Raw genomic sequence first — 144,179 nt, 5'->3', positions numbered from 1 at the left:
ATCCCATCTAGAGGCTGGTAAACGTGAACCTTTCCCTCTCCAAGGATACCCATGTGTTCTGTATAGGAACCAGAATTTACATTTGTCTACGCTATGAAATAGGATGCACTTCATTAGCTTTGAGACTCATTGTCCTAAAACCACAGAGACACAGATCTGGGAAGGACAACAGGAGGCTGCCCTGTCCCTCCCCTGCACTGTCCCCAACAGGTGTTGGTGTCAACTGTCCTTAAACACATCCAGTAAAAGACATTCACACGTATTCTTGAGAGCTACTCCAGTACTTCAACAGCCAAACTATTCCTTCTTAAAAGATTGCACTAATAGTGCAATTTAGGGCAGACAACATTTAGTTGCAATAATTTCTTCTTGTCCTTCCTTGCTGGTCTTAAAAAACAACTGATCATTATTCTTTTTATAATGAACTTTCTTACATACTAGAAAACTTATCCTATCCCCTTTTAATCTTCCCTTTTGCAGCCTAAAGGAATGGAGTTACCTTTCTTTATGGATTGTGTTTTCTAAATCCTTTAGCATTCTTTGCACCCTCCTCTGGATATTCTCCAAGTCGCATCTTTTTTAAAATATGGTGTCTAAAAGTGGACACAGTGGTCTGAGATCCAGTTGGCTCCAAAGTAGAGCAGAATAATTACTTCCCAAGGGTTGTGTACAATATTCCTATGAATGTATCTTTGACCAAGACTTTTTTTTTTTGGTAAAAGCATCGCATTGTTACTCATAGCCAGTTTGTGATTCACTACAACGCCCAGATCCTTTTCTGTGTAAAGTCACTCCTGTTACATTTGTCTGTTTGCATTTGTCTTTGTTGAATTTCATCTGCTTTTAATTTCAGATGATGTCTGATTTTTCAGATTCATTTCATTTCCAGTTCTGATCCTGTCACCAAAGCAGGAGCAACTTCTCCCTTCATATTTTCTGTAGATTTTCTAAACATATTAATTGAATTTCATCATTCAATCATTAATAAAAATACTTAGAAGAAATGGGACTCCATGTGAGGTGCCCCTCCAGCTTAACATGAATCACTGAAAGTTAGTCTTGGCAGTCAGTCAATAACAATGACATACAGAGGAGGGGGTTCAGCACTTACTTTACTTGGGTGTGGGTAAACCACCCCACTGGCTGTGGTAGTGCCTAGCTTTTATCCAGGGAAATGAGATTTTTCTTAGCATTATAGTCTATGACCCCTTTTCCCAACATCCACCTTTCCAGAAAAGTTATGCAACGGAAGGGAGTAAAGAAGATGGAGCCAGACTCTTCTCAGTGGTATCCAGTGACAGGCTGAGAGGCAATGGTCACAAGCCAAAACATAGGAAATTATAATTAAACACAAGAGAAAACTCCTCCTCCCCCCCTCCCCGCCCCCCCCCCCCTCCCGGAGGGTGGCCAGACGCTATAACAAGTTTCCCAGAAAGGTTGTGGAGTCTCCATCTTGGCGACACTCAAAACCTGAATGGACACGGCCTTAAGCAACCTGCTGTAGCTGACCCTGCTTGAGCAGGGGGCTTGGATTAGAGACCTCCTGAGGTCTCTTCCAGCTTCAGCCATTCTGTGGTTCTATGAATTTATGAGACAATGATGTTATTTATTTTATACATCCTTGCTTGAATTCAGACAGTGTTTTGCAAGCAGTTTTAACTTTTTAGAATAATAATTTTCAATAGCCTGAAGTCATGTTTTGATCTGAAGTCGTTCTATTGAAAAAAACTGAAGGTCAGTCTGGGGATTAGATTAGATATTTTGCCAGTCTCTGCAATACTGTGAATGACACATAACATTTCAAACAGCATTTGAAACTCTGTAATTGACTCCTCTGGCGACTGAGTGCACATCTTTTTAACTCCAGATCAAAGTCTTTCTCCCAAAGTTTGAGCACTGGTATCAGACAGTTTCCCTGTTACAGCCTCCCTCTTCCCACCATTCCACCTTTAAAAAAGCAGCATGTTATTTTTAAGGAAGCTGAAGCCCAATGCCAACACTATTAGTGAAGATCTACATTCAAATTCATGACTCATATGACCCAGGGCAGGCCTCTGCAGTCAAATGGGAGTATTGGCAAGCACCACTTGTGACCTGGACTCTGTCCCCTGTGTTCCCAGAACCTCACAGTCACTTCATTAGTGCCCACATGGATGAGTAACGTGACTAGCATGAGTCACAGTCAGGGACTGGATATGCCTCAACAGTCTTTCCACTGTGCCTAAGGTTTTTGGATTAGTCAAGAAGCCCATGTCCCAGCAGGGCAGTCAGACTGGCAGATGGGTGTCTCTGGCCCCATTACAAGAGATTCTCTAATCACAGCCATCCACTGAGAAGTTTGTCACTGGAGCAGCACCGCAAATAACAGGATTGTACCTTACTGAAGAGCTGGGCCAAAATGTATTTGTCTTGAAGATGGAAATTTTCAACATTTAGCCCTCCTAAAAGAGGTTTACCTTTCTTCCCTGCTGAAGTCAGTGGGAAACCTCTGGCTTCTGACTTCACTAGGCACAGGACCTGACTCTTAAATGAACCCACAGATTTTACAGATTACTGACCTGGAAACTGATGGACTGGCCAAAATACTTTCAGCTAGTCTTGTAACCTGATTTTGATACTTGGCAGAAATTTTAGAAGTATTCATGCTTCATTTTGCTCTCTTATTTGCCAGATTGTTTTTCAGCATTTTTCCACTTTCACACCAGAGTTTCTGGTTGTGAAATTTTGTAAAACCCACTTAACTATAATGGAGAATTTTAAATTATCTGTTCAGACAGGTTACTAAAATGTAATACAAGCACATGTTCCTGAACAGCAGTGCAATAGCAGAGTGTGGAAAAAACAGCATTTAACACAACTCCCTCTATTCATTTCTCTTAGTTATATAGTTGAAATCCACACTATGTCATCTATAATATAATTCTGTAATAGTGCCTCTTCTTTTTCTCTCATGTTATGAACACCATTGTTTTCTCATTTATTGGTAAACCTGCCTAATAATTTCCTTAAAAGGCTAAATGGGGCTTTTCTGTTAAATCTTCCCTTGGAATTTAGGTATCCATAAATGTGTCTCTTCCATTGACAGACCTTCACATTTCCTTGTCCCAAATGAGTGATTCTCCCCAGAAGATCATTTTATATAAAGACATCAGCACTTCCATCCTGCAGGTGAGATACAGATGGGAAGGCCTCGTTTGCAAGTCTTGCTAGAGCGTAGGTATGAGGCGGACACTGGACAGTTGAGTATCAACTGTTTCTGCAGAAAAGTAAGAACCTGGGGCACGTTACCACTGGAAACTGAGGTGCCAAGGGGTCGTAGACACCTAGAGTAGCTCAGGAGGGTTTTGTGAAATGCTTAATGATATGTGGTTTAGGCACCCTGAAAGGTAGTTAGGTAACAAGTCCTCCAGTGAATCTGGCCTCGTGTCCTAGGTATTTTATCATACGAGTCAGTCTTAAGCTAAATGGGGAAATGCTGAACCATTAGCCTGACCACTAAGGGGAGGTAGTAACTACACAGTAGTCAAACCTACCACTGTTTGCTCCTTCTAAGAATTCACTTTGATCTTATGACCCTACACCTCTAAAACTCCTATGTTTCCTTACCAAAGGTAATTGAAATGTTGGTTTTAGCAAAAATTGGCTGCCTAGAGCTTTTTTTACTAGCAGCGTGACCCTTTAGTGAGGTTAATTCACATGACTTCTGTCTGACTTGAGGGCATATAGATTCACATTTCTAATTAATATCATCCACGTGGCTAGTTTACTAGGAGCTGGAAAATTCAAACCTGCAAGACAAACACAAAAGCATATGTATTTTTCCTCCTTTTCCTGACAAAGCTTACAGTAACTGTGCAGATAGAAGGGTGTGTGTGGACTAGCAAGAGGAAAATGGAATAAAACTCTAACAGTAATTCCTGGAAATATTTTCCTGCTAAGATGCTTCTGTCTTCCTGCAATAAGCTCTACAGATAGCTCCCTCCCACTTCCAAAAAGAGCAAGCAATCTTGCACATTTATAACAGCGAGTCATGATTTCCATGAGGCACGTCAGTTTGAATGCTCATACACTATTGGTTTCTTAGTTAGAAGTTATATTGGGCCAAAGCGTTTGCACATTTCTGAGACAAATCTACGGCACCGAAGGCACATCCCCATTACCACATAGAGTTTAGCTATTTCAGGAATGAAGAGTTTTAAGAGCTCCCCAAGGTTAAATACAGCATCCTGTGTGCAAGCCGAGTTGCTATGGTGACATTGCTTCATACTTGCATCACTCACTTGTTTAATATAGGCCTATGGCCTTCTGTTTTCTAATTGCTGATGAACTATCAAACTGTCTTAGATTAACTGTACAAAGGTCATGTGAATCATATTTCAAAACACCAAACTAAATGTGGTACAATTAAACCTGAGGAAAATACATCACCACAAACAAAACCCTGTTAAGGCAGATTTTAGGTTAAAGCAACATCTTTTAATTTGAAGCAATATTGTTGCAACCTACTAGGCACAAGGTCCAGGAGGTAAAGCTGGAAGTAGGAGTTACAGTTACAAAAGAAAGCCATTAAATGTCAGGAAAGTATATTGTTGTCATTAAAAAATGCTAGCATGAGAAACTCTGGATATTTCTAAGATTTTGGTCTCAGTCCTTTGTGTTGTCTTGGTCTCCGCTCACTGGGAGTTGAACCTGACTCCCTACTACTTGGAAACGAAAAAATATGTTCCATCAGATATGTAAATTAATCTTTTTTGTTTATTTGCACATTGTTTGCTTATATATTTATTTACAATTCAAAAAGTATGATGCTGTTTCAGAAAGCTTTCCGAGAAAGCAATATATGATGTCTTGTCTATGGCTCTGATGATGATCTTGTGAGATAGCAATTGGCTTTAGGCATTAAATAAGTACACAACTTCTTGATAGGGATCTTAACAGAGATCACAGCTCTTTCCACAGATGTGGCTTTGGGTTTTTTTCACCTCTAGCTAGAAATAATCAAAAGATATGTGAAACGTTAATATTCTCTAAAACTGTTAGGCCTTTTGTTTTAGGGAGAGCACTGTGATATTTGTGTTGTGCTGCGGAGGCAGAATGTTTTTAGGCAGCTGGCGCAATTAAGTAGTCCTGGTGCATCGTTAAGAGGCGAAATGTAACCAGAGTAGACATTTCTCAAAGATCTTTTTATCCACAGCAAAAAAAGGCTCTGATTGCATTTTTTACAAGCTCCAGAACATGCTGGAAGTGAAGGCTTCTCTGCTTCCTCTTCTCAGCATTTGGGCCTTTCCCTTAAGATTCTGTGTCACTCAGCATCTTTTGCTACCCAGTGACTTCTGGGCAAACAGAGGCCGAAAGGGAAAATCTGAGACACATACTTTGTTCCCTGTCATTTGATGAAAATTGTTCTGGGGAAACGCTTTTTTTTTTTTTTCCTTGTGTCTGACATTCAAGTGTTACAGCTCCCTCAACATCAGCACGCAAAACCATTTTGTGCATAACTGCATGTTTCACCTGATTAGGTGTATCCAGGCACATTTTTAATTTGCAGCAACAAGTGTAATGTGCTAAATACTTTCCAAACATTTTATAATTATGTTTCTTCTGAGGAAGTCAGAATTTAGGCCCAGGACAGTAAGTGCTAGTCCTTGGAAGAGGAACAAAAAGAGATAATTTATACAAAAAAACCCTTGACTATTCTGCCAAGCTGACTGAGGTGAAAAGGGGCCTTAAATATGGATGAGGTCAATATATTCTTATCCCCAGGATGCTGTTCATTAGCTTTGCTGGGAATATTAAGCTGATGGTCACTTTTTTCCTTAATTTCAAATTTTCTGTAGCTAATGCTTATAAAAGAATAACTTAATACTGTCTACTCTGTTGTGCTGTTGAAGAAGTCTAATACATTTGGAATGTATTTTTTATTTTTATTTTATTTTTATTTTTATTAGTGCAGTAAGTGGGGATTGGATAGAGTGAGATATCTGATTCACAATAGATCAAGAGGCATATTTTTAGGAAAGGAAATCTTAAATACTGCAGATTTCAGCTTTCACAAAAACATCTAGTTTCATCCTTTAACATATGTTCCTCTGGAGACCTGAGGAGTTTGCAGTTCAAAGACTAACAAAATATTCTCTGTGAAATATGTCGGTATATAGATCCTAAACAGAAATGAAGAATGATTATTTGAGAAAGGAACAGTAATTATGATTGTTACAACTTTAAGCTGTTGTCTTCAGTGTCTGATGCTTATATGTCACATGCTGCAATCTAATAGCCAGATTTCTGAAAGCTTGATTCATAATCTTGGTTGCATGTATCTTGTAGTAGTAAATTGAAAGGGGTTCTTAAGAAAGTTGAGGCTAATTATCAAGGTGTGGCAGGCAGTGAATGGGCTATTTGCTGGCGAAGGAATGAGCATGTGTATGCAAATGTAGTAGTACCACTGTACTGTTTAAGGACAAGGTTTGGGAATTAGCCATCCCAAACTGATTATCAAACCCTCTAGTCCCAAGAGAGAGCAAGTAATGAGATGCAGCTCTAATCCCATGTTTGTACAAATTTGCAGTAAATATAAGGTGCCCTGTATAGAAAGGCTTCAGGATTAATTCTACAAATTGCCAGGGTAGAAAGAGCATCTTACCTCTCACCACAGTAAAGATTTGCCAGTAGTTTAGACGAGCCATGATAAACAAGCCATGTTTACCACTGAGAGAGGAGATGACTGTAAAAGGGGCATTAACATCTCCATACAAGGGAAAGCAGTCTATGAGGATCAACCTCTGTCTTGAATAAATTTGGGATCAGTAGTCACAAAGGAGGTAGAAATCTCAATGGAAACCCCAGTCCCAGTCCCTTCCTGCTCCCTTCCGGGGGACCTCAAGGAAGGGATTAAACAGAAACGCATTCACTCTTCCCCAGTCCATCATTAATATCCCATCTCCCATGAATGCAACCTGTTTGCAGATATTGTGTGTGAATTCTGCATCCCTGATCATATGGACTAGGTAACTGTTAGTGTCTACGACTTGTTAGCTAAATGCCTTTCAGATATAAGCTTAGGATCAACTGATGGTTTTCTTTAACTTTTGTCTGCAGGCTGTTATTAAATATTTACAATAGTGTTTACTGGGCATTTTTTAAATGAGTATTTTTGCTTCAAATTTAATCTCTCTTGTATTACAGATTCAGAATAGCTGGGTGTGCTGGTTTTGGCTGGAATAGAGTTAATTTTCTTCACAGTAGCTAGTATGGGGCTATGTTTTGGATTTGTGCTGGAAACTGTTGATAACACAGGGATGTTTTAGTTACTGCTGAGCAGTGCTTACACAGTGTCAAGGCCTTTTCTGCTCCTCACACCACCCCACCAGCCAGTAGGCTGGGGGTGCACAAGAAGTTGGGAGGGGACATGGCTGGGACAGCTGACCCCCACTGACCAAAGGGATGTTCCACACCATATGACGTCATGCTCAGCATATAAAGCTGGGGGAAGAAGAAGGAAGGGGGGATGTTTGGAGTGATGGTGTTTGTCTTCCCAAGTAACCGTTACGCATCATGGAGCCCTGCTTTCCTGGAGATGGCTGAGCACCTGCCTGCCGATGGGAAGGAGTGAATGAATTCCTTGTTTTGCTTTGCTTGAGTGCGCAGCTTTTGTTTTACCCATTAAACTGTCTTTATCTCAGCCCACGAGTTTTCTCTCTTTTACCCTTCAGATTCTCTCCCTCATCCCACCAGGGGGGAGTGAGTGAGCAGCTGGGTGGTGCTTAGTTGCTGGCTGGGGTTAAACCATGACATTGGGTAAAATTAAAATACACCAATCTGGTAAGGATGTACTACTCATTAGTATCAGTGTCCTGGGCACTACTCAGAGAAATGCAAATACTTTGCCCCAGAATATTAAAAAAGTACCAAGGCGTTCCTCTTGCTGAGGTGTTTTGGGAGCTGGAAATGGAGAAGTGTATTCTCAAGACCAGCATTATCCATATAACTTTTATCTTGTACAGATGTTTCCTGAGGAATGGACTGGAGCCTTGCGGGTTTAGAATCATATAATCATAAAATCATTTAGGTTGGAAAAGACCTGTAAGATCATCGAGTCCAACCGTAAACCTAGCACTGTCAAGTCCCACTAAACCATGTCCCTAAGCACCACATGTACACATTTTTTAAATACCGCCAGGGATGGTGACTCAACCACTTCCCTGGGCAGCCTGTTCCAGTGCTTGATAAGCCTTTCAGTGAATAATTTTTTCCTAATATCCAATCTAAACCTCCCCTGGCGCAACTTGAGGCCATTTCCTCTCATCCTATTATTTGTTACTTGGGAAAAGAGACTGACACCCACCTCGCTACAACCTCCTTTCAGGTAGGAGAACGCCAAAAAGTAATGCACGTAGGGATACTCAACCTTTGGCAATTTGATGGGGAGTGGGGAGTGACATCAGAGATTTGCAGCACCTAACGTTAGGCTCCTGCTCTGAATTTTCCTCTGGCAGAACTGACCTCTGTCTATTGACTATACAAAGAGTAGGGAGAAAATCTCTTATTTTAACGGACTTAGTTACCAGCTCAGCTGGTACCAGTCAAGACAGATGAAAACAAACGTGGTGATTTGAGTGTCATTCCAATAGAGGATTTTAGCATTTAGAAGCACTGCAGTATTGTTACTGCTTTTCAGTATGAAGTCATGAAGGCTGCCTCTCTCCTTTTTAAGAGTGGACCTTCTACATTTGCCTGGAGTAGATAGCAAAGGAACAATACAGGGCAGCTTGAGCAGTCACTGCTAGTGTTGTATCCATCCAACAGATAAATACAGGATGAGAGTCTCCAGAGTTGTCAGTTTGGTAACTTTCAAAAGCATTTCAATCCCTGGCAAAAATCCCAACAAAACAGCATTCTTCAGGTTAATGCCAGAAATCTTGCATCGTGGTGAACAGTTAGTACTAAAATCAGACTCCCTGCTGCCTTCCAATGTAAAAATAACTCAGTACTTCTGAGTACGCTACAGAAGACAAAGCACCCTGACAGTTTTTTAGAGTTAATGAGGCAATTACTGGATGCTAGATAAAGATGTGTTTCTAACAGTGTATTTAAAGGATGTCATGGGTTGGATGTGTACCTGTTCTACATTTTGTGTTTCACAACAACTATTTTTAAAAATTACATGGACCTAATTGATATCCACATAAGCTCCTTCTCACTTTCATGAATTAGACAAATACATCTTAAAACAAACAAACAAAAATGCCATTTAAAATCTACAATTAAATAATCACAAATATATTGCATTAAGATTTTATAGTGGGGACTCTATTATGATGGAGTCTGAAAGATTTTTCCATGCTTTCTATCTTCTTACTTGCAAAAGCTTAAGTAAAAGTGGACCCTTCCACCCTGGTTATGTTGGGGAAAACTTTGGAAACCTGTTACTGACTCAAAGGCAACAAGAAGCATCTTTGAAGAATACTGTCAGGACAGCAGCACTTTGAAGTCATTCTCAAGTACAGAGATAGTCCTCACTCAAAATACTTCCTCTCTAGATAAACCAGACACAGGAAAAGAGAATAACAGCATTTGCACAAAGATTTGCTAAGGTCACTGAGGAAGGCTGGTAAAGACCTGGGAACAAGACTTCATTAGTAGTTACACCACCCTTCCTCTCTGATATAAGTTTCTGCTGATAAATGCCTGCTCTAAATTGAATTATGAGTTAATTAGCTTTCAGAAGGCTGACTCAGAAGGCTCAGAAGCTGTAGCCCACCAATTTGAAATAGAGCTCTTAGACATAGCATATTAATTAGGAAAGGGAAAGGGAAAGGGAAAGGGAAAGGGAAAGGGAAAGGGAAAGGGAAAGGGAAAGGGAAAGGGAGGAACCCAGATTCCTTTAACTCTCTTTTTTGAAAGAATAGTCATTTACACATCAAGACATGTAACTAGTTTCCAAAGCAACAGTAACTAAGAGAAACCAGTCATAGTTTTTGTGCACTGTTTGACAACAGGGTTAATAAATGGAGGCATGAAATACCCTATCCAAACCCATAGCAGGATTGTAATGATTGTTAATTAACTATTTTATATTACAAAGGGAATTGCAAGAATATAATTAGCATAAGAAAATGTAAAGAACATCATGCAAAACACTTGGCAAGTGTTACAAAAAAATAATGTACATGTTACTTTGTAGCAGATGTAAATGGTGAATTTGAGGATCAATTATATTTTAATATTGACAGTAGTATCCTGGTAATGAAGTGTAAATAGCTTCTTATTACCTAACTGAGAGATTAGCCAAAAGGAAAATTAAGAGCTGGAAGCAGATGTCCCAGGCATTGCCTGGGAGGAAGAGCCTTCAGCAGAGTTCAAGGGACTGACATCTTGCATAAAGACAACCTTCTGCTGGAACCTGACTTGTATCTTTAGTATATATGCAAATGTCTAAGAATCCATACTCGTTTTTACAATTTAGAGCAGAGCACTATATTCAATCAGCAGGGGGTTTTATGCGTTTAACAGCTTGAGGAATATATTCCTACTGAAGCAGTCTTTTTGCAGAAAATTAGGGCTTTGGTTAATTTTCCAAGGTCTGCTTTTCATGCTCCATTTGATTTTTCTATGAAATGTGAAAACCTGAAAGACAAAACATTTTCTCTGAATCTCAAAATTTTATGTTTGGAAATGCAAGCAGGTGTCCTGTGGGTTTCATTATCTCCCCATCTCCATCATCTTCTTGGGTTGCTCTCCTGAGCACATCTTCCCTGGTGCACTGTTGTCAGGAACTCCAGTGATGCTCCTATTTAGCAAAAGGTTGATCATCAGATACAGGATAAATGGAGAAACTGGACCAAAAAAAGAATTAACTATTACTTCTTGTCCTGGTTTCGGCAGGGATAGAGTTAGTTTTCTTCCTAGTAGCTGGTACAGTGCTGTGTTTTGGATTTAGGGTGAGAACAATGTTGATAACGCACCAATGTTTTAGTTGTTGCTAAGTGGTGCTTACACCAGTCAAGGACTTTTCAGCTTCCCATGCTCTACCGACTGAGAAGGCTGGAGGTGCACAAGAAGCTGGGAGGGGGCACAGCCAAACTGCCCAAAGGGACATTCCATACCATGTGACGTCATGCTCAGTACATAAACTGGGGAAAGCTGGCCGGGGGGGCCACTGCTTGGGGACTGGCTGGGCATCGGTCGGCGGGTGGTGAGCAATTGCACTGTGCATCACTTGCTTTGTGTATTATCATTATTATTATTACATTATTATTATAATTTTATTTCAATTATTAAACTGTTTTTATCTCAACCCATGAGTTTTTCTCACTTGTGCTCTTCCAATTCTCTCCCCCATCCCACCGGGGCTGGGGGGGAGTGAGCGAGCGGCTGCGTGGTGCTTAGTTGCCGACTGAGGTTAAACCACGACAGTCCTTTTTGGTGCCCAACGTGGGGCACATAGAGTTTGAGATAATAACAGATTAACCGGAGTGTATTAAGGAATTTATATCTGTTAATAGTTGTGGGTCACAATGTTGGTTTCTCTGTTCTCGATATTGATTTGTATAATCTGCATCGTGCTCTTTTTCCTGCTGTACATGTCAAAGATTGGTGTTGGGTTTTGCAGTTTGCTGTGGTCTGCAGTGAATAGTGATGTCTCGCTTGTGAGGTTTGTTTTTAGAACATTGACCTTGACTTTAGTGTGGTATGTAAGTTTCGCAATGAAGCCGTTACTGTACCACGGAGACCATTTCGTGGAGACAACGAGCAATTGCAGTGACTTTTCTAAGAGTTTTTTTATGGAGGAAATACAGAATGGCAGTGTCACTACCTTCTTCTATGATGTTTCCTCCTTCATTACAGTAACTTTCCAGTATTTTGAACATCCTTGGGTAGTTAAGATACTTCTATTGGTACTTCTTTGGAATATTGTTTCAGTTTTGTCTAAAGTTGGTAAGCAATTTAAGAATATCATCCAGAGATCTGCCCCAAGCCTGGATAGTTATGAGTGGCAGGGTGTGTGGGACAAGATGGGCAAGTACCTAGGCCAATGGGCACCCCCAGTGTTTTGGAACTTCACCCCTGAGCAAGTGCAGAATCCTGAAAAGTTAGTAGAATATTTGGAAAAAGTATGCTGTCACCCTGGCAACTCCAGAGAGATGCAGATCATTGCAACGTGCTGGGGCCTGGCCCATGCCTACCGAGCCCTGTTCAACACCATTCAGTGCCCTCAAAGGGAAGGGAAGGTCTCTGGATCTGACGGTAAAACAACATGCACTGCGGCCACTCAGACCCGGGCAACGCACCCTGCAGCCACTCTGACCCCAGCGACAGGCCGTGCAGCCACTCAGACCCTGGCGACATGCCCTGTGGCAGAACCAAAGAACCAGCCTGTGCCAGTATCAGTCGCCCCTGTACACAAGAAGAAATTTTGGAAGTGGAAGTCGGCTCATTTAGTAAGGGAGGAAGAAGCTTCTTCTAAAAGGGAGCCGGAAGAAGAAGTGTACGAGGCAGACTACCCTGGAGAAGGGCCATCACGAGAACAGGAGGAGGAGAGCCGGCCGCTGACTGGGGAGGAGGAAGAGGAAGAACTCATAAACAAGGCAGTGACCACCTGATCTCTATCCCTGAGTGAGCTGCGAGATATACGAAAAGATTTCAGCCGTCGTCCAGGCGAGCATATTGTCACCTGGCTGCTCCGATGCTGGGATAATGGGGCCAGTAGCCTGGAATTAGAGGGTAGGGAAGCCAAGCAGCTGGGATCCCTTTCTAGGGAAGGGGGCATTGATAAAGCAATTGGAAAAAGGACACGTATCCTCAGCCTTTGGAGGCGACGCTTGTCAAGCGTGAAGGAAAGGTATCCCTTCAAGGAAGATGTCATATGTCGCCCAAGCAAGTGGGCCACCATGGAGAAGGGTATCCGGTTTCTGAGAGAATTAGCTGTGCTGGAGGTGATTTATGATGACCTGAACAATGAACAGCTATCCAAAGATCCAGATGAAGTCAAGTGCATACGACTCATGTGGCGGAAGTTTATAAGGAGCTCACCATCGTCATACGCCAATTCATTGGCAGTGATAACCTGGAAAGATGAAGTGGCTCAGGTGGATCTGGACTGGCAACATAAGGATGAGTTAGTAATAGCTTGGTGGGCCCATGACACCTCAGGCCATAAGGAAGAGATGCAACATACAGATGGGCTTGTGATCAAGGGGTGGACTTGACCATGGACACTATAGCCCAGGTTATCCATGAATGCGAAACATGCGCTGCAATCAAGCAAGCCAAGCGGTTAAAGCCTCTTTGGTATGGAGGACGATGGCTGAAATATAAATATGGGGAGGCCTGGCAGATCGATTATATCACACTCCCACAAACCCGCCAAGGCAAGCGCCACGTGCTTACAATGGTGGAGGCAACCACTGGATGGCTGGAAACATATCCCGTGCCCCATGCCACTGCCCGGAACACTCTCCTGGGCCTTGAAAAGCAAGTCCTATGGCGACATGGCACCCCAGAAAGAATTGAGTCAGACAACGGGACTCATTTCCGAAACAACCTCCTAGACACCTGGGCCAAAGAGCACGGCATTGAGTGGGTGTATCACATCCCCTGTCATGCACCAGCCTCCGGGAAAATTGAACGATACAATGGACTGTTACAGACTACACTGAGAGCAATGGGTGGCGGGACGTTCAAACATTGGGATACGCATTTAGCAAAGGCCGCCTGGTTAGTCAACACTAGAGGATCTGCCAATCGAGCTGGCCCTGCCCAGTCAGAACTTTTACGTACTGTAGAATGGGATAAAGTCCCTGTAGTGCACAGAAGAAATATGCTGGGGAAAAGAGTTTGGGTTATTCCTGCCTCGGGCAAAGGCAAACCCACCTGTGGGATCGCTTTTGCTCAAGGACCTGGGTGCACTTGGTGGATAATGCGGAAGGATGGGAAAGTCCGATGTGTACCTCAAGGGGATTTGATTTTGGGTGAGAATAGCCAATGATCTGAATTATGTAATGTTAAGTACTACATAATATTATATGCCATACTAATAATATTACAATAAGAATCACCCAGACTAATGAAGAATAACTTCAGTGAAACCAAGCAAAGCACAGTGATGATGGTACCAGAACTGACTTCAACATGAAACAATCCAACACCACATACCATCTCCATTTTTCCTGCCCTGAAAGATTATTACGACAGATGGAGCCCGAAGTCATGGACTAAATGAACTCACCGAACGTTTTAGAGGGATGGCCCACAGACTAAGGGAATGATATCTGTGTATGTGTGTATATATATACATATTTAAAAAAAAAAGGGGTGGTGATTAATGAAAATATACTGGAAAATATGAGACTTGAGCATGATGCAGATGGTATAGAATAAGGGGTGGATATTGTCCTGGTTTCGGCAGGGATGGGGTTAATTTCCTTCCTAGTAGCTGGTACAGTGCTGTGTTTTGGATTTAGGAGGAGAACAAAGTTGATAACGCACCAATGTTTTAGTTGTTGCTAAGTGGTGCTTACACCAGTCAAGGACTTTTCAGCTTCCCATGCTCTACCGACTGAGAAGGCTGGAGGTGCACAAGAAGCTGGGAGGGGGCACAGCCAAACTGGCCAAAGGGACATTCCATACCATGTGACGTCATGCGCAGTACATAAACTGGGGAGAGCTGGCCGGGGGGGCCGCTGCTCGGGGACTGGCTGGGCATCGGTCGGCGGGTGGTGAGCAATTGTACTGTACATCACTTGCTTTGTGTATTATCATTATTATTATTATTATTATTACATTATTATTATTATAATTTTATTTCAATTATTAAACTGTTTTTATCTCAACCCACGAGTTTTTCTCACTTGTGCTCTTCCAATTCTCTCCCCCATCCCACTGGGGGGCGGGAGGGAGTGAGCGAGCGGCTGCGTGGTGCTCAGTTGCCAACTGAGGTTAAACCACGACACTTGTAAAACAAAAAAGTCACTGAAAAACTTTCACAGACTATGTGTGTACGTGTGTCTGTGTATAGGTATTGGTCTTCAACTTTTTTGAAAAATGTAACTAGCTATACTTTACCCAAATAGCTATAATAATCATCGTTAGTAACTACTATCTTATGTAGCCACCTAAGGTACTAGGCACATAGCTATTGACAGTGGTGATTGAAACTTTTATACAGAATACTTCAAAATCACAGAAACTGAAGAAACACTTTTCCCAAAATCACTTGGGAAATTTCATCAACTACAGAGTCAAGCCATATAACTGTGTCATACCCTGCCCGTTACAGATCTAGCTCCTTAGAAACGTATTAGCTGTACAACTATCCCTCAAATAAATGACTCAGTCCTACCAAAACCAATGGGCTCATCTGTGTTCTGTGCTACCTTATAAGAGCTGTCTGGTCTCAAATGCCAGCATTACCCCACGGAGCACTGCAATCGCCACATGCAGGATTTCATCAGTAACTGAGGGTCTCTCAGGATTTCACAAACAGGAGTCTTTTGAGTGGGATCCTCCTTCCCCCTCTTGGATCACAAGCACGATGTTCCCCTCTGCATCCCTTGCCTGGGCCTCTGATGGCACCACTGTTACAAGCAGGCAGATTAGCTCAGGGGCGGACAGCAAGAGAAAAGACAAACGGCACAAATAACATTTCCACAGCCCACTTGTCCTAAAAGAAAGTGTCTGACTTTTCATCCCCACTTAAACAGCCCATCATTACGTTTTCCCAAGCCCCAGGGATGTCACTTTGATATGAATGGGGCTTCACGCAACCTCCCCGGGAGGTGGTGTCGCTATGTCTGTGCTGTGCAGGAGCTGGCTGGCCCTGAAGGCTCGGTCCTGGAGCTCCTCTGAGACCTAAGTCGTACAGAGGAGGGACAGCCCTCTCAGCTGGGTTTGTGGCTAACAGGATCTGCCCCCAAGGACCTGTCAGACACAAAAGTCTGCAGCTTTTGGGCCTGACACACCAGGCTGGGGATTTAAAGGGTGTTGGTGTAGGGACAGGCATGGTTTGCAGGTCTGCTCTGCCATGCGAGAAGATCTCAAGGCTTTAGGATGTTTCATTGAAATGAAGCCTCTAAAACTTATGTTGAAATTCAGATTTCCTCTGCATGGACATCTTTAGTAATATATGTAAGATTGATCTGATCCGGGAGGCTACACCGGGACCTCGCCACTCTCGGAAAGTACATGCTTGAACTTGCTCCGAGGTGCAAGTTGAGCTGAGTTTTTCCTCCAGGCCCAAGAGTTGGCTCCTCCTCGTCCTGATTCCCGGGTCAACCCTGAGGCATAACCATGTGAAGACATGGCAAATTTGGACTCTAAACAGGCTGGAGAAGTTCAGATTGATTTCAACAGCCAACATACTGGGGCCTTTCCCCTTCACTCTGTTAACAGCGTCTTATTTTTCCAAGGCTTAATGCCCTCTTCTTGCAGGAGGAAACCCCTTTAATGTACCAACATGTCTGTATGCCTGATGAAGTGTGTTTAGGGATTTGTAAAGGAAAGAATACTGTATAAATGTAACAAAAAGTGCTATCACAGCTATGTGCACTTGTGGGACAAAATTAAAGGGAAACAGCTCCAGGTTGAGGCCACAGTAACTTGGTAATTGAAATGTTATCCACAGCCTCCTTTAAATAATGAGCCAAATGCTAAAGACCTTATTTCAAACACTGCTTATTATTTCCTTTGAAGCCTTATGCAAGTAATGTTTAGAATAAAAAATGAGCTGGTAATTTAGGATTTTTCCCACCGTTTGTATACAATTTTCTTTTTAAAATATAAGGAGAAAAGGAAACAAAGGTTTCATGATGAGAACAAACTGAAATACAAGAACTTCTGTGGGAGACTGAAATAGCAGCAGGATTAAAAGCAGAAAATACATGCATCCCACAGACTCCTTTCTTGCCTCTGAGGCCTCTCATTCAGGACCAGGACCACTGTGGCTTTGTTTATAGCTTCTGACAAGCTCAAAGCCTCTGGCTGTAGGGCTGTATTAGGTATTTTTTAGAGTGTTTTTTGAAGCTCTAGGGAACAATATAACAGTATTAGGAATCAAACTTAGATCTTCCACGTTTGCTCAGCACTCCATCTATACTGTTAAAATAGAGGTGAATTTGTGTGTATATGTAGGCATGGACATATATGTGTGTATGTGTGTATATATATGTTGAAATATTTTATTTAACTATCACAGAATTGGTAAGATCTGCTGTTTATATTGGGGAACTCCAGACAATTTCAGAAGGACATGTGATGTATACTTGTATCTTGTTTTATAAAACTGACAATATATATCATTTTTGTTAATTACATTTAACAGTTATTCATAGCATGTTAGCTTAAATTAAATAGGTTCTTTTTCATATTTAAGGATTTCAGGGGAATTTTTAAGTATTTGTGGAGGAGAATGGATTTTTAAGGCTTGTTTCAGTACCACTGGAGTCAATAATTTCTCATCAACCTCAACATCTGCAGGATGAAGTCCCAAAATTCAAATGGCTTACAGCTGTCATCTTGCCCTCTAGTGGTATTTCTTTAAAGCCACCACTGAATAGAAAACAGATGGACTAGAGTATTTTAAATTTATGGACAATATAAATTGACTTATGTTGCAGCTGGAGAAGCAAATAGGTATAAGGCAGGCAAGATAAGGCTATTACAAAAGCTCTGAAAACTTCACAGGAAGGTTTGCAACTGAAGGTCAGGCAACTCAGGTAGCTTGATCTATTTTGTTGGTAAACAATACCCCCATTTTTTATCAACTTCTTCTCCAGCGTTTCAATATCCTTCATCCCTGATAAGAATATACTAACGTTTTGACATTTTATTTCCCGTACAGGGGCTATGATGTCAGACTTGTTGGATCACTAAGTATCACCCAGTTTTGCAAGCACTGGGAGCAAAGGTTAAAAAACCATCATGACTGCAGGAATTGCTGCCTGTGATTTTCTGCAGGTGTCTCTCTGGCTTGTTTATAGGATGCAGAGAGACAATGTTGAGATTCAAAACTTCCAGTAGAGTGAAGAAGACAGAGGTCTTCTCGTGCTCATAGGGGAAAGAATTACATACTTCATTTCTTTCATGCAAAATATTTTGCCTAATCTCTCAGAGTCAAAACCAGCTTTCTCCATGGATTCATTTTTGGACAATTCTGTTCAGGAGACAATTCAAGATGTAACCCCCACCGGTTTTCCATCCATTTGTATTTCCACCGGAGAGGAAATCTGAGGCTCTGGCTTTTATGTTTCAGCATTTTTCAGTAGTCCATGGAAGAAGACTCTGTCAGAGGTACCTCACTGAAACTGTATGACGGGGAACAGACACTGCTTCCCTGGCAATGTAAAAGATACCAGACTTGGGGCTACATTTGTCCCAAAGCTTTTCACTTCTAAATAGCACAATCAGGACTGCAATATTCATACTTAGGAAAATTCATAAAGACAATTCATGCTATCACTATTATGCCCTGGAAGGAAGTTACAGTGGCTCTCATCTTAAGGATCACATCCACTGGAAAAGCCTGTTTGCAAACATTTCTAAAAGCAACAAAAAGAAGTAACTTTTCAAGGCGGCTTTCCTTTGTATTGTTGCAGAAGAGTTTCTATTTCACTCTGGAGAAGTTACCAGATAATGATAAATATCTTTCTAAATTTTCCTCTGGGCCTAATCCTGAAGTCCTTAGTTGGTACTTAATCACTCTCGACTCTGGCAAGCACCCTTTTGCTTTTAGGGTACAAGTGCAAAGTTTTGTACCAGTAAGGACATTTATCATTTCACTAAGAATTTTGCTGGGCCGTGCTTTCTTTGATGATTCAAAACAAAGCAAAAAACTTTACTAGAGATGATCGTGAGCCACAAAAACTTGATCTGTAAGTGAAATTGGTTTTAAATATGTATTTTGGGTCATTCTGCTGTGGAGATGGTCTGGCTAAGAGTTCATAACACAACTTTAAAGTATACTGATCTCTACACAGAGGTTTGGGTTCAGGCTGCCCTCCAGTTCTTCACTGTGAGATCATAATTTACCTGAGCTGACTGTTTACTTCCTTCTTAGTGACTCCATCGCTGATGTCAGCAGTGTCTTCCATACTAAAATTCATATGCTCTTTTTCTGAAAGCAGATTATTTTCTTTTTATATAAAATAAAAATAATTCTAAATACAAACTTTCAGAGAAATGTTCAAAATGTTCAAATTTTAAGCATCTAGATTAAACAGCTAGTCTTCTTTATTTCCCTTTACAGTCCATTGACATTGGTTATCTATTCTGAAGGTTTCTTGGATCAAATACCTTTGACTCTCACCCGGACTCAACCTTCAGGAAAGTCTATTGCTTTATAGGCTATGGGTGGAGCTCAGAGACATAAGCCTTCTCATAACGCACCTTAATCAGATGCTCTTTCTACCAAGCAGTAGCTCTAAAGGTAGAGATACTGAATACAAAAACCTACAATGCTTTGGTCAGTACTTTAACTTCCCTAATTGTCTTTAAAAGCCAGGTGAAATAAATCAGTGGCTGCATTTTCAGCCTGAATCTTTATTGTGATTATTATTGTAAAGATAGTGTATGAATCTAGAGAGATGCATTCGGACAATTCTGGTCTTGGAACATCTATTCTGCCCTGACCCTACTAAAAAAATTCCCACCGATGCTGGACATTTACATGCAGTGTAGACTGGAGAGAAAAACTTTCCTTTAAGTGAGAAATAAGTTATTTGGTTAGTTAAGTCATTCAAAGATTAATAAAAGCAGTTTACTCCAGAAGATGGGAATCAGTCAAGCCACTAAACTGGTAGATGATTTATTGAATGTGAAACTTAACCACTGTATTTATGTCCCTGACTCAGGAAATAAAAGCTTTGATATAATATTTGATTAAACAGATAATAATCTTAAAATTTCCAATGAACTTTCTATGTCCTACCTAATGTAACAGATGTTCACTTCAGAATACAAGTTTAAATAGCTTATGCTTTCAGAATTAAAATTTATGAGACCAAAACTTGCAAAAGTGTCTACTGATCTAGGGTATTTTCATTTTTACAGACTGAACTCAAGGTAGTTAAACAGCCTGATCTTTACAGTGTACTAAGCATGCATGCATAACATGTCTCAAGGCTGACAACTTAAATCATGAGCCACTCTTTAAAAACTTTTTAAAATTTTGTCTGGACCACAACTGAAGTACATTTCTTTCGGAGGCAATGCCAGTGTATGCATATATATGTGTATGTGTATATATACTTATTTTATATATAAGGTATATATGTACATATTATATATGATGTTTTTAATATATAAATGAACAATTTCTCCAGGTGCAAGACAAATGAATTGTGAGAAGATTCAGGTCCACCTTTTGTTTCCAAGTAATGGTAGGATAGTCAGAATGTTTTCACTGTCCAAATATCACTCCTGGAGTGAAGTTGGGACTAGAAGTATAAATGGAGAAAAATAGTCCCCAGCATAAGCATTTGATCCCTAGCACTCTAGCCATTGACTTGATCACAAAGAAGACGACGACACCACTAGTCAGTCTCTTATGTCCTGGCCTGAGAGAAGGAGACAGATTTAACCTTTGGCAAACTGAGGCCTTTAGGGACCTTTGTTTCAATTTTGTGGGCTGTGTTTCTGTGAGCAGAGGAAGCCACTATATAGCACAGAAATACAGGACAAGTGATTACCATGTGCCAGATCTGTGGAGAGCAGGTGGGAAGTGTTCATCTGCATGTTTTAACAGTTCACTAAATGCAGTAAACTGCCTGCAAAATTTGCATACTGGAAAGAGGGCATTTCATTTTTCCCTCTCTTTTTGAGAGAGGCAAAGACCACTGAGTATATTTCAGCAGTCATCATCTTAAGAGGATGCTGTTCACTACAGGGGAAGTACCTGGTAACACTTCAGTGGGGCTAGGCTTTTGCCTTGTGCTCATCAGCTGCCCTCGGGCTCTTAATTCCAGAGATCAAAAAAATACATTCCTAGACTAGAAGAAAACTTCCTTCAAGATTTCATGCAGCAAATCTTCACTGCTACATTAGCTCTACATAAGTTAAACATTTGTAGAGTCATGTAAGTGCAAGAGAAAATATCAGAACAGAGACCTTCAAGGTGGCTGTGAAAGAAATGTTTTAATTCAATTGTCAAGATGCAGGATTTCATTGTCAGACGGTATCACACAATAAGCTTTGCCATCTAGTTTGGGTGATCCTAGGTGATCTGTCATTTAACATTTAAACTATGTCAGGAAACTGACAGACATTCGTATTTCCACTAAGTTACTTCTTCCAAGAGGGTCCTTAAGTGATTTGCCTTCTCTTGAATGTATTTGCAGTATATAATTATTTTAAAGCAGAAAGAACGCCTTGCCTTTGTACATCTCCTTTTGACAGTAGTCACCTTGGATTTCAGTAGAAATTACTCAGATTGAAAGGGATGTGTTATTGTAATTGACTCCTATTTATATGCCCCAAAATACCATTTGCTGTGGGTGGCGGGGGAACCTCCACCAACATGCTGATTTGTTCTGTTACTACATGTTCTTTGAGATTATCAACAGCCTGAAAAAATGAATCTGCCATATGTCTATGCTCAGCCATTCTCCATTTGGTTGAATGTACGACTCCTATTTTATAGAGCTCTGGATTTTACTCTCTTGAATCATGCTGAATGGAGAGACTTAGTACCCAGGTAAATCCAATGATCTAAAGCCAAGCAGGACAATTACGAGCATCCATCTGACCTTCTGCACCACACATAATTCTATCTAGTCAAAGCCCAATCAATTTGTGGTTGAAGCAGACTATCTATTTTACGAACAAATCTGCCGTTTTAGTCAGCTGCAGAGAGCCTGAAAGTATGGGACAGAGCATCAAACATTTTTCTAAAGAAAATGGAATCAAGCAGCAGACATAGCTATGCAATCTCACCAATAGAAAATTACACTTCTGGGAATGCTGAGGTAAATCAGAGTTTTTGCAGCGGTGCACCAGGTTTGGAGTATATCCTTAGATACAGTGCAACGTTGCTGGAGAATTTCAGGTCCTCTGTGTGTCCTCTTCTTTTCTCTCTCCTGCAGTCACATGAAGACATAACATTTTCTATAAAGTAAAGGAAATGATGAGTACAAGGAAAGCGTGGCACGTCAACCAGTGTGGCATGTCAACCGAGGGCAGTCAGATCAGCTGCCCGCAGGAATATTTCCAGTCCATTCACTGATTTGTTGGGGAGCAGAATCCCTGTAGTCAGGGCGAATACCTTTTCTGGTTTGACATATCACATCAAAGCACAAATACAAATGTGACTTTGTTATCAACAACTACAGGATACATCACATCATTAATTCTATTTCTTACCAGATAAGAAAAGCTATAGCCAAGCAAGATTTGACCAGATCTTTTCAGCGCCATGGTGGGAAGTCCAGGTTCTGGCACTATTTCTCAGGTTCCGGTGCTGTTCTTTGATGACATGAGGTGGGAATCTCCTTTTCATTGGGTTTTTTTCTCTCTTTTCTTGTACCTCATCCATCACTACCTGCTATGCAGAATTAGATTCTTCTATCAAATGGGGACTTTATCGCAGTCTGCCACAGACAACTGTTGTCGCTTTGCAATCCCTGCTGCTCACTATGGTGTTCAGAACTGCCTCACTCTAGTCTATATTATCACTAGACCATTTTCAAGGCAAGTAAAATTCCTTGTTACAACATCAGCTTCTCTTTGGTTCCACACTCAAACTTCCTTAGCCTTCAATATTACCTGAACAATGCCTGCCCTTGATCCTATAAAGTGCTTTTGTAACTCACAATGTGCTGCAAAACCTTTCATGAATCTCCACTTACAATAACAGACACGTGTACTGTAGGCTGCGCCTTGGTATGGGCCGTGGTCTATGAGAACAGTGTCTGCTATTTAATGGTGCAAAGCTTACCTTCAATTTTCTCCTTGCTCCCCGTACAAGAGTGAGCCAACTAGACGATACAAAGCAGCTTACAGCAGTGCCACCAGCAGAGCTTCCTCTCGGCTGCTGGGGGGAGCCAGGAGCAGGGGAAGAGAGGCGCGGTTCCCCTGGGGGATGCCAATGGGCACAGCAAGCACAGAAGCAGGGCTCCGCAGGGGGGTGATGGCACCTGGAGGACTGGGAACTTGCGGGAGGAGGACCGCGGGTGCAAAGGGTTGGTCAGGCAGTGACAGGCATAAGCAAGTGAAAGCCGGGTACGGGATTTTGGAGAGGAAAAGTTAGACCTTCCACACCTGGAAGTAATTTTTGAGGGGAGGAGGGAGAGGAAGCATTCTGGCAGAGAGGTGGAAGATAGAGAATGAAGGCTTGGTGCAGGCCAAGGCATATGTCCGTCTAACACAACAAGGTAGGAGCGAGCCCAATCTAAGGAAACTTGGGAACTGGTAGTTTAGTGAAATGACCACAGAGTGAGACTGAGCTCTAATCTTGGCTTAAATATTGATTCAATGTATTGCCTTGGGCAAGGAATTGGTTAGATGGGATTAATTATGTCTATCTACCTATTTCAAAGGGCTGCTGCAAGGATTAATTAGTCATTGTTTGTAGATTTCTTTGAAGATGAAAATGTAGAACTGTATAATTAAATGAAATCATTAGCCATAAGGTTATGTGACTTTGATGTTTTCCAAAAATGTGTAAATTAATACCATAACATCTACTTCCATTTTATTCTTAGGCGTATTTGTAATCCTGGATGAGGAATTGACGGTGCCTGTAAAACATTCCTACACAGTGGTTACATGAATGAAATCCATTTTATAAATAAGGCTATATTAAAATTATAAAGATTAAAGCAGTAAAACTTAGGTTTATATATTAAGCTTCCTGGTGATATTCAAAGACTTAGTAAATCTGAGATAGACCACTGCTGTTTTAAAGTATTGTTTTATCTATAGAAACCGAATTTCTGGTTGCTTTCCAACATTTAGGAATTGTAGCCCATGTTCCTCACGGCAGCGGTGAAACTCCACTGGAGAGAAAGGAGTTACCGATGTACACATGTTAAGGATTACAGTCTAGCACTGGAGCTGTGCCTGCTGGGGTGACCTGCTAGCCAACGGGCACACATTTCACTGTCTTCTCCGGGACAGGCTTGGGCCAGAATACACGGGAAGGGTGATGGACCTTACCCATCTCCCACTTAAATGAACTGAAAGATGGTGATATTCTGGTTGGCACACAGCTTCAGAAACCATAAACTGCCAAAGACCTACTAAATCAAAAGACACTTTATGTCAGCATGTCAGGCCAAATGGGTTAATACCTACGACAGAATCACATCTTTGAAGTTCAGTGGTTTTTTGGTTCTGCACACCTACTCACACGAGCGTAACAGAGGTTCCTGTGTGGTTTTTCACCATGATGTAACACTGAGTAACTTTATACCTATGGCAGGAACAGTTTCTGGTATTAATGAAGAATTTGTCATCATAAATGACTCTGAAACCATCATGGAAAGCTGCTGTGGAAAGTTTCTAGACTAGACTTTTTATCAAAGACTTTTTTTTCTCTTTTTAAAATGGAACTCTATTAAATGTTTCTGAAAGGGCACAACAGCTCCACCGCCACACACTTTGCTTCTTTGTAGGTGTTGCTTAGCATTCATATAATTACAACACCACAAATGAAGTTTTGTTTTGAATTGGTTGTTTTCCAAACAGCTTTTGTGCACTGATTTATTGAAGTTGGTGAGGAGGGGGGAGTGAGAGGGAGTGTTAGATTCCTTCAGGGTCCAATCATCCCACCTAATTTTTCACAGCTCCTACCATATCACCCCCTGGTAGGACCCATCTGGTGGTAGGAAATGGTGCCTAGGGCACTATATTTCTCACTTAAAGTTCCTGAATAGAAACAGAAGTTAGCAAAATGGCTGAACAGAAATAAAAGATGACTATGTTCGTATTTATCTATCTTTAGATCACATGCAGAGAGCTTCCTATACTCTATTATGTCAAACCAGTGCCATGACCATGGAGCTCAGAATGCGGTCCTCATGCAAGCCTATCATATCCTGTGGGAGCAAACCTAAAGAAGACCTCAAGCCAGGGAACGCGTGCTTCCTCCCCCCATTAGCATCTGTTTGGATTAATTCTCATCTCTACAGCCTCTTTTGCTTTGTCCTTCTCACCTCCACCCTGACTCCTGCTCCCCACCAAGAGACTTATTGATTCTTAATTTATTCAGGAGACAATATCAATACTCACTTCCCCAAAATCTTTACTGCTTTCACCTCCTCAAACAGCCAGTATGCCTGTTGAGGCCAGGTGCAGGCATCCCTCTCCTTTCTGCAAGCAGCGCCTGTTAATGAGGGCCACTCCCCAGACTTCACTAAATGTTAAAAAAATCATTAGCCCACACTAAGGCAAAATGTTCTCTCTCACTTAGTAAGGGACTAAATCTCATCATGAAGCCTTACCTTATACTGAAACTTGCATTACATACAAGCATATGCATCTACCTATACGCTTTGCCACACCTTACACAAATATATCCATGCATTACTGGCTCTTGCTTGAGACTGGACTTGGCAGTAATTAATCATGTGGAAGTGGTGAGGTTTGGTCTGACATAACCCTGAAGCAATCTTTGAGGGACACTGTGACAGACTTATTATTTGCGAGACATGTCAACAGGTAGTGCATATTTCATACAACTCTTTATGAAGGGGGTTTTCCTCAGGAGCATAGGTGAAGAAACCAGTCAGTACTTCCTCTCCTCATCCGGACTGCTTAGTTACAATTCACATGCCTGTCTGCCTAACCCAGTGCATTACAGACATAGAAATGTTTTATAGAAAAGATATAGAAAAGGGGTGCTAAGCATTCCAGACACAAAGGGTCTGTTTTTCTACTACTCTGTGCCTGTGTAGAGTCAGAACAAATGGCTGTAAAAAGCAGGAAGATCAAAATTCTCTATCTACTTCCAGATCATGTGCAATCTCTGCATCTCGCTCTCTACACCATCGCTACAAATATAGAGCACAGAAACACGTCTCTACAGAGGCTGAGAAGAAAGGAGTGGTGAATTGAAACACTCTGATTTTATAGGCTCAGAATGAGGCCTACCCTGCATAGATGTAAATTGCCAAGAAAAATGTGAAGAATTGGCTTTAGCTGTCTCCAATACCTGGGCTTAGACACTCAGTCCCTCTAGTAGCTGGCCCTGGGTCCTCAGTTGCCTCATGCATAGAGAGAAAGACACACACACACACACACACAGATGCACGTCTGATCTCTCAGTCAACCCCAGACCCTGCAGTCTCTCTGCCACATGGCTGGGATCCTCACTCCCTCCCACAGCCAGCTCCTCCAGTTGTCTCACTCTCAGGGACACATGTGCACACCTGGCTCCCAGGTCACTTCAACTACTTTGCAAGCCCAGGTTGATATTCAGGAGCCATCACACACTAACTTACATACCCTCACCCACTCCAGTTGCTGACACTACATACAGGGGCCCCTGTGATCCCGTGGTCCCACTCCAGTTTCTGGCCTCTCAGACCTCCGTACACACAGAAGAGAGCCCTGCACATAGGAAAATAAAAATGGAGTTTAATGAGAAGACAGTACAGACTGTGCTGATGAAATGCAGGGCATGGCCAGACAAGCCTACTGACCAGCCACCTGTTTACATGCGACTGCCCCCTTTTAGCCCCTTATCCCTCTGTTTTCCCAATATTTTTCCTCCCCAAACCACCTCTATCCCTCCTTTTCCCTGCTTGTGGTTCCTCCCCTAAACATCCTATGACAAGTTTTGTGCAATCCCAAAATGCTCTTCTCCTGCAATCCGTAATATGTCCTGTACTCCCAGGCAGTGACCCCCCTCAGTCTGTGAGGTGCTACAGAGACACGCTCCCATCTTGCAGACAACACTTTCTCTCCGTATAACACAGCAGACCTGGATCCTGACAAAGCTCGGCAGGAAATCTGCCCCCTACAGATTCCTCTGCCAGTATAGCGTCATCCTGACACCCAAGATGCTGTATCCATGTTCTCAGCTGCTCTAGAGCTCTCAGATCTTGCTTGCATCTGACACACAGCGATAGCTTGCTTTGCATTCCTTGGTAACCACATGGAGGGAAAAAAGGCGAAGACCTGCATGAGAAAAAAATACTTAATATGAAACAATACACGGGGGTTATAACCCACCCATCCCCTAAATCCAATGCACTAGCGTTGTTCAAAATCTGTTTATAAGAGCATTAGCTTGCATAATCTTGCTGCCAGCTTCCTCCAAGCTCTTTTTATTTCTATGTTCAAACATTTGCCTTTGGAATCCTCGCACTGCATAGAGGCCTCTTGCTGGACAACGTCTAAACCCGGAGCAGCAATTGTACCCTTCTGAACTGAGGCTTTGTTCAGCTGGAACATTACTGATTAATCACCAATTCAGCACAACAATGCTTTAAACTGAAAAACAGACTTTCTTCAGAAAACCTGGCATTATACTTGGCATTATGTGTTCCAATATATACACACATGGTGCCGTGACATACAGTTTCTAAAGCTGAGCATTTTCCTGGAAAGATTGTATCCCTGAGATGTCAGGGATGCATGTTTCAGGAGTTTTTCTTACCTTAAGACAACTTTCAGATAGATATGTATATCCTGGACACAATGCCTCCTGTAAAAATAACTTCTCTCTGTACAAGAGCGGTGCAGCAGGAGAAAAAAAAAAAGCCTGCATTCAATAAGTGTCTAAACAAATTTGCTAGCAGTGACTGGAGATAAGTTACAAGCTCTGCTTCAGCTGGAAATTGAAGATAATGATGTGTCCCTCACCAAACACATTTTCATAATACAATCATGTCACGCTTGTATTTCAAGATTTTCAGAAAGTCTTGAAATGTGTTTTAAAAATCACTGCCAGGCAAACTCTTTGAAAGGAATTTTCTTAACCAAGGGCAATGCACTGCTTTATCATACCAAATGCATTTTGGGTATTAACAATATGATGAAGTTTTATAAAAAGACCTCCATTATTTACAATAGTTGCTATTCAAGTGACATTGCTCATTTCATCTAAGTAATCACAGTTCTTAGGCTGAAATTGGGAAGCAGTATTATACAGCCGCTAAAAAAGAAATAGATGAGACTATATATATGTAAGGGCTTTCCAATTTAATATCATACTTGGATTTCTAACACAATGATAATGCTCCCTAGGTATGGACTAGAAATCAGAGTCAAATCACCATGGGTTTGTACATGAACATAATGAACACTGGGTATATTCTTTGAAAAATAATCATCACACCCTCTTGCCAAAAAATAGCAACACTTTTTAAAATTATTTCCTCTGTAACACAGCCCCTTTTCCATGTGCAGAACAGATCACCTCCTGTTTAAATACCACAATCGTGACTACAAAATACCAGAGTCAGCCAATACTAAAAACACTTATGTGCTGTACATGTTCATAATAAAGAACAAAAATATGAAAGCACTTGCAAAAACAGATTGTGCACATTAGCTTCGGGGCAGCAGAGACTTGCACAATGACACTCTTATCTTGATATTGTGCTTCAATTTGCAGTGGCCTGTTTTGCCTAGGAGACACACCTGCCTCATCACTTATCTGACATAAAAGAAGACACACCATGTTTTGAAAGATGTATGAACACCCTAATATGTCATGTCAGTGTCATCAGGAATGGCAATGAATATTATTTCCATTCTAATGATCTTCTTTCAGATGCATTTAAGTCTCTGTTTTTCTCTTTTTTTTTCTTTTTAATTAAAAGACAGACAAGCAGGTGAGGCAGATGATAATAGTGCTTTACCTCACGTGTGGCGTACTGCAGTCCATATCCCACTCTGGAACTTCTCCTCCTGAGGCTGAAAGAGAATGAAGGTGATTAGCAAAGTACTGGAGTCTCTGGAAAGGACAAGAGAAGGGGCAAAATGGGGAATACTCATACATGCTCTGTATCAAATTATAAGCTGAGGGGGAAGCAGGAGAACCTTTCTGAAGGACCAAAAGGGTGTTGTAAAATAAACTATGAGAAATTGCTTAGAATACAGTTCAGAAATCCGAATTTGGTTTCTACTGGTGGTACACAGCAGCCTTAGGCAAATCACTTTTCTTTGCATTCTGTCTGTAAAATAGAATACAATAAAATAGAACAGAATATTTTCAGTTGGAAGGGACCTACAATGATCATCTAGTCCAACTGCCTGACCAATTCAGGGCTGACCAAAAGTTAAAGCATGCTGTAAAGGGCATTAAAATGGAGTCATGAATACCTTCTTCCTTCTGCACTTTCCCTTGGCTATTCACTGTGCAAATTCCTTGTAGCCAAGACTTTTTGTCTCTCTTCACATGCTTATGTAGAGACTTTAGCATAATGAGGCCCTAATATTGACTGATGCCTTCTGGTGTCATTGTAATACCAATATTTAAAAATTAGCTAACTTCTATTTACAGTTCCACCACTGACTTCAAAGGAAATTCTGCTATTTCAGTGAACGTCTATGCAATTCAACTTACAGATTTAGTAAATAATTAGAATAATATTTACCAATCATTCTGAGATATGGTAATGCTTAACTAAGATGTACAGAATACTTTTAGTCCCTACAGTAAGTGAGGCATGCGAGTCTCCAGAACATTAGTAGCAGCAGCATATCTAGCACAAGTTGAGTAAAATAGAAAAAAAAAAAGCATTATATTTGGAAATTTGATGCCTTCAGGATGGTTTCAATATTCAGTGACATACATACTTTTGGCAACGACTATAAAGGGAGGGAGTGCTTATGAATGACGTTTCACTCACTCCTCTCGCTATTCAATTAGCTGTGGCTGATACGTTAAGTGGTTTTCAGTAAGAACATAAGGGACCAGCAGGAATGGCTTTCAACAGCATTAATCAATAATGCAATAGCACAGTGGTTGGTAATGAAAAGGCAGCAGTTACTAATGGTTAGCACTGTGCTCTCTGAGACACTGCTCTTCTCTCATGTGACCTGTTGTGGAGCGATGGTAACCCTTCTACACCATAGCCAGGTAAGCATGCACTCCAATAGAAGGACATTTCTCAAGGCCTTTTATCATTTCCCTCCCAACTACTAAAGCACTATAGTTGCAAAACTAACTTGCACTTTCAGGCATTAGATGTACCCATCCAAATAGCCCAGAAATTTCAGAGCATGAGTTCATCTGTGCCATTCATCACTCCAGAGTGGCAATTAGGCCTTGGATATGCAATCATGTTAATGTGAGGAGATCAAATTTTGTCTGAGATTAAAAGGAAAAAAAAAACCTGAGCACAGTGCAACTTCTTGCTGTGAAGTAGATCTGCCACAAACAAAAAGCTTTACGCGTAGGGATATCTCTTCAAACAAGGAATACATCTTGTCATGACCCAAAGCCCTGGGGTTTTTTGTTTACAAAGGTGTTCCCCAATGTAGACCAACAATGTAAACAGTAAGTCCACAGAAAGACTTTCTTCTGCTGCCAATCGTTCTTACCCCTACTAATCTCTGTAATCGCGATCCCTCCTTCCCCTCCAGATACTCCTGTGCTGGCTGCAGCCCAGATTCCAGGGTGCAGCATATACAGCTATCTTCTTCACACCAAAGGCCTCAACACTGAGCCCAGCATTGGTGCCAGCTCCCTGCCCGAGTGAATCATGAGCTACCACAGCTGGGACAAGCAAGGTCCCTGAAGCTACTTCTTCTCCCCGTAAGTTAACTGACCTCAATATCTGAACACTAACAGCTAAAGACTTATCATTAGAAGGAATCTCAAGTGCCAGCAGAAACACTAACCAGACTATGTGAAGAGAGTACCTGAAAGTACCAAGTGAAAGAGCTAGCACGTACTCTGGCAGTGAACAAGGATGCCAGTTGCGATTACCAAGGAGATTCTGGGGGTTGTAAGAGAAAATATCCAGTTGGAGCAGTAGCTTGCAAAATCCTAGGCTAGAAATAATGACAAAACAGACAGCCCTCTTCAAGGCTGTGAAGAAAGCATAGCAGCTGCCATCCTCATGTGCCACCTCTCTTCACTGCTGTTGGTGCAATTCTGTTTACTTGTGCTTCAAGCTTTGCCTTTCACAGCATAGCCTACTGATAAAAAAATGGCCTCCTCTCTGCCCTTTGGACTTAGGCCTTTTATTAGACAAAACACAGTTCAGTGCCTGTTAAAGGAAAGGCAGGTTCTCCTATTTATCTTCCTTTTCTGTTGATCATTTTTCATTGACATGTTTCTAACAAGAAGGATTTCAGCACCTCTTCTGGGCAGGACCAAATCAACAGTATATTCTTTCTCCACTTCCATAACTGGTTCAAAGGTCCTGGTGCCAAAAGACTGCTCTGTGGTACAATGAATAACCTACTTCACAAAATAATGATGCCATATAAGTTACTAAGTAGAATTATATTGATTTTTTTAGTGCAATCTACATTATATCTGGCAGCAGGCAGTGTGTAAGTCACCTCTGAACAGAGCCCTTTGACCACGTGCTATTCCTTTTACACGGTGATCATGTGCCGCAGAGCAAATGAAACAAGAAGTGGAATGGGGTCAAATGGGCATCCCTGCAGAGTATTAAGATAAAAGACCTTATATTTAAAACTGGAAGATCTAGTCATCTTAACACAGGCTAAAGATTAGGATCAGTGCTTTTACAGGAAGATGAATTATAGTGTGAGAAGTAGGGAATCTATCAGAACGAAAAGCCTGCTTCATGAGAGCAATTTAGCAAATGCAATTTCAGCTATGACTCTAAAAAATGATGAACCTGACATGCTAGTAAATGTCAGTTACTTGAAGCTTATTATTCATTTTATGTACAACAGAATTGTCTTAATACTCTGCTTAGAGCAGCTGAAAACAAGAATCCATTTGCTTTGTAATTCTGTAGTTGTAGGTACATGACACATTAGCCATGGCATTTTTCCTACCATAGTTCATAACAACCCTTAAAATTATTATCTAAAAGCATAATGGTACTGAACTTCTGCAGCTGTTTTCAGTTTCTTCTGTTAAAAAAAAGAAGAGGAAAATGGAAAACAAACCATTTTCCTGCAAACAGAAACACGCAAAGTTATTTTTTATGCTAACACATTAAGTAGGCATGTGGTCATTAAGATTGCTATCGTATTTTGCATAATTTAGGAAAAATTGCTGGAAAAAATATACACTTTCTCATATAAAGGAGCTCTTTGAGTAAAATTAGGGTTTTTGTAATGTTTCCCACGATGGCAGCAGTTGCTATCATAACAAACAAAATTTAGATCAGGTGTTTGTTAACACTGAGTTTCTAAAGATAAATAAAAGGCACTCTGGGACTACTCATGCTATGGATTTGTTTCTAATGCATTGTAACTTATATTCAGAATCTACCAGCAATTTTCAGACTGTTAACCTTTTTTAATATTTTCCAGTTGTTTCATTGCAAACCCCTGTCATTTGATATAATAATATACATGAAACACATCTCGACTTAGATTGCAGCTAGTCATGCACGAGGTGAGCAAGATCTTTATACTTTTCTCCAGCTACCAGACAAAATCTGTGTCCTTGCATCACTGATAATGGACCCTAGAGTCTCTATAGACTCAGAGGAACAAAGCAAAGGCGAAGGGATGTTTCTGTTTTTCCTGAACACATGAAGAGAAACCAATCGTGTTTAGCCAGCTTGGGTGTGTATAAACTAAAGATGAGCTAAAGGGCTAGGCTCTTTTTATGGAGTGACATTCTGGGAATGTAGGTGAAAATCAGAGTCTTTGAGTCCCAGAAAGTATGAGAAGGGCTGTTAGAAGGATTAAGTAAACAAAATATGTGGGAACTGGGGCTGCTTAGTTCTCTTCTGGAGTATGTACTGTCTGATTCTTCTTCTTCAGTATGTACCACTCCATTATTCCATACCTCAGGTGCTATTTTGTCTTGAGCAGCAACCAGGGGATGCAATTCTTGTTGAGCAGGCTGACAGATGTTACCGATTTTGGGGGTTTTGTTACAAGAAATTTCTTAAAGCTCCTGTTCCAGCAGTCAGGTGATTATATTAGAGTTTCAGCTTTCAAGGAAGGCTGAGGAGTAGGTCTTGCACCTTTCTCCATCTGATCTGACAGGGACATGGCTTGACATGCCATGGCACAGCGGTACTGGTCAGGCCTCTCCTCTCGCGAGAGCTCCACAAAGCCATTTCACCCTGTGAAAATATAAAACCTGGCTACTTCTGAATAACCAAGGAAAGCAAAGCCACCAGAAGCTAGCATGTTTTGGGAGACATAAAACTGATAAGCAATATACAGTCACAGCAGCAACAAAACATTGCTCATCCATTCCATCAGCCCTAGGCTAGGTAACAAGTTTACACACAATAACTGCTTGCACATAAACCCTACAACTACCATTGCAGGGTTTCCTTCCTGCCCTGGCAGACTATAAGGAAGCAGGAAAGTGTGCAGAGACACTCCAGGGCATGATTAGTTGGTTATATATTCTGCAGAAAGCATAACATACAGCAATCACTTGCCACAGCAACCTTAATGTATGGAGAATCAATTGCAGAAATAAACTGATTTTAATTACAGGAGTAAATGTAATTAGCAAGTAAGCTATATCTAGACAATGTAAGAGAAAGGGAAAGCCTTTTTACAAAGGCGTTTTATTTCTTCAATTAATTGAGAGCTTAATGGGCATTATGCTCACTCAGTTATTTAGTGTATGCTCATATTCAATTATTTAGTGTGTCCTCATGGGCAGCTCTGCAGCAACTGAAGGGAAGAAACAGGCAAAGGGTGACTAGCTGCAGGTTTCTGATCCTAAAAACAATGTTATATTGGCAGCTATGGTCACCAGGAATAAAATTTGTCTGGCTTAATGTAAGTGTGAACCTGTGAAATGTCTGTGTCCGAGTTAGCCACCCTAGGCTCACTTTATAAGTATTGGAGAAACACAGACATCTTTAGTGGGAAACGCATCTCATCCTATGGTAAAAAACTAATTATTTTTCTCTGTAAAGAAGACCAGGGTGACATGCTCAGACTTAAGATACTGAATTTCTACATCTAAAGTTATGACTCAAGTGGTCTTGACCAGCTACAGAGAACCGATGCTCACGGCTGCTTATTAATTTCATCTAAAATGCCACTGGATTTCTGTACTGAAAGAGACCTTGTAATAGCAACCAGAACCCAAGATTTCCCTCTAGTGGACAAGCAGCTTAACCACAGTTTTAGACTCGCCTGATGAATCCATGTTTTCTCTGCATGTGGCACAGCTTCAACAAAAGGGCAAATTATGGTCCCAGGTTGTAACTTAGTCTACCAAACCTTGCTACTGAGAGGGAGAGGCAGGCAGTATCTTTTTCTCCCCCCCCCAAGATGCGGGGATTAAATTCAAGTTTTCCACTTCCTTTGTGGAGGTTTGTTTCGTAAGAGGAGAATAATAGTGGTGGTGGCTTCAAACAGAAGACTGAACCTCAATTAGGTCTGTCAGAAGGGTACAGCTGCTTGCCTTCAGGAAAAGGCAGAGAGAGCCTAAGTAGATGAAGCCAGGAATTCTCTTTTCAGAGTTGCTTTATACTGAGAGTGCTAACTGCTGTTAAGCATCTAGTTTGGCAAAGCCTGGGCACCTGACTTCAGGAGCCCAGACCTAAGCTTTACTCTTTGGGTTTGAGTCCTTCTTTATAAAATACGAAAAAAGTCCTTCTCTGCTTTTCAGGGACACTGTTAAAATAAACAGATAGATCAGAGATTCTCAGGGGATCAGATACTGAGGTAATGTCACGGTGCAAGTATTTTTAAGATTTTATCCTACATCCTTGTATCCTAATCTCATATTCTTAAGTCTCTGAAAATGTCTATCTTTATAGGGAGAAGGAAGAGTATGAAAAGGAAAATGTCAAACCACACACACAGACAAATCTTCACCCTCGTACATAGAATATACAATAATTACTTCCAATCCTAGTATATGGGCAGGGATAATCTAAACTCTAAGTAGCATCTCTATAGTAAAATTAAAAAAAAGACCACAAAATATGTTTACAGTTGAAAGGCAAACACACGGAAGTCAGGGAATGCAGAACTGGGACGTTTTAAGCAACATCAGCTTGGCCTCATTTGTGTCTGCATCTTTTGCTACACGATCCGAGATTTCTTTTTATAGGATTCCACCAGTTAAAGAGAACAAAGGCTGGTACCTCATCCATGTCGAGTTATTCAGTGTTTCTTCTACAAAACCGGGAGTAGACAACTTTGAATTTTCAGTTTGTCTTAAACACTTGATTGTACCTTCCAGTTATTAAAAAATGCATTCTCAGTATTTCAATGTATGAAGATTTATGAAATTTACAGGTAAAAGCCCTGGAAATCAAGATAGTAAAAAAAAAAAATTCTGAAAGTTAATTTCCTCCCATTTTTTTCAGAGTATTATTTGTGAGAGCTTTCTCCTATGAATGTCTACTCAGTGCTTCAGCAAATCTAATCTCCTGATTATACACAGATCTAATGTTATTTTAGACCATTTTATGAAGCCCATCACAATCGCTATCTTCACTGACAGATTGGAAAACTTTACAGAGATTAAATTTTCTCACTGTCATCCAAAAACTGACAAAAAGGGGAATTCCGTATTCTAAGTCCCAAGCTAATTTTCTGTCTACTGAAGATCATGAACTTACAATAAATATTTTTTAATCTATAATTTATGTAACATTTCATTTCACAATATGCTGGACTGGAAATGGCCCACTGTTTGTTTTTATACTTTGAAAGAGTATTTCCCACACAGTGTTAGATCTGAAAAGGTTGGCCTTCAGTGCAATAGCCAATACTGTCAAAAAAGCAGGTGGAAGAAAATGTCTTTTAATGTGACTCCATGAAGACTGTTTGAGCAGTTGTGCTGAAACAACAGCGTTGACCTCATGCTTTGAGAAGCTTGGCAGATAGACTGTTATATGAGGTCATACCTGTGTAAGACTTTAGGTATCACTAACAGGCTGCTGTATTATTAAATACCATTAGAGGGATGCATTCACGACTTTGAATATATTGCAATGCAGAGGATGTCTGTATGTACAACATATTGCAGTACGTTTCTGAAAGCCTGTCGCATACCAACGATTACATTATATCCCACAGGCAAAGATGGCTAAAGCACCAGGATTAGTTTTGTAGCTTAACTTGGTTCTATTACTGAATTTCTGAGCTTAATTTCCCTGAAATATTTCTTCTTGTGTGAAGTACCAGTCCGGCTTCCTATGTTCCTGAAAACTGTCTGCCAGTGCCACAACTGAATCCAGCAGATTTCATACACTCCTCTATCTTACAGGACTCTAAGGAGACTGAGGAAACACTGTGTGCATCATGGGGACTGACCAGAAAGTAGGGAAGGCAGCAATAACCAGGGACGCATCAGAAGAAATAATGGGCCACTAGAAGGGAAAAGAAGGAATGCTAGTGACAGGTAAAGTTACACAAAAACGAAAAAGCACGAGTCCTTCGGACATCCTTATTTGCCATTCCCACATTTACTGATTATGGTGAAAGGAGGTTCCCGTAAACACGAAATCCAAACTTCTGCATAAGAATCACCACTTACTTGGCACTACACATCTTTTTAAAAAGATGCATAGTTTTGCTTGGATTGCACAGCCTGACCACTGCATTTCTCTTTAAAGCAGCGGCACAACTCTCCACTTTTAGACCGCAGCCTGGGCCCAAGCAGGTGGCTTGGCGCAGTGCCCATCCCGTTACAGCACGGGATCCGGGCACAACAAAACCACCTTCCCCAAGCCCCGCCTTCCCCACTCCCAGCCACCCACCATTTCCTGCAGAAAGCACCTCCGCACGGCACTTTCAACGAACAGCACTGCAAGGCTGGCCCCAGGCACCCATCCCACAGCCCTGCTGCGAGGCTCTCCGAGTCAGTACGGGGGGGGCAGCGGCCAGGCTTCCTTCCCGCCCGCCTCACACCGGCAGGCCACAGGAAACCAAGGGAGGGATATGTGCCTCCCGTGTTAGCGAGAGAAACGCTACACGCCGGCAGCGAGGCCCCGAAGGCCAACCTTTAGGCTGGGCACGGAACCAGCCCTCCCACTCCCCGCCGAACGCTCCCTCCGGAGCGACAGCTGCCGAGACGGCTGCCGCAGCGAAGACGCCGGTCATACTGCGCCTGCGCCTCCTGCCCCCGCCCACCCAGCAGGCGTCCCTACGGATGGTGCCATGTGCCGCGGAGGGGGCAGTGTAACCCCCCCGCGCGGCCCTCGGCCATCGCTACTTGGTACAGCCCGCGCGCATCGCCTTCCCGCCGCCTGGCTTTTCGCGCATGCGCACCCGCAAGGGCCCCTCTCCGCGCTGCCGACCTCGCGCCGTTCGAAACCTGGCGCCGCCGCGGCGCCGCGCGTGCGCAGCGGCTGGAGCCGCCCTTCCCCGCCTGGCCGCGGGGCGGTGCGCCTGCGCGCCGGGCCGCGCGTCAGCGGCGCGCGCCGGAGGTGGCGTCGGGAGTCTCGTCATCGCTGTCGCCTCGCGGGAGGTGGTTGCCGGCGCCGGTGTGAGGCGAAGCGCGGGAGCCGTCGCCATGACCTCTGCCTTGGAGAATTACATCAACCGTATCCTTCCGGCGGGCGGCAATGTCCCGGGGCAGCCCTAGGGGCGGCGGGAACGGGCCTTCTCTCTCCTTCGCGCCCGCGGGGATGAGGGGAGGCCGGGTGCGGGGGGCCCAGCGGCTCGGTGCCGCTGAGGGCCGGGCGGCGCTCGGCCCCGGGGGGGCTGGTGGCTGCAGCATGGCGCGGGGTTGGGTGCCAGCGCTACTGCGGGCATCGGGTACCTCCGGGCCCGGCAAGGTGTGAGCTGCGAGGAGATCCCCAGCCCTGGGCAGGCTGCTGAAGGGCCTGTGAAAAGCATATCGGCCGGGGCCTCCGGCATCCCGCTCCCGCGGGCCGTTGCGTTGCTTTGGTCCTTCCTGGTGGGCTCTCTCGGTTTCTCTTTACGCGAGACTGGCTTAGCAGGTAGAATGGAGGTTACAGAAGACCCAGAGAACAGAGTCCCCTGTAGCCTCTAGTGCTGCAAACCTGATCTGTGATGAGGAACGAGATTCACAATGGGCTTGGCCCCTTAAAGGGCTCTTAACGTGTTTAGTTATCAGCTTTACATCATTTGCTCAAAAGCTGTGAGTTGCTGTGCTTGGAGCCCTTTTCTTACTATTTTTTTGTGCTCCTAATAACCTATAGGCATTTCATACTTATTCACAAACGGTAAGGTACTAACCCAAAATCATTCAGGATGATGGATATGTGATCATCAAATTGATACAGTCGGACCTTCAGAGTGAGTGGATGTACAACGCCAGACTTGGGATCCCCACTGCTAAGCTGTTTTTAAGGACTTAACTTGAAGTGTTTCTAAAACTGTTGTTTCAATTTCGGGGTAGCGCAGTTAGTAATGGGAAGAGAAGTGAACTCAAATCTTTAGTCTGCTTTTAGTGTTTGTGTATGACTCTCCATGGTTGGGTAAAGCGAAACTTTAAAACATTGTCATAAAAAATGCTGTGTTGTCAAATGCTGCTTTTTTAAAAAATTGAAATGTTGATAGGCTCTTAATGGCTCTTAAAACTTACATTACGCATGAATGTTTCAGAAAATGCTAATGGTTCTATTTCAGATATCTCTAAACATTTCCTTAATGAACTATTAGGTACTGTTGCAGTAATTACTTCTGATGGAAGAATGATTGTGGTGAGACTTGTATTTTTTTCACATCTTATTTTGCCCTCATAAAAACTTTCCATCATGGCAATAAAGAAACCATGCTAGGATATTATCACTTACATGTTCACACATTTACAATTGGTTTTTTAAAGCTTTATGGCCATTGTTTTATATTGTATGATTTGAACAGTTACTGGTTGTTGCCTGTTAGCTGTGTCCTTTGATAAACTTGTGTGTGCAAATGCTTTGACTTTTTGTCAACTGGCCTTTTCTATAGGAATGCACAAGAAAATGCATTTCTTTTTCTGTTCAACAATTTGGTTTCCATCTAAAATGTCCTCTTTCTTCAGTAAGCTCTTCAACTTTCATGCTAAAACCATTCCTTCCGTATGATTAGAGAAAAACATCAGCTGACAATTGTTGAAGAATTTTTATGGGATTCTGTTTAAGCCTGAAAATCTGAGGACTGGCAAACTATTATATATTAGACTGTATAATGTTTAGGGTTTATTGCTTCTGGTTGTTTGTTTTTTTTTTCTTGTATTCCTTTTTCTTTTTTTCCCCCCTCTATCTTTTATTCTCTTGTGTTTTGAGTTTAACTTAATAGTATGATCTTTGCATGAGGATTATATCTTCCTGTCTGTCTGTACTTAGCTTTGTGCAGCCTCTGGAAAGAGAAAACGGTACTTTTAGCAGAAAAATACTGGCTTCACCAAATCTTCTGTCTGGCTGGAGTCAGTCTGGTAAAGTTTGTGTTGTGATATAAGATACTTTCTACCAAAAAGATTTGAATGGAATTGGTATACATGACTCATCGTTACATGGTTAGATAGTATAAATGGGTATTATTACTGTTTGAATGATGGTGTATTATGTGAGTTTAAATTTCTTAATCAATTACTGATGGTAAATTACACAAATCCAATCTGCATTTCAAAAAATGATAACATAATTAAGTGTCACAGAAATTCTTCCTTTTGTGTGTTTTGGAGGTGTTTTTGAGTAATTTTGTGGAACCAAGTTAAATCTCCTTCAAAGAGACACCGCTTAAAATCGCATGTTAAGAATGGTTTCCATACTGTTGACCAAAAGAACCTAATTTTTCTGTTCTTTGATTTATTTAATTATTTGATTTCTGGAAACTTCCATACAAGGAAGACTAAAATAGTGTAGAAATAGTAAAATTAGTTGTCTAGAGGGCCGTCGTTGGTATAAGGGAAGCTTTACTTCTTTTAATGCTAACGATTACTGTAGCTGTTAGCATGAACATTCAGTAGTAAACAGAGATACTTTTTTAAAATCAATTAATTGCTTTTAAAGTTTCATTCTCCAGCTGTTTGTGTTTAAGCCTAACAATAAAACATAAGTAGAGCATCTGTTCTCTAGTACCTTAGTATTGCCACCTTGTTTAAGATATCCTTGAGAGCAAAGATGATAAATTTGAAAGGTAATTGGAGTGCTTTTATTTTTGCATGTTTTTGCAGGGAACCCTCAAAGGTTTTGATCAGACCATTAACTTGATTTTGGATGAAAGCCATGAACGAGTGTTCAGTTCTTCACAAGGAGTTGAGCAAGTAGTGCTGGGATTATACATCGTAAGAGGTGATAATGTGTAAGTATAGCATATTCTTGTTTAAATCAATTAATAAAAATCTAGTGTGTGTGTGTATATATCTCATATATCTGTATACTTCTTGGTAGTCCCAGACATCTTACATATTTGTATCTGTGGGTAGCACTGGTTGTACTATCAAAGCTGAGGCATATTAAATAGCAAATATCTATGCTTCTGTTACAGAAGTGATTGCATTGTAGTGTTAAGATGTTGGTCTAGATTTACTGAGCTGTAAATTAACCAGCTCACGTACTGATAGCAATCTAGGAAGGGTCAGTATAAAGCTCAGCATTTTCCTTTCTTGGGTCTAGGCATTGTGTAGATCTTCTTTATTCCAATCTGTGAATGGCAGGATCCGTCGACAGAGGAAAAGATAGAAGAATAAACAAAAGATGAGATAGAACTCATGTGCAACAAGTCAGCAATGTGGTATACAAAGTTAACTTTTAGCAGCATTTTTTTGGATGAGATTTTCACAGAGAACACTTTACAGTCTGGCAAATGCATGAAGGTTCTGGCTTGACAGTGTAACGACTGGACAGTTGAAGCCAATGTAGTGACAGGTCAAAGGTGTGAGTTGATATTTGATGTAAAATGCCATGACAAAATGATAGTAAAAGCTCATTAAATGCAGAGAAAAGTAGCTGAGGTGCCAAACAGATGGGAGGGTTACAAGAGAAGTGGAAAGGCGGCCTGGTAAGTGGGCCTGCTAGGAAGATGATTTTTGTAGCAGCATTCTGAAACTGATGGCAAAAAATGAGATTATTTTATGTCACAACCAGAGAAAGAGCACGTCACAGTGATCAACGCGTGAGCCTGGATACGAATTGGAATCTTCTAATTCTAATGGGTATTTCTATACAAAGAAATGTCAAGACTTAGATTTATATCTAGGTGTGTTTATCTGACGTCATTGAGAAAGCTGATCATTTTGGAAGGCTTTCATTACTTGACTTAAACTTTTCAGCAAAAATAAATGAATTGACAAACGTACAAAGGTAGGGCTAAGCATGCTACTCTAACAGTAACTTTTCATTCAAGTAGTACAAATGTGTATAAAAAGCCAAATAATTGTTTAATACTTTTCTTCCTATAAGGATGCTGAATTTCAGTATGTTGCATGAATACAGAATTATTCCTTCTAATGAATATGTTTCCGAGTTTGTCAAGTTTACAAAAAAATAGAATACTTTCTATAAAAGAATGCGTTGAGCACAGCTATAGAGGTAATTGGGTGCTGTGAAATCAGGAGTGGTATAAGGAGATGCGGAGATAACTGCTTCATTTAATGTCATCTAGCTTTTTCTGTTCTTGAAAAAGGAAGATAATCTGACAACAAGTTATGTATAAAGGTATTTCATTGCACACTGTAAAACTTAATTGTGGAACTCATTGCTGCAGGATGTAGCAAAGACCAAAAATATAAATTTGTTCAGAAAGCTATTGGATGGATTAATATAACATAGTTTCTGGTGGCTGTTAAGTCATTTTGTGGGTACAGCCACTAGCTCGTAAGTCTCTGAAGTGGTGAATAGAATGATATGCCAGCAAGATTAGACTCTTTGTTCTTATGTTCCTTCTGGGTTAGTTCTTATCCTGAGCTAGTATGACTTCTGTTACCTTCACCTTCTTTTCTCTTTAAGGCAGTTTTACTGAGTCCACTAGTGTTTTAGTCCAGGTAAGTCTTAACATAGCATAGCTGGAATACTATATATTCTCCCTTGGATAAATTAGTAACATTTCACTGGGCTGTGTTGTAGGAAATGGTCTTGCTTATCTGATGCCATATGCACTTACAAATTCCTACAGTTAGACATTACTCTTGAAAAGCCATTCTCTCTCTAAAAGGTTTCCAGTTCTTGTTTCAGAGGCTAATCTACTGCCTAAAACAGACCAGTAGTATTTGGTTCTTATAACCTATATCTTTAAAAAAAAAAACCCAAAACCTTCCTTTAGACGCTACTTATAGCCATCAAAATTTGAAGTTCAAAGGATAGAGCTCTGGAATTAAAACAAAAAAAAAAGGGTGTGTGTGTGTGTGTCTTCACTAGCAAGTTAATTTTGTGGCTTTCCAGATTTGCACCAGGAGATTTCAACAAATGATAACCTGTTTTTTATTGCAGTGCTGTCATTGGTGAAATTGATGAAGAGACAGATTCAGCTCTTGACTTGGGGAATATTCGAGCAGAACCTTTAAACTCAGTTGTGCATTGAAAAGGTGAAAATGCACAGGGACTTTGTAAATCTTCGGTTGTACAGACCTATTTAACAACGTGGATGATTTTTACAAATTGTGTTTGATTTGTTTAGTCACCAGTTTTTTATTATGAATATGTTGTAGTTTTGCATGTAAATTAAAGTTTCTACATTTTACTAAAGATGCTTTCATTGAATTTCCTTTGGGGTTTCATGCTGCATAATTTCACTGTAAAATACATACTGGGAAATGCAAGCAATATCAGTGATAGTCCTGATACTGTGTATATATACCTCGTTCTTAAAATAAGATCTCATTCCTAAAGGTAAACTAAGGCTTTTTATGTTAACTCTGGATTATTTGGAGGTAGATTGTGTAACAGTCAATTTAACCACCTCTAAATGTAGTTCTGGCTGTAAGTAAAAAACTGTTTTTTGTGGTTTGGTTTGGTTTTTGGTTTTTGTTTTTTTTTTTTTTGGTGTGTGTAGTGTAGAAAGCAAGAATGTTAAAAGCTTTCACAGTCAAATTAATGACTTATGCGTGTAATAGGGTTGTTTGTTGTTTATCAAACATTGTTTTCTAGTCCCCAAGACTATACTAGAGGTGCAGGAGTTCTTAATGCCTTAATGCTTGCAGACAAATTAAACTGGAGAAAGAAAGACTTTTGAGCAGGAACACAGAACCTAAACCAAATATACACGTTTATTTGAAGCCCATTACATTCCAGACAAACTCATTCTCTATCTTCTCCTCTCAGCAGCTATCGTGTTGCTCAAAATTTGGGTAAGATCTATAGAAAGAGAATTGTGCGTTTGCTAATGTGTAACCATTGTCTTGCTGGAGCGTAGTTTAGAAGACACAGGAGTACTTTATCTAGAGAAATTCTTTCTTTTGAATGAAATTTGCCATAATACTGAATATAAGGATCACATGTAACCATAATAGACCTCTTCTTATACACCAGCAATAGCCAAGTTAAGTGGGACAAGCTCTGTGCAGTATATTGTGTTTTAGGCCACATTCTATTCGCTACCCAGCAGAAATACTGGTTTGGTGGCAGTGAGAAGAAGTTGGTACTATTGGACAAAGTTGTTTTCCTTGTCCTCTAGTGTGCCAATAGGTCCAATTCCCCCCCCCCCCCAATATATAAATGTGCTGACAAAAAAAAAAGTTATTTTAATGTGCATATTTGTTTTTTATATTGATTTTAATATTAAGTGGGATTTGGTACTTTTCATTGCAAGTTGTCTGTCTGGAAACCAAATACATTGAACTGAATATATTTTTCTCCATGAAATCTGGCTCTCAATTCTTGTAGCTTCCAGCTTGTTTTCTGAGATTGTTCTTGGTGGAGCATGTGAAGCCCAGCAAACCTTTTTCTCCTTTATCCATCTTGTGACCTAGTAAAGTAATGTCTTGTAGTTTTCTGTCCACATTTCTGCAGGGAATTGCTGAGCAGGCATCAGATAAGGCAAATCTGGGTTTTTCTGTGATTACTGAAAGTCAGTAAAGTTTGGCTTTAATTCATTATGTCAAAAGAATCGACCAGTTTCATTAAATGGTCAACAAAATTGTGTATAATGAAAAGCCCTTTTGCTACTGAAACACTGATATCGGCACAAGATAAAAGAGTAAAGAAAGTATAGAAAGCGCATTGTGTTGATAAAGGACAAATAAAGCAGATTATGTAAATTAGCTACTTTAGGGCTCAGCGGAAAAAAATGCAAAGGCAAAGAGTAGAATCAGGATGACCTGATTTTAAATGCACTACTTTACTTAACCTTGGATGTCTTAGGAAGAGTTATAGTTGAAATACATAGGTTGAATACTTGTAGAAGCACTGGAATGACTAAGGAAATCTGTTGCTTTACAGCCGAGGAATTATGTTTGAAGCTGAGTTATGGAATGTTAATGCATACGGAGACCATCTGCCGCGAGCACATCATTGGCAATGCAACTCCTTGGTCCTGTGTTTGGTCAAGGACTTAAAATATGATGAGCTGCTGATGTTAGTTGAAACTATTTTCTCTATCCTTAAGGTGATGATTTCATATGCAAAGGTGTGCAAAGGTGTGGAACCAAGGTGGTGAAGCTGATCAGTAAAATCAAGGGAGTGACCAGATGAGAATTCTGAGTAGTTGATGAATTGCTGAAGCAGGAAGAACATGATCTGAAAAATAATAGTTTCACACAGTTAGGTGTTTAAAACACAGATTGCAAACCCTGTCGTCTTCCCTTCAGGTGAGTGACCTCAGCTCTTGCACGCACTCTTTCTGGACCTGTGAAATTGTGTGTGCAGGGTGGGGGGCGTTTACAGCTTAAAGAAGTTAAAATGTGTCACCACTCACAGGCTGACCTAAACTTGGGGCATTCTCCAAGGGATTGAGAAATGTAAGTTTAAACTCCCTTTCAGAAAAGGATCCTAACAAAAACAGGCTGCACATAGCCCAAATGGGTTGATACGCAGTGCACTGTCAAATGGATTCTTCTGCAATGAGATAGGCAAAGGATGGCCAGCTCACACTTCTGATTGGGATTGTGGGCAGTAACTCAGCCTTGCCAAGACGAAGCCTGCTCAGAAGCAAAGTTCTGTCTAAAACCTTAAAACTGGCAGCTGTGGAGTTTGTTTAACCTTCATGCTTAGACAGCAGCAATGTAAAGCTTTTCGAAGTTGTGATTTTGGGCTTACGCTCAAATTCTGTTTCAATTTCTGCACCAAATTTTGCTTCAATTTGATACCGTTGGTTTTGGTCTGGATTTGACCAAAACCTTTTCTGGATGGACTGGCGAAGGGATGAAAGCCAGGAGACCCAGTCAGAAGGGGTTTCTTGAAATCGATTCTAGGGCCCGATACGCCATTAAAAATCATAAGATGAAATTATAACCTTGTGATCTTATAGGAGCTCTAATCTATAGTGGATAACTAGGTCCCTGTAAGTATATGGTGGAGAGAAAGCACTCAGGGAAACGGTAGTTGATGCAGGAAGTTGAATTATAACTAGTCTGAAACAGTATTTTTATTGAATCAAACCTGTTGTGCAGCCCAGCTAAAAAACGTCACCAATGAAAGTTAATAACTTTTTTATATCATTAATTTACTTCCATGAAACGAATCAAAGTAGGAAAAATAAATGGGACCGAAACCAGAAAGTGGACATAGAGTGATGGCCTTGTATTAGTCATTCTAAAAAAGAAAGCTAGAGAATGCTAGTGCCCCGAGGAGGAGGAGTCTAGGGTGGAAGCTCAGCAAGTGTGAAGGCTGTGTATGTGTCTTGACTCTGGGTGAACCCACACTGCAGCTAGCGTAGCAAAAGTGTTGAAAGTAGTAAAGAGGTAAAACATAGAGGAAATGAAGAAGTCGAGCTGAATTTTTGAGAGGAAAAGTTATCTTCTCCTCAGATGCTGAGGAGGTACAAAAGAAGACTGGAGTGGAAAAAGCACCACAGATGATTATGGTGTTGAGCAGTGGTATGCCAGTCGGTGCGTGCCAGCTGGCTGGGGCGAAGGTTCTCCTTGCCGTTTCCCACTAATCATACAGATGTAGCAAAGCAAATGTCTCCTAGGAGACGAGGAGTAATATTGTCTGCAAAAAGCCTTTGCTTTACTCTTGCTGGAGGGAAAAGTACTCCCAACAAAAAAAGAGTAACTCCCTTTTCAGACCTGAAGGCACTCCCAGTGAGTTCTGACCACTGTGGCCATATGACTGTCAGCTGGTTCCTCAGGGTATGTGAAGAGCCCTGCTGAGCTAGGAAAAAGGGGTTGTAGTCCATAGTGTTCTTGGAAACTGTCTTTTCTTGCAAAAAGCCTAGATTAAAGATCTAATAAATAGCAGGTGATGTTCAGTAAAATCCAATGTGTCCTTGCAGAGTAATAAACCCACTTTACAAAAATGAGCAGGGCAGAGAAAGGTGATGCTAAGGACAAAAGGAAGTAACACTGAATTGGAGGTAATTGTTATCTTCCATTAAGTTTCCTGCATTGCCCTAGGTTGGTCACTTCCTCCTTTTGTTTGTTTAATAGAGATCTTGGAGTGAAAGGACAAGTCTTGACTAGTACTGGAAAAGGATGCCTCCAGTGAAGTGACTGAGCTGGCTTATAAAGAGATTAATTAAATTCATTTGGTGTGCATGAAGTAATGCAGAAGCCATCTTCTGTGGTCCAAGGGCAACTTCCCTAATTGCAATCCACGTGAAGTGCCTCCATGTCCACTTCACATACTTGCAATCAAAGTTCTTCAAATATTACATGGCCTACAGGCAGGTTACTGGATTGAAAGAACATGGATTCTGTTTTGAGGACTTACTCCGACAGTGGAGAATTTCTGTACAACTCAACCTTCACTGTCAGCTATAGCCTGTTATCCTTAGTCCCTGGAGTTAGTGTTTATCCTCCAATCCATTTTATAAGTAAAGCAACAGAGAGACATATCAAACACACTGTGCTAGAGCTGAAGATAAAACATGGGTGGTTTGTTTGACAGATTTATCTCATGGCCATCGCCATACTGCTTTCATAGCGAATGTACCAGATCTATGCTTGAGTAGGTGCTTTGTACCTGTGGTAACATAATTCCACCTCTTCTGCTGCGTGAAGCTGCACTCTGCTGAGAATTTTATTCTGCAGATTCCTACAGAAATGATCCTAAATACCAGGGTTGTGTTCTCAGTGCATTGGTAAGAGAGGATTTAATTTATTCCAGAGTTTACATGACAAATACCAAGCCATGAGCTGTTGTTCCTTTAGGAATTAAATGACAATGACCATGAAGGCACTTCTCAAGAAGGTAGAAGCCCCAGTTGGAGACACTCGGAAACTACGAATGTGATTCACGTTAGTGAAGCTTCAAGATGCTTTGTGCTTGCTAGTTATATTTGGTCTATGGTACTTATGAAAGTGTCTGTCTCTTTTGCATCTTCAAGCTGCAGGTTTAAGGAGTCACGATGCCAACCAAAGAAAACACAAGGCAAGGAGACAGACAATACTAACTGTCTCAATTTTTGGCACCTGTGTATGCAACTCTACTAAGCTTTACTAACTGTGTTCTTATTTCTGCTTTCCAGCTGGGGAAACTGCAGTTTAGTGGTTAGAACCATGAAACAAAGTCTGTGGATTTTTTTTTTTAAGGGGAAGCGAGTTCCTCAGTCACAGTAAAGATCCAGAAAAGCTGTGTTATATCAGTCGGTCTCCTGTTGCTTAAATAATAAGGCATACTTCATGTATCAGGTATTCACAGACAAAAAACCATGAAACCCAGATGTGCCAGAAGGTGGTGTCGGTACAGACCAAGCCTTGAGGTGAGGGAGGGAAAACTGGTACCATGCTTAGGTTAAAAACATATGACAAGATAATAAAGAGCCAGGCATTTACCCTGGAAATCCTGTTCCCGATAGCCTCTTCCAGCATGCTACATTCTGTCTCAGGGTCCTTTTCAGGGGCCTTTTTTTTTTTTTTACAGTAATTTTTACAGTAATGGCAGAAATGCTGACATTTCTTCCAGTAGCAGCATTTCCCTGAAGAAAATAAAAGCTCCACTGACGAAGGTAGAAATCAAAGCCGAAAACATAATAGCATTCAGACTTTTGCCAAGAACTACTTGCTAGCACTAAAAGCCTGACCTTATCTAGGCGGTAATATCTTCCTTCCTGGAGCCTTGCAGCACGTTCCAGGAACTCTGGAACTTGCGTTGAACAGCATGCTGCTGCCGTGCAGCCTTACATCATTAACGGCGCCACTGAATGCCAAGAAATGTCACTCCATGCTGAACTTCTTGCCCACTACTTGCACTGTTAGATAAAAGGTGTTTGTTACTGGAGGGAGCACAAGGGCATGTGCATGTACCGGTTTTGTCCCCTAAAACATCTTGAATGGTTGTCCCGCCATCTGCTTTTTGTTTTATACTCTAGATTTAATCTTATTTTTAATTCGGTGTCGATTTTTCCAGCAGTGATGATTACAGTGCTCTGCATAGAAACTGGAGTGGAAATTATACAGGGGGAGAAATCGAAGAAGCTGGATTTGAAGTAGTGAAATCCATAAAAAATTGAAGTAAGCAGGATAGAAACCTGTTGAATGCGGACAAAGTTAGGTTTTACAGCAGTGCTCATAGCGAAGTTCTCTTTAACATGGATACAATTATTGTGCATGTCATTTATATTATGAGAAATACTGAGAAACTGTGAGGAAACATTGTCTACTCAGAAATATTTTAAGGCACTAGAATTTCATATGGAAAATTCCTATCCTAAAATGTTATTTTTTAATTATGGTTCTTGCTTTGGATTTTTGTTCTAAAATCTTTGGGAATTCTCACTTGTGTAATTTCAGACTTGAACTCTGCTTATGATGCAGCTGGACACCTATATGCAGATGAACGCTGTGATGTTTCTGCAAACTGTCCGACCAGAGTTGCTGGTGGCATATGGCAAGGTCCTGCAGTATTTTGCACTGATGGGACATGCAGGTGACGTAGTGTTCTCAGACACAGGGGATAGATTGCTAAAATTGTATTCAAGGCAACGTGCGTGCAAAAGACCAGGAAAAAACAGGCAGCAATAAAAACCCTAGCTCTTTACAACCATTTCAAACTCAGTTTATAGCATTTCCAACGACTAAAAGCAGTTCTTGCCAGCCGCCACCGAAGTACCGCTGCATCTATGCCATTTCATCTGTACAGAGCGGATTTACGGGAGTTCTGTTTTGCAGCGCGTTGCAGTGCTGAACAGAAGCCAAGGCAGGAAGTGATTATGGCTAAGGAGCTGATGCTGATTGAAAATGTGTGATGCTGCGGAGGAAATATCACACAATAGAACCTCAGTTAGTTTGGAAATAGATTTCAAAAACAGGGCACATTAAGATGTAAACAGTCAATAGGACCGGGGCCCGCCTTTCGCCTAACAATCAGATCATTAGCGGTAGGAGCGTGCAGAATGATTTCCATGATTAAACTGCACGTGCAAAATGCGTGAAAGTGCGTGCTCATCAATGCCGAACGGAAACAGCCTTCTTGCTTTTTGCCGTGTTTCTTCTACTGCTTGTCCTAACTCATCCTGGATACAAGAGTCAGGCGTAAGTGCAGCTTAAATCTAGGAAGTGCAAATGCTCAAGGTCTTTGAAAAGGCAGGCACAGATGTACCCAGAGCGATGTCGGAGGCACAGTCCTTCCTTGCTGGCCCTTCATCATCTTGGGCCTTTAAGCAGCTGAGCATTATTTACGAAATCACTGAAGTTTCCATGCGCTCTGCCATGGGCCACCTGAGCCTTAGTTACTTAATGAAGTGAGAAACTTCTAAGATGACAAAGGTTCTACTACAGCACCAGGAAAGGCTTAATCAGTGAAGATAATCTGGACATAAAGAAGTATAGATAAGTTGCAAAAGCCAGCGATCCATCATTTTTCCCTGCATTTCTGGTACATATTTTTCTCTGCTCCTGTCTGCATGCCCAGAACATCTACACATCTTGTCTTCCATGTCCAAAATGAAAGCTGATTTTTCTCACAGTGACTTGGGCCCCTCATGTGACAGATGGTAAAATGCAGGTGCAGGATTTTGTTTCAGGAATAAAGTTGAAAAGCAATATAGCCAATCATTTATAGAGAGGAGATTAAATTCAGCCCATGTTCAAAGTAACTTCTTCCTTGCCCCAAAATAGGTGGGTAAAAAAGAATCCCAAATATGTCCTTTTCTTGATTGAAGGAGGCTCAGCTCCATTGTGGATGCCAAGAAACAAACCAGGTTTTAAAGCCCAGCTCCTCCGAAATATTGGTGCATTTCCAGGATACAGCCCTGCAACTCTTGAAAATTAGAGGACAGCATAAAACAATTCAAGTTTATTAACAGTAAATACAAAGACACATTGATGATCAGGTTGGTCTGAAGAATTGTGTGGAAAAGGGAGCTGGAATGGGCCTGTGTGATTCAGGATTTCTTGGTAGTTTCTGCTGGGGCTACCTAGCTGCTGTGAAAGGACTGTTAGCTTTGTACTGGGTTTTTTTTCCCTTGATGTTCTAGGAATATGTAAGCATGATCCTGTTTCATGACGAGCCATTGAAGAGGAGCATTTGAGTTGGATAATAACTGTCTATTCATTCTTGCAACAGGGAATGTAGTTGTGTGCACAGGATTTTGATAATACAACTGGAGACAAAAAGTGACTTTTCTCTACGGCTATGGCAGTCGGCACTTCAGCGGCAAGCAGGTGACTGGCAGTAGTGTCCATGTAGATGCTATGAGTATTTATAAATGTGAAGCAGGCATTTTTTTTTTGTTCTCAAAGATGCCTAGAGCTCCATTCTACATACAGGCACTGTTATAGACGTCTGGGGATGGGCCTGTGAGGTGGGAGCAGAATTTGTACTCCGTTTCTACAGTTAAAACAGAAATGGCAAGAGAAGATAAAAAGTGAAAATTGTCCTTGTCATTTGCAATACACACCTGTGCTCATAAAGCCTGACTTATGTGGTCCAAATTATCCTGAATAAAAGATGCACTGTGCTGCTTGCCTGTGTAACAGTCACTGTCCTTGTTGTGCTTATAGCAGTGATTAAATTAATAGCAATAATAATTAATCATTAATAATTCATCGTAGTTAACAGGTAGTAGAATGGTCAGCTATTATAGTAACCTCAGCTAAAGTAGTGCGTAAGCTCAGGGAAAGGTGGTGCTATCAATGAAAAGCAATTTGCATATTCAAGGTTGACAGCGTCAAGAAATATAGTTACCATCAGCTTGATTTGCAAGTGCAAACAGTGAACACCATCTGCCACTGGCAATATGTAACCAAAGGGCGAGAGGAGGCACGAGTCAAACTGATGGTACAGTAAAGGCTGAGTAACTGGTCGTCAACCCCTGGTCCAAGGGGCCTTTTCTAGGTGTCATGCGATACCTCCCAGCCCCTGCAGATCGTGCTGGTGTGCTTCAGGCTGTCATTTAAAGACGTCTGTTGTAATGATGATTTTCATAGTCTTCTCAAACTAGCTGTCCTAAGAATAGGCATGCAAAGACATTATAATTATAAGCAGATTAAGAAGCAGTCTTTCACACTGCTATTTCTTTAAGCATTCTGCATTGTTAATCTGTTTCAGAAGTTAAAAGAGATCAGCGAGCAAACAGCAACATTAGGTTAACAGATGCTGGGATGAGGAAAGATTGGGACAGCCTCAAAAAGTGTAAATTGACACTGGCCAAAGGACGTCTTGCCACTTATTTTGGGTTTTATGGGTAGATAATGGGTACAAGCGACACAGCGGTGAGAAACCTGGCCCCTGTGCAGGCTGGAAGGCACTGAGGTGTTAAGTGTTCGGTTATATGGGTTTTTTTATCACAAAAGCTCCTCTGCTTGAGGATGGTGATGGTGGGGAGGAAGGGACACTGGGATAAAACCCTGCTCCAGCTGCACCCAGGCCCATCACAGGAGCCATCAGCCCATCAAAGGCCCATCTACACCAGCCCAGGGGAGCAGAGAAGCCCAAGGATGGGCGGGAACCCAAATTAGGGACTCAGAGGAGGGGACTTGCTGTCTGGGCCTCTCCCAGGAGAGTCTCAGCCTCATGGTCTAGGTGTGAAACCATCAAGATGAGACAACAGCTCAGCTACGGGGCAGACTGAGTGTCTGCTCGGCCGCTGGAGGGATCCACATTGTACACACCTTTATCTAGATATCTATGGCTACAGATGTATCTATATGCATATACGTATCTTTGTACCGTCCCCATCAGGCTACTGGATTTGGCAGCTTGCTCACAATCAGTACTGAGTAGCCGGATTGCCCCATTAGGATGACCTGTAAACAAGTAAATGATCTTCCAGACGAAAGAGCAGCCCCTAACAGGGCTGAATATGTGCTCGATCCTCTTGTAGGATAGCGTACCTAAATCAGAGAGTTCAAGGCAGTAAGAAATGAGGTTTGTGACAGGAGTCCGGGGCAACTGGATGAGTTGGTGCCGCCGAGGAGAAAAGCTGATTGACTGTTGGTTCGGCATTGTATCAAGCGCGTGCCTCATGAACACTGAAGACCTGCGGGCTGATGTCCCGGCCTGGTCCATCCCCACGGCCCTGCCCAGTCATCCTGGAGTTGTGTCTGACCCTGGTCACCCTCACAAGGCCTCATGCTGAGGCTTTCTCTGGTGATGGCAGACTCAGAAAGGAACAGTTTTTTGCCCTGTGTATCTGGAATGGCCTCAGACTCCAATTTCTCCAACAATCTAATTTGACCTTTCAGGACTGAATCAAGACCGTTCATCTTTCTTCTTACTAATACCATGTAAGACATCAGGCATGTGAAAGAAATTGCTTAATTTGAAAGGATGGGAACACAGGAACTATAATATGAATAAAATTCTATAATACGCTGAAAAGCAGCCAATGGCTGGAGCTGAAAGGGTTGGAGAGGAGACTGGAGACTGCGTGTTGCATTACAAAGGAGAACACTGAAAGGAAAAGACGCTGCCAATGCACAGGTAGACTGGCATACCATAAAGTAGCTGGATGTTATTTCCCAAAGTATGGAAAATGAAGTTGCACCTTGTCTGGAAGAGGACTGCTTGACACTATGCTCTGGAGCTGAAGGTGTGATGGATATGGAAGAAACCAAAGCTTATGTTAGACAAAGAGCTCCCTAAATAGGCATAGTTGAAGAGATGTGGTCTGGTAGTGGGAAACATCTCTTCACATGCTGCGCTTGCTTGTTCAAACTCTCATACATTTCAGCCTTGCTTAAGAAGGGCATTCTTTGTCTGATGCAGAGCTAAACCCCCTTTGTTCTGGAGGGCAAAGAACAATGGCAGTGGGGGGCAGGAACAAGCTGCAATTCCCTCGTTCACGTGCAATTTGCATGTATTGCTTGCATCGTACAAACAAAATGAAAAAAACCCCTCAACACCCATTGTTGAGGGTGTGCCAGTAGTATGTGATCAAGCACTAAGACACCAGGGAACTGGACCAGAGGCTTAGAGAGAAATGATGAAAGATAGACACTTCCAGAGAAGATCAATTCAATTCCCTGTTTTATAGAACAGGATACAGCTCTGTTTCAGGATAAATAGTGACCTTGTGTATCATCATGCAATATGGTAGCAGCACCACTTTCAGGGTAGCTGGGGCTGTTTCCAACAAGCAGCAAGAACCAGGTGCCCACTTTTGAGAATAGTTTTTTCACTAGTGAACAAGAAAACAAACACATCAACTTTGAAGTTAATTAATTGACTAGACCTTCCTTTACCCACTACCCTCATGGTAACAGTTATGAACAACTGTTCTGCTAGATGTTAACACTGGCTTTCCGTTCGCTTTGTCCAGCAGCCAATAACCCTCACTTCTCACTGAGGGCCAGCAGTCAAAAAGCATTTACAATTGGCTTTTATAGGCAAACAGAACTTGTAGTTTGTTTGGGTTTAGTAACAGGTGGTTTATCTCTATATCCAGGGTAAGGGTGGCAAGAGGTGCCTCTTAAGGTAAAGGGAAGGTGAAAACAGGACAAAGTTCATCAGTGTGCTTATAGGAGACCAGATTTATATTCCCTCTGCAAAGCGTCAGTAAAGAAGTTAGAGCTGCAGAAGTCAGCAATGAATTATAAGCAGATGCCCGAGTATCTCAGAAGTCAAGATTTGCTGGGTGGACACATCAGTGCTATGGCAGCACTACTCAAACAGCCTTTAATCAATCTTTCAAGCCACTACTCTGCCAATGAGTAACAATGAAAAACTAATGTTTTGTGGCCACAATTCAACACAACATTTTGAAGAGAGCAAAACCTGGACAATTTCTTACACTGTTTGCTCTTGAGAAAAAAGCAACTGGCATAATGAGGTTTTCTGAAACAGAATTGTATATTCTGTACAACTGATTTTAAAAACCTCGCAATCCTCTTACAGCTACTGACCTGAAAGGGTTTCTAACATACCTTAGCAAAGAAATTAAGAAACACACTTGCTTTTCTCTTTGGAATTTCCAAAAGCTGAACTCAACTGTTATGGTGCAAGCCAGAGAAAGCCTTACTAAAGTCAAGGTAAGCAACATGCACTGCTCCCTCTCTCTCCACTGAATTACTCCCATCATCGTAGAAGGCTACCAGATTGGCATGGCATGATTTCCCCCTTTGCAAACCCATGCTGACTCCTCCCTGTCACCTTCTTGTCCCTAACATCTTTGGAAATGGCTTCCAGGAGGATGTGCTCCATCACCTTCCCATGCAGCGAGATGAGAGTGCTGCAATGGATGGCTACAGACTCTTCAGAAGGGACAGGCAAGGAAGGAGAGGTGGTGGGGTGGCCCTGTATGTTAGGGAGTGTTTTGATTGTATAGAGCTCAACGATTGTGATGATGGTACAGTTGAGTGTCTATGGGTAAGGATGAGGGGGAAGGCCAACGAGGCAGATATCCTGCTGGGAGTCTGTTATAGACCACCCAACCAGGATGAAGGGGCGGATGAAGCGTTCTATAAGCGGCTGGCAGAAGTTTCTCAATCGCTAGCCCTTGTTCTCGTGGGGGACTTCAACTTCCCGGACGTCTGCTGGAAATACAACACGGCAGAGAGGAAGCAGTCTAGGAGGTTCCTGGAGTGTGTGGAAGACAACTTCCTGACACAGCTGGTAAGTGAGCCTACTAGGGGAGGTGCCTCGCTTGACCTGCTGTTTACAAACAGAGAAGGACTGGTGGGAGATGTGGTGGTCGGAGGCCGTCTTGGGCTTAGCGACCATGAAATGATAGAATTCTCCATTCTTGGTGAAGTAAGGAGGGGGGCCAGCAAAACCGCAACCATGGACTTCCGGAGGGCGGACTTTGGCCTGTTCAGGACGCTGGTTGAGAGAGTCCCGTGGGAGACGGTCCTGAAGGGCAAAGGGGTCCAGGAAGGCTGGACGATCTTCAAGAAGGAAGTCTTAAAGGCGCAGGAGCAGGCTGTCCCTGTACGCCGTAAGAAGAATGGGCGGGGAAGACGACCGGCCTGGCTGAACGGGGAGCTCTTGCTGGGACTCAGGAAAAAAAGGAGAGTTTACCGCTTGTGGAAGAAGGGGCAGGCGACTCAAGAAGAGTACAGGGATCTTGTTAGGTCGTGCAGAGAAGAAATGAGAAAGGCAAAAGCCCAGCTAGAACGCAATCTGGCCGCTGTTGTTAAAGACAACAAAAAAAGCTTTTGCAAATATATTAATGACAAGAAGAGAGCCAAGGAGAATCTCCATCCTTTATTGGATGCGGGGGGGGAACATTGTCACCGAGGATGAGGAAAAGGCTGAGGTACTCAATGCCTTCTTTGCCTCAGTCTTTAACAGGCAGACCAGTTATCCTCAGGGTACTTGGCCCCCCGAGCTGGAAGACGGGGACGGCGAGCAGGATGAACCCCCCGTAATCCAGGAGGAAGCAGTCAATGACCTGCTATGCCACCTGGACGCTCACAAGTCTATGGGGCCGGATGGGATCCACCCGAGGGTGCTGAGGGAGCTGGCGGAGGTGCTCGCCAAGCCGCTCTCCATCATTTATCAGCAGTCCTGGTTAACGGGGGAGGTCCCGGAAGACTGGAGGCTTGCCAATGTGACGCCCATCCACAAGAAGGGCCGGAAGGAGGATCCGGGGAACTACAGGCCTGTCAGCCTGACCTCGGTGCCGGGGAAGATTATGGAGCGGCTCATCTTGAGGGCGCTCACAAGGCATGAGTGGGACAACCAGGGGATCCGGCCTAGCCAGCATGGATTCATGAAAGGCAGGTCCTGCTTGACCAACCTGATCTCCTTCTATGACCAGGTGACCCGCCTAGTGGATGAGGGAAAGGCTGTGGATGTGGTCTACCTGGACTTCAGCAAGGCCTTTGACACTGTCTCCCACAGCATTCTCCTAGAGAAGCTGGCGGCTCACGGCTTAGACAGGTGTACTCTGCGCTGGGTCAAAAACTGGCTGGATGGCCGGGCCCAGAGAGTTGTGGTGAATGGAGTTACATCCAGTTGGCGGCCGGTCACGAGCGGTGTTCCCCAGGGCTCAGTTTTGGGGCCGGTCTTGTTTAATATCTTTATTGATGATCTGGATGAGGGGATTGAGTGCACCCTCAGTAAGTTTGCAGACGACACCAAGTTGGGCGGGAGTGTTGATCTGCTCGAGGGTAGGAAGGCTCTGCAGAGGGACCTGGACAGGCTGGATGGATGGGCCCAGGCCAACTGTATGAGGTTCAACAAGGACAAGTGCCGGGTCCTGCACTTCGGCCACAACAACCCCATGCAGTGCTACAGGCTTGGGGAAGAGTGGCTGGAAAGCTGCCCAGCAGAGAAGGCCCTGGGGGTGCTGGTCGACAGCCGGCTGAACATGAGCCGGCAGTGTGCCCAGGCGGCCAAGAAGGCCAATGGCATCCTGGCCTGTATCAGAAATAGTGTGGCCAGTAGGAGTAGGGAAGTGATCGTGCCCCTGTACTCGGCACTGGTGAGGCCGCACCTCGAATACTGTGTTCAGTTTTGGGCCCCTCACTACAAGAAGGACGTTGAGGTGCTGGAGCGTGTCCAGAGAAGGGCAACGAGGCTGGTGAGGGGTCTGGAGCACAAGTCTTATGAGGAGCGGCTGAGGGAACTGGGACTGTTCAGCCTGGAGAAAAGGAGGCTGAGGGGAGACCTCATCGCTCTCTACAACTACCTGAAAGGAGGTTGTAGCGAGGTGGGTGTTGGTCTTTTCTCCGAAGTAACAAGCGATAGGACGAGAGGAAATGGCCTCAAGTTGCGGCAGGGGAGGTTTAGATTGGATGTAAGGAAAAATTTCTTTACTGAAAGAGTGGTGAAACATTGGAAGAGGCTGCCCAGGGAAGTGGTTGAGTCCCCATCCCTGGAGGTATTTAAAAGACGTGTAGATGAGGCGCTTAGGGACATGGTTTAGTGGGCATGGTGGTGTTGGGTTGACGGTTGGACTCGATGATCTTAGAGGTCTTTTCCAACCTCAATGATTCTATGATTCTATGAGGTTGACTGGCCTGTAGTTCCCCAGCTCCTCTGCCTCGCCCTTCTTGAAGATGGGATGGATATTTCCTGTCTTCCAGGTCTCAGGAGCCTCCCCCCGAGTGCCATGGCCTCTCTGAGATCATCAAGAGTAGCCCCACAGTGACACTGGAGATGGGCTTTCAAGTGAAGGAATTGACTGGACTTCTCTTTACCCTCTCACCCCATTGTAACCACTATCAACTCCTGTTACGCCAGGTTTCCGCTCTGCTGCTCCACCAGCCAAGAACTTTCCCCTCTCACTGACAACCGGCAGCACAGAGCAGGTTAGGAACAAACCTGAAAACAGGTCATGTCTGAGTTTATCACAATGACAACAAACAGTAAAGGCCAAGACATTCTGCACCTGCTTTCTCTGTGGAGAGACGCTAGAAAGTACCAAAAGCTGAACTTCTCCTTACCGCTCTGGTGCAGGCTGGAGAAATTTCTTAACACCTTTTCCTGTTGCGGGCTACAAATTGGTCAGCTCCCCATGGGATGAAAACCTCTGGGATTTGCCAGCATTTCACGGCTACCAGAAGCTCAGCCACTACCTTCGCCCAGACCACAAGAAGGATTGTTCTAAAATACAGGAAGAGTCTGGGAACTGATTCTTAGCAATACCTCAACTCTAGCCCACGATCTTAACGCGATGGTGCTTCAAGTGTCCCCAGAGGAAAAGGACACAGCCGCATGCTGGCCTTTTGCCTGGCCTCCAGGACAAGGTGAAGATTCACCTGTGAACAGAGCTGAAGTGAGCAGAGGAGAGCTTTGGAGAGTTCTATGGGGAAGGGAAGAGGGTGGAAAGCAAAGTCGAGAAGGGGAACAATAAAACAAAGACATGTACTAGATTACAAAGTTTATTAAATATTAAGTTGGAACGGAATATCTAGAATTAAATACAGTGTATTATCTTCACAAAAATGTATTAATATAAAAAGGAACAGAGTGTCACAGCAGCATTCATTGCTTTCCTCACTGCCTGTTAACTCAAGTCCTTGAATTAGTGGGTAAAACCCCCAAATTTTTCCAGTCTTAATTCATCTCAGTACAACCATTCTTACTTTTCCAGAATTGGGACTATAATCTGTTCTATAATCTGATCGCTAGTGACTTTTGCAGACACAAAATGACAACTGCAGATCTTCAGTGACAACAAGCAACTCCCGGAAAGAAGTAAAACTGCTTGTTTTATTGACACAAATGTCCCACAACACTGGCCAACATCTGGGCTACAGACACCATATCATCCGCTGCTAGCAGCAACAAAAAGATTGGCTATCCTATCGCACAATTTTTGGAAAGTACTGAGGAGACTGAAGGTTTATATATTAACGTTCCTTTTTTCCCCCCTGTGAAGTGTTTCAGGTGCACCACACGTGTTGACATAGGAACTGCAAATGTCTAAAGCTGCAGCAATTTTTAATACAAAAATCAACATAAATACCATGAGAGGCAATGGGCACAAACTGAAACACAGAAGGTGCCGTCTGAACATCGCGAAACACTTCTTTACTGTGAGGGTGACTGAGCACTGGCACAGGTTGCCCGTGGAGGCTGTGGAGTCTCCATCCTTGGAGATATTCAAAAGCCAACACGGTCCTGGGCAACCGGCTCTAGGTGGTGCTCCTTGAGCGGGGGGGTTGGACCAGATGACCTCCAGAGGTCCCTTCCAACCTCAGCCATTCCGTGGTTCTGTGATACAAAACAAACATACCAAAAAGACCACATAACAACTGTCTTGGCACTACTAGACACTCACAGTATTTTTAAACCTAAGGTGCATAAAGTGACAGCAATGTAAAGTGCCCTATTCTCCAGCTTGAACACTGGTAAAACTTTCACTTTATCAGCAGAAATATTCACTGCATCAGGACTGAAGCAGCGGGCTCAAAGCACATCAAATAATGTCCTAAGCATTAAAATAAACACTGGAAACATTAAAAACACATCAGAGTGAAAGGATTAAACAGAACAAAGGGAATGCTTTTGTTAAAACACAGAACATGAGTGGAGCAAAATAAAGCATCTACCTTCATAAAAAACATTTTGACAGTTCTGCCAAGCTCAAGAATCAAGATTAGTCAATCTGCTAGTCAGAAAAAATAGATATGGTTCTTATTGTGAGTGCAAAATAAAATAACTATGCATCAATAAACCAACAGGTAAGTGCAATGTGCTTCACATCCATTTAATAGACTTAGAATTTATATTCAGACTGCAATAAACACATTTTCACATCTGAACCATAGAATGGGAAACCGTAGATGCACTATGTAAACAAAATGATTTCCAGAGCCTTTCCCTAGCATTTTGTTCAAATCAGGTAATTTTTGGTTAAAACATCACGGTACTCCTGTATTGCCCTGCAAAGGGGATCCTGGTCAACATGGAAATTTTTTGAAGAACCATCAGTGGATACCATGGGAGAAGCTCCAGCAGATCCAGTTTCAAGTTCAGCAGTGGCTAGAGAGAAAAGAGACAAAATTCCTGGTGTTACTTTTACAGTAGACAGAGCCAAATAAGTCACTGTAAAAACATTATGGGTAACTGGAGAGACTACAATCCAGAAAGAGATTTAAAAACTTCCAAGGGAACGTAACAATGAAAGGGCTAGGCACAAAGGAAGAAACATTTTTTCCACAGTTGCTTAGCAGTCAACAGTATTTCTAAAGCTAGTGAAAGAAATTCCAGAGGCTACATGCTGATCATCTTCAGGGAATCCACAAACAACTCCTGCTTACACCAGTGCTAAATTTAGCCCCCTGCAGAACTCTTCAGCCTCAAGTGTCTATTTTCCTTAAATTTTCAAACCAGTGATTTATTGGAACACTACTCCTAAAAAACAGCTTCTGCATTCGCTGTGACAAGCTTTAAAAGAATCTGCCTGTGAAAACGCGAACACCTTTGCACTGCAGTCAGGCCAGGACCAGCCTCCCAGCCTGGCACTTTCTCTGAGGGGAGTCTTTGTAACTTGCTCTGGCAAAACCCTCTTTACTCCATGAAAACGCACTGAATGAAAGCAAACCCACCTTTGCCATCTTTCTCCAGCCACCTTTTTCAGACAAGGTCCCCAAACCAAACACACTTTGTGACTCCTAGCAGATGTGCAGTTACATTCAAAATGCACATGGATGCAATGCAATGGCTTTGTGCCCATTCAGACACACAGAAAGAGCTATGAAGCAACAGCTGAACACTCTCTATATGATTAAAAGCATACAGGAACAAAAGGAAGTGCTCTCAGGGGCTATCTGCTTTGAAATAGTACCAGTCGCTGCAAAGCAGTGACTCTGGAGGAACACTTATCATGAAATAGGTGGAATTCCTCTTTGGACACCTGGCCTCGTATTATAGAGCATGTTTTATGCTATGTATTACAAGCAATCAACTCATCTTATGTTTGCCTAAACACTACTGAATGATCTTTTCCTAAAGAAAGGATGTATTTTGTCACTGATTATATTCTTCTTGCTTATTCAGAAAAAGACTGCATAAGCTACAAATACAAGCAACAAATAAGAGACATGGCAAAAATGAAGAACTAACAGCAGAGAATGTGTATGGTATGGTTTAGTGCTGAATGCAGTTGATGTACATGGAAGGAGAAGTGATGGCTGAAGTCTATAAAAATCTTATCTCAGGGCTTCTTTTATGTTTGATGTTTGTGCTTGAGAATTAACTGTAGTGAAAGGTGACTTCAGCTTAATCCATATGTATCTGTGGGGGGGAAATGGATTAGTTTTCTTTCCACTTTTTTTTCAGGCAACTGCATAACCTCCCATACAGTAATTTGGTAAGCAGGAAGTTTTCACATTCAAGTCTAAACTAGCAGAAAAAGCTAGCAGAAGAAAACCTGTGCTTAGCACAGGAACTTGAAAACTTTCAAGCCATTATTTTCAAGAGTTAGGAACAGTCATCTTCCTTAAAAACACTCCTAACATAATGACACATTACCCTGTTCAAGTTCTTTAGTGATTTTTTCATCCAGTTCCCGTCGTACCTAGAATTATACAGAAAACATACAGTTAATATTTTAACAGTTACATTTTTGTAATATTAAGCTTCTAAAACATTCTTAAAACCCACACATAACGTGATAAAAACTAAAAATATCATCCCAAATAGAGACATCTTGGTTTGGGGTTTGATTTTCAATGAAGAGAAACTCTTGGTCAGCCAGGCTGTAGCATTCTCTTTGCTGAGCAACATTAACTGTAGCACAAAACAATCTGTAACTCACCAGCTGGATTATAACTGGGCATTTAAAAAATATACAGGAAGAAAGCACAGTGGAGTTATTACAATGAAGGTATGGCTAAAGTCTATCGTCAAATACACAAGCAGAATGTCAGCTAAATGCTGAAATATGCACAAATGCCATCCATAGGGACAAATTCAGTTGAGGCTGGCTTCTGCAGCTTCGTAAGAGAAGAGGAGCAACAGCAGCTGCTGCAGGACTGACATAGTCCATTGTCTAGAAAAAAAGCATGCACCAATATTCTTCTTTTCTCCACCTTAAGATGGAAAATTGAAAGAGCTCCTATAGCTCATGCCAAGATTTTTCTTTATTGTTATTGCAAATACCATGACACACATATATAAAAATATAAACACACACAATTTTTTTCTCGCAAACTTTGTACTAAGAAAAGGTAGCAACAGCTACAGCTTCTACACAGCAAGTGCTGTGGGTTTTATTATGTAACCAAAATCAGCCTGGATCACTAGAAAGGAGCACTTACTCCTTTCTCCCCTAGAAGGTGGTTATGGCTACCAATTAAGTTATTCTCACTTATGATTCTGACTTCAAAGTCTTCATAAGAAGAAATCAGATCTCTTGAAGAGTCATAGTCCAAGCGCTATATGCTGTTGTTTACATTTGATGATACTTGTGACTCCTACATTTTTTCTATCAAGTCTTTGACACATAGAAGTGATTTTCAAAATGGATACCATACAGCTTCCAGGCCTATGACGGCCACGAAGATGCTGAAGGGCTTGGACCACATGAGCTATGTGGAGAGGCTCAGAAAGCTGTGACTGTTTCTTTACTGGAGTAGAGAAAGCTCAGGGGGACCTTACCTAGGCGTGTAAATACCTGGTGGGGGCAGTAAAGGAGACGGAGCCAGGCTCTTCTCAGTGGTGCCAAGTAAAAGAACAAGAGGAATGGGCACAGATCGAAATAGAGGAAATTTCATTTTAACATAAGGAATTTTTTTTTTTTTTTAATTGTAAGTGTGGTCAAACACTGGAAGAAGTTGCCCAGAAAAGGTTGTGGAGTGTCCATAACCCTGGCTGGGCATAACCCTGAGCAACCTGCTAGGGCTGACCCTGCAGGGCTGGGGTTGGACTAGATGATCTTCAGAGGCCCCTTCCACCCTTACCCATTTTTAGTACTGAATCCCTGAGGGAATAAGTATTTATTTTATGAAATGAGCAGGCTCACCTAGCAACATATCAACAAAGAGAACTGAAACACTGTACGATGTACTCAATAGGCCATAGAGAGCAAAAGCCTCAGTAAGGGAAGCACTCTGCAAACCCTCACAAGAGGAGCAGTAACAGGCAGTAACTGCAAGGGCCAAAGAAGTGGGGCCGTAAACCACCAAAGTGGAGGGAAGGGCCCTCTCTCCAGGATTACAGGGATAGCTGCGACCAAATTCACCAGCTCCTCCAGGGGAAGAACCACTCAGTGGTACTTCGTTGGAATAGTCTGTGCCTTCACAGCTAGAAGAGGAGAGCACGGAGCTGAAAGAACATGGGAAAAGGACCCCTCAAATCCCCAAACCTCTAATCATTTTCAAGCAGGTACAAGCAGCAGCAAAATCCTGGGGAGAAGGGACCCCCTAACACATGGAATGAGACATAGGTAACAGAAAAAAGCAGGAAAACTAATGCCTAGACCAAAAGACGACCCAAAACCAGGACGAATCCTGAACAAAGTAGTAGTAGTTGAGGTGTTAGAAGAAACCACTTTCCCTGGTTTCTGGAGCCTTCACAATGACCAGAAGGCCCACAGGACCCTCCACAACATGTGCGGATGAATCAAGAGAAGAAAAAGATCTTGTTCTCCTCTTATTCATTCCATTAACATCTTTGTGATTCTCATCCACGCCTGAGGAAAGAGGAATAGGTGGAAATAAAACTGACACACCGGTTTCTGAAGAGGGAATGAAGAGCCAGGCAATATACACACTTTAGGACTAACTTGCCTCCACTGTTCTCCTTCCCCCCAGCCCCCTGGAAAAGGCATCACAGCTGACTATCCCAAACCTCCTGAGCAGTAAGGATGACAATTTCAGGTTCCAGAAAAGCTTCTGCCAGACTACAGTCACAGAACTGAAAAGCAGAACAGTGATTGCTATCTCTTCTGCACTAAGTTCTACGCTGAGGTACTTCTCATCTCACTGCGCATCCCTTCAGGCAGTAACATACTGGGTTCCCTTGCAGCAGTCACCTTCTCAATAATTCTTTTTCAGAAAGCGGTATTGACTTACTACTTACCTACATGGGTTGCTTGAGCACAGAGTAAGTTCGATCCTGTAAGACTCCATGAGCTGATACTCAGAGTCTAGGAACTCAACTTCAGAACAGTATTGGTACTCCAGACACAACCGCTGTCAATACCAAGAACTTTTTGCACATCGGAACTGGCAAGGAAGGTAAACCAGTCTAATCCTATAGTTTAAAGAAGTTCCATTGTAACAGATGAAATCCATACACCATCGTCTTACAGATGGTTAATTACCACAGCAGCCATAACATTTCAAATACATAAAGCATGAAAGTACTCTGCAGCAGTCATTCTTTCACTTGGACAAACTAACAAGTTCAAAGTCTTTGCATTATTAGAAAAATGTGAATGCATCAGTAAGTTTTAATCAAAACCTAACAGCATAAACAGACAAAACATTTCCAGTATAAAATACCACCCAACATTAAACAATACTGGCTACAAACCTTGTCATGTATCTGGCTGCAGAGAAGAGAGAAGAACAGATTTTTGATTAAGGAGCTGAAGAAGAAAGAAAAACGGCCTTAAGTTCAAAGGTCTTCAGTGAGAAATAAGAACATGGCCTACATGTAAATGAAGCAAGTAAAAAAAAGCTAATAATACAAAGACTGCCACAATACATGAGTGCAGACGGAAAACGAAATCAGAAAAGGAACAGAAATTGAGAGAGAGAGTAGGAAGCAGACATTCCCTTTCTCCCGTTATGTAGGAAAACTGGTTTCATAAATCCACTAATTCACACTGGTTGCAGCTAGCAGAGTTCACTATTATTTTCTGTGTCAAGACACCCACATTCATTTTCACCAGCCTTTTGCACAGCTGTTAGGATTTAAGCTTGACATTTGTTAAACCTAACAGGATTCCAGTCCCAAAACCTCCTTGCAGCAGACATTCCTTGCCTTAGTCTATGGACTAAGGCAGAGGTTCCCAAATTATGGTACACAGACCACTAGCAGTACCTCGTATTTGTGTTTCATCTGCTTGATTCAATTTAGTTCTGGATGGTGACATGCCAATTCATGAGCAGTTTGGGAGTCAGTAGGCCAGATCATAAAAAGACAAAAAGACCCCGTCAAAGATCTCTTCACTCCTGTAAAGGACAGGCAATACACACGCACATCCTTCTTAAGACACAAGTCCTACTAGGAAACAAATTTCAGCCAACCTTCTTCCAGAAGATAATGAACTGCTAGTCGCTACAGTCACTGTAATTACATGCACAGAATTTTTCAAGTACTTGTAATTTATTCTTCATTACTGGAGCTCTAATAAAAATAAAAACAACCAAAAAAGCCAAAGGCATTTGCATGTGATTGGCATTTTACTGGTTCATTACTTGTGTCAATATGAACTTTTTTATATTTTTCAAGATACTTTTGCACTTCCATTTCAAGGTTACTAATTTCTGTAGGATATATATTTGATAAGGGGAAAGGGGCTATACTGTAATGGAACACATTTCTTTTTGTTTTTTAAAGAATAAAATGCTCATTTTTTGCTAGGCTTGCAACATGACCATCTTCAAAATGTAAGGCTATATGCATAATCACTGACATTTGCCTCTCATATTAAGTAGTGGTTTAGGAAAACTGAAATCTTTCAAGCCTTCAAACTCCAAATTTCTTAGTTACGTCTAAAAGAAGTAACTGTGTCCACTTGCCAGAGGAGCACTTCTTCCTCTTGTTTGCAATCTGTACCATTTACCAATGTTTTTTCCAACAGTTGCATGGACAAAGAATTAATACCAGCATTTTGAATAATAGCAGTGTGAAGTATTTTCACCTCCTTACCCCTGAAGCTATTTAAAAGCTTTGCCCAAACCAAATTTACATAAACATCCTCCTCTTAAGAATGGCATGTCCTCTACTTCAAATAGCCTTTCTCACCTTGAGGAAGCGAGAAACACCAAATCTGCACAGAGAGCTTTGACTAAAAAAAGAAGTGCAAGACGACTACCTGAGGCACACGGCAATTTAAGCTCCTTAACTCCCTGTCATTATGAGCTTTAGTGGGAGGAGCACTTGTAATCTCCAGCCAAGAAGGTACTGCTCAGCTTGAATTTAAAAGGCAAGACAAATTCTGTAGAAGGGAACCAGGTTACTGGAAAAAATCTAAAGCATAATTGAAGCAAACAGTGAAGTGAAGAAAAGGCTTAGAGTCAGACTAACTCTTCTGTCTTTAAATAATGTGGTGAACAGGCAGAGTACTAAGCAGCACAACTGGCAAAGTACTTCAAAATAGACTAAAACTGTAATCTCTGAATTCTTTCCTCATGCTCCAACTTGTCTACTGAATGACACAGGACTCCCGCAGAAATGACAGCACAGACTGCGCATCTGGTAATTTTGCATTTGGAAACTGATCGAGATTCACCACCTATTACTGTATGCAGAGGGATACATGCAGTTTTTCCCTTTTGTTACTTCCTGACTTAAAGCCTTATTTTCCAATTCAATCCTCTGTTTTTAGGCGCACATGTCAGGAATCCTGTACTTTCCATTCCTCAGAGATATGGTATGGCTTCAAACACTGTTAATGACATACTGCACCCAGTTGAGGAAACCTAAGCCAGCAGTTGTAAGTGAAATACCCACTTAGATGCATGTCCTCTAGCAAGTACTGCACCTCTGAGAACCCTGTTCCTTTTTTCTGAAGGACTGTGAAAGAGAAGACCAGGTCTTAAGACTTTCCTGAATACATTGAACATTGAGTGACTTGAGGCTACCGACAGTGCCATTACATTAGTCTCAGTTGTTCCCTAACTGGTGATTACAGGAAGAAATATTATGAAAGGGTATGCAGCTGGATTTAGTAACAGCGAGGATAAATTAACACCAGCAATTCTGAGTCCCAGAGACCAGCATTCTGCTTTGACTGGGGGAAAACAGGCATGATGAGATTTCCAGCTTTTTCTTAAGAGAACCTGGCAGAAATGGTAAGAAATGGGTAAGTTCTCTGAGGCTTTAGCAATAGTTTTACTCACCTTCATTCAGGGAAGAAAACTTTAGAATTTAATACTATATTAGAATTAAAAGCTAATCCCGAGAAGACAAACTGTGTATAGTAAGAGCCAATTATCCTCAGCAACTCTGTTGACGACAAAGTAGAAGTCTCTGTAGGTTGCAAACAAGATCAGCGAGAACTTTGGGGGACTAAGTCCTACTAACAAAACTGCACTAGGAGGGCACTAGGAAGGAGAAATTTATGTATATAAGAAAGCCCCTGAGCTAACAAACAGAAAACCCCACCTGACATCAGTAACTGGAGACTGGAGAAGCATCATACATAATTGTTCAACTTCCTTGAGAGTCTGCTCAAGGCTGATGGGGTTTTTTATGATTCTCTTTTTTAAACCTTCAAAGTGAAGCCTCAAAAAACAGTACCAAAACCTAAAAGCGTTCTCCAGCATGGCAATCCATCACAAAATGCGAGACACACATGCTCTGAAAAGAAACTTTATGGTTGCTGTTGAAGTCAGGACACTGAGTGAGAACAGTAACACCATTCTCAGATCTAACGCACACTTTTCTTGGAATCAGCTCAAATGTTTTTCACAAGCAGATTTTCACAAAGCGTTGAAGCAGCCTATGTAACTATTTGAAATATATATCTGCATATATTAGCAACTGGATAAAACCAACCAGCTATGAAATAGCCTTTTAAAATATTTAATTTCTGTAATATACTTAAGGGAAGCTAGTAAACCAGTAAAGGTATCTCTCTTGATATTGACAAAACTTTGAGATGCCCAGAGTTCCAATTTCTTCTGGAAAATTAAAGTGGAAAGGACTACCTGAAGAATATTGCTGTAATTCAGTTAAGAAGCACCGAATACTCCCACTTTCTTTCCCTTCACTGTCTTTTTTTCCTTTCTTCCTCTTCTTAAAAAAAAAAAAAAAGGCACAACTGTTAACCCTTTTCTTTTAAACTAGGGCAGCTTTTTTCCTAGAAGTGGGATGGTTTCCTCCTTTGCCTTTTTCTTCTTTTAACATCTTGCTCCCACCTTTCTGTCCTTTCTTTTCCTCACTTGTTCCCTGCTCCCTACCCCTCTTGTTCCCTTGTCCTGGCCTTCTCCTTATTTCACTTTTGCAGTGGGTCCCTGAATTTTGCCTCCTTTCCACTGCTTGCATGCAGAACGACCCTGCAGATGGTACAGTACTGCCTCCTGAGTTCTTTCTGTAATGTATGTCCACCCCTCTGACCTGAAAAACACGTTCATACTGATACAGAAAAGTTCATCTCTGTAACTGCCACTGCTACGCATTACCTACACTGCTTTGTCCATTTTTTATTTATTTTTTTTTTAAACCAGGTGCAGTATATAGACACATTGTTTAAATGGGTTCTTTCCAGTGTGGGTGGGACCACTGAACTGAGATGGACTTAAAAATGAACGAATACTTCTCACATTCATTCAACAACAGAATATGTGAGGGATAGAACACTGACTGAATAGAGAAGCTTGTCCATGCCTCAATCCTATGCTAGGTGGGAAAGTGATTACAACTATTGACATCTGGTTTCCAAATCTCATGATATAACGTTCACCATTCTGTGAGGGATGTACTATCACACTGACTGCTAATTACAGGGCATACTTTGACCAGAGGTATTGCAGAGGTTGCAGCATTGCTGCAAAATTAGAAAGCTGTGAAGACTTCCGGAGGGGTAGTTAACTTTACCTTTTCATGTAATAACACATACCAGGAACTACAAAAACAAATGCCTTCTACACATAGTATACATCCCACACTGAAGTATAGAGTGACAAGTTACGTGATCCCATTCATATCATCCTATTTTTGAAGCATCCCTTTGTGGTATTCATGTACTAAAACAAGTTCCAGCAAAGAAACTGCTAGAATGAAGATCAGTGAAGAAGGAAAAGGTGTGTCAAACAAAGATGTCTGATGGGATTTTGCACTCAAAGTTAGCCATTTTAAATAGGTCATACATACTACACGTTAAAATTTAATGAAGAGCTTAGCTGGGAACTTCCTGTGCCACAGTATTCTTTATCACAGTTTCTCTTGTAAAAGAATGTAGTTACACAGTTCATTATTTAGATATCAGCGGTTTTTGGTCTTTGAGCACTCTTGGAAATTTGTACAACCCTGATGACCAAAAGTCTTCACCCCTACCACATATAGTTGTGTACTGTTTTGATGATTAGCAGTTGTTTTGGCCTATTAGACCATATGGTTTGGAACTATAAATAGATTCTAACTTTAGGCTAAAAAGCATAACCTTGCTTACGGATACTCTTTAGCAGTAGCTGAGAACAGTATTTCAAAATGCTTACCTTAGCCACATACGCTTCAACTCTGTTTCTTGATGATAATGCGTTCCCCGTTGGGCTTAGGAAGCTTCCTCCCAGACTTAGACTTCTGTTCAGTGCCAAATTGTTGCCAAGATGTCCCAGTTCAGTTGAATACAGAACTGGACTTGCAGCCAGACCCCCACTGACAATGCTGCTTGCGATTAAAGATTTGCTTCTATGGCGCTCCTGAAGGAGCTTAGCGTTGGCTTCTGCTAGTCTCTCATTAGCTCTGAAACATTCAGAAGCATACAAAGAATTATCTTTGGTAGTAACACTTCTGTAAAGTTACCCTCCAGGTCTTTGACTATTATTCGACTTCTGAAAGGGGAAGGGATTAAGAGCATCTAAAACCAGAACATAATTTGATCTGAGGTTTTTTGGAGAACCTACTTCTTAGAAGTCACACTACCTGCAAGGAGCAGCAAGAGTTACCAACACTTTGGACTTCTCAGCATTAGGGCTTCAAAGCAATCTGTGAATGCCGTGTGTTTACATAGCTTCTTCTGAAAGGTACGTCACCTGCATAAGAACTCTGGGCTACCCTCCCTTTCGCAAGGAAAGCTCAAACCTCAGGCACACTGCTGAAGTGGAAGCCAAAAAAGATATATTTTTTTTTGCTTCACAGAATCAAATTCTGTTCTCTGAGGGGCCTATCCTTATTCAAGCAGTAAAGGACATGAAATTTATCTTTTCTGCCATACACAGAATAAGAGGAGGAGATTATTAGAGATTGGCAAAAAGGCTTCCTGTTAAAACACAATCAAGTTAAAAAATATGCTATTAATGTGGTGTTACTGCTGGAATACTAAAGAGAAATGAAGGCAGTTCTAATGAAGGGGAAGGGTCTATGGTACTTTCCTCACAAATATGCCATCTTATGTTTACATACATAATGCTGACCAGATGTAGAAGAGGGATTTTAGGAGGAAAACGCATGAGGAAAAAGTAGTATCTTACTACCGCTCCAAAAAAGTATGGACTTACCTTTCCAGTTTATTTGCTAGGCATCTTCTAATTTTTACTTCCTCCAGATACAGCTCTTTGTACCTTTCCACTTCTGCCTGCGTGGATTCTTTTTGAAAAATACTGTCTTGTTGGGTATTTTTTATCCTGTCCAATTCACATTCGAGATCTCTAATTCTGTGTTTTAGCTGGTTTCTCAGTGAAGCATGATGACTGGCTCTGATTTGTTCTAATCTGTCCTGGGAGGCTGCCTGCGTCTGAAGCAGACAATGCACTTTCAACCACCGCAAAGAAAAAACAGAACTCTCCCCGCCAGTCAATTGCACGTACCCAATTTCAAGGGCCCAGCTTTACTCAGTGAGGAAGATGTGCCTCCTCACTACCATGAGCAATCAAGGCAGAACCCTGGAACTACCACGTTAAATAATTCTTTTCATTCAGAAAGAACCCCCTCTTAGTACTATTATTCATCAAAGCTACTAACAAAAGAACGCTATCTCTGTAGGACAGGGCATATAGAAACGGATTCCTCAAAGAAATTATGAGGATCCCTCACCTCCACGCCCCCATCCCCAACTTCAGCGACTTCTTTTCTGAGCACTTTCCCCTGTACAATGACAAAGCAGGACTTGTACGTCTGGCCATGACAACTGTAAGTTGCAATACCCGTTCAAGGATGAGCAGCAAGAACAAGACCAGTGGACAGCGATACCCCCACCAAGAACTGCAAAATGGAAATCTACCTTGGGCAAGCTTTCAATTCAGGGACCTGCAGGCACATTACACACACATGAAAGCACTCTTGCCCAACCATATTCCCTTCTCCCACTGCCCTTCAGGAAAGACAGAAATACAGCACTAACACACAGAATCAGGCACCAAAAATAAAATACTAAAAAAATGATGGCCACAACAAAAGTATATAATAGAGACTACAGACACAAGTGAGAAATTCACTTACCTGCAAAAATAGGTTGACTTCTTGTAGTTTTTGTCTTATTTCTTGTCCGGCTCGTTCTTCCATCTCTCTTTTATATTGTTCTATTTGGCTGTGATCCACCATGCTAGTCTCCAAACGATGTTTGAGGTTAGCCACCTCTTCTTTCAGCTGGCATTTGCTCTTCTCCAGTTTTTCATGGTTCCCACGCATGGTAGACAACTCTTCTCGCAAATCCTGATTTTGTGCTTCTAGCTGCATGCATTTTTTAGACTCTATCTCCAGCTGTTGGGAAAGTTCACTAACCTGTAGACAGAAAAAAAAAAACCAACAGAGGAACTCAGAGGGATCTAAAATTAGTCAATTCTGTAAAAATCCATGAAGGAGTTGGCCATCGAGAGTGTATTTGTCATCTGCTGGCTCAGTTTTAAAACCAAAGTGAAACCAGGCTCTTGTTTTAAAACAAGAACAGCTTTCACATCGTTTCTGGTAGGATCCCTCAGGTTCCCATCCTTTCTCAGTTCTTCTGCAGTAGGTCACAGACCAAGAGGTACCAAACTAGCAGCATTTCACCCATAGGGCTAGGTTGAAAAGCACCAGGGCTATTCTTCCATGAGATGCTCATATGCTCATGGGAAATCAAACACATCCATACCTAGCCACCTTCTGGTTTCATCAGAAACAACATGTATCATGCTTTCGAGGAATTTTTACATGCTGTCAACACAGTCGAAGCTTCGTTACAGAACTGACAAGACAAGAAACAGATACACTTTTCCATTACAGTGAAAGATTTGTAAATAGCGGTTCAGAATATGGCTTTTACAGCAGTGGTGGAGGAAGACGTATTCTCCCTAGGTCAAAGCTGCAGTTTATTTTCAAAAATTTGCAGGAAATATCAGACTTTCAATAGGTCCTAATGGTTAACTACAGCTCTGTCCTCCTCTTCCCCCCGCCAAAAACATACCTTTTCTATACCTATTGAGCATAAAACATTATGTCCTGTCTTTTTATTAAAAGAAAATTGGAGGAAACTAGCATAGTAAACACTTGAAAGAGTCTCTAACAGAAAGTAGAAAATTTAGACTTATTTAAAACCACCTAAATGTAAAGCCCTTTCCTGTCTTTCAAAATAACTCTTCCAACAGAAACACAAAAATGCTACTAACTTTTGGACTGAAAATGAGCCACTGCAAAGGCAGTTGACTCATTCCACAATACCGTCTAAACATGAATGTAGCTCTGAAACATGGCTGCTTTAGCAACAAATCTGAGTAATGAGCAGAGAAGTAGATAAAAGGTTACATGCTACTGAACAGCCAGAGCAACCTCAAAAGCACTTCTGGGAATTCCACTTCTGGGTCCCCATGACAAGGGAAAGATGGGCTGAGACAGCTACTGGTGAGCAATAAGTTACAGAACTTTTTCTGCATCACCTTACCGCATCATGCCCTGGGAAGCAACGACACTGTCTAGAAAAGCAAAACCTGAACTGCTTCCTGCTCAACTCGTGCCTGAGACTGGGCTCAGGGCATGATCTTGGGCAAAGCCAACTTCATACAGTTGTTCGAGTTATGGCAGTGTTATTCCCCAATCTTCCTGAGAAGAATTCATCTGTGAGACGTAGAAGACTGCCACAGCCTCAAGCTGCAGCCAGGCCTGTGCCGGGCCTCACTGCTCTCAGCCCTGACCCTCACCCGTGGACGTGACGTCCTGGTTGGACTGCAGACCTGCCCATCCCTATGGACTGGCCTGGCGATCTGCACTCTTGGCTGACCCTGCTTACTGTCACCGGACCTGTTCTGTTCTTCCTGGTGAGGGCCTGTGGGACTGTTCCCTGGCCTGCGAGGTCACGGACCCTGCCAGCCTTGCTGTGACTCTCAGCTCGCCCTTCCTCTACAGGACAGCTTACCCTTGATGTGGCCTTGCAGATACTGCTTTGCACATAACATTTTCACCTTTACCCATAATGATAACTACATCAGTATTAGTTATACTCATCTACTACTGTAATAGTAGAAGGAGCATCAAGAAAAGTCAATCAATTCCAAGATACAGCCAAGAAAAAAAAAAAAAAATCAACAACATGAAAAGAAGTATAGGGAAAGAATAACACAGGTTTGAAAAGAAAAAACACCACCACCAAAAAAACCCCAAACAAACCAGAGCTCACCTTTGTTCTTAATCTACCACCTTCATTGACCATTTCAGAATACCTGTTCTTCATTTCTCCCTGCAAATTAAGCTGGGACTCTCTCACTCTCTCCTCATACACCCTTAGTTTCTTCATAGTTCTGTTCAGAAGCCTCTTCAACCTAGACAGCAAATTAGTCAAGAAAACAATGAAGCAAAGGAACAACTGGCCTTTCTTACATACTCTCACATAAAGAGCACAGACATGGCTTGCTTCATCTTTAATGTGCTTGACACATGAGGAATTACTGAGAAGAAACAGCATTCCCATGCCACAAGTCACTTGGAGCATCCAAATTTCACCTGAAAAGAGGAATACGAGACTTCCCTCCCTCCCTCCCTCCCTCCCTCCCAGGAAAACCACAGGGCAACCTGCATTTGCAGTTCTTTCAGCAACTATTGAAAACTATAGGCACGTGTATAGAAGCGCCTTGCAAGAACACGGGGCTTGAATTTGCTCACAAACAGTTACGTACACCTATTTTTACGTTAAAGTTCAATAAAGCTTGACTTCTACTCAGGGATATCTCTTCACCATACTAAAAAGCCATACCTCTTACAGTCTTTCTGCAGTTCGATGTTTCTTTTCATTTCTTGGTCCAGACGCAGTTCGACTGGGCGTTTCAACTCTACCAGCTTCTTCACTTTCTTTCTTTCACTCTCACACTTTCAAAACAGAAAAGATACATGACACACAGAGCATAGCAACAGTATCTACATGTAGTATGTGCATCTAGCGTTCTCCACAGAGAAGCTGCAGTACACCTTTATCTGTTAGCCAAGTTCCTCAGAACGCCAAGGGACAGAATTCCTCAGAACATTTAATCACTTCAGGTTTCACATCAAACAGGCTAATACCTAACAACAGAAACAGACGCCCCCACTGAAGCAAAGGCCACCCTCCTACTGCTTCAAGGCAAAAAGGTGGAAAAGATGCTGGAGAACACTTTCAGCAGTTCCACTGCTCATACCAGGGATTACATAGGTTTGCACATCACAGGAGAGCATAGGCCAATCTAAAGCTTTCACGGGATCTTCAACGACCAGCAGGCAGGGGCCTACGGAGGAATTTGATCTTTTGGAATTCTTCAATGTTTTATTCCCCTCTACCATTACCTCGATCTCTTCTTTGTGGGTATTTACTTATTCACATATTGTTCTTCCTCTTGGTGTTTTCTCAGCCAAACCAGAGGAGAGCTGGCAGCTGTTTTGACTTTGTACTTCCATTTTTCCTTTACTGAAAAGGAGAAAAGGGAGACTTCCCCTTGGAAACTGGCAGCCATTTCTTGTTTCTCAAGTACTAGTTCATTTGGCCAGAACTCCTTCAGTACGTTTTTCTGCAAGGCTTTTAAGCTCCCACTAGCCTGAAAACATGCAGCAGCTCCTCCATACATTGCACTGGAAACATGAAGCATTTCAACCCTGCCCAGAAACCACAGGGTCAGAAAATGACCAGAATGAATCCAAGAAAAGAACTGGGGAACTGCAGCCTTGCTCCATGTGCTCAACTGATAGCAAACCACACTGGGAACTCTTCCCAATGGAACCACTCCAGAATTTACACAAAGATACCCAGCTAGCTTTTATTCACTTCCTGGATGATCCCCAAATCACAAGATAATCAGCGCCTGAATGGCAGGGATAACAGAAAAAGGCGAGCATGTAAGAACTCAACAAAAAGGCGAACACAGTTCTCCTGGGTATTGGCTAGGTGTCTTGAGAATTTTCTGGGCTCACCTGTTCCAAGAGTTCAGCCTTTTCCCTGTCAAGCTGAGCAACACGCTCTTCAAGGTGGGATCTTGACTTCAATTGCTCTTCCCACATGCTGTGCGAGTCCTTTGATGTCAGAGCCAGCACATTCTGCTTTTGCATCTGTGAAAGCAATGGTGGCAAAAGAAAAAAACTAAGGTGACTGGGAAGACAACCCTGCAATAGAAAGCAGTAACTCAAATGGAAACAGGCCTAAGCTCTCCTCTCCCCATCTAAGACCTACGGTTAAGGTTAATGCCAAGTGTAAAACACACGCCAGGAAACATAACCAAGAGCAGCAATTGAAGCTCGTGGAAAGAATGAACGCTCTAGAAGTGACAAGATGAGGTTACAACGTTGGGGGATGAGATGACACACACACACACAAAATCACGCTACAACTTTCCTCCAAAGGCCCTCTGGAGTTCATGATGATACATACTTTATAATATAATAATTCCTCTAGTGCCCACCACAGAAAATACCCTACTCCCACTGCTTCTGTAAAAACTGTACATCTGAGAGCAAGAAAACGTTTTCTAATCAGCAATGCTATTTATGCTTCTACCCAAAGGGACCAAGATTTGCCTAACAGATGCGTTTGAGTGGAACAGAACTTGCTGATTCAGTTCAAGTATAAAGAATGCAAGTTGAGTAGATGCTTTTAGTGGCATTCTGTAAGGAGAAGAAAAAAAAAAAAGTCACGGAAACCTTAGCACAAAGGGTTAGATAAAAAGTCCTCAGGGTGTACAACTTTCTCAAGTGTCCTTACAGAGCAGGTGAAATGCTGGGTCTTACGATGGAAGCTAACATGGTCTCAAGGGCAAGCTCTGACAAAGCTGCAAAGGTAACACGGATCTCCCAAGCCCAGTCTCCTCTCTCAGCTTTCAACCACAGAACTCCCCCCCGCCCACAACATCCATCCTATCCATCATCTGCCACGGTTTAACTCCAGTAGGCACCTAAGCACCACACAGCCGCTTGCTCACTCCCCCTGGTGGGATGGGGGAGAGAATTCATCAAAGAAATCACGCGGAACAAAAGTATCTTGAACATCACCACACAGATCCAAAACACAGCAGCAGGGGAATGAGGAAGTTTACAGCCTTTTCCCTTGAGGGTGCCTTGCCCCAAAACCAGAAGGGGCAGTTCAGTCAGCTGAACTGTGCCTACACAGCCCACCTGATCTTTTCATCAATTACCTGCACACAGAAAAATCAGAGACTAAAACAGTCATTCACAGAAGCCAGTCATATACCTGCTGATGGTGGTGGTCCTCTGCAGCTGCCCGTGTTGTCTGTAAGCCAGTTATCAAGTCCTCCAGGCGGTTATGAACCTACAGAAGCATTAAAAGAAGGAAGACGACACACTATGACTTTCCAGACTGAATTTTACACCTCATTATCAAAAACAAATACTACATACAGCTCTTCATTCCTATAGTATTTACACCCAACACCAATGATCAAAATGGCCTTAGTTTGATGCCACTGTAAAACTGTTAGCAATCATCGCCTCTGCCGTTTGCTTCAGGGAGAGAGAACACCATGCCGGATACAAAGAATCTTCAGGGAAAACAGGCAGGAGTAGCTTTTCTCATCCACAGTACATTTGAAAACCATGCCCTATTAACCAAGGGGGAAGGACCAGCATCATGACTGCCCTCCCTCTTCTCTTGTCAGTATCAGTACACCACAAAGTTCAACTTTCACATGTAGTTATTTTCAAAATCTCTTAAGCACTAATTAACAACTACAGTCTAACAAGAACCCTGGTTCACTGGTTACAAGACAAAAATAATTTGCTTCCTACAGGCCACAGATGAAAGCACCTTATCTGAGCTAAAATTAACCACTGCGCAGGGGCACTGGGAAATTCCAAGGCTCGCACCGAGTTCTGCAAATGATACCACGTTCTCTGTTTCATGAAAACAAATGCACAGCAAGTGGCCAAAGGAAAAGCTCTTCTGCACAACAGAAGCTCTGGGGAGTATAATATTTGTTCCAGTCTGATGATGCCAGTCGGGCCTGTGGCACGAAGCACTTGGCATCAATATCCCCTGTGGAATTCCCACAAGTTAACTTGATGAATACCTTTGGTGATACACATTGCAACAAGTGTCTGAAGCAGCTTCTGATGTCATGACAGGTCTAAAGCAGACAATAGTTACACCAGCGTATTAGTGTCAAAACCTTACCTTGCGTTAAGTAGGACTTGCTATCACCTTACCTTGCGATAAGTAGGACTTGCTATAGTAGCATGGGAAAACTCTCAAAACGAGAAAGCTGGGCAATGGACCAGGCTGCTTTCCGAGCAGCCCTTACTCAGTAGAATGCAGGAACCGAGTTCCCCATGGCTCTCCAGGAAAACCTCATCTTAAAATTTCCCCACAGAAAGAGGTAACTAGGCTCAGGGGCTCACAAAAAGGGAAGTTTCTGATCAGCTTACCGAGGCAGAGGCTTGCAGGTCTCTCTGAAGGGCTTCAATCCTATTGCTTTGTTGCTGGACTGTGGCTTCCAATCTGGCATTTTCAATTTCAAGGCTTAAAAAGAAATACAGGTCTTATTACAGAAATCCACCAGAGCACCAATTCTGAAAGAACAGCGTGAAGTAACGTAATCCAAAACAAAAGCATCCTTCAAAATCGTGTTAACAACTTGCTGCGATGCAACAAGGCTATCCTGTTGTTTTCACACGACCCCAGAAAGTGACAGGCACCTTGCTTCACTGTGTTATTCTCTTACCGTTGCACGTGCTCTTCCAGTTGTTTTATAGTAGTATTAGTCCCAGAAGATGCCAACAGGAGGTCCTGCAGCTTCTGAGAAGAAGCTATTACTTCTCTTTCCTTATTATCCAAGGCAGCCTTCAAGTCATGAACACAATGCTCAGACTGAAGATGCTGCTCTTCCAGCTCCCGCAACTGTAAAATCACAGTAAGAATCCACAGTAGTCAGGGAGCTTTTATATAGAGGAGTCAACTGCTGCTGAAGAATTCAAGTACTGCATATATCTGCACATACGCTCTACTCAAAGAACTGTAGTCATTTCAAGTACATTCAAACCTTCACTTCTACTAGCAAATGAACACAAACTGTGTTACTTCATCGTCTTTTATACTGGCCTCTCCCATCCCCACACTGGTTTCCTACAGCACGGTTCTGAGCACCGACACTGCCCCTCCCACCCTTTCAGTGACTCACGACACTCATTTGTGTCCACTTGTTTGCTCCTCCATTGAAAATATGAATTAAGAAGTTCATCCTTCTCCTAAAGTGACTTCACAACTCCCTCATAAGGAGATTTAAGATGATTTCTATTTCAGAACTCTGAGGCCTCTTATACTTCAGTTTTTGTAAGAACACTGCAAAAGGTGGTCCCTGCCTTGGAAAGTAGCTTACAATTCACTTGCAAGAAGGCCGCTTAAGGATGGCAAATTACAGCAGGGCTAAAGGAGGGAAAGGAAGGGAGGAAGATAAATGCAGAATAAGTTACAAAAGCATTCAGAATTGACAACATGTTACCTGGTGTTGGGGGAAGGGAGGGAAATGGGGTCCACTATTTCTACTGTTCTTCAGAAATCAGACAACCTGCTTGGCCAAGCCAAATGCAATAAGCTACAGACACATCAGTTTATTTTGCAAAGCACCTTAGCAAATACAAACCTTTGTCCAAGTAAGGACATAGTGTCCTCATGTCAAAGACCTTCCAATCATGGACACTGGAGTTTATAAAACAGTGCAATTCATTACACATTATTAAATCTAACCTGTAGAAGTTTTTTCTAGGTTTTAGGACAACTTTCAGAGTTGTAGCTACTTCAACAGCTACTCACAGATTTATTCATATAGTTACAGACATTACGTACCTTGGTTTTAACCTTTTCCAACTCCTTTTGCAAGTGCAATTTGTCTTCCTCCAAGTCGCTGCGGTAGCGTGTAGTAACTTCAAGTGAAGCTTCTGACATAGATTGCTTTTTAAGAGCATCAGCAAGCTCCTGCTGCAGCTGTCTGACCGTGCCCTAATGAAACAGTTCAATGAGCATGAAGAAAATTGTAATAACATGAAATATGCCTTTACTTTAACTTATTTGATTATACAATTAGACCTGTCTTCGGATTGAACTCAAAGGTATGAAATTTTGCCTGCCACCAGCAGGCATCTGCACAGATTATGACCTCTCTTCATCTTTCTCAGCTGAGCACCTCCAAACTACCAGCAGCTGTTCATGAGGATTTCTGTTTCCTAATACATAAAAAAGGCTCAAGTATTGTTCTTCTCAGAACTATACACAAGCACACACTGCAATCATGTATTTTTTTCTAACAAAACCCAAAGAAAACTGTTGCAATGTAAGAGCTACAGTTTGACTGCAGGTATTACTCTGATGACCAAAGACAGGACTTTGTATTAGATGGTTCTTTGTTCTATTCCTCCATTATATAGTATAATTAAATGAATACATATATCTGTAAGCTCTTTTGAGATACACTTTAAGTGTATGTTGAATCACATCCTCTTGCAGACTTCTTATCAAGTTCATTTTAGAATAACAACTGCCTTTATACTGACAGATTAGGTTTACAAAAATCTGGATAGTTCATATATGTCTCTAGTATCTTCAAAAGGAACCTGTTATTTTGGTAGTAAGAATACAAAGCAATTCACAGATTAAAATGATTGACAGCACTGCTGGAGTTCTTCCCACCCCCCCACCTCCCATCTTAAAGTAACTGACAAATTAAGAATAAGGTGGTTCTCTGACACATATTTACCTCACTCAAAGATTCTGGGTTTGTTATGAAGAAGGAAATGTAATTGCAAATCACTAGTTAAATCATTAAGGGAGACAAACCTTACACCAGAGTGTCTAAATACTGAACGTGATTAGTTCCTATTTTCTAGAAAGTAAAGAAAGATTAAACAAAATGAGTAAGGCAACTTTTAAATCATTGCTCTACCTGGAATTGGTAGAATACTCTACCAATAGAACAGACCCTACCTACTCCCAGGAACATATATAATAATGCATTCTCCCATTACCTATAGCTTTTTCAACTGTCTACCTATTCCTCACTCCTACCCCCGCCTTTATTTTCTTCCACCCTTTTTCTTGACAAAAACCATCTACATGCAGAAATGGCAGCAACACTTGGTTCATGCATGTTTGGGCGACATAAAATTATGCTAGTGCTCTGCATAGGAGCATGTTTCATACTCATGTACTGTGTCAATTTGCAGAAAGACAGTTTAACTGATTTCCTAATTAGTTTTCTGTCCAGTTGATAGTCTTTCAGAAAGCCACAAAGAAAGAAAGAAAGAACACATGTAGGTATGGCTACACATCATAAAATAGAGAAAAGAAAGCTTAGGTCTGAAATGAATTTCTCAAGGAACAGGCAGGCCCCTTAGAACCCCCAAAACACATCCATAAATTAACACCTGGACACTACTAATACTCTTCAGTTTTGATAGCAACGTATGGAGAAGCGTTTTTTTTTCCTCTGTAGGAGCTTAATATAAATTCATCCCCCATCACTTCACTTGTCTCCATCTTCATTTCTCAGCCCTTGCATATTGGATGGTTCTTCCTTTTATACCACTCTTATTTGCGTCATCAGTGCAATACATATATAAAACCCATCAAATACATAAAACCATTCTACAGGGCATAAAATGGACAAAGAAAAGAGGAAAAAAGTTCTGCAGAAGAATCACCTTTCTTGATCAAAGCTTAGACTCGGATACCTTTTTTCTGTTCTCTGCCCAGATCTGAGCAGTAACACCTGTTTGCCAAAACCTTCCACAATTCCAAGAGAAACATGACAAATCTGAACAAATCAGCATTATTTAGTCCCATGCGTATAACTTATACCTGGTACATTTTAGAAACATAAAATAATTTCAAGAACTGACAAACTTTAAATTGTTCTTTCTAAGTGTATACTTTACCTCTCTTTCTACTTTGTCAGTCTCATATTTAAAGACTTGTTCTCTTAAATCAGCACACTTGGCATTTAATTCCTTGTTTCTCTCTTCCACCAGGTAAACTTGCTTTTCAGTATCAGCTCTGAGTTTGTTGAAAATATCATTAAACCGGTCCTGCACATCATTCACTACTTTTTCTTTGATGATGCCCTTGTTTTGCATATCTTCCAGTTGCTGACGGAGTAAAAGATTTTCACTCTGGAGCTGGGCCAATCGCTCCTGCATAGATTCCTGCTTTATTATAAATTTGCTTACTTGATCTTTCTCAAGTTGTCGAGCATGATCACATTCCTTTGCCTGACACTGGGCTTGACTTAATTCTTTTTGTGTCATTTCTAAAAGCAATGTTTTTTCTCTGAGCATTTGTTTCAACTGGTGAAGCTCATTTTCTAGACTATTAGCTTTGCTTTCAGCTTTACTCAGCTGCTGAGACAAACTCTTGTTGGTTTCTCGCACATCAGAGAGGTCATGATGGAGCTTGTCTTGCAAGCGAAGCCATTCATCACGTTCTCTCTGAAATGTTCGTTCAACATCACTTTTTGATGACTGATGACGTTCAAGTTCTTGCACAGTAGTGTTCAGGCGGGAACGAAATGATTCAATTTCTGTCTCTAGTCTGTCTTTGCTTTCTTTTGTCTGCTCAAGTTTGGAAGTTAGCACCGCAGATTCTGTCTTTAATAAGTTCAGCTGTCCGTTGTACTGAAAAACTGTCTGTGTTAAGGCTTCCTCGTTCAGTTTAAGTTCCTTTTTGAGATCTTCATTTTTTTCTTTCAAGGTCTCATTTTCCGCTAAATATTTTCCTTCTTCCTCCTGGTGCCTAAGTCTTATTTGATCAAGTTCTAGTCTTAGCATAGCAATCTCATCTTGTAGTAACTGATTTCTGAACAACAGATCCTTTTCTCTCTCAGTGTCGGATTCCTGAATGACAGGGAACATGAATAAATAGCCAGTTGGGAAATGGATCTACAAAACCACTTCTGCATCAAACTGCGTTTTAACATTTCTAATACCGAAGAATGACTTCAAAGATGAGAGTGAAGTTTCAGGTAATACATAAGCTACACCATGAACCCACGCACATGTACAATGTATGCACACACTGGAAGTGTAACATACCCTTAAAACCTAAATGAACATCCCAGCCTTTTTTTTTTTCCTTGAACAGCAACCAAATAATAAAATTATTTAAAATATCTCAAAAGTATAAAGCTTTTAAAATGATAGTGTTTTCTTGTATGTGTATGCCTTTAAAATATTCCCTTTAAGGTTAATTTAGCTGTGTTACAAATCTGGTAAAAATAAGGCTAAAAAGGGTATTTTCCTTCTGGGACATTTAGCAAAATTGCAAAAAATATAAATGCTACCTTTTATCTTGTATCAGTTGTCAAATGTCGTCTTAACACTTATCTTTTGTATTACTGAAAGTTAGCTATACAAGTCAATCATCCCTGGAATGCAATAGTCTTGTTATTTCCTGTTTATAATATATATAACTTTTTCCACATAAATTATTCACCCTACATTTACTGGGCAGCACAGCCAAGAACAAATAATTCTTCCAAGCACTGCACATTCTTAGTAAATTCAGTAAACTCTTTTCAAGTTTTTTTTTTTTTTTAATACAGTGTTTATGATTGCTTTTTCTCCTCCAATTATTCTAACTCCTACAGAGAGTTTAATTCATTGCTGATATTCCTTCATAAAATTTTAGTATTTGGAGGTGGAAAGGAAAGGCATACTTGAAGTAAGTAAGTTTGATAAGGGAATAAGTCATTAAAAAAACAAGTAATGGGAACACAAAGAGTGAGCGTCAAACAACTTTCTTCCTGGTCAACCTTGACATCGGTAGCTAGGTGTTTCATTGCTAGAAACCTTAAAAAGTGATGATAAAATATCTATGAAATGAAATATAACAGATAGGTTAAGAAATGGGGTATATAATGTCTTCTGTTAGCTTCCTACTTGCACATGCAATTCAGGTATATACAGGACTGATGCTGCTTTCCAGAACTTTTAAAGACATAAGGGAAAACAGAAAAGGTATTTACACAGTTAAGTTACATTGGTAGACTGTAAATAATCCATCAAGAAGCAGAAAAAAATTATATAAGATTTATTACGACTTTAGAATGAACATGGTGAAATTTAATTAATTAGAAAAAATCTGCTTACCTCTGAATTTTTTCCTATAGTTCTTCTTGTCTCTTCTTCTAGTTCCTTCTGTCTCCAAAGGTGGTTGTTCAAAATTCCTTCTTGCAGGGCTCTGGCACTCTTCTCCTGAGAGAGCTGTCTCTGTGTTTCATCACGCTCTTCTTCAACCTACAGTAATACGATTAAACTATTTGCATCTTGAGAAAAATCAGAGCTCACATTATCTTCCCATTCTCCTTTGTATTCTTTCAAATATTTTTGCTTCCCCACAGTTATGGTAGTCCATCTATAAATAGTAAATTTTAATTTTCTTCTGAAAAATTAAGAATACACAATGTTTTCCTAGTAATTTAGAAAAATAACTCAAAGTCAGGCTTTGCCTGAAATACAAATGAAACCTAAACTTTGAAAGAGGAGAAAAGGAATCATGAACTTGCAGAGAAAGAAAGAAAAAAACCCCAACAGTCCACTTGTGAACCAACTGTTCTCAACTGTCCTCAAAATTTGGCAATAGTTATCCAATGCCTCTTCCATGAACAAAGTACCTCCTTCTTTAGGCATGCTGGACTACAGTGCCAATTAAAAGGAAGCAACAACTAAGACAACAAGTGTTTAACTCATTGTTTAATATACCTGTTTCAAGAGGTTTCTCAGTGTTATTAACTCCATTTCTAAATTCCTTGAGCGTAACTCAAGTTGCTGTTTCTCCTCCATCTCTTTACAATATTGATCTTCTTTCCTTCTGAGTTTTTCTCTTGTTTTCTCATATAGTGTTTCTACTCTGAGCCTCTTTTCCTCTTCTTGTTTCAAAGTAAATCTGGGATTTAACAGAATATTTGAGAAACTAAAGCACTGATATAAAAAGTAGATATTCCACATTCTGAACTTGCAGAGACAACGTAAATCAAAAATATGAAATCTTTTCAGATAATACCAATAGGTATTATATTCAGGTATTATTCAGATTCTACCAATTGGTATTATAATACCAATCTTTTCAGATTTCATATTTTTACTGTAATTTTTAACTTTTCAAAGAATTCTAACTTAATTCCATTATCCATGGTATCAGTTGTACAAGATACGGAAATAAACCGTTGAGTGATTTATCATTTATTTGTAAGTAAGTTTAGATAGGTAAATATACAGTAGTATGCATATTTCTGTAATTCTTAAAAAAAAAAATCATGTTCATATCACATACATTTCATTCAATGTTGTTGAGTTTGTTGTCTTATCAGATCAAAGGATCATATACTTTTACCATGATTAATATATATTTTCTTAATAAGCTAAGCATTGCCTACATACTACGGATTCAGTGATTGCAAGTAATACTGATGAAGCAGCACACCACGTATCTGACAGACCCAACAATTTTTTAGCAAGCCTTCTGTAAATCTAAAATAACTGCTGACCATAGGAAGAGCAAGCAGTTTCTGTTTACTCAAGAATGAGGACAGTGTTCAAAAACAGGTTTAGAAATGCATAGGGTTCAAGCTTAATACGATTAAAAATAGTTTTAAACCTCAATGGATCTACACCTGGGAGAAACAATAGCAATTTAATTTTGAAGCTAATTTCTAATGAAAGCCTTAGGGAACGTCAACAACTTTACTATCTGAAACAATCAGCAATAAGCACCAACATGGTAAAAAGTGGTCCATGGTGTGTCCACGGTGCCCAAACAAGAAACAGTTTTATGTTTGATAATTATTTTGAATATTTTTTCTGATATCCTTGCAACGGTCAACAAGAAAAAGAATCAAATATTAACATAAGGAAAGAGCTGCCAATTGAAAATCTGCTTTAGAAATTCTGCAAAACAAGTATCAGCAACCACTAATAAATTGTTTGAAAGATTGACAGTAACATTTGTATTTGAATGGTTTATATTGCAAGGAAAAAGCTTTACATACAATTTTTAGTGTAATTTCACAAAAAGTATAGCTTTTATGAGTGTAAAGTTAACATTGCTTCAAGAATTTATTTAGAACAAAAATTTAATTCTTTGTAATCGATAGATATTTGAGAATTTTGAAAAATGGTTGTAGTGAAATCCAGGCCAAGTTGGGACTGGCTTTGTCTTCCTCATAATCCTCTTCTACATACTGAGAGGCACAACTCCTCGAAGCTCAGTTCCCTCAGCCTCTCCTCACAGGGCTGGTGCTCCTGCTCCCCGACCAGCTTGGTATCTCTCTGCTGAACTCACGCATATTGATTAAGATCTCTCTGGTACTGGGAGGCCAAAAATTGGGCCCAGTGCTCTAGACACAGTTCAGCAAGTGCTGAGTAGGGGCAGACAATCACTCCCCTCAATCTCCTGGCTCTGCTGCTCTTAATACAGCCCAAAATGCTGTTGGCCTTCTCAGCGGCCAGCTCATGCTGGCTCATGTTGAGCTTGCTCTACCAAGACTGCCAGGGCCTTCTCAGCAAGCTCCCCAGCCAGGCCATCCCATGGTACATCATCACAAGGGAAACTTCCTTCCCAAGTGCAGGGCTTTGCATTTGTCCTTGCTGAATTTCATATGGTGCCTACTGGCCACTCCTGTCTGAAGTGATGTGAACAGTCTTTAAAAACCTGACACCATCCAGGTCTAGCTCAGGAGTATGGGGAAAGGGGAAATCCCAAATTTGACCTTTCAAATAAACAAATAAGCAAACAAACAAATGTTCTAAGCTCTGTTCTGAGTTGCATTCTGTGCAGTTCCCAGAATTCTAGCATTATACACCAACAGAAGCTGCAAAGACAAAATAAAAAAAAAAAACCTATCCCATAAATCTCTCTCTTATAAATCTCGTTTTCCCACACGTACTCTCTTGTTCTCTTCTCTTGCTATTAAAAAAAAGTTAAAACAACATCCAGAAGATTTCACATGGAGCTAATATCCAGGCATTTTTCCCCCCCTGACATTATGTCCTTTATAACATAACTTGCCCATGGGATTCAAAAAACCCAAACCCAAAAGACTAGAAACTTCTCATCCTATCACCTGTACCATCAGCATCTTCTGGAACATGAACACTGACAGGATAACACATTATCAGAACGCAAGGTTACATACTTAAGGCTTTGGATATCACTTTTCCATTCCACTTCTTGGTGAGCCAATATGGATTTCAAATCTTGAGTCTTTTCTGCTACTAATTGTGACTCCTCCTTTTCACTTTCCAATTTCTTTACTTCTCTCCAAACAGCTGTATACCGATTTTTTTCACGTTCTATTATCTGTTCATATTCAAGAAGTATGTTTTGAATTTTCAACAAAATAGCAGAACCTATTTTGAGATAGAAAAGACACAAAGCTACACATATGCACAAATACTTTCCAATGTATAAATTATTTAATGCTTTGCTGTATTGGGTGCAGGTAGTGGGGAGGTCTCTGTGAGAAGAGGCCAGGGGTTGCCCCGTGCCGGATACAGCCAGTTCCAACAGACCCACTGCAAAGCACAGCTGAACCTCTCAGCCACGCTGGTGGCACCTCAGGGAAAACGTATTTAGGAAAGGGCAAAAACGCCACACAGGCAGAGAAGGGGAAAAGAATGTGAAAAACAGCCCTGTGAACACCGAGGTCAGTGAAGAGGGAGGGGGGAGGTGTTCCAGGTGCCAGAGCAGAGATTCCCCTGCAGCCCATGGAGACACCATGGTGGAACAGGTATTTCCCTGCAGCCCCTGGAGAGGTCCATCCTGGAGCAGATATCCACAATGCAGTGCTCTGAAGGACCCCATGCCAGAGCAGGTGGATATTTCCTGAAGGACCTGCGGCCCATGGAGAGCCCAGGCTGGAGCAGGTTTTTCCTGAAGGACTGTAGCCCATGGAAGGACTCACACTGGAGCAGGGGAAAAGTGTGAGGAAGAAGGAGCGGCAGAGGGAAACTCCTATGTCCTGACTGCAGACCCCGGGCTCCCTGCGCTGCCTGGGGAGGGGTAGGGGAGTTGGGAGTGAAGGAGCGAAGTTGAACTTGAGAAGGGGATGGTGGGGAGGTATTTTTTTAATTTTTTTTGTCTTTTTTTCCTCACTATCCAAATCTATTTTAATAGGACAAATTAAGTTAAGTTTCCTGAAGTGGAGTCTGTTCTGCCTGTGACAGTAACTGGTAAGTGATAGCCCTGCCTTTATATTGATCCTTGAGTTTTTCATCCTATTTTGTCCTGTTAAGGAGGGGCAGTAAGAGAGCAGCTGGGTGGGAGTTTGGCCTTTAGTCAAGGTTAACCCTTGCCTAATGGAATTTTAGCATAGTTTAATAGACAGAGTAAGTGACACTTACGTTTATATAATGCTATGTGTATATATGCAAGCACCTTATGAGAGTTGAATATATATATAAAAAAAAAATTTAAGCAAAGACATTATTTTGCTGCACTATTTGTCATTAGCTATTGGGGGGATATAAAGAGGAAAAAGAAGACCTTGTTAACTTTTGATGACTGCATTAGAAGGAGCTGAACCGTACTTTGCAAGAACCTGCTTCTCCAGCTCTGACTAGACGGAGAACCAATGATAAAGTAAGGCATGTTTGCTGACAATACAGGCAGACATCTAAGGTTAGGTGAGATAATTTCACATATTTTGAGGTGGATCTCTAATCATAAAGAAATATTAGATCAAAATATAAAACTAAAATACCTAGGAGTGCACATAAAGAAATCATGTTTTAAAAGAGGAACTTGTAACAGCTGAAGACAGTGACTTGAAAACATACCTGTATGATCCACACTAAGCTGTTCTAACAGCAACATAGCCTCTTTGTAGGTTGAAGTTGGTAATTCAACATCCTCTGAAGTTGTGTCAGATGAGTGAGTTAAATCAAGATCATCAGTTACATCCATTTGTATGCTGACCTGCGAACAATACAGTATTTTCTGTATACTATATAGTATTACAGATCATTACAAATCCATGAATAATTCATTTTCTCATTCATAGCCTATAAATTTAGCTCAAATATGATAAAGTTGCATACTAGCAGCAATTTGTGCATCTGGATGATCACTATATAAACACTGTTCCCATCTAAGTGATTAAAAGCTGATACGAACTATTTATCAAGAAACTAATTTTACAGTACCTTGTTCTTTTCACTCCCTGTTTTTGCTGCACGTCTGGAAAACAGAAATATATTTCAGTACTGGAATGATTATATTGCATTATGAACAATATCTAAAGTTGCTCTGGAAACAATTTCAGAAGTGAATTAAACTAAAAATTAATGTAAGAATTTTGTTAGATGTAGTTCAAGACTGAAAAAAACATAATTGTGTACTATTATGTCTATTGGAAGGCTATTTTTTCCAAAAGATATTAAGCAAATAGTTGAAATAACTGTTCTCTGCACTTCACTCAAAACGATAGGAATCTTACAGATATGTAGATATACAGTTATGTGCATTCCCTGTTTAATACTAGAGGTTTAGCTCTCTTCAGTATTGGGAATCCTTCTCTTACAGGTCAAAGAACCATAATTTTGGATTCTCTAGTGTACTGGGTCTGGCTGGGATGGAGTTAATTTTCTTCATAGCAGCCCACACAGTGCTGTGTGTTAGATTTCTAACCAAAACAGTGTTGATAACAGACCAATGTTTTAGCTATTGCTGAACAGTGCTTGTACAGTGTCAACACCTTTTGTTTCTCACTTTGCCTCCCACACAAGTAAGTTCAGGGTGAGCAAGAAGTTGGGAGGGGACACAGCTCGGGGGAGGAGTAAAAAAAAAAAGGCAGAAGAAACCTGAGATGTCTGCAGTGAAAGAGTAATTTTGCTCTTTTATAAGTCTCTCTCCTCCCTTTTTAAAAATATAAACCATACATATTTACGCACATGCACACACTCAGGTAATTCAGAATTTGTGCACATCTGACCTTATCATTAACTTGGCTGGTATGTTCAAAGCACTCTAAGCAAAAAGGAAGTGTTTTTGAACACAAAGGCCATCAGGTAGTGTTGTCAGATGAAAGAACAAGAATCATTGTACACATCTGGTTTTCAAAACTTACCTTAAGCTTTCAGGTCAATTTTTATCATTAAGTAAGTTTTATTTATAACATTCCTTATATTCAGTACCTTCTTTCATCTTGAGATGTTTCACTGAAAGTGCTATCATCCAGTACTTGAAAATGATTCCCACTGGAAGAGCTCATCTGCTGATTAGCCTTCTGCTTTGAAGTCTGTCTTTTATTTTTCTTTGCAACTTTGGCATTCAGGGCAAATTTACTACATTAAACAGAAAGAAAAAAAAAAAATCACCAATTGAGTAGCTTTACATGAAATATTTCTGCAAAACAGACATACTTAAGATGATGTCCAGAAACAACTGAGATGAAAAATATCTATGATAAAACACAGACTTGACTCCAAAGATCATGGAAGATACTCAAGTATTTTAAAAACCCGTCCCCTAGGAACGAGGGGGAAACGTGGAATCTGAGCTAGATTCAGGTAAGCTGGAACATTTCTAATATCCCCATTAGAGGAAGTATCTAGAACAGAGATTCCTTTGAAGGACAGATAGGAAAAAACCTCCTGCTTAAGGTTACATAAAAATATCTGTGCCTTCTTCAACCTTTTGAGATTGGTTGGTAATACCATCTTTTCCCTTTTCCTGACAAAGAGCATCTGAACTTAATGAAAAAGAAAACACCAACTGCATGGAGATCACTAAAATCACCTAGAAAAGGGAGAAAGCGGAGTAAACCGCAAGTTCTTACTTTTCTTTTCCAGATGGCCATTTCCTACAAAAATAACTGTTTTTTCCCAGTCCTCAACTCTGGTTTTGAAGACATGTTTTGCCTCAGTATTGACGAGGAAACCCACAGGAATTTTGATTTCTCTTTTTTTTTTCTTTTTTTTTTTTTTTAAAGCAGGCAATAAATTTGAACCTCCATTATGAGCTTAGTTTTTTCTAAATTTTTTTTTTTCTTAAATGTTTGAGAAGCAGTGGACTACTCAGTATGGCTTTCAGCATTGAGGAAACCGCTTGAACTACTGCAATATTAGAAAACTTAAAAGATACTTAAGTAGTACAACAAATAACAATTTGTACAAATAATTAGATATTATTTCCTTAGTTTACCCTTTCATCGGCATTTTAATCAATTTTGATCTCTCCTCAGATGAAAAATTCTTTTTGTCTTTTTCTTCTATGGTGTTTTCATTCTCCATTTTCAAAGAGTCATTCTTCCTTAGAGTAATCTGTTGTTTCATTTGCTGATTAGTAACATTGTCTGCCAGTGTATTTAATTTATCAAGATCTTCTTGTTTTGCCACCACCTGCATTTTGAAACATCTTTGTTTGCTTTTTTCCTTCTCAACCTATAAAAAGAAAGTTAATCTTCATACATTTCTCAGTATTTCTAGAAGAGAGAAACACCATGTCCAAGACTGAATAATTCAGGGTTTACCTCTAAAATAATGTAAAATTAAAAAAAAAAAAATTATATAGAGAAGCATTTTCACAAAATTACACTACAAAGCGTATCAAGTCATTGAAAGTACTTTGAATTCACTCATGATTAAAGATATGACAAAAACATAGCCCTCAGAAAGAAAACAAGTGTATCTTAAAACATGAACAAAAAAGTGAAAGTGTTACTGATGGACAAAGAGTTAGAAGGACTGCACAATGTTAGTTGTAAAAACACAGAAAAAAAAATCAACTGGAAGTGTGCTGGGCTACTGCTTCCTTAATGGGGGGATGGGGCGGGGAAGAGATCCCAAACCCACTAGCAGAAATGGTTTCACAGCAAACAAGAATTTTAGTGATGGGCAATGAAGACACACCATGCAGAAATCACAGCAAATGAATAGATTAGTCAAGACCCTGTTCAGAAGCTATTTTCATTCTTTGATTCAGAATCAGAACTGATGTAATTGTGTGCATTTCTTTTTATGGCAATGAAGTGATAACTACTTACACTGGAACTGAGTGCCACCTATTGGTAAACTGGAACAATAATGCATTCTGTGTTTTCCAAAACCCTTCTAATTACATAATGGGGAAAAAAACAACTCTCCACTGCTCTCTTTATTCATGAGTAATATATTTCCATTAAAACAAAAACCAATTTGCACAAAGCATCTTCCCTTAATGACGAATAGCTAAAGTGAACAGGACCATTGATATGGAGAAAGACTAAAGAATAAGGAGTAGCAGGTGAACTTCTACCTCTTTTTGCAGCTGTACCTTCTCCTTCTCCAAAGCCAGGAATACTATTTGCAGCATTCCTACCTTACTCTTAAATCTTTCCATATCTTGTTTTAGTTCTTCATCAAGATTCCTTTTCAGCATGCCACACGATTGCTGAGCATTTGCAAAAAGACTGTCAATTTCTGTTTCTCCTATTTTATTGTTGTCCATAAGGCAGTCCCTGGAAACATCATCATTAAATCCAGAGTCTTTTCCAAGTTTCCTTTCTGTTACAAAAAGTGCATTTTCATCACTCATAGAAACAGGTCTTATTTTAGGAAAAATATTAGAAACATCATCCAAAATACTTGGTTTTAAGCTATGTCTCAGGGAGTATTCAGGACTTCCCTCTACATTTCTACTAATTCCATTTTCATTCTCTTCCATTTCCATAGTAAGCATTTTCTTTTCCTCTCCTTTTGCTAGAGGCACCTTTGTATTATCTGTATCGTTTGTGCTATCTTCTTCATCTGTACTCCAAGTATCTTCCACGTTTGCATTTAAGTTATTTTGATCAGGAAGGACACCAAGACTCGGAATTACAATTTCCATTTTGGGTTCTTTTCCATCCAGCATAAGTTTAATATCTCCAAGTTTACCTTTACTTTCTAACTTATTACTTGATTCTGTCGCATGAGATGAAACAACACGAGAACTCTTCAATTCTTCACTGAAGCCATCTTCTGACATTTCTTCCACAAGGGAAGTAGTTTTCCCAGTTTCATTAATTTCACCAAACAGCTGCTTCAGCTCTGCTGTAATGTTTTTAAAATTTGTTTTCAATTCCCTTTTCTCATTTTCAACCCACATTCTTTCATATCTTTCTTCCCAAGGTTTTGGACTTAACTGCTTGTCAGCACTGTGCAATTCCTCATTTTCTGCTAGGGCTTCCTGATGTGAAATTTCTGCTTTGTCAGTCTGATTTTCATGTGCTGTTTTTTCTATCAAGTTGGTGGTTTCTAAACAATATTTATCCTTAAGTAAACAGGTACAGACAGAAAGATTACCAAGAAAAAGGAAGTTACAGTTAATCTAGGTAATTTCTGTTGCAAACTCATCCTATCATATAACAGAAATAATAGAAATAAGACATTTTGAAAGCAATTGTTTATAATAAAAATCAAGGGATACCAAATTAAAGCTTCACTGAAGCATTATTTTCTTAAAAATAGAAGGACTTACTCGAGGGACAATTGGATTAGATTTGTCTGGACACTACGGTTGCTTTTACCTTTTAGCCTGCCTGCTTTCTGTAACTGGTAGCATTTGTCACAAAGCGATTTATTTTTTCAAGTTTTATTGTTTTAATACCATTTTTCATTACAACTGCCTACGTTTCCCCACTCTCCTTCCTCCATCATTCTCTACTGTCTGGCATTTACAGTCCCCTGCCAGCTGAGCTAATACAATGCGAACGAACATGACAAGCTTTTACTGTCCACCACAAGGAGAATTGGCTAAGTTAGTTAGGACTATTTCTTCACCCAAGACTCAGAAATATTAAATTCCATTCCAAGCTCCAAAGAAAAGCATTTATTAGGGAAACCTGTCCATTCCTGCCCTTATCCCAAAAATCAGGAACCCAAACTTGTATGAAAACCATACCACGCCTCAACCCCACCCAGTCTCCTCACATCCCTGACCCCCATGCTCTGTTCTTCAACAGTTCTGACTGCTCCTGTCATGTGTCAAACTCCTCCCAACACGCTCCCTCCCCACATGCCTCCTTAGCTCGTGGTCCCTTCTAAATAGGGCCTGCAGCCTTGGTGTGCCAATGGGCTAAGACCATCCAACTCCTCGCTCTCTTTTCTTGCCAGCCAGGCCCTTTTCTCCCTCTGCAAAAATTCCTCCTTTCAGCGCCTCAGCCAGCCACCACTTGTCTCAGCTTCTCCATTCCCAAGTTCATTGCCCAACTACTACCACCTTCCAATAGGCTTAAGTTCTGTGCTCTGCCTGTTAAAATTAAGCATGTCCCTCTTTCACGGTGCCTGGGTGTGGGGTGGAAATAATTTGCTCCACTGTCCCTTGAGATGTTACAGAAGACTCCAGATCCCTCTATCCAGCCCTGTCCTGTGTGCCCAACACAAACACGATGCCTGCCTTATTCCCCTCTGCAATGCTCTCTGAAAAAAACCCTTTTCAAACACCTATTAACATGGCCAAACAAGGGTATATTTTGCAGAGGCAGGGAAAGCATCAGGAAGGTCACCAAATTTCAAGTTTTTTTGTTTGACCTTTCTTTTACAAAGAGGAAGACCAGGTGTGTTTAATCAAACAGATCAGCAGATTATAGACAAATCTTCCTCTTCATTTGAATGTGCGTTTTGCATAGGGAAAAAAAATGTATTTGACTGCACTGTTTCTCAGCACTGCACAAAAGGAAAAACACTGGCCAAAATTTAAGCAAACCAGCTGGAAACAAACCAGTATAACAGCAAGTATCCAACATAAGGACAAGGATTTTACCCTACCATAAGAAGACTGTATCCAACTTTACTTCAGACTATAATACAACCTTCACCTACAGGACTCTCCCTTCAGCGTTATTCACTGACCGGTAAGTTTTCTTTACTTTAGCGTATAATACAATTTACCAATTCAGACTCTAATTCAAAATATTTGGTTTTACATACCCGCACCCCAAAGTTTTCAATAGCATCCTTGATGTCTTCTTTTTCAGCTGATGATGACATATGAAAGGTAGATCCTGAGTACTCACCTACAGTGAAAAACACGTATTTTTATAACCAGCATGACTTCATACTACTTATTTACACCTACAGTGCATCTTGAATCATCATATTTGTGAGAAAAATCTTAACACAAAATAACACATCCCCTCAAATTTGGGAACTCCTTGAGAGAAAATTATCATAATACAGATTTAAGATGCATCTGTATGAATTCCTTTCTTCCAGGGCATTTTACTTTTTAACACATAAAGGAAATTTGCTGAAAATCACTATAAATGGTCACAAATAAACCATTCCTGTTTCTTAAAGGCGGGGGTGGGAAGGCGGGGGAGAGAGAGCGTGCACGCGCATGCGTGAGTGCGAGTGCTAGCTATGACACACTGTGTGCCAGCTATGACACACTGTGCCATGCAGTAACTAGCTACATTCCTCCAGCAATCTTAATTTCCCTATGTGTTCTGCACAGAAAATGACAAACAACATCATCACAGGCTTGAAATCTTTAAGGCCCCAGTAAACCATGCATGAAACAAATCTGTCCCTAGACATGGATCTGGACTGAGTATTTCAAACTGCTGCCTCATCTGTTGCAGAAGACACAGGTGGAACACTGAATGAGAGACAGGCTTGTGAAATGTTGAGAAACAACCCATGATCCGGACGTTTCACTTGTACCATTGAAAACTGGATTCCACCCTTTCCTCTCTCAGAATTTCTAAGTAATATTGGACAGATCAAACTCCTCAGAACCAGTTGCTCAGTCTGGGCTCCCCATTATGGGGTGCCTATCTTGAATCTCTGTTAAATCTGAGAATTGGACTCCAAATAGACCCAGATACAACTTATAAGCAGCAACTCATTGTCGTTGTTTGTGTGGACGGCAAACTGAACACTCTGAAGTATCAAGTATTCAGAAAGAAACAAGTCCCAGCAGCTCAAGTGTGGCATCTAAAAACAGAGGTTGAGGCTTTTCACCTTAATCACTCTGCACCTCCTTTCCTGCTCCATAATTTTATGGTTTCTACACAATAGCCTTTCTATACACAAAGCTTTACTGCTAAAGAGTGACACAATATTCTATTCTTCCTACAAGAAAAGTGAGCAAGACAGGGAGAAAATAGGTATCATCATAAACATACAAAAGGTTCCAGTATTAACAAGTCACATGGCCAACCTCACTTCTGGCATTTTCTGCTTTAGGTGACTCCTTTTGCAAGTTTTCATTTCTTGAAGGGGATTACATTGGATACAAGCTTAGAGTTACAACTCATATGTCTGAGCTGGGAACCTAAGCTCCTCAGTCAGTCATACAGGTCTCCAGAGGTCGATTCTAACCTCACAGTGTGAAATAACAACCTTCTCCTCCCACCTCAATCACTGGTGGGTGCAATTTCCTAGATTGTTTGTACTTTACCACAAGGCATTTCCCAACACACATTAGTCATTAGTGGGTTGACAGCACTTACTTCACAGGGTTTTTATGGTGATCCATTGATAACTATGATGCATTTCAGGCAGTCTGATGAGTATTAAAGATAATAATAACAACAGTAATTAATGGTTATCTAAGGATAATGTTCTATAAGGAAAACAGGCATTTTCCCCTTTTTCTTGTTTTTCAAGATCACAGAGTAGATTTAGCCTTTACTGATGCTTGTAGATATCCCAATACCAAGCTGTTTGCTGGTGCAGATGAAGACTCCAACCAGCATTAGAAATAGAGGACCAATGTGCTGGTGGTCAAGGAACATTTGTAGATAGCACCATAGAAGGTACTGTAGAAAGTGTGATAAGTTATCAATACCAAGATCCTTGGAATAAGTAAATGCTTAGCTCCTATACAAATAACCTCCATACTTTGGAGATCAACATCTTCCTTTCCTCCAATAGTTATGCATAGTTTTTGTAGATGGGTCCTTGTCCCTCTTACTAGAATTGTAATGTGGCTGGATAATCTGAACCAGCAAGTCCCTCCCTCACTGAGCATACTGTCCCCCGTATAACAACCAGCACCACTAAGAAAAGGCGAGGGGTGATAGTAGTAGGCGACTCTCTTCTGAGAGGTATGGAGGCACCCATTTGCCGATTGGAAGCACTCTCTAGAGAGGTGTGCTGCTTATCAGGGGCTCGCATCAGAGATGTCACCGAGAGGCTACCAAGCCTCGTACAGTCCACTGACTATTATCCACTGCTGCTGTTTCACGTGGGCACCAGTGACACAGCGAGGAGCAGTCTGAGGACTATCAAGAAGGACTACAGAGCCCTGGGAGCAGCGGTAAGGGACTCAGGAGCACAGGTAGTTTTTTCATCAATCCTGCTGGTCAAAGGGAAGGGGTTTGAAAGGGCCAGTCAAATCTGGCGAGTCAACAAATGGTTACGGACTGGTGCCACAGCCAGGGGTTCGGCTACTTAGACCATGGGACTCGCTTTGAGAAACCTGGTCTACTGGGGGCTGACAGGGTCCATCTGTCAGAGAAGGGGAAGAGCATCTTCAGTCATAGGCTTGCCAAGCTGGTGAAGAGGGCTTTAAACTAGAGGTGCCGGGGGAGGGGAACCTCAATCCATCCCACTCTCACCAGTTTGATGCCAGGGCCAGCAATAGATGCCCAGAGCCTGGAGAAGGATCGCAGGTCAGCAGGAGAGCGCCTGAAGAGCAGCACAAAGGAACTCCAGCCAGTGAGACAGCTTCATCGGGGGCCCAACTTAAATGCCTCTATGCAAACGCACGTAGCATGGGGAATAAACAAGAGGAGTTGGAGACGTGTGCACGCCTGCAGGGCTACAACCTTATTGGCATCACGGAGACGTGGTGCGATGGCTCCTATGATTGGAGTGTTGGGATGGAGGGATACAGGCTCTTTAGGAAGGACAGGCAGGGGAGACAAGGAGGGGGTGTCGCCCTCTATGTCAATGACCAGCTGGAGTGCCTGGGGATGGATGAAGAGCCGACCAAGAGCTTATGGGTCAGAATTAAAGGGAAGACAGGGAGAGGTGACATTACAGTGAGGGTCTGCTACAGGCCACCCGACCAGGAAGACAGAGTGGATGAGGCCCTCTATAGACAGATAGGAGCAGCCTCACGTTCACAAGCCCTGGTCCTCATGGGGGACTTCAGCCACCCCGATATCTGTTGGAGGGACAACACGGCAGGGCATAAGCAATCCTGGAGGTTCCTGGAATGCGTCCATGATAACTTCCCTTCTCCAAGTGGTAGAGGAGCCAACGAGGAGAGGTGCTATGCTGGACCTTGTTCTCACCAACAAGGAGGGGCTGGTGGGGAATGTGAAGCTTAAGGGCAGCCTGGGCTGCACTGACCACGAAATGGTGGAGTTCAAAATCCTGAGGGCACCGAGGAGGGTGCACAGCAAGCTCACTACCCTGGACTTCAGGAGAGCAGACTTTGGCCTCTTCAGGGATCTGCTTGGTAGAGTGCCATGGGACAAAGCCCTGGAGGGAAGAGGGGCCCAAGAAAGCTGGGTAATATTCAAGGATCACCTCCTTCAAGCTCAGGAGCGATGCATCCCAACAAAGAGGAAGTCTGGCAAAAATGCCAGGAGGCCTGTGTGGATGAACAAAGAGCTCCTGGACAAAACTCAGACACAAAAAGGAAGCCTACAGAAGGTGGAAGCAAGGACAGGTAGCCTGGGAGGAATACAGAGAAATTGTCCGAGCAGCCAGGGATCAGGTTAGGAAAGCTAAAGCCCTGATAGAATTAAATCTGGCCAGGGACATCAAGGGCAACAAGAAAAGATTCTATAGGTACGTCGGGGATAAAAGGAAGACGAGGGAAAATGTGGGCCCTCTCTGGAAAGAAACGGGAGACCTGATTACCCAGGACACGGAGAAGGCAGAGGTACTCAATGACTTTTTTGCCTCGGTCTTCACCGGCAAGTGCTCGAGCCTCACTGCCCAAGCCACAGAAGGCAAAGGCGGGGACTGGGAGAATGAAGAGCCGCCCACTGTGGGAGAACAGCAGGTTCGAGACCATCTAAGGAACCTGAAGGTGCACAAGCCCATGAGACCCGATGAGATCCATCCGTGGGTCCTGAAGGAACTGGCGGATGAAATTGCTAAGCCACTATCCATTGTATTTGAGAAGTTGTGGCAGTCCGGTGAAGTTCCCACTGACTGGAAAAGGGGAAACATCACCCCCATTTTTAAAAAGGGAAAAAAGGAAGACCCGGGGAACTACAGGCCAGTCAGTCTCACCTCTGTGCCTGGGAAGATCATGGAACAGATCCTCCTGGAAGCTATGCTAAGGCACACGGAGGCCAGGGAGGTGATTCAAGACAGCCAGCATGGCTTCACCAAGGGCAAGGCCTGCCTGACTAACCTAGTGGCCTTCTATGATGGAGTGACTACATCAGTGGACACAGGAAGGGCTACAGATGTCGTCTATCTGGACCTCTGTAAGGCCTTCGACATGGTCCCCCACAACATCCTTCTCTCTGAACTGGAGAGGTATGGATTTGATGGGTGGACTGTCCGGTGAGTGGGGAATTGGTTAGATGGTCACATCCAGGGGGTAGTGGTCAATGGCTCAATGTCCAGATGGAGGTTGGTGATGAGTGGTGTCCCGCAGGGGTCCGTATTGGGACCGGTACTGTTGAATGTCTTCATCAATGACATAGACAGTGGGATCGAGCACACCCTCAGCAAGTTTGCAGATGACACCAAGCTGAGGGGTGTGGTCAACACGCCAGAGGGACTGGATGCCATCCAGAGGGACCTGGATAAGCTTGAGAAGTGGGCCTGTGTGAGCCTCATGAGGTTTAACAGGGCCAAGTGCAAGGTCCTGCACCTGGGTTGGGGCAACCCCCGGCATCAATACAGGCTGGGGGATGAAGGGATTGAGAGCAGCCCTGCCAAGAAGGACTTGGGGGTACTGGTGGATGAAAAGCTGGACATGAGCCAGCAACGTGTGCTCACAGCCCAGAAGGCCAATCATATCCTGGGCTGCATCACAAGCAGCGTGGCCAGCAGGTCGAGGGAGGTGATTCTGCCCCTCTACTCTGCTCTGGTGAGACCCCACCTGGAGTACTGTGTCCAGCTCTGGAGCCCTCAGCATAAGAGGTACCAAAACACAGACCTGTTGGAGCAGGTCCAGAAGAGGGCCACAAAAATGATCAGGGGGATGGAACACCTCTCCTATGAAGAAAGGCTGAGAGAGTTGGGGTTGTTCAGCCTAGAGAAGAAAAGGCTTTGGGGATACCTTATTGCAGCCTATCAGTACTTAAAGAGGGCTTATAAAAGAGATCGGGACAAACTTTTTAGCAGGGCCTGTTGCGACAGGACAAGGGGGAATGGCTTTAAACTAAAGGGAGGTAGATTTAGACTAGATCTAAGGAAGAAATGTTTTACACTGAGGGTGGTGAAACACTGGCACAGGTTGCCCAGAGAGGTGGTGGATGCCCCATCCCTGGAAACATTCAAGGTCAGGTTGGACAGGGCTCTGAGCAACCTGATCTAGTTGAAGATGTCCCTGCCTGTGGCAGGGAGGTTGGACTAGATGACCTTTAGAGGTCCCTTCCAACCCAAACTATTCTATGATTCTATACAGTTCTGGGAGTGCCAACTGGAAGGGGTGGCCAGAAGCACTGGAACCTGATGAATTCCAAGAGAAGTATCTGCACAGACGTCACACTGATTTGTAACATCCTTACAGAAAACAAAAGGAAAATAACTCAAGAGAGCAGAATTGGGCAAAACAGGCACCCAGTATGTTGGTAATTTGTACATAAGCCTCTTGGGTGATAAGAATATCTCCTAGAAAGAGAAGAGTCTAGACACACCAGTGCGCTTGGAGTTTGTACTAGTCCTAGAAGCCTCTCCAGCCCAAGCACAGCAGGGGGTGGTCAATCTCTCAGACAGATGGGACTGCTCCTACACCATTTCCATAAAGGTACGCTTACCAGATTTCTTCTGTCACTTCATCAATGTTCATTCCGGTCACAAACTGCAACATGCATGCAGCTTCCTACCATACAACTTGATACATGTGATCACTCCCACCACATAACACGGACACCACAATTTTGCTTAAAAGATAGACTAAGTATTTAGTGGATGCAGGAGAGCTGTGATGCCTTTCCTGAAGGATACCACACAACACAGACTGAACAAGGTTTTCTGGTCGACTGTATCTGCATGAAAGCTGGATAAAAGCAGACCTGTCAGCAGCCAGAGTTTTGTAGTGGCCTTCTAAACATGCAATTCACATTCTCTGTTCAGAGTATGTAGGTGTCAGTGTTTTGGATTCTGTTTCAGAGTCCAGACACTTTAAGATTAGGTGTCATACTGCTATAATCGAAAGCAACCCGAACTCCTATTCAGTCTTGCCCATCATGGTCAGCAGTAAAGTTTTCAGCAGCAGCTATTGGAGTCCAAAGTCTCAGTCTTTAGATAAGATTTTAGGATCTTTGGAGCCCATAAGATTTCTTTTCCATAGGGTTTTTAATCAATCTTGAAATTTCTGTATGATGGGCACAGAACAAGGAAAAAGGCAGGAAAGATGAAAGGCAATGATGTTCTTCCATCTGCAAAATTCCAGTTCTTATGGTGTCAGTAACTCTAAGCCACTGGAAATAATTCAAAAACATAAACTAAAAAAAAAAAGATAAGGACTTATCCTATTAGCTGTTGCAAGTAAAATTTCTTCTCTTCTTGGAGCAGTAATTCATGAGTCTATTTTCTGTATTACTGGCTTCTGTCAACATTGTGAAAGAGGGATGACTCCTCATTGTCAAGACTTTTTCACTTTTAGCACAGGGAGACATTTAGTTAAAACACTGGTAGAACCCTAGTCTGAAGCTTCTAAAGAGCCTGTCATTTAAAAAATAAGTACATAGAAAATTCACAGAGTAAATTAAGTTCCAGTATTTTTGCCAGTCATTTATTAGCAGCATGTCTTTTTATTAATGGATACCTGCAGTGGGGTTAGATGAATCTGGCTTCGTGCTTAACATACAAATAACACAGAAATCCCTGTGCATACAAAAGGTGCCCCCCCCCACTTTTACTCTACCTGTTCTCTAGCTAGCTTTGAAAGATGATTTTTAGTGTTCTTTCCAATTAGCCTTTACATCACCTCTCTTCTGAGATTTCCCTCCTCAAATTGTCTTACATAATGACTTTTTGCAGATTACAGTGCAAAGCAGCTACTCTTCTATGCAGAAAACATAAGAACACCACTACTGTTGACCCAAAAATAGATTTTAAGAAGTTATTACATGTGCAAGATACCGTACCTGTTTTCCAGAGTTATGAAATAAACTTGTGAAAGGTGGCATTCAACCCTTTTAGAGTTAGAAATATTTGTGCCACAGGAATGATGATGTTTTGCTGAAGCAATTTAATTTGCTTAAACCCAAATTGAAACATAAAAGTTTGAAAGAAATTTTCACATGTACTTCTTAACACCTGATCTTCAAGATAACACATGGGTAAAAAAAACAACATGTGACTCAAATGAATAAAGACACACAGGAAAAATAGCTGACATGAAACGAGCTATGAAAAGGCAGTCTTTCTTTCTGTGTTTGTAATTTTATAACATACTGGTCCACAATGGGGCTACATTTCACATTACTGTGTCATACAGACAAAACCAAAACTCATGTTTTAACTGAACAACTTTTAACAATCCTCTATGCGTCTTACAAAACCACTATCACTGCAAAATAAAGGGCAAAAGAGGACCTGTTGTTGCATTGCGAATACATGAGAGAGAGGAGAAGGGTGAGAGGAGGAAGGGAGAGATATTTTTCCTAGAGAGAAGTTTAATCTCTATTATTGTCAAAAGAACAATGGTACTTTTTTTTTTTTTTACCTAAAACAAGGATGCCAAAGCACCTGGAGCTATTTGTATTCCATACTTAGAAGTCACAATAATTTAAAAAATTATTTCCGATAACCTACTTCACTTGCCTACGTATCTGTTCACCTCTCTCTGGTTTATATTTTCAATAGCTGATTTAGAAACTCTGAAACCTGAACGGGGAATTGTTTCTCATCTCATTAACACATATGCAAATCAATAAACGTTAGAACAAAGAATGTAAAACACCATTAAGGTCATATATCCTCCCTCCAATATATAGTGGACCAGCTAGCTGCTTCACTTTTAACCTTGTTTCCAAAGAAAAGAGAATTCCTGGCAACATGCTGACATTGTCATTTCCTCCCACCTTGTCTCTCTTCCCCACTTCCTTCCCCTACCTCTGAACCTGCTGGTCAGTTTCCATGAAACAGGAGGGGGAGGCCTCAGAGGAATGTGTTTGCTACATGTTTCAAAACAACTGCCAGACAGATAGAGAAAAGCCAGGCAAGTAATAATTCCTGCTAAAGTGCAGCTACAGCATGAGCCCAAGAATTACTCTTTCTGTCTCACCTGCAGCTCCTGGACAGCTTAGCTTCCAGATCCCTAGCTTGGAATCAGCCACAGCACATGCTCAGAGAACCAGGAATATCAGGAAGGGTTTTTTTGAGAAATTGGAAGGAAAGCAAACTTGAGGACTGCCTGAAAAGGGGAGATGACAACAGGTATGGTGGAGGAAGCCTACATCATGGAAGGGTATTTACAGTGTTGAATGGCAGACTAGAGCAGGGAGCACACACATGCATAGAAGCATATTTCAGTAGACCTTCTGCTCCCAGAACACCTTGCTAGAACCATTTATTTAATATTAGGAAAAAAATTTGCAAGTACAATGTGTCTGTCCATAAAAGAACACTACAAAAAGACTGTTATGAATACCTTCAATATCCTCTGCATCTCCTAAACCAAATTCCTCTGCATCTCCTAAACCAAATTCCTCCAATAGATCTGCAAAACAAGTAAGTCATATACTTTATTAAATACTCCTATCCAGAAAGATTATGAAGCAAAACCCAGAACCGCATGAAATGAATATTACCTGATTTCTGCTGCCTTCTTTTAGGAGAGGTTTCATTCATTTCCAAAACAGATTCAGGAGTCTTCAGCTATGAAAGACACAATCCAATGATAAAAAACCAAATTAAAAGTAACTACATACTATTTAATGAGCAGAACAAGTAGTCAGTCTGACATGAACAAATACTTACCTGGGAATTGTTTGGTTTCTCTGAAAAGCCTAGAGGTGAAAAATATTTTGGGAAGTGTTATTTTATTTAATTGAAGGTATCTTTTACTCCATTCAACATCAGTAGTTTCTACAACTAAGTATTAGTTGCAAGCACTATTTCACTGAAAGTACGATGCCTAACATTCAGTTTACCTCATCATACAGCATTTGTATCAGTACACAAGAAATGGACAATGCATACTTCCCATCGTGCACCTTGGATTTAAAAAAATAATAATCACAGAACTAGGACAATTCATGTGAAGCAATAAGGTCATGCTCGTTAATAGAACAAGATCAAACTATTTAGTCCTTTTGAGGAGCTGAATCCTGCTTTCTAAAAGGATTATTTCAAAAGCCAAAGATGGTCTACTGTAATGAATGATCATAAAACAGTCCACAAGCACTATAACTGTGATTATCCTACAAGTGTTTAATGTTGAGGAGCATTTTCCTTTCCATTGATGGGACAGAGAAAGCATGGGTGCAGACACAGAAACCTCATACACGTGTCATTTGATGAGGTAAAATCAAGCTAGTTCTCAACAAATTGTTCTGGTTTAGCTTGCAAGGATACAAAAGAAACAAATGTTGTTTGGTTGAATCTCCATTTATAGCATCGTTCCAAATACTTTTTTTTTTTTAATTTTTGTCCAACATTAAATCATTTCCAAACCCACACAATCTACTGGCCCACCTATATTTCTCAAATCCTCTGCTTTAGTCATCTTACAGTTTGAGTCCTCTCATGAAAGAAGTATATGAAATGTTACTAAGAATGGCTCCACAGCAAAATTTTTATATTTAAAAAAAAAAAAAAATCATTGAAAAACAAACAGTATTTGATTTCAGTAAACTTGGTGGCCTAGCAGTACTGAAATACCTTAGAAATATTACCATAATTGCCTTTTACCCCCTTTTCACACTGATTTTAAAGTTATCTTCGTAAAATCATACAAAGCAGACTTCCATGACAACTACTCAACAAGTAGATTTACAAGCTCCCGGGAGCTTGTAAAGTTTTACTTCCAGCTTACTAAACTAAAACTGGATTAGCTTCTTCAGCTATTCTATTGTACCTATACTACAAGCAGGATTGACAAACCATTTGTTAGAGGAGAAATCCTTCAGAAAAGAGTTCTACCCCAACAGCAAAACTTCCCTGCCATCCTATGCTCAAGATGCTCTAGAGACAGTATCATAAACTACAGGCAGAAACCCTTAGCAACAAAACCTGAACTTTTAGTCGCATTTTAGCTTCTAGGCAAAGCACAACAGAAAGCTATCAGGAATTAAGCTAGGAAAAAAAACAAAGCTTAGCCAGATCATAGCTTTCTTCTGCTACATTATCATCCAAGAATATTTAAATGTTCAGACATGTCAGTCCTAAACCACATACACTTTCATCACTATGCAACAAGAACCTGAACCCCCAAAAATACAAACACATCCAAAGAACACACATAATGCAAACAAGACAACTTCCTTTACAAACTGGCCAGCAAGTGCTATGATAACTGGTGTTAATTAACAAATACTAAGCACTTCATTGCTATAGTGCACACCCACATCATAACAGCATTCCTAAGATAGACACTGATAGAAGTTCACTTTAGCCTATAAATGCTTACAGACAAGCATTTAGTCCACCATGAAGTTACCATTGTCGTGTTCCCCTGAAACAATCTGTGAGCATGCTCCATGTCTGTCTGCAGCTGGGAGCAACACACCAGTTGAAACTTTTCTTGGACTTCCAGAATCCGTCTGTATAATCTAAAACACATGCATGAGAATTGGTACAAATGCATTTTCAACTCATTTCTATGCAAAAAGCTCCTGCTAAGCCAACTTGCATAGCATGGTATCAAGTATATCAGAGATACAAAAACCTTCAATAAGACCCTTGGAAAAGACACATCAAAACATAGTATATTGGAAAATCACAGTAGTTGTGTGTGTTTTCAGATCTTAGGCAAAAACCTCACAACTTATCTAAACTATTCTGTCATGTTGATAAACCTTGACAAACTGGACAGCCACAAGAGAATTAACATGGTGACTGAAGATGCAGGTTGTGAACCAATAACTGCAGGTCTGTGGTGATCCAACATTTGTACTGAACTTGTACCTGGCATTCAGGTTTGTGCATGTATCCTGCAGTAGTGAGTGAACACATCGCTGTTCCCAATCGCAAGGGCAATTTGGGTTGAACAAAGACTAGCAAGGCAAAGCTTACAGAAACTAAGGCTACCTAAAAAAAATAAAAATAAAATTTTAGTCTTGTGTTTTTAAGGAGGGGGTGGGGAAGAGTTCGTTTTTCCTCACAAGAAAAGCCAGAGGGGATTAGCTACAGACCCTGCTTATTTTCTTCTAGACCATTAGACAAGGAAGAACTAAAAGAGCAAATGCAGCCAGCATGTATGGTATCTCTGTTGAACATGACTTTCAAAGAGGGCTGAAGTACACCTACAAAAGGTAGAGAGGATCTGTTCAGAAGCAGCTAAGCGCCTAAGTTGTAGACCCTAAGGGCAACCACTGACCAGGTCAGCAGAATAAAGCTGTATGGTGAAAAAGCAACAATCCTGCCAGCCCCTGTGAAAAGTTCGGACTATTTTAAACAGCAAGAAACGTCACTGCTTTAATACTATACTAGAAGCCAAACTTAATGGCCAGTTGTTATGAGACCCAAGTTGTTAGCTTGACCTAACTTCATCCCAATCTGATGGGACTGATCAGCTGGCTTAGAGCAGAAGTATTTCAAGGGTCCCCAGTTACAAACATATGGCAGAAGCAGGAAAAGAGGAAATAAGCCTCATCAACGGTAGGGCCCAAGTCAAAAGCAAGCTCTCAAGTGCTTCTGGATCTTACTCCTCCCCTCCTCTCCCACCTCGGATGGAAAACCCCGTGTCCTTCACAGAAAGTACCTCAGAATCCCAGGGAGATTCAGCATCTTCCTCTTCCTCTGCTCCCACTGCTGGCAGGGCACCTACAAACAAGATAAGTGAGACACAGTGTTTATATTTCACTCTGCTTTTCCCCATCAGTCAAGCCCTGAATCCAAAAGATGTGCAGTGGTTCTACTGCTGAGGACAAACTAAGAAGTGAGTGTTATTCAACGGTTTCTTCATACCCAGCCACATCATGATATTTCCTTTACATCGCCACCTCCTCTTGCCTCCTTTCCAGCAGAAGATGGCTATGTACCACAGCAGACACAGCTACAAGCAACACCCAACACATGTTTGGTTAACATTAAGGAAGAGACTCCAGCACCCTGCAGTCCTGTGGTATACAGAGTTTAGGTCACCAGCTCTCCAGCCTACAGCTCCAGAATTTGGCATTTACTACCACTTTCCACAGTATAGGAGGTACCGTAGAAACACTATCCAAAACATCCTCACACTAATATCACTAAAATCACCAAGAAACAATGCTCCTTTTGTAGTGCTACCAGGAAAGATCTTCCTTGTCAGAGAGTTGCTACCCTGCACCTACCCATAAGCTAGACACCTAAGCATTGCCATTTAAACATAGAGTAGAGGCTCACAGCTCAAACACTCACCCCAAACACACAAAAGCCGTTTTATCTCAGCGCGTTAACATCCAAATCTCTTCTCTACCAGACGAACGTAAGGCTCAGTCTCAGTGGGTTCCTGGCCAGATTAGACTATCTTCATTTCTCTGTTTTAAGCTACTCCATTAAGTAAAACTGATTCAGGATTCACTCGTGTGGAGACATGCACACAAAGAAGGGGGAAGGAGCTGGAGAGCAGTGAGGACACCCACCCCAGAAGAGGGCAACTGCTGGTTCCAGCCTGGGCTCTGACTACTTACACTATGCCAAACTCATGCTTATGGTAAAATGCATAGAGACAGAAAAGCATGTATAGGTACAACACTTGAATACAGCAGGTTCTGCCAGACCCCCTGTGTAGCATTTGATCAGCAGCTACACGTGCTCTGGTAACACCTACCACACCAAGCTACTCTCTGGAGACAGACAATGGAAATGGTGCCTTCGCCTCCTGCTCTGAGGCCTGAGGTGAGTACCAAAGTGCTCAGCTCTGACCGAGCTGGTAATGCTTTCAAGCACATGCAAGTGTGGCACCGGAGAGACCTTCTACATTTTAAAACTGGACAAGGTGAGGCACTGGAACAGAACAGCTTTCTCTCAGCTTGACTCAAATCTTTCCCAGGCTTCAGTCAAGAGTAATCACAGCTTTTCAATCCTACAGTATGGGCCAGAAAGGGGAATACTACTGTCACACCCAAGACACTCTAGTCCTCCTTCTCTTCTTCACCTGCGCATTTTGTTCAGAGCACTTCAGGGAGAACACAGCAACAAAAGCAAGAATAGCACTTGCTTCATATAGCATCGTTTGGAATCCGATGCCACAATTTCAGTTCTTCAAAAATGAATGAAAAGCTGCTTTCCTTTTCTGCCAGTGCCCACTAGGATTCAGAGGCAAGGGCAAAATTTGCTATCTCAGAAGTCAATCACCATTTTAGTTCATTTACTGTGCATTAATATTTATAAAGGAAGAATTTGGATCAGTATTTCCTAACTCATTTCTCTCACCAGCATTGTCTTTTGAAGCATTGTGGACTTGATGGCTATCATTACAAATAGAATTTTTCACACCCTCAACAACTGCAGTTTGTAGCTCTTCACCAGTGTCTTCCTTCTGCTCCTCCTCCTCTTCTTCCCGTTCAGGTGATTCTTCCTAAAAAGAGATCGACCAAAACAGCTGGAAAGAACAGAAACAAGCATCTTCTTCGCCATCCATTGCCAACTTGAAAAAAACTTTTCTTGTGTAAGACAAAAGGGAAACTTTGTTGAGCTTTGTTTTACAAGGCCTTCAGTTTTTCCAAGGGAATCTATATGAGTAGACAGCAATGTCTAATGTCGTAAGTCTCACCGCTGGTTCTGCAAAGCCCCTGAGAAGCACTTCCTCATGTCAGTCTAACTCTAGCTTCATTTAAGTTACATCATTCTGGAACACATTCCTTCTTTTCCTCTACTTTGCTCCACGGAAAATCACTAGCTTCCTGCTCTCAATCTTATTCAAACTTCTTTTTGTTTCCTCACTTTCAGCCATCACACCATGAACTTTACTAAATGGCACTAAATCTTCACAGATAAAATCTGTACATACAACTGAGAAAAATTTAATTGATTCCAGAAAAAGACTACTGGTTATTCTTTTTCCTGCAAAACCACTGTAACCAATAGAAAAAAATTATTGAAAACACTGCCTGATATTATTCTTATACCTAAGAAACTGCTTTGGCTAGGAGTAAGACATTTTCTAATATCAAAAAAGGATGATCAAAAGATGGATATACGTGAAGAATAAGTATTAACAGAAGTCCAGTTTACCGTTTGTTTCTTACCTATATTACCCTTAGAACATACCCTTGTGATTGAATCACCCCTACATACTTACTTTGGTGCTTGAGTGAAACGCTGCTCTTAAGTTTTCTTCATGCCTATTTAAGCGCAAGTTTTCACTTTCTTGTTTCACTGCTTCACAGACTTTATCATCTACTTCTTCATATTGCTCTTCTTCAGTATCTTCATCATCCACATGTTCAAGAACGACAGAATTCGGTCTTTGACTTTCAAGCTTTGGGTTTTTTGCTGCTGACCAAGAATTATCACCACTTTCAAAGCCATCACTGAAGCTTGACTTTTTCTCAAGACAACTATCTGAGAGAGGCTGAGGTATCTCTTTTTTCATTTCAGAGTCTGCAAAACAGGAGTCAGCACTTACGTGCAAGTTCTCCTGAATCACACTTTTCCTGTTCCAGCTTTCTTGTGTATCTTGCAAATTATTTAGATTTTGAAAGACAGCTTGTTTTGGTACTGACTTGCAAGATACTTCATTATTCATTATCTTCGGAGACATGGCAGTTATATTTTCTTGCAATCTTTCATAACACCCGGTTATAAAAGACACAGGAGTATCAACAGATTCCTCCACCTTTTCATCAGGTTCTTTACTTACGTTATGATCATCATCACAGACATCTCCAGTTCCACACTGAGCTTCCCCTTCATAATTAGCATTATTAAAATACTCCAATTGCTGATTAATTTCCCCTTTAGGTTTAGGTTCTGTTTTCTCCCCCTGCTCCTTCTCCAGTATGTCATTAGACTGAGTTTCTTCATCTTCCAGATCTTCCTCCTCCTTTTCATCTTGAGCAAGATCTTCGTCCTCTTCTTCCTCTTCCTCCTCATAATCTTCATCATCATCTCCATCGTCAGTTTCATCATCATCTTCCTCCTCCTCCTCCAATTCTTCTTCCTCCAGGTTGCTTGCATCTGAGACATCTTTATTCAATAATCCTCCACAATCTCCTTTGTTCAGGTTTGCATCTGATGGGGTTCTTTGTTTGAGGCTTTTCTTTGGTGACTTAGGACTTTCAATTCTAGAACCATCACCATTATCTTGAAGCACAAGAAAAGGAAAAATGCATGTGAACAAAAGGAGTTACGTAAATAGCAACAGGCATATTACCAGATGAATGCACAGGAGAGGAGTCATCTGGGAATGTCTGGAAAAGGAGCCAGGTAAGGGATGGGCAGGATGAAGGAAGGACTTGACCAGGGACAAAGGCTTAGGAGGGGATTAATATCTTCATTTTAACGATATGACTTTTTTTTTTTTCCTGAAATTACTAAGTGCTATGTTTTCAAAATGCTACTTTTCTCATTTACTAAAGAAAAAAAAAAATATAAAAAACCTACTTAGCAAGTCTACTTTTATATATCAGTATATCATGCAATCTTTTCCAAATAGCTTACTGTTTTTCCTGAACTGCTGGGAAGCATTCATTAGCAATGTCAAGTTTGGCTTCTGCAGCTTCTGTAAATAAAGATTTATTTAAGCAAAACCTTTTTTTTTTTTTTTTTTTAAAACAGTAACAACAACAAATCCTTTGTTGACATCAAATCTTGAATGGTGAATATAATCAGGCTGTCCTTTTGATAGTGGTCAGGTGCTGCTCCATCCTATAGTTCTAACTACACAAACACTCCTCACATATGCAATTCAGTGAGTACTTCACCCCAAAACACTGTGCAGGTACCCATCCGCAAATTGTTTCCAAAGCTATGTTTACATGCATAACAGTTCTAAAAATCTGTTTTTAAAATTTGTAATACCTAAGTAAAATTCAGCTATATTTAAGATTACAGTTTCAGGATGCTTACTTGCAAATGTGCATAATGCAAGTAACTGTTAAGATCCCTAGACTTAATGCATAAATTAGTCCCTGCTAGTACATTTACCACAATATCCCTCAATTTCAAAATCATGCCAGAAAAATGCATCATTTCTATTTAAATCAGCGCAAGAAAACAAAATCATGTTAAAACTAAACATGCTTGCATCTCCAGCATTACAGAGTGGGTTTAACTACTACACTCAGGTTCCTCATCACTGCAGAATCCCAGTGCAACAGAATAGATGCTCCAGACATTACTGCAGAAGTTGATAACCCTTCAGAACATCAGTAAAAACAGTAGGTGCAAGAGCTTGTAGCTGACAAAAAGAATACTACCCGAGCATTCAAAAAAGAGGGAAAACATGCAATGTGAGATTACGTGCAAGCACAGAATGCCATCTCATATAAGAAAAAAGACGACCCATTTGAGTAACTCATCCATTGAGCGCTCTTGAGGACCCTTATGAGGAGGAAAAGAGAACTAGGTGATGAAGGATTTCAGTAGATCTTGACAAATAAATACCCTTTTTCTTTATCAGTTAGGATTCTATCACCAAATTTGCAGGAAACAATACCAACATTTGGAGGAAAACAAAATAGGTTATAATAGTAACTTACAAACTTTTAGGGTCTGCAAATCTGACTCTAATGAACAAGAACAAATAAAACAATGTCGTCATTTATCTCGTCACCTATTGCTCTTTTGCCCCAAACTACAAATCTACCGCATGGTCTGCCACAGCTACAGGTCTTTCAGGAAAAACTCACAGCAGAAGAAAGTCTGGCAGGCCAGAGACTGCTTCCAAGAAGAAAACAATATTGGCTGGAACTGCAGTTTCTTTCAGTCCCAGATAAAACTTGCCTTCAAATCACTTATTTTTACAGGACATTTTTCCTGTAAAGATACCATACCTTGGGGGTAAAATCGAGTTCTTCTTCCTCAGAAGTATGCCAGCTGTCATCACTCCCCTCTTTCTCAGAGCTTCTTAAAAAGCAAAGCAAAATGAGTACCGTGTCTCTCAAATCATTCCTCACGCAAGTGTTAAGTATTTTTAAAGTCTCACCTTATTGAGTCTCCTTGGGAAAAGTCATCTATTGCTGTTCAAACATTAATTGATATGTTGAAATTAGATTTGGCGTGCTAAAAATTACATATAAACATTTAACATGGACAACTCTACAGATCATAACAGAATGAAACGTTGGGTAGTCAATTCAACACAAGACAGCATGAATAAATGCGTTTCCAAAACAACTGCTTTTTCAAGCCAAACTGAAGTTAAAAAAAAAAAAAACAAAAAAAAAACCGAAAAAGACCAGAGTTATATCTCCTTTGGACTCTTATACCTAGAAGTTTAAGAAACATCTCTAAACTAAAAAAAAAAAAAAAAAAAAGCATAGCATGAATATGCTATGTTAGTAAACAGTTAACAAAATGGTGGTGGTTTAGCAAGACAGTAAGTAAGTGAACCTACAAAGTACTCGTATTACACACACAAGTATACATCACATGCAGAGATTTTACTATTTTATGTAACATTATGTATAACATTATGCTATATACTACACTATCTGCTGCTCTACCCAGTTACAGATTATTCTGAAAAGGTAAAGAAAATCAAAAAAGCATAATCAAGATCTAGAACTTATCCTCAGGTAGAAGAATCACCAGCGGTTCTCTACACTGCACCAAAAAAGGGGCATAACCAGGGCATTCTATACTACACTGCAAGCTTTCACCAGTGTTATGAAGGCAACTTGCACGTAGGATCATAGGATAAGTAAGGTCAGAAGGGACCTCAGGAAGTCTCTTAGGCACCCGCCTCCTCAAAGCGGGCTCAGCTATGAGGTCAGACAAGGTGGCTTAGGGCTTTATCCAGTCTGGTCTTGAACACTTCCAAGGAGGGAGACTGTACAACCACTCTGGTTTACTGTCCTTATCATGGTGAAGCTTCTCACACCCAGTTAGAAACTCTCTTGTTTGCATTTATGCCTCTTATATCTCTGCCTCCTGTCATGCACCACTGGGAAGCACCTGGCTTTGTCTTCTCCTCATATGTACTGGAAGCTGCTGTTAGGTCCCGTTCAAAGTCGCCTCTTCGCTAGGCTGAACGAGCCCAGTTTCCTCAGCTTCTCCTCAAAGGGCAAGTACTCCTGCCCCTGACGAGTTTGATGGCCCTCCACTGAACTTGCTCACTGTTGAAAGACCAATCTCTCTTGCACTGGGGGCTCAAAATTATACCCAGGGAGCTGGACACAATCCAGTGAGTGCCAAGTAGGGGTGGACAATCACTTTCCTCAATCTCTTGGCTAGATTGCTCTTAATACAGCCCAGGACACTGTTGACCTTCTCAGTTGCCAGGGCACCTTGCTGGCTCATGCTCAGCTCACTCTGCCAAGACTCTCTGGGCTTTCTCAGCAAAGCAGCTCTCCAGCCAGGCAGTCCCAGCATGTTCTGTAGCAAGGGGTTGTTCCTTTCCATGTGCAGGACTTGGCATTTGCCCTTGCTGAATTTTGTAAGACGGGACTGACAGTCCATTTCCCCAGCTTGTCAAGGTCCCTCTGAATGGCAGCGCCACCCTGAAGCATATCTACTGATCCCCCCAATTTGGGGCCATTTGCAGACTCGATGAGAGTGCACTCTAGCACATCACTGAATGAAAATCTGTGATGATTCATTTCACTAATGAAATCTGAAGTCTAGGAATCCAGCCTGAAGAGTGCTAAAACCTCTCAACTATCAATAACTAAGATGAAATAAAAGGGCTCTTCAAATCCCAAGACAGAAGGGAAAAAACCCAAACAAATATAACCTCCACATAGTAGCTATTTCAGCATTCCTCAGTTCTCAACAACTAATTCTTGTTAACTATCGTAACAAAATGTAGTTGCTTATAAACAGGAGATAGGTGACCTTCCATGAAGTCACATGATGACAACCAAACCGAGGTCTTGGACAAAATCATTAAAGGGAAAAGAAAACAAAGGCATACCATGCCTGAAGACATCTCTTCTACTATCAGTAAACCACAAATGAGCATGGAAATTTTGTCTGTCCTAAAAACAGGGTTTATGTGGGAACTTTGATGAGTACAACTCCTGACCTGAACAGGGCTTTCAGACAATGAAATACAGTATACATGTTCAGTGTAGACATGTCATGCAGACAAAACCTAGAGGCTGACACTTCCAGTGCGAGGACAAGCTAAAACAGTTAAAATACCAACACAGTCTCTGATTTTTAATGTTTCCTATTACAAACACGTGCCATTTATAAAAATATTAATTAGTTTTATATACCGCAGTTTTCTGTTAACTCACTCAGTACCCGCAGTCTAATCTACCTGCTAACCTCCCAAGCTGAATGAAAACCTGTCTCTCAGAACTGGGTGGATAGGGTGGAGCAATCAGTTATAACTCGACAGGTGACTTCAGTTATATTTTCAATTAGTACAGTTATAATTAATCAAACCAGCTGAGTAAGTTACCTGAACTTTTGCTTTTAATGTATAGTAACTTTAAGCAATGACCAAAACCACGTCACATTATCCTTTAGAAGGCAATAGAGGAAGTTCATGAGCTAGCTTTCAGACAGACCTTGATGCCCTACCATAGAGATGGGATCTGGAAAAGCAGTCTCTGGGGATTGCTTGTTTCCACTTTAATTGAAGTCCATTTCTATTTTGGAGCAACAGAACATATTTAAAAAAAAAATTTACTATCACTAATGACACAAAGCAAACACTCAATTCAATAATAAAGGACTCATGCAAAACATGCAAACAAATAAAAAGCGCCCAAAGCCTGCTCTCAAATCTAATTTATAAAACCAAACCCATCAAAATAGGGTCCTCCAGGATAAAAAACATCATAGATGTGTTAGCATTTGCGTATCATACAACATGTTTCATATTTGAAATGCTACTGTACAGAATACCTTTCCTTGATTTTCCTGTTCTTGATGTCTGGTTAGGAGATTGTTGCATTCCTATATCCATTTAGGAAAAGGCATGGAAAGGACAGACGAAACAATGACATCAGAACAATTTTGAATTCCCAGAAATTTGGAAAACATAAGCAGCACATCAACAAAGCTATAGCAATGGGAGAATGTACTGTGACTATCAGTCTACTCTACAGCTGTAAATGCTAGAAACAAAAAAACAATTACTATCTACAGAACTCAACTCTCAAGGGACAGTGTCAAATGGCGTAACTTAATTTACTTGCTCCATGTAAAATACCCATATTCCAATATTTTGAAATACTACAGCAGATTATCAGAAATTTACTCTACTGACAACTTTATATTGGCAACTTGCTAGTCCTCATCTAGCACAGACTGCAAATGCAATTCCTTCATATTTGTAGAGTGCTTTATACATACAGCACACTTAAAATCCCTCCCTCTAAGCAACCCAAAAATCCTTAGGTGCCAAAACCTAAACTTTGGAGATACACTATCCAGAAATTTTGAAGGAAATCTTGGCTCCACCACCACACAACTTCTAACCATTATGTTATTTACACTCACTCATCTCAAGTTACAGTTTTAGCATGTTTGTTGTCCCTCACTAAAAAAAACAACCCAGAAACTTGTTGCCTTAAACCAGCTCACCTGAAAAGTTGTGTCAGTTGGTCCCTGATGCAAGCATAGGCCCCTCCTACTTCAGTCTGAAGGTAGGAGAGTCCTGCTTACATTGATTAGACCATGCTCAACTGTTCACATACAGAAGCTATGCCACCAGCCACAACACAGACATGACAAGCAATCAGAATGAATACCCTGTTCCCCCAGCGCTATAGGGCAGGCCACAACTGGACCAAAATGGGTGCATTGACTGGTGTCATGCATGTGTGTTTGTGTGCGTATGCATGCCTGTGTGTTGGGGAACAGAAGTTTTAGAATATAAATCACTATCCACCTGCTCTACCCATCCTACTCTGTAAAATTTTCTATTTTAAGTCAACGAATGGTGTGGTTCTGTTATTGCAGCTACCCGACACCAAATTTCTTCATGACAAGGCCATAACATTTGTCTCAGAGCAGAAGGGAGTCCTGCTTATATTGATTTTACCACAAATGCACGGAATGGATGCGGCAAAAGGACTTCTATCAAAAACATACATTTAAAGAGTTAAGAACAGACCTCAAGATGGTTTCTCATCCCTTCTCCATTTCTCAGTTTTCTTAAAAGATGATACAGGACAACTTTTCCTGACCTCAGGAGATGTAAATCACACTGAAGTACTAATTTCTTTTCCAAGAGCTCTACGATGAAAACCCAACAGTTTCTGTAGGGACTCAGGAAACACTGAAGGAACAATACACTAATATGTAGTGCAGTAGCCAAAAAAAAAAGCTGGCACTGCAGACATACTAGAAATCTGAATCCTTGCCTCTGGAAAAATTGCATAATTATTATTTTTTGCCAAAGAAATTCCAACTTTGAATCTAAAAAGTCTGTCATTCAATATACTAGGGCTGGAAGCCTTTCATTTGGAGGTTTTTGCAAACCTGTCCGTGATTAATAAGAAGGTTCGTGTTCTGACAAAAAGTAAACATTCAAAGAAGCACAAGCCAAGTTCTTAAATATGCTGACTTGCTCATTAGAGGAGAATATTTTGAAGAATGTTCAAAAAGTGCAAAAGCAGCAAAAGGAATAAGGACAACATTGAAGATCCCAGAAAAATTGTACAGAAGAGCAAAAGAAAAGAAAAGAATTCCAAAGTGGGTGCTTCTCTGGTCTCTCAAGATCATCCCAGCTTTTCCTCTAAGAGAGGCTTCAAAGCCTGTTACTGCAGCATATCAAAGGGATTCTCATGATGCAGGACCTGTGCTTTGTGGGTGCAAGCCAGAGACTGCAGAATTAATGCCAATAAATGTTCCCTATATGCTACTAATCTCTCTCGCTCAATGCTGGTGTCATCTTTTAAGAGACTGAGCACAAGGAGAAAAGGTTTCACACTACTCAGAAGAAAAACAAGCCCTACTAGAAACAGACTGAGAACAGAGCATACTCTTTCTCCTCCCAAGTCCTTAACCTACATAACAACATTCTCTTCACGCTTACTATGCCTCTTCAAATGAAGATAAGAAGTAAAGATTTCCCATGATATTGGGGACTTATATTAGTAGTATTATAATTTTCAAGGAATGAGGCAAATTATTTGGTTCAAGAACCCATATTTCCCTGAGGGTATGTCAGTTTTGGAATCACACAACAGTATTATTCTTCAAGCCACATATTATAAAATAACCCAGGCCTGTCAGCCATTACAACGTGGTACCACAGAAATTATCTACATGCACAGGAGGCAGTTAACAGAGAGTGCTGTTTGGGTGAAAGCAGCATTTTGCTGATTAAACTACCTGTACCAAGCCCTTTCAAAAACAAAACAAAAAAAATCTTCCTTCAATCTACTCAGAAACTTTACAAATCTCCGACTAGATCAAAGCAACTGTTCCCAAGTCAAAAGAACAAAGTTTGGCTCTAAATTAAATTCCCATATCTGGGAAAAGTCAATGCGGAAAAATATCCCATGTTTTGCTCATATTTCTTGACATATTTAAAAAAGGAGTAATGAACTGCGTTTGAACACTGTCTGCTGCCTATTTGCCACATAGTTCTGATATAACATACTTAAAAAAGCAGACAGAATAAAACCTCCCACTGTAGGGCCCGAGATGTAAAGTACAAGACAAACAATTTCATTAATATTAAAATATTAATTTTCTAAGATTCCTCTAGGGCTATGTGAGCTCATAAGCATAGACTGGATTTTACAAGCTCACCGAAGGAGTTAATTTTTTGATCACAAGGCAAATTAATTGTTTTTCTGGATCACAAGGTAATACGGATTTTTTAAAGTTTATTTAATAAAATTACTGAACATGGAAGAAAAGCGTTATTTTTATCATAAATCAAACTATGTCCAAGAAGATACAGTATACACAGACACTGCATTGCTGTTGCTAACAAGGTTACTTTTCCAAGACAATTTTTCCTAAATATGTCTCTACAGCACCTACATGGAAACAATTGTAACTGATGCTGAGAAATAAGATGAGTCACTAAAAGGAGCTTAGTGCAGTTGAAATTATTAATGTTAAAACAAAAGACACACAAACTCAGTGGAAATCAACAAGACATGTATCTCCCTGCTAACTCAGTCTGTTGCTTCCCAACTACAGAAAGATGAACAACTACTCAGGATGAACCTACTGCTTTTGCAATTGGATTTTCACAATCTGAATGGCCATCTGTAGGTAAAAGGATACACCTGAAAAGCAAAAACACTCTGGTCTAGTTCCTTCCCTGTCCCCCTTTTCTCTCTCTCTAGGAAAACCTATACAGGTGGGCAATCTGACAGGCAGAAGGCAACAACCCTATATGTGGACATGTAGCACACAAATCACAACTGCCTTCACAGCCTGACAAGAAGCACCTCCAACCAGCAACAAATAAGCACATTCACAAAACTTCTTGTGCTACTCCATCTGAGTCACTGGTGAACACAATAAGCTTTAACAATACAAACCACCTAAAGAAAAGGCCATAGTGATTTTCCTCATGAACTCCTCCATGGTTAAGGATCCTACCTCCTCTGTCCACAGCAGGTGCACCCAATGTAAAGCCAGCAGCTCCCGCCCGGTGTGGAGTGCTAAGTACCATGATGCCTTGTGCACCACCTGCAGAAGCTTCTCCTGCGTTTTCCCAGTCTGCGTATTCTGCCAGTTGTTTACTAAGACTATATAGAGAAAGAGAGGAAATATATTTGGTAAAAATAACAACATACTTGCATATACCATTTAACAGAATAGTTAAGAGCCACTTATTATCCATCCTACACATATTTATAGCCATATGAATTCATATACTCACATGTATTCGCTAAGGGTAATACACACAGCACTTATTGCATGATTATTACATACTTCAATATTCACTACAGTCATGTTCATTCTATAGACGCATATTCATACCTATGAAGTTATTAACTCCTGCTTGGTACATTATTTTCAGCCTAGCTTTTAAGTACACATAACCACCTTAGAGAAGGAACACCCACAGGTACAAAGCTATGCATAAGAGGAGTAAAACTCCTTAAGATTTTAACCAAAGAGGTATCAGTTGAGATCTCCTCTGAAACAAGAGACTGGTAGTTCCTGGTCATTGTAGTGGAAGTCAGTAAGGACAATGGTGCTGGTGTGGGGAGAGGGTTTACATGCATTTCAGTTTGCCAAGTTCCACCTCTGGATAACTGTAGGGTACAGACACTTTTTAGAGTTTATACTGGGCAGATGCGAGCTTAGCAACAAAACTTGAAACCTAACAGAGAATTCTGGGTGGAAGTTTTCCTCAATTTCCAAATTAACACTAGACACAGGAATGATACGTATCAGAAGATGTCATTGAGCACAGCTTCAAGACAGGTCTCAACACGCCATTAAACCTTGGTGCTGTTACCAAAAATGTTCATAAGCCACACTGATAACTGACAACTTATTCTAACGATAAACTTAAATTTACCTAGAATATCCATGAATAACAGCATAATCCTCAGCTGTCCATCCATTAGTGTCTTTATGGGAAACATCAGCACCATACTGAAGAAGAACTTTTATCAAATTAAGCTCCCCACCAGAAGCAGCAGTCATAAGTGGAGTTCTGAAACATCCAAAATATGATATGAAATAGATCATTTTACACAGACACTTTAACTATTTTTATTCCTATTTGCTCTCCAAAAAAGTATTTTCCCCACTATTTTAAAATGAATGGGAAAAAAAAAGCAGCAGTATTAAGAGCAACAATAAAATGCGACAGGGAGTCAAAACAATTAAATTCTTCAGACAAAGCTTCCACATAGACAACACTTACATACAAATTATGCTGCTATGCAGGAGGGTTTTTTCCAAATTGAGGCAATGCTGTTGAGCTAACGGCACGTTTCCTGCCAGAAGGACCACCACAGACAATGCTTCTTGCAATCCTCAATGCAAAAAGCATCCACTGAGGCATGACAGCAGCCAAGTGCAGACCTGCTTTCACAAGTCACGCAGAAATAGCTCCTTCTGTGTGGCTCCCTGTTTTTTTTTCAGAGCTCATTCCCATGCCTCTCATCAATCCAACCTAAAGAATACTAGAGACACCCATGCAGAGTTTTGACAAACTCCTCACCTTTCACACTGATCTCGAGCATGCACATCAGCTCCTTTTTTAAGGAGAAACTCTACCATCTCTTCGTGATGTTCAGAGACAGCAAGAATAAGCGGGGTATATCCCTCCTGAAAGGACAGATAAATAAATCAAGTTAAAAAAATCAAAGTCAAAAAAGCCTTCAAGAGAAATATTAATGCAACTTTTTGAAAGAACTTCCTTAACAAATACAAAAATTTACCTTATTCTGGGCATCAATATTGGCATTATGTTCGAGCAACAGCCCTGCCACAGATGTATTAGGAGATAGGACAGCAAGGTGAAGGGCAGCGTTGCCGTCAGCATCTGCCAGATTCGGGTCAGCACCATGCTCTAGCAGAATAGCCACGCATTTTTCTTGCTGGCACTGTACTGCCTGGGAACAACACACAAAAAAGGAAAAACTTCCAGCATTTACATTTCACTGTGTTACAATTCACCCCACTTCCCAATGCTGGAAAATAAGAGCACCTTCAAAGATTAGCTAACATATGCCTATTCCATGCTAATTACAATATGCATGTTTCTACACAGGTCTATGTAAAGAATCCTGCAAGTTACATATCATTTAGTGCATAATCAATAAGCCCCACTTGCAAGAACATAACATATTCCACATACCTTCATCAGTGGTGATCTGTTATCATTGTCAAAAAGATTTAGCTTACACTTGTTTTCTACTAGATATGTAACAACATCCACATGGCCATTTGCACAAGCAAGATGCAGAGGTGTCCTAAAAATTAAATATATTAAATTAGCACAGACAGACAACTAAAGAAATCATTTCAGGCCGAGATAAATGGATACGGCCACAAGTTTCACTTTGCAAAAAGCAAGCTTAAGAAAAGATTTCTAATTCCATTACCAGTAACAGCAGTTGCACACCAAATGCCTGAGGCTGGCTAGCAAAAACACTCCACAGCATCCACTTAGTAAGGTGACATTTCCTTCACTGTAGAACTGAATCTGCACAAACAGATTCCTGTGCCCAGGCCCTGGCCACTGCCTCTAGCCAGACTACACACATGCCACAGCAACAGAGACCAAAGCTTGGGAATCTGAGGACTGTGGCAAGTAAACCTTTAAGTTCTTCTATGATCATTCATGTGCCAGAAGTGTATCAGAGATGTAGGAGATGGGTTTTATAGCAAGAATATTAGTGTTTCCCTGCACTTGGAGAATTTCTGCTTTTTCTCTAGCTTGTTTACTACTGCAGCGAACACAAGAACACACTTGCACCAAAGCACCTCTGATAACATGTAGCAAACCAGACCACTGAACACTGTAATCCTGACTACAGGAAAGTAATGTTTGACCTTCCTGACATGTATAACTATCATAGTCATAAAAAGCCTACTACAGAGAAAGTCCTCTCCAAGGAGGGAATACTGTGTTTCCACAATACGCGACCAGCATAAGAAAATGAAACTTTTTTTTTCCACACTAAAGCCTTGCCAGAAAGAAAAGGGCTCCTTCAATCCACAGAACTTCTTAGGTCTGATGTCAATCAACCAGCCTATTTGTACCCAAACACACAATCACCCAGAAAGTCCTTGCATGTGTTTCCTCCTAAATCACAGGCACAAAGCAGCACAAGATTTGCTCTGTGCAGAAAGCAAAGTGCCTGCTGCTCTGCAGGACACCTGTCCCAACAGAGCAGGAGACAAGCTAGAAGATAGCCGGGACCTTCCTTCCTTGAAGGCAATGCAGTAAAAATCCTGCAGTTCCTCAAGAACTGAGGGGGATGCCAGCACGAGTTTTGAACCACATCACTGTGGGTAGGTCCTCCTCTGTATTTAGGAAAGCTCAACTAACCTTGCAATTGTTTTGGTACCTTGCTGAGAGACAGGAGCACAATGGCTCACTGGCTAGGTGGGAGTGGAAAGGGACAGGTACACAACTGCAGTGGCATGTGATGCAGAAACACAGCAATTTGTAATGCAGATACTCCTTGTTACAGGCAGCTGATGAGCCTCCTCCATGGCAACAAGGATGAAGACAAGAAAAACACACAAAACTTCAAAGAACTTGTAATGTCTTGCTACAGACAGGGAACAGACTGAAGCATCAGCAGAAGCGTCCCTCAGAAGCAACTACCACCACTTTTTGTGAAATTCCTGTGTAAGTATGCAGGATCTTTCACCTCTGAAGAAATGACTGACTGAGATTATCTGAAAGCTAACCAGAACTGGTTATGAAGGAGTCCACAATTATCTAAAAGCTGCTACTATCAAGCACTAGGAAACATGACAAACCTGAAGAAGTCACTATCAGCTTTGCAAACAGAAAAGCCTTCAGAAAACCTGCGGACTTGTTGCTGCCCTTCTCAACCAAACCTCTCAGTCTGCCAACAGGAAAGGAGATGGCTCTGCTCAGAACAAGGCCTGCTGAGCTCCACAGAAGATCTGCTTCAGGGAACAGGCTGGCAGAGAACATCAGAGTGTTCACAGTTGCCTGTACCCACAAGAGGCCTCCGGTAACACCAAAGCTATTCTGCCACCCAGCCCTGGGGACCCTGCCCAGATTCTGCTTCTCCTGCTGCTGCAATCCTATGCTGATCACCCATGGGGTAGAAGAGAACTACTGATGCCTGAGCAGCTGCAAAACAACCCTGCTGGGAGACCACAGGGAAACAGCAGGTTGGCAGCACACACCTCCAACAGCACTTGAGCCGATGACCCAGCAGCTACAAGCTAAGCAATGAAAAGCTCTAGAGTTCACTCTGACAGGCAGCTGACAGGGTAAATCTCTCTTAGCGATTAGCTTTGACCCAGGATTCATGACTAGCTGGCATCATGCCTACAGTGCTTCCAACTCTGTGCCGAGTTTTGCCCATCTCTTTCAGCAAGGCTGAAGGCTTTGCTAGAAAAGCAACCTCCGAAAAGCAGCCTGCTCCTAACTGATGCTGTTCCAAGTGCATTTTTTGGGAGGTCCTGTGGGTTACAGGACCCACTTTATGGAAGGAGCCTGTAGGCGTGATACTTGCTACATCCCTGGTGCAGGATTTTGCTTTTGGAAATCCTGAGGAGTAGAACTGAGATATTCATATGAACAATGCACACGTTTTAGCCATTACTACCCACATTTCCTATTCTTTGCATCTATTTCCAATGATGTCAACTATTCCAGTCCCTGGAGGACACAATGAAGCTCTGAAACATAATTGCATCTGGTGGTCACTCACGACACGTATCACACCCACAAGCACTAAGAGGGCATAGATGGGTCTGTAACCCTCACAGCTAGTATAGCGTACAGGGGCTGCAACAAGCAGGCAGACTCTGTTCACTGAATTCCTCTCAGGTAAGCTTTTCAGCAGCTTTTCAGCACTGGGCATTGTCACGGCAAAACCATCGCAGTGCTCTATCGTACATACACTGCCTTATCTCTTGGTTTTTTTGCAGTGTGTTACTTTATTTGCCCAGTTATAACACTGATAATAGCATGGCACACAGAAGGAAACCTTTCCAGAGGAAACAAAGCTTTCTAGACAAGATGAACTTAAATGCAAAAACTAGCCAAATTTCATACCAGGGTCTGCTAAGACCCGATGACTAACTGAATCAGCCACAGTGAAAGAGAAGGTAGCAAGAAGAAAAAAAGAGAAACATTCAGCAGCCATTTCCATGAATGTCACTGGGCACCTTGACTCAGGCAGCTGGAGCATGCACAAAACGCGCTCAATCCACCTCAAACTGCATTCCCCATCTCCAGCTCCATAAACAAATACTGACTGGCAACACTCAGGCACACAACCCACATTACTAAAGTGCACGCTTACCGTGCCCTTCCTTTCTTCTCCCACAAATCTAGGTGTTTTTAGGTGTTTTCAGGGCAATAAGCTATCTGGCTGGCAAAAGTCCAGTCTTCAGGATAGACAGCCTAGGAAGCTGAGCCACTCTGATAAAACCAGCATGTCTTCAGAACATCATGAAGACTTTGACTCCGAGTCTTTTCAGAAAAGGCATTAAAGGGTTGACACATACAAGACCGCAAAACTTCAGCCGATTCCCTTATGCTTACGATGGATCACTAGGAGCTATACTGCAGAATAGGGCTTCTCCTTAAGATATAATTGCCAAGTACTTGCTGTGCTTGACTCAAAAACCCACACAATGACACCTGCCAGAAGAAGCAGCTTCTCCTGCCCAGATCTTCCAATGCAAGGTACTGATTAGCTGTACCAAAGCCTCAGAGCAAACAACTAAGTATCTGCCACCTAAAATCAGACTGATGCTTTGGCTGCAACATTACAGTCACAAAAGGCACATCAGACAACTATGCATGCAGCATCAATACACAACACGTTTATTCTTCGCTATAACTCTTTCCTAAGTGCAGTGCCTACCTTTCTTTAAGTTACTCCCTGTTAAAGCAGCGCAGCTTACTTGGCTTAACTACTAAACCTGCACGCTGAGCCCTCAACGATGCAGAGACGCATACGATTGCACCTTGACTTCAAAGCGTGGCTGGAGAATGGCCGTGAGGCTCCTCCTGCAACCCACCTTTGTCAGGCTGCTGCCAGCTCCCCTCCACTCCTGCGCCCCCAGGCAAGGAAATACGACTCCGGGAATGAGGGCACTGAGGAAGCCGGGCAAAAAGGGTAAGGCGACGCTAGGCCGAATTCAAGGGTTTCTGGCAGCACAAGCCTGGTTCCCACACCCAGCCGAGGGCTGAGCTCGGCTGCGGAGCCAGCCCGCCCGCTCCTCGCAGCGAGGCGGCCGTTCGCCCCCAGCACCGCTGAGCTGCCGGGGCTGCAGCTGCGGCCCGGGGCTCCTGGCGCTGCCGCGATCCCCCACCGCGCCTCAGCGCCTGGCCGGCGCTGCTCCCCCCGCTTACCGCTCCGCCTTGTCCCGCCCGTCGATGCCGTACTTCTTCAGTCCCTGCCGCACCTGGGCCAGGTCGCCGCTGGCGGCCGCGCGGTGCAGCTTGCCCAGGTCCTTCTGCCGGAGCTCGTAGGCACCGGCGGGGCAGGGCAGGGAGGCGCTGCCGGACGGCGGCTGCCCCTTCCTCTTCCTCCCGAATCCGAAGATCCTCTTCATCCCGCGGCAGGGACGCGGGCACGGTCCCGCCTCAGGGGAGCGACGGCGGGAGGCACCCGGCGGGCTGCGTCGGGCCCCGGGCAGGGGCAGAGGAGCGGAGCCCCCAGCAGCGGTCTCGGCCCGGTACGGCTGCTGCGAAGCGAATCGCCGGCGGGCCGGGAGCCCGAGGACAGGAGCGCACTCCCCCGGTGACAGCGGCAGCGCCCGGGGCCACCGCCTCCCACACGACGGCGAGCCCCGCGCAGGCGCGGTCGGACGGCGACGGGAGGGTAAAGGCCCGCTCCGCCCGCCGCGCGGGGAGCGTGGGCGGGTCTGCGCATGCGCGGCCGCGGGAGGGTCGCGGGCGGTAGCGGGGCGCTTGAATGTGCAACGGGGTGCCGGCACACTTGTCTTTAAGGCCGATTTGTGGTCTGCCCGTGGAGTTGTTTATCGGGTGTGTCAAGCGGTGAGTGATGTCGCTTTCTCCCCCTCAGGCGCCAGGCTGCGGCGAGGGGTCCGGAGAAGGAGGCGCCTGGATGCGGCTCTGCCGAGCGCGGTGGGGGCAGTGACAGGCCTGGCGTGCCCCGGCGGGTAACTGGGGGGATTGTGCACCCCACAGCGTACTCGGGGATCGCTGCCGTGAAGCTCATGGGGGTGTTGATGTACCCGGCAGCAGCAATTCCCCGCTGGCCTCCGGTGGGGTCTGTGCTGCGAGCGCACGGGGCGGCTCGGCCTAGTTTGCTTTAAAAACAAATTGTGCAAACTGAGAAAGCACATTTAGTGCAGAACAAGAGAATCGCATAAAGGAGTTGCGGACAAAATAATTCTCTGACGAAATTCATGTCCCGGTTTATTTATCATTACTGCTGGAGTACCGTTATCAGGCTTGGGTGAATGGATGCCAAAGGAACAAACAGCAAGGATTAATATAGTAGCAAATGCGATGGAGGGGACCTCAGACATCATCTAATTACCTGCCTTGCCCGTGACAGAATCAGTTACTTTCCAGTAAGTGTGGCTGAGTTGGCACTGCCACAAAAGAATACAAACATGCACGCACACTGATTGTATGAAAAAGTGGTACAGAAATCAAAAGACAGGTCACGCCTTTGGTATAGATAAGTTGGGAATCATTCTCAATATTGTCCTGCTACAGTGATGCTGCTAGGTAGTTCAGAATGGTGAAGCCTTACTATAAGCTGTCATATGATTTTGGGGTAATGTCATAGTACAGTATAGCCTAGATTATTTGGCTAATGGAACACCTTGCCAGAACACTTCTTCCTATCTTTAGGAACTGCTTCTTGCATATGAATTTGTGAAAAATGGAGAGATGGCAAACAAAACCTAATTAAAACAGAGACACATTTCACTGTGATCAGCAGTGAAAATATTTATTGCAACAGAACAGGAATATAATGCCACTTTTTAGGGAGGAGATTCAGCCCTTTGAAATATTTTCTTCTCCTTCATGACTAATAACGGTACAGCTGTTAAAACCTTCATTTTCCTTTCCAGAATGAGTCTTCACAGCTTTATCAAGCCTGTTTGCTTCTGGCAGTGTTCTCTTGTACCAAAGTGGCTGATGTACAGTCACTTTCATTAGTTGATTCTCAGTGTATTAGAAGTGTTCTGTTGTTTCAGACCTGATCTCTAGAAGGAAGAGCTAAAATAATAATAATTTTAAAAAAGACAGATAAAGACCTTTTGCTGAAACCACAGCTAAATAAATTCAGTTTGCAAAACCTAAATTCTGTGAGTATTGGGAAATGGCTATGTGTAGCCATTTTGAGAGTATCTCTGTAATCAGTCTGACCATTTAATGGAGAAATGGAGTGCAAAATGCATTTTTTAATTGGGTATATTTGTTTTCTTCCAGACATCTTAGAAGAAAGGCAGGTTTTTATTTACAAGATGGCAATATAGAGTAAACACAATCCATCTCTATGCTCCTTCCAGGAGGAAGTATTTGGTTTTAAGTCCTTTTTCAAGTGGACATATGCTCAGCCACAAAAACTTTTGGTTTTCACAGGTCACTCCCCAACCAAGACTAGGAGACCCTACAGTCACTGTCAAATGTCAAACGTTTCAGAATGGTATTAATAAAAACCCCTGTGATTAGATAGTCAGCTTTAGCTGGTAGGGACTTTACTAGCTGGTTGGGCTGAAATTTAGTTTCATGCTTTGAAGATAAGGGGGTGTTGATGGGGCCTGTGGATATAGTCATATGGGCACAACAGGAACTGTTCATTCATTATTAGCCAAAAAAGATGCAAAATGAATAGCTAGAATTTATCACTAAACCAATTATCAGCTGTTTGTATTAATTTTTGCCAGCTTTTTGATCTTTGTTCATACCATTTCTTTAATCTTTTTGGCTCATGGGTGATGTTGAACATACCCAAATTTTTGGTTTTAGTTTTAATCCATTCCTATTTTTAATTTTTTTTAATAGTTCCTTTTTTATTTGTTTTGTTTGTTTTTTTAAGATGTTGGTATTTCCTAATGTGTTGCTTTGTCCTTTCAATGTGTTCTATGTAGCTTATCTGTAGCTTTCTCTCAGTAACATCTAGTAACTGTTGTTTCTATTCCTGTCTGCACGAAATGATTCATTCCTGTTCCGATACCCTGCACAAGATCCAGGTACCACAGGAAGATTTCCAAATAGGGCTTAAGTGTGGCTTAAGCGTTGCATAAGCCTTGGTATTTGAGTTAGTCTGCTAAAGGTACACCTTTCCTTCGACATGATTCACTGTAGCTGGATAATTTAGCTCACAATCTTTGTACCACTGAGGTACAAAATGGCAGTCTAAAATTCCCTTTTTCCAATCTGTATTTCCCTCCTATTAAATCACCCTGTGTATTTGTTTACCAAGAAGGAAAAATTTCAGTAAAGCCTTGTTGGGCTGATAACCATATGCTGCTAATCATCTGGTACACCTGCTTTGCAATTGCTGTATTTATAGGAGGGGTGGTGCAACTCAGAAAAGCTGTCTGGGAAGATTGCATTCCTTGGCATTGCTTGCTCTGAGGCTTTGAAGAGAACTGGGTTGTTACACACATCTTGCAGGCAGTGACTGTAACAGCTTTTGCTCTGTCTAGGTGGAGAGCTGGAACTGTGGTGGTGCTTCTGATGTGCCACCTCTGGAGCCCCGTACAGTCAGTGGGTATGCTGAGTCGAGTGGTGGCAGTTTTACTTGTTCCCAGTCCAGTCTGACACTCACACCATATCCCATGCACACATGTGCACACAGTAGGATTAACAACTACCTTTCTGTTGAGAATGTGGAATGGATTTCCTTTGGCTTCCTCTCAGCGATGAACAAGAAATGTTATTTTCTTTTCAATACAGTAAAAGAGTTACTGTGTAACAGAAGAGACTTACTAGCATGTTCAGAACCACATAGATTCGCTGGTTCACACTTTTTGGGCAAGCACATGCATATTGTACCTATGTACAGTTATCATTGAAATGGGCTCTGAGTGTGTTATTGTGAAGCCAGGTAGATCATAATTGGATTTATTAGGTTTAGTTACATTTTAGTTGATAACAAAGCAAAATAAAACTTTTGTCTTCCTTCTTTTAATTAAACTACTTACAAATTATAAACCATAAGAAAGTGAGAAATGTCTGCTAAAAATACAACTGTAATGCATTGAGAATTGATTTCAATTCCCAAAGGAATGGAGAGTAGCATTCCTGCTAATGTGGTTATTCTCAACATTTTTTAAAAATCATGTCCTATGAGTGTATACCTGCTACTAAAAATGTTTTTTCTTATGTTTAAATGGAATTTCCTGCATTTCAGGTTTCAGTTTGTGTCCATTACCTCTTAGCCTGTCACTGGATGCCAAAAGACTGCTGCTCTTCTTTACTGCCCCCTTCCCCCCTGATAAGATTCCCCTCTGAGCCTTCCCAAATGAAATTCATTACAAAAAGCTCTTTACTACCTTGAGGCCTCTCCTGTTCTCATACCAAGAAGCAATAGAAGAATGGTTTCATTGCCTCTGTCTCACTCATTTTTCTTTCCAGTCTATTGATTGTCCTGAAGAATGTTGAATGTTCAGAATCCAATCGCATAAAGACTTTACATACCGGTTCAATATAAAGTGTATCAGTGATTCCAGTGATGTTAGTGAAATTATTTGAGCTACAATGCTTTGTTGGGTCAGAGATATGGTTGGGTATGGTTGGGTTTCGTGCATCCAGTTGATGTAACACGTCGGTTATTCTGAGTCTACAGTGCTCGTATCATAGCCCTGCCCAGAGGCGTTCATGAGCATGGACAATTTGTGAGAAACGTTCTGCTGGAGAGGTATGGGGACCTTACTCATTCCAGCCATGGACCACTATAGCAAATAACAGAGTAGGCAGAAAGTTAATGATGTATTTATTATTTGCTTTGTTGGCTGCTGAAATGCATAGGTTTGTGCTTAGAGTTTGTGCCAGCTGTATTTCAAATATTGATAAACTTGAGTTTGGAACAGGCTTAGATATTGTTTTCAATTGGTATTGAGGGAGAGAACCATGATTATTCCCAGTAAAGTGCCCTGAAAGCTTCAGTTGGTAAATGGTTTTTCTGAGCCTCACATACTGATCGTTGGCTTTCTTTTTAAAGTTCAAGCTAGCTTAAATTTCTTGAAAGGCTGAGACTTTCTGAAATAATTTTGCACACTTGATGTTTAAAATCAAACCAGCATCAAACAAAAAGAAACCAATGCCAAATCAAAATACAAATGCAAGCGATTTGCTCAGGTATTGCATAGTCTTTGATCAGACTGCTAAGCGGCCAGATTTCATCAGCTTACATGTTGTCACAGAGCTTACTGATACTTCTTATGTCATTTGCCTTTATTGGGAGTTCACAGTACTGTTGGTCCTTAGCAGAGCTCTCATTCTCAATTATGTGAAGAACAGGTGCAATTTATTGTTTGAATAAATCTGGTATCTTCCAAAGACCATTTTGGTTTTACAGCCCAGACATTCACTAATATACATAACTGTGAAGGGTGATCACCTGGAGAGGAGGTAGAACATTATTTCAATGTGTTTTTGCCAAGCATGCTTTGGTGTACGTGTGAAGAGTGATTTGTCAAAGTTGTAATACCTATCTTCACGCATTTGAGGAGATGAGGGCTGGTTAGGTGGACTTCCATAGCTGGCTGCTTCCCAGCCAGACCTGAAATGTGGTGGTTCTTCTCTACTTTCAGGTCTCAAACAGTGCTGTAGGAAACAGAAGCCCAAAAAGTATAAAAGTGTGGCTGCTTGTCAGATTGTGGCAAGCTGAATGAATCTTATTGAAAGCAGATCACTGCAGCTGTTAACAGAAAACACCATGATAGAATAGAACAGCTCCACCTAATTGACACTCAAGGGTTATAACACAGATGGTGTTGCTTGGTGAGCAACCAGTGTCCACTGGGGTCCACTCACTCTGTCTGAGGCTGTGGCATGATTTTTGGCAGTATGAGAAATTGCCACTCCTAGCTGCTTGCTGCTTCCCTCATGCTGCCTTTCTGCATTGGCCTGACAAAAGCACAGTGGAAAACTGATTCGGCTGAGAGATACTAATTTCTTACTGCTGGAGCATTTCCACAGTCCTGGTTTGGCATGTAGCAGCACAGGCACCTGGTCCACAGCAGAGAAGTCATAAACTGATGGTGGCATGGGTATTAGCATGAGGACAGATGCTTTGGCACTGCCACTCAGAGATTGCTCACTGACCAGTGCTTCTGGGGCAATATCTCAGCAGCTCAGAAGGTGCACAGGGGAGATGAAGAAGAAATAGTTGGGGAAGTGAAGAAGTTCTGAAAGGCTCTTTCCTCATGACCTGGAGTTAGAAATCAAGATTTCCTTGGCTAAATCTATGGCCGTTCTTCAGTGGTGGCATCATGCCTCACAACATGATTTTGTGTCTAAGAAAGCTGTTCTCATCTTTTTGCCTTTGTGCTTGCAGATGTTGAATACATTCTGCAGTTCTTTTGTTTGTTGCATGTAGTCAAATGAAGACTACAATTAAAGCTAAGATTAGGCCAGACTCAGGCAAAAGGCTTATTATATTGGGCAGGAGGTCTACCTGAGTAAAATCAGGCCTGCAACTTGAAATTTTAGGATCAATGGAGACATTTCCCCTGTTTTATTTTGGCTGTAAGAGCAAAAAGCTGCTAACAATAGGATTTTATACAAATTTGTCTGACCAGTCTTAGGGTGGTACATTAGACATAGCTCTGCTGTTACAAGAGGTGCTGTGTGTGGGCAGGTCTCAGGTGCACAATGCAGTATGCTGTGAAGATCCCTGCATCAGTGCTGCACATTCCCTGTCTTCTAGGCCTCAGGAGCCTCCCCTGACTGCCATGGCCTCTCTGAGATAATCAAGAGTAACCCCAGAGTGGCACTGGAGATGGGCTTTCAAGTGAAGGAATTGACTGGGCTTCTCTTTATCCCCTCACCCCCCACCCCAGTGTAACCACTATCAACTCCTGTTACGCCAGATTTCTGTTCTGCTGCTCCACCAGCCAAGAACTTTCCCCTCTCACTGACAACCGGCAGCACAGAGCAGGTTAGGAACAAACCTGAAAACAGGTCATGTCTGAGTTTATCACAATGACAACAAACAGTAAAGGCCAAGACATTCTGCACCTGCTTTCTCTGTGGAGAGACGCTAGAAAGTACCAAAAGCTGAACTTCTCCTTACCGCTCTGGTGCAGGCTGGAGAAATTTCTTAACACCTTTTCCTGTTGCGGGCTACAAATTGGTCAGCTCCCCATGGGATGAAAACCTCTGGGATTTGCCAGCATTTCACGGCTACCAGAAGCTCAGCCACTACCTTCGCCCAGACCACAAGAAGGATTGTTCTAAAATACAGGAAGAGTCTGGGAACTGATTCTTAGCAATACCTCAACTCTAGCCCACGATCTTAACGCGATGGTGCTTCAAGTGTCCCCGGAGGAAAAGGACACAGCCGCATGCTGGCCTTTTGCCTGGCCTCCAGGACAAGGTGAAGATTCACCTGTGAACAGAGCTGAAGTGAGCAGAGGAGAGCTTGTGCTCGGACTTAAGACCTTGCTTTTCCCTCACCCTTGGAGACGTCTGCATGACTGATTTTCACTCAGACCGAGGGCAGAGAGAGAAGTCCTGCCTGCCTGCCTAGGAAGAAAGCCTGAGTAAGCCTTCAAAAATATGACTCTCCTCATCCGCACCAGCTAGGTCCAAAGAACTCAAATCCTGTGACAAAATGCAGCAGTGCTCCTCAAATGTCACGACAGTTCTAGCAGCCATCACCATTTAGCAGCAATCAACAGGTCCTCGTCTGTACCAGAGGCAAGCAGAGGGAATAAGAGGGTACAGCCATCTGAACAGGGGAGGGGAGAAGCAAAGCCAGCAGGGGGAACAGAAGAAAACAAAGACAGGTACTAAATTACACAGTTTATTAAATACCAAGTTGGAACAAAATACTTGGAATTAAATTCAGGGTGTTAGCAGCACAAAACTGTCGTCTTCCTGCCAACATGGTGGCCATGGCTGCTCTTCCTCACCGCCTGGCAACTCCAATCCCTGAATTAGTAGGTGGAAGGCAAACATTTCATCTCAGTATAACCACTCCTTGTTTTCTGGAATTGGGACTTCTCTGCTCCATCATCTTCTGATTGGTAATGACGTTGTCTCTTCAGCTGTGAAAATAGGGAAAGGCAGGTGACTCATTCTACAATAATACTTTCTAAAAACATAGCTCTGAAACATGGCTGCTTTAGCAACAAATCTGAGTAATGAGCAGAGAAGTAGATAAAAGGTTACATGCTACTGAACAGCCAGAGCAACCTCAAAAGCACTTCTGGGAACTCCACTTCTGGGTCCCCATGACAAGGGAAAGATGGGCTGAGACAGCTACTGGTGAGCAATGTTACAGAATTTTTTTCTGCCCCACCTCACTGCATCGTGCCCTGGGAAGCAACGACACTGTCTAGAAAAGCAAAACCTGAACTGCTTCCTGCTCAATTCGTGCCTAAGACTGGGCTCAGGGGGTGATCTTGGGCAAAGCCAACTTCATACAGTTGTTCGAGTTATGGTGGTGTTACTCCGCACTCTTAGAATCATAGAATCATTGAGGTTGGAAAAGACCTCCAAGATCATCGAGTCCAACCGTCAACCCAACACCACCATGCCCACTAAACCATGTCCCTAAGTGCCGCATCTACACGTCTTTTAAATACCTCCAGGGATGGGGACTCAACCACTTCCCTGGGCAGCCTGTGCCAATGTTTAACCACTCTTTCAGTAAAGAAATTTTTCCTCATGTCCAATCTAAACCTCGCCTGGTGCAACTTGACGCTGTTTCCTCTCGTCCTATTGCTAGTTACTTGGGAGAAGAAACCGACACCCACCTCGCTACAACCTCCTTTCAGGTAGTTGTAGAGAGCGATGAGGTCTCCCCTCAGCCTCCTTTTCTCCAGGCTAAACAACCCCAGTTCCCTCAGCCGCTCCTCATAAGACTTGTGCTCCAGACCCTTCACCAGCTTCATTGCCCTTCTCTGGACACGCTCCAGCACCTCGATGTCCTTCTTGTAGTGAGGGGCCCAAAACTGAACACAGTATTCGAGGTGCAGCCTCACCAGGGCCGAGTACAGGGGCACGATCACTTCCCTACTCCTGCTGGCCACACTATTTCTGATACAGGCCAGGATGCCATTGACCTTCTTGGCCGCCTGGGCACACTGCCGGCTCATGTTCAGCCGGCTGTCAACCAGCACCCCCAGGTCCTTTTCTGACAGTCAGCTTTCCAGCCACTCTTCCCCAAGCCTGTAGCGCTGCATGGGGTTGTTGTGGCCCAAGTGCAGGACCCGGCACTTGGCCTTGTTCATAGAATCATAGAATCATAGAATCATAGAATCATTGAGGTTGGAAAAGACCTCTAAGATCATCGAGTCCAACCGTCAACCCAACACCACCAGGCCCACTAAACCATGTCCCTAAGCGCCTCATCTACACGTCTTTTAAAAACCTCCAGGGATGGGGACTCCACCACTTCCCTGGGCAGCCTGTTCCAATGTTTCACCACTCTTTCAGTAAAGAAATTTTTCCTTACATCCAATCTAAACCTCCCCTGCCGCAACTTGAGGCCATTTCCTCTCGTCCTATCGCTTGTTACTTCGGAGAAAAGACCAACACCCACCTCGCTACAACCTCCTTTCAGGTAGTTGTAGAGAGCGATGAGGTCTCCCCTCAGCCTCCTTTTCTCCAGGCTGAACAGTCCCAGTTCCCTCAGCCGCTCCTCATAAGACTTGTTCTCCAGACCCCTCACCAGCCTCGTTGCCCTTCTCTGGACACGCTCCAGCACCTCAACGTCCTTCTTGTAGTGAGGGGCCCAAAACTGAACACAGTATTCGAGGTGCGGCCTCACCAGTGCCGAGTACAGGGGCACAATCACTTCCCTACTCCTACTGGCCACACTATTTCTGATACAGGCCAGGATGCCATTGGCCTTCTTGGCCGCCTGGGCACACTGCTGGCTCATGTTCAGCCGGCTGTCGACCAACACCCCCAGGTCCTTTTCCGCCAGGCAGCTTTCCAGCCACTCTTCCCCAAGCCTGTAGCGCTGCATGGGGTTGTTGTGGCCGAAGTGCAGGACCCGGCACTTGTCCTTGTTGAACCTCATACAGTTGGCCTGGGCCCATCGATCCAGCCTGTCCAGGTCCCTCTGCAGAGCCTTCCTACCCTCGAGCAGATCAACACTCCCACCCAACTTGGTGTCGTCTGCAAACTTACTGAGGGTGCACTCGATCCCCTCATCCAGATCATCAATAAAGATATTAAACAAGACCGGCCCCAGTACTGAGCCCTGGGGACCACCGCTCGTGACCGGCCGCCAACTGGATGTAACTCCATTCACCACAACTCTCTGGGCCCGGCCATCCAGCCAGTTTTTGACCCAGCGCAGAGTCCACCTGTCTAAGCCGTGAGCCGCCAGCTTCTCTAGGAGAATGCTGTGGGAGACGGTGTCAAAGGCCTTTACGAAGTCCAGGTAGACCACATCCACAGCCTTTCCCTCATCCACTAGGTCCGTCACCTAGTCATAGAAGGAGATCTCTTCCTGAGAAGGAATTCATCTGTGAGACATAGAAGACTCTGCCACAGCCTCAAGCTGCAGCCAGGCCTATGCCAGGCCTCACTGCTCTCAGCCCTGACCCTCACCCGTGGACGTGATGTCCTGGTTGGACTGCAGACCTGCCCGTCCCTAGGGACTGGCCTGGCGATCTGCACTCTTGGCTGACCCTGCTTACTGTCACCGGACCTGTTCTGCTCTTCCTGGTGAGGGCCTGTGGGACTGTTCCCTGGCCTGCGAGGTCACGGACCCTGCCAGCCTTGCTGTGACTCTCAGCTCGCCCTTGATGTGCCTTTGCAGAAACTGCTCTGCACATTCATTTTTACCCACGATGACAACTACAGCAGTGTTTATCATCATCTACTACTAGTACAAGAACAGAAGGAGCATCAAGAAGAGAACAGATAATTGACTATACCAAAAAAGTACAGGGAAAGGGTAATACAGGTCTCAAAAGAAAAAAAAAAAAAACCAAACCATAACCAAAAGAAAATCACCAAAAAACCCCAAACAAGCCAGTGCTCACCTTTGTTCTTAATCTACCACCTTCATTGACCATTTCAGAGTGTCTGTTCTTCATTTCTCCCTGCAAATTAAGCTGGGACTCCGTCTCTCTCTCCTCATACACGCTTAGTTTCTTAATAGTTCTGTTCAGAAGCCTGTTCAACCTACACAGCAAATTAGTCAAGAAAACAATGAAGTAAAGGAACAACCGGACTTTTTCACATACTTTTATGTAAACAGTGCAGACATGGCTTGCTTCATTTTAAAGTGCTCGACACACCAGGAATTACTGAGAAAAAACAGCATGCCCATGCCACAAGTCACTTGGAACATCCAAATGTAACCTGAAAAAAGGAATAAAGGAATTCCTTCCCCCAGTAGAACTGCAGGGCAACCTGCATTTGCAGTTCTTTTGGCAGCTATTGAAAACTATAGGCTCATCCACAGAAGTGCCTTGCAAGAACCAACGTGAGGCTTGAATTTGCTCACAAACAGTTACGTACACCTATTTTTACGTTAAAGTTCAATAAAGCTTGACTTCTACTCAGGGATGCCTCTTCACCATACTAAAAAGCCATACCTCTCACAGTCTTTTTGTAGTTCAAAGCTTATTCTCAGTTCTTCGCACAGATGCACTTCATCTCTGCATATCTCCTCTACCAGCTTCTTCACTTGCTGTCCTTTACTGTCACACTTTCAAAATAGAAAAGATACATGACACACTGTCCTGGTTTCAGTTGGGATAGAGTTAATTTTCTTCCTAGTAGCTGGTATAGTACAGTGTTTTGGATTTAGGATGAGAACAAAGTTGATAAGGCACCGATGTTTTAGTTGTTGCTAGGTAATGCTTACACTAGCCAAGGACTTTTTAGTTTTCCATGCTCTACTGACTGAGAAGGCTGGAGGTGCACAAGAAGCTGGGAGGGGGCACAGCCAAACTGGCCAAAGGGATATTCCATACCATGTGACGTCATGCTCAGTACATAAACTGGGGAAAGCTGGCCGGGGGGGCCGCTGCTCGGGGACTGGCTGGGCATCGGTCGGCGGGTGGTGAGCAATTGCATTGTGCATCACTTGCTTTGTATATTCCTCTTCTTCTTCTTCTTAGGATTTTATTCTATTTCAATTATTAAACTGTTTTTATCTCAGCCCGCAAGTTTTCTCACTTTTACTCTTCCAATTCTCTCCCCCATCCCACCGGGTTGGGGGGGGGAGTGAGCAAGCGGCTGTGTGGTGCTCAGTTGCCAACTGAGGTTAAACCACGACACACACAGAGCATAGGAACAATATCTACGTGCAGTATGTGCATCTAGCGTTCTCTACAGAGAAGCTGCAGTACATCTCTATCTGTTGCTTCCTGCATGACCTCCAAATGACAAGATACTCAGTGCCTGAACAGCACGGATAACAGAAAAAAAAAAGCCGGGTATGTAAGAACTTGACAAAAAGGTGAACACAGTTCTCCTGGGTATTGGCTAGGTGTCTTGAGAATTTTCTGGGCTCACCTGTTCCAAGAGTTCAGCCTTTTCCCTGTCAAGCTGAGCAACACGCTCTTCAAGGTGGGATCTTGACTTCAATTGCTCTTCCCACATGCTGTGCGAGTCCTTTGATGTCAGAGCCAGCACATTCTGCTTTTGCATCTGTGAAAGCAATGGTGGCAAAAGAAAAAACTAAGGTGACTGGGAAGACAACCCTGCAATAGAAAGCAGTAACTCAAATGGAAACAGGCCTAAGCTCTCCTCTCCCCATCTAAGACCTACGGTTAAGGTTAATGCCGAGTGTAAAACACACGCCAGGAAACATAACCAAGAGCAGCAATTGAAGCTCGTGGAAAGAATGAACGCTCTAGAAGTGACAAGATGAGGTTACAACGTTGGGGGATGAGATGACACACACACACACAAAATCACGCTACAACTTTCCTCCAAAGGCCCTCTGGAGTTCATGATGATACATACTTTATAATATAATAATTCCTCTAGTGCCCACCACAGAAAATACCCTACTCCCACTGCTTCTGTAAAAGCTGTACATCTCCTGAGAGCAAGAAAACGTTTTCTAATCAGCAATGCTATTTATGCTTCTACCCAAAGGGACCAAGATTTGCCTAACAGATGCGTTTGAGTGGAACAGAACTTGCTGATTCAGTTCAAGTATAAAGAATGCAAGTTGAGTAGATGCTTTTAGTGGCATTCTGTAAGGAGAAGAAAAAAAAAAAGTCACGGAAACCTTAGCACAAAGGGTTAGATAAAAAGTCCTCAGGGTGTACAACTTTCTCAAGTGTCCTTACAGAGCAGGTGAAACGCTGGGTCTTACGACAGAAGCTAACGGTCTCAAGGGCAAGCTCTGACAAAGCTGCAAAGGTAACACGGATCTCCCAAGTCCAGTCTCCTCTCTCAGCTTTCAACCACAGAACTCCCCCCCGCCCACAACATCCATCCTATCCATCATCTGCCACGGTTTAACTCCAGTAGGCACCTAAGCACCACACAGCCGCTTGCTCACTCCCCCTGGTGGGATGGGGGAGAGAATTCATCAAAGAAATCACGCGGAACAAAAGTATCTTGAACATCACCACACAGATCCAAAACACAGCAGCAGGGGAATGAGGAAGTTTACAGCCTTTTCCCTTGAGGGTGCCTTGCCCCAAAACCAGAAGGGGCAGTTCAGTCAGCTGAACTGTGCCTACACAGCCCACCTGATCTTTTCATCAATTACCTGCACACAAAAAAATCAGAGACTAAAACAGTCATTCACAGAAGCCAGTCATATACCTGCTGATGGTGGTGGTCCTCTGCAGCTGCCCGTGTTGTCTGTAAGCCAGTTATCAAGTCCTCCAGGCGGTTATGAACCTACAGAAGCATTAAAAGAAGGAAGACGACACACTATGACTTTCCAGACTGAATTTTACACCTCATTATCAAAAACAAATATTACATACACCTCTTCATTCCTATAGTATTTACACCCAGCACCAATGATCAAAATGGCCTTAGTTTGATGCCACTGTAAAACTGTTAGCAATCATCGCCTCTGCCGTTTGCTTCAGGGAGAGAGAACACCATGCCGGATACAAAGAATCTTCAGGGAAAACAGGCAGGAGTAGCTTTTCTCATCCACAGTACATTTGAAAACCATGCCCTATTAACCAAGGGGGAAGGACCAGCATCATGACTGCCCTCCCTCTTCTCTTGTCAGTATCAGTACACCACAAAGTTCAACTTTCACATGTAGTTATTTTCAAAATCTCTTAAGCACTAATTAACAACTACAGTCTAACAAGAACCCTGGTTCACTGGTTACAAGACAAAAATAATTTGCTTCCTACAGGCCACAGATGAAAGCACCTTATCTGAGCTAAAATTAACCACTGCGCAGGGGCACTGGGAAATTCCAAGGCTCGCACCGAGTTCTGCAAATGATACCACATTCTCTGTTTCATGAAAACAAATGCACAGCAAGTGGCCAAAGGAAAAGCTCTTCTGCACAACAGAAGCTCTGGGGAGTATAATATTTGTTCCAGTCTGATGATGCCAGTCGGGCCTGTGGCACGAAGCACTTGGCATCAATATCCCCTGTGGAATTCCCACAAGTTAACTTGATGAATACCTTTGGTGATACACATTGCAACAAGTGTCTGAAGCAGCTTCTGATGTCATGACAGGTCTAAAGCAGACAATAGTTACACCAGCGTATTAGTGTCAAAACCTTACCTTGCGTTAAGTAGGACTTGCTATCACCTTACCTTGCGTTAAGTAGGACTTGCTATAGTAGCATGGGAAAACTCTCAAAACGAGAAAGCTGGGCAATGGACCAGGCTGCTTTCCGAGCAGCCCTTACTCAGTAGAATGCAGGAACCGAGTTCCCCATGGCTCTCCAGGAAAACCTCATCTTAAAATTTCCCCACAGAAAGAGGTAACTAGGCTCAGGGGCTCACAAAAAGGGAAGTTTCTGATCAGCTTACCGAGGCAGAGGCTTGCAGGTCTCTCTGAAGGGCTTCAATCCTATTGCTTTGTTGCTGGACTGTGGCTTCCAATCTGGCATTTTCAATTTCAAGGCTTAAAAAGAAATACAGGTCTTATTACGGAAATCCACCAGAGCACCAATTCTGAAAGAACAGCGTGAAGTAACGTAATCCAAAACAAAAGCATCCTTCAAAATCGTGTTAACAACTTGCTGCGATGCAACAAGGCTATCCTGTTGTTTTCACACGACCCCAGAAAGTGACAGGCACCTTGCTTCACTGTGTTATTCTCTTACCGTTGCACGTGCTCTTCCAGTTGTTTTATAGTAGTATTAGTCCCAGAAGATGCCAACAGGAGGTCCTGCAGCTTCTGAGAAGAAGCTATTACTTCTCTTTCCTTATTATCCAAGGCAGCCTTCAAGTCATGAACACAATGCTCAGACTGAAGATGCTGTTCTTCCAGCTCCCGCAACTGTAAAATCACAGTAAGAATCCACAGTAGTCAGGGAGCTTCTATATAGAGGAGTCAACTGCTGCTGAAGAATTCAAGTACTGCATATATCTGCACATACGCTCTACTCAAAGAACTGTAGTCATTTCAAGTACATTCAAACCTTCACTTCTACTAGCAAATGAACGCAAACTGTGTTACTTCATCGTCTTTTATACTGGCCTCTCCCATCCCCACACTGGTTTCCTACAGCACGGTTCTGAGCACCGACACTGCCCCTCCCACCCTTTCAGTGACTCACGACACTCATTTGTGTCCACTTGTTTGCTCCTCCATTGAAAATATGAATTAAGAAGTTCATCCTTCTCCTAAAGTGACTTCACAACTCCCTCATAAGGAGATTTAAGATGATTTCTATTTCAGAACTCTGAGGCCTCTATACTTCAGTTTTTGTAGGTCCCTGCCTTGGAAAGTAGCTTACAATTCACTTGCAAGAAGGCCGCTTAAGGATGGCAAATTACAGCAGGGCCAAAGATGCTGAGATGCTGCTTTGCATATACAGTGCAAACACCCCACCTACAAACAAGCTCTGCTTCTTGCTTAGTTCAATCCACATGGTTCTGACACCTGTACTATTAAAAAAAGCCCAAACCCTAACAACTCTTTAAAAGTTCCTTCAACCATGAAGAAGGTTCACATTGTTTTACACACTGTGCACCCAAAACAAAGACAATGACCTTCACACATATTTAGCAAGCTACAAATAAGGAACATCTGTTGTATACAAACAGAAGAATATAAAGAAAGAGTGCAATATCCTGAACAGGGAAATAGTGCCTCAGAGCAGAGGTGAGTTTCGAGAGAGAACAAACTGCTCTGTTCGTACCTAGCCACCAGAAGGCTGCTCCCAACGCAATGCCTTGCCCCTCCAGCTTGCGAGGAGCTCCCCAAAGGGCCAGCTGTGTTTATCACCAAGGGAGGGGAGGAAGAGGGGAAGAGAAAGGACATTGCTGCAATACTACCCCAGAGCCTGAACAGGAGCTTCTGCTGTGGGGTTGGGGAGCAAGATTGTCTCTTACTTGCAAAAGAAACCAGTCGGCTTTATGATGACTGAAGTAACACTATCTTGCACTCTGGAAGAGAAGGCCACGTAGCTGAATGTTTCACTGGCTTCATGAATTATGACCAGGGATCATTGTTAACTTCCTTAGATCTCTCTACTACTGGCTCCCAGAATACCATTTTGTCCTTTTTCACAATGTACAGGAAGGAACAGCCACCCACAGGTTTATTCCTATAGTGACAGGCTTTCCATACCTCAGCTTCAACCCTGTCCAGTTCCTTTTGCAAGCACAGCTTGTCTTCCTCCAGGTCACTGTGGTAATGCATAGTAACTTCCAGTGAAGCTTCTGACATGGATTGTTTTTTAAGAGCATCGGCAAGCTTCTGCTGCAGCTGTGTGACCCAGTCCTAAAGAAATGGTGTTACGTGAGCACAAAGAATTCAGTAAGAACATGAGAATATGAGGTGTGCTTTTACTTCTTAGGTTACATAATTAGGTCAGTCTTCAGAGTGAATTAAAAGATAAGAAATGTTGCTCGCCACCAGCAGGCACCTGCAAAACTGATGACCTCTCTCCATCTTTCTCAGCTGAGCACCTCCATGCTGCCATGGGGAAGCAGGGGGAAGCTTCACTGCTTCTATACAATACTAGTAATGAAACTCAAAGGCCAGTGACTGTGAGACCCAGGTCATTAGCTTGACCTGCCTTTGTCCCAGTCCTAAATGAACAGCTGGCCTAGAGCACAAGTATTTCAAGGGCCCCCAGTTACAAATGTGTGGCGGGAGCAGCAGAAGAGGTCAATGAGCCCAGAGGTAAATAAGCCCAAAAGCAAGCAAACCAAAGGGGACCCCACTGCATCCCTCACAGAAGGTACCTCGAAATCCCTGGGAGATTCAGCATCTTCCTCTTGCTCTGCTCCTTCCGCTGGCAGGGCACCTACAAAGGAGGTAAGAAGCAGCACACTGTGAGTGTTTATCGCACTCTGCTTTTTCCCATCATCCAAACCCAGCACCAAAAGACAAGGAACAGTTCTACTACAGGCCACAGTGATTTTCCTCATCAGCTCTTCCACAGTTAAGGATCCTACCTCCTCTGTCCTGAGCAAGTGCAGCGCATGCAAAGTCAGCAGTCCTCACAGGGCAGGAGCTGCTGAGAACTGCCTTGTCTGCTGCACCACCTGCAGAAGATTCTTCCGTGTTTTCACTGTCCATGTTTTCTGCCAGTAGCTTACTAAAGTTATATACAGAAAGAGAGGAAATGGAGTTGGTAAGAACAACCACATCTTTACATACACGCTTGACTAGGACAGCAACAGCCATTCCTTACCAAGCCTCTCCATTTTCGTTGCCAACTGAGAAACGGTAACACACCTCCCCACACTCCTTACTCTTGCACTACTATTACATGATGAAATATTCACTGCAGGCATGTTCCTTCTCTAGATGCATATTGGTATCTGTGAAGCACTTCAGTACTGCTGGCTACAATCTAAACTGATAAACAACCTCTTCACAGGGAGCACTACAAAAATTAACAAGCCCTCTGGCAGATTCACATCTAACTGCAAGGGTGCTACATCCGCAGGATGCTACATTAATGCTGCAACTATTCACGTCAAGCCAGCCTATGGACTCCTCAAACACAGTCCTGACTTGGAAGGACTTCAGAAATCTTTGACCTGAGAGTTTAGACAGCTCCTAAGTATGATCAAGAGGCCAAAAAAGACTGGGGTTGCATTCTGAGCACTGCATGTGTTTACATTGAACAGGTATTCTATTCTGGAGAGAATGACAGGACGTCAAGGGCAACAAGAAAAGATTCTATAGGTAATTAAGGGATAAAAGGAAGACAAGGGAAAATGTGGGCCCTCTCCGGAATGAAATGGGAGACCTGATTACCCAGGACACGGAGAAGGCAGAGGTACTCAATGACTTTTTTGCCTCGGTCTTCACCGGCAAGTGCTCGAGCCTCACTGCCCAAGCCACAGAAGGCAAAGGCGGGGACTGGGAGAATGAAGAGCCGCCCACTGTGGGAGAACAGCAGGTTCGAGACCATCTAAGGAACCTGAAGGTGCACAAGCCCATGAGACCCGATGAGATCCATCCGTGGGTCCTGAAGGAACTGGCGGATGAAATTGCTAAGCCACTATCCATTGTATTTGAGAAGTTGTGGCAGTCTGGTGAAGTTCCCACTGACTGGAAAAGGGGAAACATAACCCCCATTTTTAAAAAGGGAAAAAAGGAAGACCCGGGGAACTACAGGCCAGTCCGTCTCACCTCTGTGCCTGGGAAGATCATGGAACAGATCCTCCTGGAAGCTATGCTAAGGCACATGGAAGACAGGGAGGTGATTCGAGACAGCCAGCATGGCTTCACCAAGGGCAAGTCCTGCCTGACTAACCTAATGGCCTTCTGTGATGGAGTGACTACATCAGTGGACACGGGAAGGGCTACAGATGTCGTCTATCTGGACCTCTGTAAGGCCTTTGACACGGTCCCCCACAACATCCTTCTCTCTGAACTGGAGAGGTATGGCTTTGATGGGTGGACTGTCCAGTGGGTGAGGAATTGGTTAGATGGTCACATCCAGAGAGTAGTGGTCAACGGCTCAATGTCCAGATGGAGACTGGTGACGAGTGGCATCCTGCAGGGGTCTGTATTGGGACAGTACTGTTTAATATCTTCATCGATGACAAAGACAGTGGGATCGAGTGCACCCTCAGCAAGTTTGCAGATGACACCAAGCTGAGGGGTGCGGTCGACACGCCTGAGAGATGGGATGCCATCCAGAGGGACCTGGACAAGCTTGAGAAGTGGGCCCATGTGAACCTCATGAGGTTTAACAAGGCCAAGTGCAAGGTCCTGCACCTGGCTCGGGGCAACCCCCAGTATCAATACAGGCTGGGGGATGAAGGGATTGAGAGCAGCCCTACCGAGAAGGACTTGGGGGTACTGGGGGATGAAAAGCTGGACATGAGCCAGCAATGTGCACTCACAACCCAGAAGGCCAATTGTATCCTGGGCTGCATCACAAGCAGCGTGGCCAGCAGGTCGAGGGAGGTGATTCTGCCCCTCTACTCTGCTCTGGTGAGACCCCACCTGGAGTACTGTGTCCAGCTCTGGAGCCCTCAGCATAAGAAAGACACGGACCTGTTGGAGCAGGTCCAGAAGAGGGCCACAAAAATGATCAGGGGGATGGAACACCTCTCCTCTGAAGAAAGTCTGAGAGAGTTGGGGTTGTTCAGCCTAGAGAAGAGGCGGCTTCAGGGAGACCTTATTGCAGCCTATCAGTACTTAAAGGGGGCTTATAAAAAAGATCGGGACAAACTTTAGCAGGGCCTGTTGTGACAGGACAAGGGGGAATGGCTTTAAACTAAAGGGGGGTAGATTTAGACTAGATCTAAGGAAGAAATGTT

General features: G+C 42.1%; 2 protein-coding genes and 1 long non-coding RNA gene across 12 annotated transcripts; 1 reads left to right on the top strand and 2 right to left on the bottom strand.

Moving 5' to 3' along the window:
• Positions 1-26,545: 26,545 nt before the first annotated feature.
• On the bottom strand, positions 26,546-37,104 carry LOC143155678 (uncharacterized). 4 transcript variants are annotated; one of them, XR_012994452.1, is made up of 4 exons: positions 36,792-37,104; positions 28,797-28,851; positions 27,590-27,656; positions 26,546-27,108 (listed from the first exon to the last, which is right to left on the bottom strand). It is a non-coding gene; the product is annotated as an uncharacterized LOC143155678 (long non-coding RNA). The 4 variants fall into 4 exon arrangements; XR_012994453.1 differs by having other exon boundaries at positions 37,035-37,104; XR_012994454.1 differs by lacking the exon at positions 36,792-37,104 and adding an exon at positions 32,888-32,993.
• Positions 37,105-37,455: 351 nt separating this feature from the next.
• Positions 37,456-42,929, top strand: LSM8 (LSM8 homolog, U6 small nuclear RNA associated). The gene is made up of 4 exons (XM_076330356.1): positions 37,456-37,577; positions 38,662-38,702; positions 40,160-40,287; positions 42,414-42,929. Exons 1-4 carry the CDS (start codon positions 37,547-37,549, stop codon positions 42,502-42,504), a joined length of 291 nt encoding a protein of 96 aa, XP_076186471.1. The 5' UTR covers positions 37,456-37,546; the 3' UTR covers positions 42,505-42,929.
• Positions 42,930-58,275: 15,346 nt separating this feature from the next.
• On the bottom strand, positions 58,276-124,767 carry ANKRD26 (ankyrin repeat domain containing 26). 7 transcript variants are annotated; one of them, XM_076330333.1, is made up of 39 exons: positions 124,501-124,767; positions 120,280-120,394; positions 119,861-120,034; positions 119,641-119,747; positions 118,990-119,127; positions 118,059-118,207; positions 114,393-114,443; positions 111,520-111,553; positions 111,368-111,440; positions 110,034-110,094; positions 108,673-109,676; positions 107,805-107,949; positions 106,150-106,211; positions 104,887-104,998; positions 103,206-103,234; positions 103,037-103,103; positions 102,877-102,945; positions 94,062-94,147; positions 91,408-92,403; positions 90,316-90,554; positions 89,307-89,456; positions 88,317-88,350; positions 87,951-88,089; positions 86,309-86,522; positions 83,877-84,060; positions 83,265-83,411; positions 81,057-82,010; positions 78,973-79,125; positions 77,852-78,027; positions 77,556-77,649; positions 76,366-76,443; positions 75,096-75,230; positions 73,912-74,024; positions 73,339-73,480; positions 71,190-71,471; positions 70,250-70,485; positions 69,248-69,494; positions 61,386-61,431; positions 58,276-59,894 (listed from the first exon to the last, which is right to left on the bottom strand). In XM_076330333.1, exons 1-39 carry the CDS (start codon positions 124,701-124,703, stop codon positions 59,746-59,748), a joined length of 7,587 nt encoding a protein of 2,528 aa, XP_076186448.1. In that variant the 5' UTR covers positions 124,704-124,767; the 3' UTR covers positions 58,276-59,745. The 7 variants fall into 7 exon arrangements, with proteins under 7 accessions (XP_076186448.1, XP_076186401.1, XP_076186457.1 ...); XM_076330286.1 differs by having other exon boundaries at positions 111,368-111,437; positions 124,501-124,737; XM_076330314.1 differs by lacking the exon at positions 58,276-59,894 and adding an exon at positions 64,392-64,446 and having other exon boundaries at positions 124,501-124,737.
• Between the last annotated feature and the right edge of the window lie 19,412 nt (positions 124,768-144,179).

Source organism: Aptenodytes patagonicus, chromosome 1, assembly GCF_965638725.1.
Source record: "Aptenodytes patagonicus chromosome 1, bAptPat1.pri.cur, whole genome shotgun sequence".
NCBI classification, from domain to species: domain Eukaryota; kingdom Metazoa; phylum Chordata; class Aves; order Sphenisciformes; family Spheniscidae; genus Aptenodytes; species Aptenodytes patagonicus.
The sequence above is the reverse complement of the archived record's forward strand: the minus strand, read 5'-3'. Positions and strand labels throughout refer to the sequence as shown.

Coding starts and splice junctions, on each gene's coding strand:
- LSM8 (XM_076330356.1), top strand. CDS start 37,547: ATGACCTCTGCCTTGGAGAATTACATCAACC. Junction 37,578..38,661: donor CTTGGAGAATTACATCAACC/GTATCCTTCCGG, acceptor ATGAACTATTAG/GTACTGTTGCAGTAATTACT. Junction 38,703..40,159: donor CTGATGGAAGAATGATTGTG/GTGAGACTTGTA, acceptor ATGTTTTTGCAG/GGAACCCTCAAAGGTTTTGA.
- ANKRD26 (XM_076330333.1), bottom strand. CDS start 124,703: ATGAAGAGGATCTTCGGATTCGGGAGGAAGAGGAAGGGGCAGCCGCCG. Junction 90,555..91,407: donor AGGTACAGCTGCAAAAAGAG/GTAGAAGTTCAC, acceptor TTCTTTTTATAG/GTTGAGAAGGAAAAAAGCAA. Junction 77,650..77,851: donor CTGGAAGAGCACGTGCAACG/GTAAGAGAATAA, acceptor TTTCTTTTTAAG/CCTTGAAATTGAAAATGCCA.